Source organism: Nycticebus coucang, chromosome 6 (assembly GCF_027406575.1).
Source record: "Nycticebus coucang isolate mNycCou1 chromosome 6, mNycCou1.pri, whole genome shotgun sequence".
NCBI classification, from domain to species: Eukaryota; Metazoa; Chordata; class Mammalia; order Primates; family Lorisidae; genus Nycticebus; species Nycticebus coucang.
The window spans coordinates 58,749,619-58,893,797 of record NC_069785.1 but is presented as its reverse complement, the minus strand read 5'-3'; the positions used below and the strand labels follow the sequence as shown (position 1 = coordinate 58,893,797).

At 36.1% G+C, this 144,179-nt stretch overlaps 1 protein-coding gene and 1 pseudogene across 4 annotated transcripts; both read left to right on the top strand.

Annotated features, from left to right (window-relative positions):
• The first annotated feature begins 42,688 nt into the window (after window positions 1-42,688).
• Window positions 42,689-135,568, top strand: ZNF280D (zinc finger protein 280D). 4 transcript variants are annotated; one of them, XM_053594529.1, is made up of 22 exons: window positions 42,698-43,101; window positions 64,389-64,434; window positions 64,547-64,615; window positions 66,896-67,069; window positions 70,263-70,328; window positions 70,431-70,570; window positions 77,530-77,647; window positions 80,987-81,157; window positions 81,307-81,416; window positions 86,687-86,910; window positions 90,071-90,228; window positions 90,776-90,876; window positions 91,991-92,137; window positions 93,885-94,019; window positions 95,837-96,144; window positions 96,288-96,428; window positions 104,246-104,308; window positions 109,246-109,364; window positions 109,514-109,550; window positions 123,962-124,007; window positions 131,305-131,360; window positions 133,611-135,568. In XM_053594529.1, the coding sequence occupies exons 4-22, from the start codon at window positions 66,934-66,936 to the stop codon at window positions 134,239-134,241; spliced, it is 2,907 nt and encodes a 968-aa protein (XP_053450504.1). In that variant the 5' UTR covers window positions 42,698-43,101; window positions 64,389-64,434; window positions 64,547-64,615; window positions 66,896-66,933; the 3' UTR covers window positions 134,242-135,568. The 4 variants fall into 4 exon arrangements, with proteins under 4 accessions (XP_053450505.1, XP_053450504.1, XP_053450503.1 ...); XM_053594528.1 differs by having other exon boundaries at window positions 42,699-43,101; window positions 64,554-64,615; window positions 66,923-67,069; XM_053594527.1 differs by having other exon boundaries at window positions 42,699-43,101; window positions 66,923-67,069.
• Window positions 125,427-126,178, top strand: LOC128587679 (60S ribosomal protein L27a-like; annotated as a pseudogene).
• Window positions 135,569-144,179: the final 8,611 nt, after the last annotated feature.

The following is a 144,179-nucleotide window of genomic DNA, read 5'->3' as shown; positions in this document are numbered from 1 at the left end:
GTGCCTGGGGGATGTCTTATTCAGATTGAGATGTGCTGGGGTTCTGAAACTGTCTGCTATCTGAATTTCAGAATCTCTTGGCATGTCTGGAAAATTCTATTTTATAATTTTATGGAGAAGGACCTCTGTGCCTAGCAAAGCCACTTCATCGCTTTCAGGGATTCCAAAGAGGTGGATATTAGCCTTCTTCAAATTATCCCTGAGCTCTGAGAGAATGATTCATTTTTGCTCTCCATTTCTCTTCCTCTTTGAGAGTCTGGGTGTGTTCAAAAACTTTGTCTTCAATGTCAGAAATCCTTTCTTCTCCTTGCTCCACTGTGTTACTGAGGGATTCTACTGTATTTTTCAGATCTTTGAGGACTGCAAATTCTTGCTTCAGTGTGTCAAAAATCTTTGGTGGTTTTGTCTTTAAATTTGTTGAATTATTGAGTCAACTTTTGAATTTCTCCTTGAATTTCTAATTTGAACTCTTGAATTGCTGCTTGAATTTCTAATTCCATATTTTCCTCCATTCTATTAATCTTGTTTGCAATCCAAATTCTGAATTTGATTTCTGACATCTCGGCTATCTGTTTATGAATGGGATCTTCAGTTACATCTGCCATATCTTTCTTTGGGGTGTCGATCTACTCTGGTTATTCATGTTACCAGAGTTTTCCCGCTGTTTCTGCCCCATGATTATTTTACACCATTTGACTTTTCCCCTAGAGCTTTGCCAAGGACCTATACAGTGCTACGGCCTGAGAAACTGGTGACCTGTTTGGTGTGGTGGGGCTAAGTGGCTCTGTCTTGTTTTCAGTTGGTGTCTGTCTGACCCTAGTGAAAGAGTTACTCTGGGTTGAAGTCTCAGCAATTAAGTCATCCCACCCCACACAGGCAGCAATTAGAAAAGGAAAACCAAACCTTCATACAACCACACACCCAGGGCACTGTTTGGATTGTCCTCGGATGATTATCTCAGTTCAAATGGTCCAAATCAATTGTCTCAGTCAGCACCTGTCTCAGGTGAAAGAGTTGAAAAGGTCTCTGGCAACTAGATCGCAGGGGTCTTCTGACAACTCAAATATGACTTGCTCCGGTGCTCTGTGAGGTCAGGAGGACCCACCCAGCAAATAGATTAGTCTGGGAAGGTTGATGCCTCCTTCCCCACCTTGCACCTGTCACATCCAGTAACTGTTAACCCTGCAGGGCTGTGACCCAGTTCTTTCCAACAAGCAGATACTCCATGGGTTTGCACCGGCCTGAATCACAAGGAAATCTATGTCTGCTTAGCCAGGCCACTGTTCTCTGCCTCTATCCGCCAGAGGTAGGTGAGTCCTGACAACCTTGGGAGGCTGGGGCTGTTCACTCAGTTCCAGCCCTGCCCCTGATTGATGTTACTGACAGAACAGAACAACTTTGCAGGAATTATTTTCTGGCCCTGCTAAATTCCCTGGCAAAAGAGAATTCCCTGCACCTCAGGCCCTGTGTGTGCCTGTCCGGTCTTAGCTGTAGTTTGTATTCAGAGCACGGTTACCTGTCAGTTCCAGCCTCTGCCTGCCCTCCTTTGTCTAGGCTGATGATCCCCTGGTGCTGGGTGCGTCTCAGTAAAGTGGTCCTCTGGGCAGCCCCGCCCTGGGGGTCTGTGGCACTGCGCGTGCATTTTCTAGTCCCTGTGCTCCACCCAGGCCAGTACTGACTCAGGCATACCCTTTACTCACAGGGCCTGTGTTTCCATCCCAGATCTGTTCTGCCAGTGGTTGCCACCTGAGAAAATGCCCGGCCTCCTCTGGTTGCCCAGATGGACAGGGGGTGTGACTCCAGAATATCCAGGGGTGAGCCGTATTATTGCCAAAAATGGCTGCTGCTCAGCACCTCAGGGCACTGCCGCTCCGGCGTGATTCCCTCTCAGCCAACCATCCTCTTCTCACTCCTATACTGCAGAATCAGCACTGACCAGATGTAGTCTAGGCCCTGTTCACACCCTTCAAGAAATCACCCCTGAATTTGGACTCCTGGGAGACAGGCCTCCAGACCTCAGAGGGAGTGTGGAGGGGAATGCTGGGAGCTCAGAATTGCAGGTAGAGAATATATACAGTTTTACACAGTTTTATGCCTGGCAGGAGAGCACCATGGTACCCTAGTAAGGGAAGTATGTCCAGTTTTTAGAGGGTCTCTCCTGTGGAGTATAATGGGAGGACTTTTGAACTCTGCTCGTTTGTTTATGGGTTACTTGAGCCATTCTCATGGGGGAGGGGACTGCCGTCTGCTTGGTGATGGATTTTGTACCTATTATTTGTGTCCTTGGGGTCGTAGCTTGCCTCAGCAGGGTTGATGTGCATTCTTCAACCTTCTCTCTTGGCACGGCTCTAACCCGCCAGGTTACTTGCTAAATTTCTGTCCTTTAACTCTCCTTCCTGACAGGAGCCTCTGTGGAAAGCTGGCTTCAGTCAGACATCTTGTCTCCTCCTCCTGGGTTATAGCTATCATATGAAAGCCATAAATTAGTTTCATAGTATGGCTGAGTACATTGGATACTTTTTCTTCCATTCTTGAGATACTTTACTAAGAAGAATATGTTCCAGCTCCATCCATGTAAACATGAATGAGGAAAAATCTCTATCTTTCTTTAAGGCTGCATAATATTCCATGGTGTACATATACCACTATTGGAGGGTTCCTTTCTTCTCAATATTTTGGAATATATTCTGTAGTATAGGTACAAGTTCATCCTTTAAGGTTTGAAAGCCCTCAGGTCAGGGTTTTTTTTATTTGTTTTGGAAGTTTTTTAGTGTTTCTTTAATCTCAGTGTTTGATATTCTTCTGTTCAAGTGATCTATTTCTTCCTGGTTAAGTTTAGGGAGGGGATATGATTCTAGGTATCAGTCCATTTTCTCCATGTTGTCAAATTTCTGGGTGTAGAATTTGTTGTAGTAGTTGGAGGCAATCTCTTGTATCTCAGTGGTATCTGTTGCTGTTTCTCCTTTTTCATTTCTAATTAAGGTTGTTAGATATCTTACTTTTCTATTTCTAGTTAATCTGACCAAAGATTTTATCAATTTTATTTATCTTTCTGAAGAACTAAAATTTTGTTTCATTGATTTTCTGGACTTATTTTCTTTTCAATTTCACTTATTTCTGATGCAATTCTTGTTATTTCTTTTCCTCTGCTAGGTTTCAGATTGGATTGCACCTCCTTTTCCATTTCCTTAAGATTATTCATTTTATTGTTGATGTGTTCCCTTTCTGCTTTTTAGATGTAGGCATCTAATGTGATAAATTTCCTTTATAGGACTGCTTTTGCAGTATCATATTGGTTTTGGTAACTTGTAGCTTCATTGTTGTTATGTTTGAGGAATTTAACAATTTCCTCCTTTATTTCTTCATTAACTTAGTAAGGTTGTTTGATTTCCATACCTTTGTATAGAGATCAAAATTTTTGTTGGACTTGAGTTCCACCTTCATTGCCTTGTGGTCTGAGGAGATACAGGTATAATTTCAATTCTTTTAATTTTGTTGAGGTTTGATTTGTAACATAGGATATCATCTATTTTGGATTATGTTCCATGGGCTGATGAGAAGAATGAATATTCCTTAGCTTTGGGATGTTGTGTTCTCGATATGCCTGTTAAGCCCATTTGTTCTAGGGCTGCATTTAAATCCATTGTATCTATTTAGATGATCTGTCCAGTTTTGTTGGAATGGCATTAAAGTCCCCAGTATTGTGGTGTTATAGGTTATCATATTTCTCAGACCAATCAATGTCCTTTTTATAAATCTGGGAGCATTTAAGTTGGGTGCATACATATTTAGAATTGAAATGTTCTCTTGTTTTGTTGTTCCTTAACCAATATGAAGTGAGCATCTTTGTCTTTCTCAACTTTAGTTGCTTTAAATTCACTTGTATATGAAAAAAAGATTGCATCCTTTCCTTTCTTTTGGTTTCCGTTTGCCTGAAATATTATTTTTCAACCCTTTAACCTGAGTCTTGTTTTGCTTTCAAGGTTAGGTGTATTTCCTGCAGGAAGTATACGGATGGCTTGTGCTTTGTTCTCCAATTAGTCAGTCTGTGCCTCTTCAGTGGGGAATTCAAGACATTAACATTTATTGAGAAAATTGATAAGTGTAGTGGAGTTCTATTCATCTTATTTTGTGAAGGTCCATTGTTTAGTATTATCCTTTGCAACATTGTGGAAGCTAGGTTTTGTTCTGTAGCTTTGGGTGTTTTCTTTGCTAATGGTTCATTGTGATGGTCAGTGTGGAGAATAGGTCTAAATATTTCCTATAGAGCTGGTCTAGTTGTGGAAAATTGCCTCAATGTTTAGGTATCAGTAAGATTTGATTTCTCCATCAATTTTGAAGCTTAGTTTAGCATAATACTTAATTCTGGACTGAAAATTGTTTTGCTTAAGAAGGTTGAGGGTAGCTTGCCATTCTCTTCTGGCTTAGAAAGTTTTAACTGAGAAGTCTGCTGTCACTCTGATGGATCAGCCCTTGCAGGTCAATTGGCAGTTACTTGTGACTGCTTGCAGAATTTTTTCTCTCATATTGATTTTGGACAGGTTCATTACAATGTGTCTTGGAGATGCTTATTTGTGTTGAGGTGACCTGGAGTTCAATATTCCTCTAAAAGGAGTGTTTGGGAATCTTTAGTGATACTTGGGAAGTTTTCATTGATGATATCCTCCAGTAGGGCTTCTATTCCTTTGGAATGTTCTTTTTCCCCTTCAAGAATACTTACAATTCATATATTTGAATGCTTTGTGAAGTTCCATAATTCTCTGAGCAAATATTCTACTTTCTCACTCTTCTTTTCTGCCTCTTTAATTTCCTGGGTTAGCTCAAGACCTTTATCCTCTAGTTCTGCTATTCTTTCTTCTCCATGGTCTAACCTATTACTGGTACTTTCTACTGCTTCTTTAAGTTCCCTGATTGACTCCTTTAGTCTTTAAGCTCCATCATATCCTTTTTATATTTTTCATATCTTTCATTCATTTTTCAGTTCTGTTTTTCCACTTTCTCATAAATTTCCTTTATTTTTTTTAACATATTTTATTTTTATTTATTAAAAAAATTTTTTTTATTAAATCATAACTTTGTACATTGATGCATTTATGAGGTTCAGGGTACTTCTTCAATATACAATGTGAAATTCTTACATTGAAGTAAGTAACACATTCATCTCAATTATACTCATTTCTTAATAGTTTTGAAATGTACCATTACATCATGCACATTAGGTGAGGTCCCCCCAAATACCCTTCCTCCTCCTATATTTCCCCTCCCCGCCCCTCTCTCTTCTCTTTCTTTCTACTTTCTGGACTATAGTTATGTTTTGCCATTCATCTGAGTGTGTAGGTTGTTATATATTGATTTCATAGTAGTATTGAGTACATTAGATACTTTTTTTCCATTCTTGAGATACTTTACTAAGAAGAATATGTTTCAGCTCCATCCAGGTAAACATAAAAGATTTAACATATTTTAAATTCTCTTTCTGTCATTTCCAGTAATTCCTTATAGATGGAATCCTATGAAATACCCTGTTTCCCCGAAAATAAGACAGTGTCTTATATTAAGGTGTGCTCCCAAAGATGCACTAGGTCTTATTTTCAGGGGTCTTATCTTTCCTGTGAGTAGGTCTTATTTTCGGGGAAACAGGGTAGCTATCTTATGATCTGTTGGGGGGCTGTTGCTCTATTCTGGTTTTTCATGTTGCCAATATTTTTTTGTTGGTTCCTCCTCATGTGTGTTTTCTTCTTTATGTCCTTCCCCTACATTTTTCTTCTAACTACCTCCTTTGCTTTAAATTACCTTGTCTCAGAGATTATGTGTTGAAGTGGCCTTTGGCATAAGGCCAAATGGAAGATAAGGATAAGGAATGAGAAAGAAGAAAGAAAAGAAAAAGATAAAGAGGGAAAAAATAAAAGCAAGTGAAAGGAAAGAACTGAAGAAAGGAGAGAAAAATCACTGTAAGAGACAGTAAGAAAGAAAGAGAGTAACTGGAAAAATGGTTGTGTTTGGCAGGGTGCTTTAAACACACTCGCAGCTCTAGGACTTTGGAAGGCCAGACTGACTGGGTGGGTCGCTCAAAGTCAGGAGTTACTTATCAGCCTGGGCAAGAGCAAAACCCCTCCCTCTGCCAAATATAGAAAGAAATCAGCAGTATGTCACAATAGTGACCTACCAACACCTTCTTTCTAAAGGCCAAAGCTAGAGGGATACCCAAGACTATGAGCTTGTGGCCTCTCAGAGCCATACCAATTCTATGACCCACCAGCCCTCAGAGAAGAGAAAAATAAAAAATTAAAACATAATTGTATAAGAAAAAGAACAGAAAGAAAAGGATATCTTAACTGTTGTATGAGAAATTGAGAAAGAAGAGAAAAGTAGAAAAATCTCTACCAAAAGAGAGAGAAAGGAGGGAAATGTAAAAGAAAGAAAGAATTAAAGGTGCTGAAAAAGTATAACAAAAATGGAGGAGCTCCTGCTACTGAAAAAGTAAAAATGAAACATAAAGATACAACCAACTCCCCCCCCAAAACAAAACAAAAAACAACAAAAGAGAAAAAAGAAAATAAACCATGAAAATATTTTGAAAAAAGAAGCAAATAATGTAAATCAAAATATCATATATAGTCATATATATATATATTTGCCTGGGCCCCAGGTGGCACTTTGGTGTTGTTAGGAGATGAAGAACACACACTGGATTTACTGTATATGAGGGGGGTCAGAAGCCACTCTTTACTTGTAAAAGAGACCAAATTTTGTCTTCCTGACTTCTTTGCCTTCAATGCAGGCCTGTTTGTATTGTCAGCATTCAGTCCCTGAGGGATTGGGATCCCAAAACTCTTGCCAGACTTCCCAGGAGGCCCTTCATACAGTGTTTTCTGACAACAAAGCTGCTCTCCTGGAGGGTGCAAGGACTCTCAGCTCACCCCAAGGATGGCTAGTCAAGCTCAGCATGTATGCTAGAGCCGGCCATACATTAGGACCCCACAGACTGATCTTCCCACACAAGTGGTCTTCCCACAATGGCATTGCCCTTCCAGCAGTCAAGCCAATGGGAGAAACACCCCACCCTGTTTTCAACCCCAGCTTCTGGACACTGTTTTAGTCTACTTGTTGCTGCAGTGAGCAGCCCAGTCCAAAATCAAAATACTGCAGGATAACCCTTTCCTGTTGACACACCAGCCTCTGTCCATACCAAGCACCTGCCTTCCACATCAGTTTTTCTCAGCTCCAGACCTCCTGTTGGCTCTGGAAGTCTCCTACTGTTCCTTATACCCCCTGGAGTGATGTTTCTTTGCAGGTTCCCCAGATAGAGGTGGCTAAAGACCACTCTCCCCTGTCTCACCATGAGTAGCCAGCAAGGAGATGTTTCTTATTCTGCCTCCCCTGTTGTTTTTCTGTTAAGGCCAATCATCTCACTTATAGTTAATCAACCATAAAGTATGATTAATAGTTTAGATATGGCATTATTTGGAAGGAGAGAAGGGAAAAAGAAGTCAACTGAAATGTGTCTTACATTCACCACATTAAGTCACTATCTTCTCCCTGTACCCTTTTCATGTGGATGGAACTCCAAAGCGCAAGCCACTGTTTCCCTTAGGTGACAGCCCAGAAAGAGTGCCCTTTTTTTTTCTTTGACTTTTCGCAACAAACAATGTATTTGTCTCGAGACCTCTCTAGGTTTGGGGAATCCTTTTTCAACACCTCATTCTTTCTAACAACCCTACTGTTATGAGATGGCTTTACTCTCGCCAATATACTATAGGAGGCAAAAGAGCGGTATTAAAGGATTTCATTAATAGAAAAGAGCGGTATTAAAGGATTTCATTAATAGCCAGCCTCATTTCTTTGCAAACTAAAGGCATGTAACACAGTTTGGCCTCAATATCAGTTATCAGATAGGGAAGTCTGATAGGAGAGACTTTGAATGATCACATCATTTTACAGCTAGACCTCTTTTGTAGAAATGAGAAGTGGTCAGAGGTATACTATGAACAAGATACTATGTACTTAAGGGACAATCCTCAATATTGTCTTGTCTTAAAAAATGTCAACTGGGGAGGAAGGGACTACAGGAGAAACAGGCTGGGAAAAACACCAAATTTTCCCCATTGGGTGGTTTGCTGGTACCACCTGTGTACACTCCAGAAGAGGAAAACCCCATTAAGTAAAGAGAAAGAGGGACCAAAAATGGTAGTTTAGAAGAAACCACAGGCTCATGTTCTGCTCCTCCTGAGACCCTGGTTTCATATCTCTACCCTACCCTACCCTCTTCTTCCTCTACATGAAGTTTTCTTCTGTAACAGATAGCAGGTTATAAAGGTGCATGCTCCCTTTAGCATGGCAGACTTAAAAATTTATAAAGAGAAAGCAGGAAAATTTTCAGCAGAACCTGGGAAGTTCATAGAGAAATTTCAGCATTTCACTAACATTTTTGATTTGACATGCAAGGATCTAATGACTTTACCATTGCATTGTTGTACCATGGATCAAAAACAATGTAAAAATAACAGCTAGATGACACAAGGCAGATATACAACACACTCCTAATCAGAATTTGGCTGGCGGGACAAATGTTGTTCCTACCCAAGACTCAAGGTGAACTGTCCACCTGAAGAGGCTGGCAGATCAGCGAGTGATGACATGTGGACCTGCCTTATAGAAGGCATGCAAGAAATACAAATAAAGCCAATAAACTTTTCCAACTTAGCTGAGCTGACCCAGTGTAAGGATGAAAACCCAACCTCCTTTAGGGGAATACTGGTGGAAGCAGTCCAAAAGTATACTAACTTAGAGCCTGAATCAGCAAAAGGGAGAATAATGCATCATACTAATTTTATTAACCAGTCAGCTCCTGATATCCACAGGAAACTCCAATGCAAGGCTCTAGGACCTCAAAGTGACTCAAAGGAGCTATTGAACTTGGCCACCTTGGTGTTCAACAGCCATTACCTAGAGGAGGCAAGTAAAGAACGCCAAAAAGTTAAATTGCTAGGAGCTGATATTGCAGCCAATCCCTGTGGTCCAGCATGAGACAAGCAAGGGAGATGACTGTCCTCTGGTAGCATTATGAACTCTGACCAGACGTGGGATATATAAGGAGAGAATGCCACCAGAAAGGGCCTGACATGAATGACAGAGAAGGTAGGGTATTACCCTGCCCCCACCACATGATTCCACTGTGGTACTCGAGGACACCACATCCATGACTGTCCCCAGAAAGCAACCAAGAAGATGACAGTGAACCAATCATCTTCAGATTGATGGGGCTCAGGCTCTTCAAACAAGAGGGCTGTGGGTCACAGTAAATGTCTCCAATAAGCTTATCACATTATTGGACATGGGAACAGTATTTTTTGATTTGGAAAGCCTTTGGGGGTTACTTGTCCTCCTCCTCTCACTTAGTTGTTGGTATCAATGGGCAACACATTCACAGGTATTTAATTTCTCCTTTGCTTTGTAGTTAGAACACTGGGCATTTCACCCATTTGATGTGGACAAAACTCCCCCAGGGGTTCTAAGACAGTTCTGAAATTTTGGAGTATGTTGTAGGGAAACTTCTCAGAGAGTTAAACTTAGCTCCTTCACTGCCCTTATTCAATACATAGATGACTTACTAACATATAGATCTTCACATAAATCTTCTATTGAGGACACTAGACAGGTGTTAAGTCTCCTTAAGAAGGAAGGATTTAAGATGTCAAAGGAAAAGTTTCAATTGTGGAAACCTGAAGTTACTTACCTAGGCTTTGTTCTTTCCCTTGGTGAGAGGACACTCTCAAATAAGAGAGTCAAGAAATTTGTTCCCTCCCTATCCCCTCTACAAAAAACAACTCAGGGAGGTCCTGGGAATGAACAGGGTCCTGTCAGATAAGGATTGCCCAATATGGAGAGCTGGCTAAGCCTCTGAGGTTTTAAAAGGAACATAGAATAGGGAATAAGAAAAAGCCTTGAAACAGGTTCTTTTAAAGAAAGACACTTGCACTTGCCTTGAGAATACCTCATTTAAGAACCTTTCTTTTGACGGTGGCTGGGACTGAGAGTGGGTTCCATTCTTAGGTGGGCTGGTGATTTCTGACAAAGCCTAGTCAGGGTTCCTTCCTTCATTAGTTTGTATTGGTAAACCCTGAGTAAATGTGGCCTGGCAGAGGCTGCTGAAACTAAGAAGCCACAAGAGGAGGAAGAGCCGTCATAGGCTTGTGCAAACCACAGCTGCGAGGAAGGGAAAGTGCCAAGCAGCATAAGTTGTGTCCACAGGAAACACAGCACACCCTATTTTCATTCCAATGAGATGCCTTTGTCCTTCGTCACTGGTATGATGAAGAGGCTTCATGTAAGTGGGACAACACCTTTAGAATATTACAATGTACCACATGGCTGGACCAGCATCCCTTGATATTATGTCTGACAAATTCCATCATGACATAGCTTCAAAGAAAATGAAATACCTAGGAATATACCTAACAAAAGAAGTGACGGACCTCTATAAAGAAAACTACGAAACTCTAAGAAAAGAAATAGCAGAAGATGAACAATATACCATGCTCATAGCTGGGAAGAATCAACATTGTTAAAATGTCTATACTTCCTAAACCAAACTATAGACTCAGTGCAATCCCCATTAAAATACCAACATTGTACTTTCAAGACTTGGAAAAAATAATTCTTCATTTTGTATGGAACCAGCGAAAACACCATATAGCTAAGGCAGTTCTTAGTAATAAAAACAAGGCCCAGGGGCATTAGCCTACCAGACTTTAGGCTGTATTACAAGGCCATAGTGATCAAAACATCATGGTATTGGCACAAAAATAGAGACATAGACATCTGGAACCGAATAGAAAACCATAAGATGAAACTAAAATCTTAGTGAACTTTTTTTTTCCCCTTTGGAGACAGAGTCTCACCATATCACCCTTGGTAGAGTGCTGTGACGTCACAGCTCACAGCAACCTCAAACTCTTGGGCTTAAGCGATTCTCTTGCCTCAGCCTCCCAAGCAGCTGGGACCACAGGTGCCTGCCACAATACCTGGCTATTTTTTTTGTTTCAGTTGTCATTGTTGGCTAGCTGGCCCGTGCCGGGCTCGAACCCATCACCTTTGGTGTATGTGTCTGGCACCATAACCACTATGCTAAAGGTGCCGAGCTGATGAAACTAAAATCTTGCAGCCACCTGATCTTTGATAAACCAAACAAGAACATTCACTGGGGGTAAGAATCCCTATTCAATAAATGGTGCTGGGAGAACTGGATATCCACATGTAAAAGACTGAAACTGGACCCACACCTTTCTCCAGTTACATGATTCAAGATGGATAAAAGATTGGGCAGTGCCTGTGGCTCAAAGGAGTGGAGTGCCAGCCCCATGTACCGGAGGTGGCAGGTTTGAACTCAGCCCCGGCCAAAAACTGCAAAAAAAAAAAAATAAAAAGATGGATAAAATATCTAAATCTAAGGCATGAATCAATAAAAATCCTTGAAGAAAGTGTGGGGAAAACACTTGAAGCTATTGGCCTAGGGAAATCCCAGTGGCAATTGCAACAACAAAAATAAACAAATAGGACTTAATCAAACTGAATAGATTCTGTACAGCTAAGGGGACAACAACCAAAGCAAATAGAATACCATCAGAATGGGAAAAGATATTTGCATATTATGAATCAGACAAAAGATAGATAACTAGTATCTACAGAGAACTCAATTGAAGCAACAACAACAAAATACCCCCAAATCCCTTATATCAATGGATAAGTGAGATGAATAGAACTTTCTCTAAAGAAGACAGACAAATGGCTAACAAGAATATGAAAAAATTCTCATCATCCCTAATTATTAGAGAAATGTATAACAAAACCACACTGAGATATCACCTAACCCCAGTGAGAATGGCCCACATCACAAAGGCTCAATGCCACAGATGCTGGTATGGATGTGGAGAGAAGGGAACACTTTTACACTGCTAGGGGGTTTGCAAACCTTTTGGAAGGAGGTGTGGAGAACCCTCAAAGAACTCAAACTAGACCTTCCATTTGATCCTGCAATCCTCTTACTGGGCATCTACCCAGAAGAAAAAAAAAATCATTTTATCATAAGGACGTTTGCCTAGACTGTTGCAGTTCAATTTACAATTGCCAAATTGTGGAAACAACCTAAATGCCCACCAACACAGGAATGGATTAACAAGCTGTGTTATGTGTATACCATGGAATACTATACATCCCCTGAAAAGGATAGTGACTATACAATTTGGATGGAGTTGAAATACATTCTTCTTAGTAAAGCATCACAAGAATGGAGAAGCAAGAATCTAACATACTCAATTCTGATATGAAGACAATTGATGCAAGTAGATGGTGGGGGAGGGGGGAACGGAGGAGAGGAAAGAGGGAAGGAAGGAGGGAGGTGTGGGATCATGGTGTGTGACACACTTTTGGGGGCGGGACACTATTAATAGAGGGATGTCACCCAGCAAAGGCAAGCAGTATAACCTGGCTCATTGTACTCTCAATGATTCCCTAAAAACAACAACAACAACAACAACAACAACAATAAAGAACCTATCCTTTCATTGGGTCAACAATTATGATCATCCTTTTCTTAACGTTTGGACTCTGCTTGTTCAACCTCATTATTAAGTCTGTGTCTTCCAGACTCCAACAGTTCCACGTTAAAATGATGCAGAGAGTGATGCAGAGAGTCCAGCAAATACTGATGAAACGTTTTGACCAAGTGGCCAGAAACTTCCAACTCCTGAAACTTCTTTAGAGTAGGGAACCTGAGGAGGGTCCCTGATAGGTAGGGCAAGGCCCCATTTTTATAGCAGGAAGTAGTTAAGATCAGTTGCTGTGCATTTTCCCTTCAAGATCTCAGGATCATATTTCCTCAGGGAAGAATGTGAAGGGACACTAAGCAAGGGGCTTCAAGGGGAGTAAGAGGAAAACCTGGCCTGCTGAGCCAGGAAGTCTGGAAGGCCCACAAGAATGTGGATTTGAAGTAATCTAGATAACCAATGATGAATAGAAAGAGACAATCAATGACCAATAGGAAAGGGCAATACTGCCCGTAGGTGGGGGGAGGCCAATGAAAGAATTGCAGACAATTTCAAATGGAGTATTTAATACTCCTGCAGGCCTTTGCATCTTGTCCCTCTCACTTCTGCTCCTTTATTTCCACCTCTCTTTGGAAGTAGTCTAAACTTTCTCTTTGTTCTTCCTAAATAAAATCTCTGTTTTTTACCCTGAAAAAAAAAAAAAGTAGATAAACATAACAGCAAATTAGAAGATATATACATATATGTGAGAAAACTCATGCAGAATGCCACATAGATCCATAAAAATGATAGGAAAGGTAGAAGAAAAGTTTGGATTCATGGAGGAGACCAGGGGATCTAATACTTGTTTAATCAGAGTTATAAAAGGAGAGAAAGGAAGGTGGAGCCTGTGGCTCAAAGGAGTAGGGCGCCGGCCCCATATGCCAGAGGTGATGGGTTCAAACTCAGCCTTGGCCAAAAACTGGAAAAAAAAAAAAAAAAAAAAAGAAAGGAGAGGCAATATTTTAAGAAATAATGACTATGGATGTCCCAGAACTGATGAAGAGACTGGCTTCAGTCTGGGTGCAGTGGCTCGCTCCCGTAACCTAGCACTTTGGGAGGCCAAGGCAGATGGATTGCCTGAGTTCAGGAGTTTAAGACAAGCCTGAGCAAGAGTGAGACCCTGTCTCTGCTAAACACAGGAAAACTGGCCAGGCTTTGTGGTGGGTTCCTGTAGTCCCAGCTACTTGGGAGGCTGAGGCAAGAGATATGACCCTGTGAGATATGACCCCATGGTACTCTACCCAGGCTGACACAGAATAATTGTGAAAGAAAGAAAGAAAGGAAAGAAAGAGAGAGAGAGAGAGAGAAAGAGAGAGAGAGAGAAAGAAAGAAAAAGAAAATTGACTTCACATGCCATGTCCATCTCATGATAGCTCTCAAATACTTGCAAAATTAGCTATTCCATTTTAAAGACACTGTTCCCCTCATGCTCTGAAAATTAGCTCTTCACTTATGTGTTGCTTATTTGATATTTCATTTAAAATGCCACTTTCATAGTTGACAAATGGAAAATCTAGCCATCTTAGGCCCATATTATATTCAAAAAGCATGCAAATTTCAAGTGGGCCATTTTATAATAAGAAATTCACATCTTGATGCTCTATGGATATTTTAGTCTACAACTTTAACACAAAGGGGGCTTGGTGTTTAACATTTTAACATATTCCATCTAAAATTATTGCTGCCATGTTTTATGGTGTGGAACTCTAGAACATCAGTTACCCATTTGTCTATAGTTAGGGGGAACACAAATTACTTCCTGAGGACAATCTTATGCTTATTTCTAGTATTTTATTTCTTTGGCACAACTCCAAGTACCAGGTGGAGTGGCTTTCTATCCCTACAGTTTTTAGCATGTTTTAATATTCACCGGAAAATGTCAATTCTACCCCCCAGCTCTGCTGATTATTGAAACATAAGGCTCTGTACTTAATTAAAGACAATGAATAGCTGTATTCTGGGTATTTCTCAGGAGAGTTTATCTCAAATTCAGAGCTGTTCACTATATTTTAAAAGCTCAGTTGAATGAAACACTAAGGATGACTATCTAAAAAAATTGCAATTCACCCATTTCTCTAGATACAATCTACCCCTGGATTAAGACATACTATACATAGAGTCTTGTCTATGATGATTCATTTAAGAAATGTTTTCTAGTTTTGATTCGAGTATGTTTTTCTTTTGATTTATCAATTGATTTGCATTATAGAAAATATATCTGTTTACTTATGTTTCAGTACTCTACTACTGCTTAACAAGTTAAACTTAGGGAAACAGGAGATATGTATGGCTTTGAATTCTCTTTTGTTTTTTTTTTTACATGGTTTCTTTGGTGCGTTTGTTACGGATTTATCAAAATGGCCATGGTCATGACAAAATATAAATTCGCTTATGTTGTTTATACATTATCCTTTATACTCATTTCTTCCCTGAGTCTCATCAAATTCTTGATCTTCACCCCAACTGAGGATGTCAGTAATTGCATGAGACTCAAGAATGGGTTGAGGGGGGCGGCGCCTGTGGCTCAGTGAGTAGGGCGCCGGTCCCATATGCCAGAACTGGCGGGTTCAAACCCAGCCCCGGCCAAAAAAACCACAAAAAAAAAAAAAAAAAAAAAAGAATGGGTTGAGAACAACCATTTTGTACATTTTGTCAAAATAAGAGAAAGTATATGAGTTTCTGTCCTAGTCTATAATAAAATGTTCCCTAGCCAAAATGATTGCTTCAAAACGAGGCAAAACGAGGACTGTCTGTAGATAGGAACAACGCCTACTTCAGGGAAAACTGATTTTAATGTACAACTAACTAGTTAAGGGTTAAACTATTTTGGAAATTATATATCCAAGTGCTAAAATGGATTCCTCTTCTCCCCATTTATTCTTCAAATGAAAAAACTATTTTTAATACTGTAAAACATTTTATATACTCAAGACACTACTGATAAGATAAATCCCAAATTCATTTAACAGACTTTTATTATATCCTGGCTATTGGTTAGGTATTTGATCTATGGGAGTGACAGTGAGATTCTACCAGGTAACCCCACATTTGAAAGCAAAGAAATTAATATCTGAGAGTAAAACTAGAATCTGTACATAATGGAAGGAACCACCTACCTATAAACGTGGTGTGTAAAAAAAGATCTATGTGTAATCAGTAACTAAGGATTTTTGGAAAGAAATTTGAAAAGAAATTCATTGAGCTGGTCCTGTTTTTTTTTTGTCTCTTTTGGCCGGGGCTGGGTTTGAACCCGCCACCTCCGGCATATGGGACCGGCACCCTACTCCTTGAGCCACAGGTGCCGCCCAAGCTGGTCCTGTTTTTTCACCTCACTGGGGAAGAGGAGCACTCAACATTTCAAACAATGTAAAGACACAGTAGTGTCAAGAAAGGATGATTGGTCGAGCGTGGTGGCTCAGGCCTGTAATCCAAGCACTGGAGGAGGCAGAGACAGGTGAACTGGTTGAGCTCAGGAGTTTGAGGCCATCCTGAGCAAAAGTGAGGCCCCATCTCTACTAAAAATAGTAAACTAGCCAGGCATTGTGGTGGTCAGCTACTAGAGAGGCTGAGGTAAAAGGATTGCTCAAACCCTGGAGTGTGAGGTTGTTGTGAGCCATGATGCCACGGCACTCTATCCAGGGTGATCGAGTAAGACTCTGTCTCAAAAAAAAAAAAAAAAAAAGAAGAAGAAAAGGATGATTGTAGGGTGGCGCCTGTGGCTCAGTCGGTAAGGCGCCGGCCCCATATACCGAGGGTGGCAGGTTCAAACCCAGCCCCGGCTGAACTGCAACCAAAAAAAAAAAAAAAAATAGCCGGGCGTTGTGGTGGGCGCCTGTAGTCCCAGCTACTCGGGAGGCTGAATCAAGAGAATTGCTTAAGCCCAGGAGTTGGAGGTTGCTGTGAGCTGTGTGAGGCCACGGCACTCTACCGAGGGCCATAAAGTGAGACTCTGTCTCTTCAAAAAAAAAAAGGATGCTTGTATTGCCATGTTTTAGTTCAACCCAGCTCAATCTAGTTAATTTTACTGCACTTTGACAGAAGAAGAAATATTTTAATAAAGAAATATTATTCTGCAAGGCTTCTATAATGGTGCAATAGACCCTTGCCCCAAAAGCAGTTTTTTAGAATGCTTGCTATTCACTCATTTGTTTATACATTCATCAACCATTCACTGAGACTTGCTATAGGTTTTGTGACAAACACTGAAAATGTAAAGACCAATATGACTCAGTCTCGACCCTCAGCAAGATAACAGTCTAGTAGAGAGCAGCAGTTTCTTTATTTATTATTATTATTATTATTATTTTTTTTTTTTGCAGTTTTTGGCCGGGGCTGGGTTTGAACCCACCACCTCCAGTATATGGGGCCAGCGGCCTTCTCCTTTGAGCCACAGGTGCCGCCCGAGAGCAGTAATTTTAAAATAATAAACCCATAATTTAAAAATAGGCCGATGATGGCTATAATTATTATTAATAGTTACATACTAATTAGTATTAGTCAGGTATGGACACAATGCTAGGCAACAATGCAGTGACTTAAAATAGCACTTGTATTCTCTAGATCAGAGGTCTGTGAGCTGAATAGGTTAGACTCCAATGATCTAAGCTCTGGGTTCTGGGTTCTAGGATATGGGTTGGGTTCAGATCAGCCCCATTTGTCCCTTGGCTCAGTAGCTGCCTGGCGTATGTGGTCTGCTCCATGTGTCTCACGCAGAGACTGGGCTGAGCAGCAACCTGGAACATGCTCTTCTCAACATTGTAGCAGGAGGGCAAGCTCAAGCACACAAGTATATTCCAAAACTCTGAATTAAAAGGCCGGCATCCTATTGGCCAAAGCAAAATGTGATGAAACTTAATGTGCACAGGGCAGGACACAAAAACTGGAGCATACAGAAGTAAATAATTGCTGAGCAATAATCCAAACTCACTCATACAAAGTGCAATAGAAGAAGGTGGGGAAGGGATTACATAAGACAAAATTCCTGGTTATAAGAAATAGAAACAGACTCTGGGGCAGCATCTGTGGCTTAGTGGGTAGGGCGCCAGCCCCATATACCAAGGGTGGCGGGTTTGAACCCAGAACTGGCCCAATCACAACAAAAAAATAGCCAGGCATTGTGGTGGGTGCCTGTAGTTCCAGCTACTCAGGAGGCTGGGAGAGAATCATCTAAGCCCAAGAGCTGTGACGCCATGGCACTCTACCAAGGGTGACAAAGCGAGACTCTGTCTCTAACAAAAAAAAAGAAAAAGAAACAGACTCTGGCTTATTTAAGCAGTAAAGGAACTTATTAAAGAAATATTGGTTAATATATAAAGTCTCTTCAAGGGCTTAAAAATCAATCCTAGAGACTAAGCATCTAGAAACAACTTCCAAAATCACGCAGAACTAGGCTGGAGAAGACACTACTGTTACTGACAGTAGCACAGACATTCCACCTTCGACTGCCCACACCATTGACACAACACCATCGCTATGGAACTACGGCACTATTGGCTCTAGAAATTGACTTTAGGTGCTTTCTCTGCTGCTATAAATTGTCAGAGTTCTGCCAAGAAAACAAACAAAAAAAACAATCATTTTCATCCCCTTAGCTTTTAATTCAAAATCTGGGAGAAATGTGTTTGATTGGTAGATCCCAGGTCACATGCACATGCTCTAAACACAGGCAAGGAAGGAAATCAAGTAATTGGCATTTTCAGTTTCTACAGAGATGAATGCCTCTGCTCCATAATAATGACTAATGTCTCAAACATAGGTAGAAAAGTCGATGCTATGTGACAAAAAATAAGAATGAGAATTTTCCATTGTGAGCACACCGAGGAAGGCAGAGGTATGAGGGAATGCTTCCCAGACTAGATTCAAATCGAATCTTAAAGAATAAGTAGGTGGTAGAGAGTTAAAGAAGGGTAAAAATGGCTTTTCAAGCAAAAGGAATCATAAGAAAATATGGTGCATTTGTGGATCTAGAAGTAAGCAGAGCTTAAGTAAAGTACCATGTATGGAGAAAAATGTGTATAGAGTGATGGTGAGAAAGAGCTCATGAGCTTCATTGATTAAAGAAATATGGAGCAGATCTTGAAAGGCCTTCTATGTCATGTTAATTGCTCAGGGTGGGATGTAGAAAACAAAATGCTATAAGTATTTCAGGAAAATACATAATATAACATCAGTGGAAGGGCTGGGGGAATAGAAGGGAAGGGGCTGTTATGATTTCGGAGCTAAGATTAGGAAGCTCTGCTGTTGCCATTGATGCTAACTCAATTGCCTCTCATATCCATGAAGCTGGTGAATAGCTATTAGAAATCTAAGTTTAGCTGCTCTAATTGCCTCCTAATGTTAGTGTCTTTTATAACCCTGCTGCCAGTAGCAACAATAACAGAAAATGGCTTCAACTTCATTTTCATCTTCCAAAATCTGGTAGAAGTGAATCAAATTGGCAGAACCTACTACCTATATCTAGAACTTTAGCAGCACTTCTGTATGTGAAACATAGTTGAAAAGCTTTCCATAATCCTATATTAGAAGGAGAATGTAATGGGGGTTGAAGTAACAAATTCATAGTGTCTACCACTATGTAAAAGTATTTAAGGTTTTTCTCAAGGACCAAGTAAAAAGCTGACACATTTTTGTCTGCCTATTATCTATCTATCTACCTTCATTGCCCTAGGTAGAGTGCTTTTGTGTCATAGCTCACAGCTACCTCAAACTCTTGGGTTCAAGTGATGCTTTTGCCTCAATCTCCTGATGAGCTGGGACTATAGGCACCTGCCATAACACCTGGGTATTTTTTCTATTTTTAGTAGAGACAGGGTTTCACTCTTGCTTAGGGTGGTCTCAAACTTTTGAGTTCAGGTGATACAGCCCCCTCAGCCTCCAAGATTGCTAGGATTACAGGTATGAGCTACCGCACCCAGGCAAAAGTTGACGTATTTTAAAGCATGGACATTGCATTTACATAGATTTGCTTTTTGAAAAGATGTTTTTGTGACACTGGAAGAAATTAACTTTAGGAGCATAGAATAAATGAAATATTTTTGTAATATCATGCCTGTAATCCTAGCACTCTTGGAGGCTGAGGCAGGTGGATTGGCTGACTCTGGGAGTTGAAGAACAGCCTGAGAAAGAGTGAGATCCATCTCTAAAAAATAGCTGGGCACTGTGACAGGGGCCTGTAGTCCCAGCTACTTGGAAGGCTGAGGCAAGAGGATCATTTGAGACCAAGAGTTTGAGGTTCCTGTGAATTAGGACACCACAGCACTTTATAGAGGATGACAAAATGAGACTCTTGTCTCAAAAAAAAAAAAAAATTTTTTTTTTTTTTTAATAAATTGAGTAAGACAAGATAGAAGAACTGGAAACTGAGAGTAGGATAAGGGTGTAAAGGGATGTAAAAAAGGCAGAATCTTCAGAACTTGGTACAAGATTGATTGGTTATGGTGGGCACTAGAGATAAAGAAATTGAGGGTTACTTTTGGATTTTAGGGTTGGATGGTGAATAATTCACAAAACTGGAATAGAAAAGTAATAAGATAAAGGAACTTTATTAGTTTTAGAAATGTTAACTTTTTAGGTCATTCAAGACATTCAAGTGGAGTTGTCAAGTATGTAATAAGATATATGATTCTGTTGCATTAGAGAGGGATGTGTTTTGAAGATAGAAATTCAGAAATCGTCTTGGAGCCTGTAGCTCAAGCGGCAAAGGCGCCAGCCACATACACCGGAGCTGGCGGGTTCAAATTCAGCCCAGGCCTACCAAACAGCAATGACAGCTATAACCAAAAAATAGCTTGGCATTATGAAGGGCGCCTGTAGTCCCAGCTACTTGGGAGGCTGAGGCAAGAGAATTACTTAAGCCCAGGACTTGGAGGTAGCTATGAGCTGTGACACCATGGCACTCTACCCAGGCGACAACTTGAGACTCTGTCTCAAAAAAATAAAAAATAAATAAAAATAAATAAATTCAGGAACAGGGGGCATATAGATAAAAGTCAATGTCTTAAGAAAATTCAGAAACAATGTATTTGGTCAACTAACATTAGCTACTAAAACAAATAACTCAAAATCTTAGTGGCTTAACATATTAAGGTTTATTTTCTACTTACCCCATAGTCCAGTTTTATGAATTTGGAGGGAAAAATGTTTCTGTTCCATCAACCATTCCAAAGCCTCAGGTTACTTTTATGCAGTAGCTCCACTGTCTTCTTGAGTTCGAAATGGATCTATTGCATCTGCTAAAGAACAAAAAGAGCTTGGAAGAATTAAGAGGCATTATGTACTAGGCTAGAAAGAATGTTATAATAGAGATTCCCAAATTATGTCTGGAAAGGACCATTTTAAAAAAAATGTTTCCAAGGAGGCGGAGCAAGATGGCAGCCGAGTAACAGCTTCCTTGCATCTGGGCACCGTTGAGTCTGGGGATATAGGACTCCAGGCATCTCTGGCTGGTGGGATCTGCCTATCATCACCCCTGAGAGGATACAGGGAGTCAGCGAGAGACTTCTGCACCCCAAGAGGAGGACTAAACCGGCAAATGGTCGCGTGAGTTCAATCCGTCTAAACCCGCCCGCAACTGTAAGTTCAGTAGCAGCAAGACTGCAAACCAGAAAGGCCTTACCTGTGAACTGTTTTGGTGTCTTTGGACTTGGCACTCAGCTGAACTGCCTTGGGGAGAGCCTGAGCGGGAGTGCGGAGAACTTTGGCCTTTGTCTAGGGCCCCAGTCTGAGCCGCTGAACCAGACGGAGCTAATAGTGTTTGGCTCTGGGTCACAGGCAGCCATTGTGAGAGATCTGCCCTGGCAAGCTCCGCCCTCAGGGTCGCAGAGCTGGAATTGGGTGGGAGCTGGTAAACCAGCCACCAAGTAGCCTAAGGGCGGGGTCTGAGCCGTCTTGCAGCCCTAACCCTCGGGGGCAGAGGGAGACCAGTTTTGACACACAGGGTAAGTGGATAGCCACTTCAGCAGTGATTCCAGCGACAAGCACTTCCCTGAGAAAGCTTCTGCTCAGTAAGTGAACAAGTTCAAAGTGCCTTTTAAGTGGGCTGAAGAGAGATTTAGGGTGTCTACCTGCTGGGGTTTGAGAAACTAGCAGCCTCCAGTCGTATCAGAACTGTGATTACCATCTCATACCCCAGAAGACCACGTGTTGCCCAGACAATATTCAATAACATATACATACTGCTTTGTTTTTGGTTGTGGTTTTTTTTTTGGTTTGGTTTTTTTTTTTTTTTGTTTATTTTGATGTTGTTGATTGTTGTTTTATTTTTTAATTTCAACCTTTTCCATACAGATCCTTTTTCTTTCTCAATTTTTCTAGTTTAATTATAATTTCCCATTGCTGCCTATTTCAATAATTAGAACTTCATTTTTGTTAGTGTTTCTACCGCTATTATTTGGTTTTTCCAGCCAATTTTATCCCGTAAAGTTTTCTGTTTGCTTGTTTTGGTTTGATTTATAGCATTTTTGTCTTTCCTCTCTACTTGGTGGAGGTGGGGTACTGTGTCTGATCAGGTTAGCAAAGAGCTGCTGACCTCAAGGGAACCACCCAACTGGGCACCCCCAGAAGGTGGTTTTTTTTTAAGGTTGTGTCAAAGTAACCTATATTGCTCTGTCTCCCTATTTCTGTGCCTCTCTTCTTTTTGTCAATATTCCTTTTACCCACCCCCTCTCCTTTCTCTATTTTTCTTTTTTTTTTTTTTCTTATCACTCGGTCCTCCTTTCTTTCATCCCTTTTTTGCTCTTCAACCTTCTCACCCTCCTGGTCCTGTAACCCTTAGTCCACAGGCACAAGAACTTAAAGACCAAGAGGAAGTGAAAGGAAAATTAGGGCAAGGAAACAGATAAAAGAAACCACTCATGAGGAAGAATCAGCAGAAAACTCCAGGCAACATGAAGAACCAGTCCAGAACAACCCCGCCAAGGGACCATGAGGTAGCTACTGCAGAGGATTCCACCTATACAGAAATGTTAGGAATGACAGAAAGGGAATTTAGAATATACATGTTGAAAACAATGAAAGAAATGATAGAAACAATGAAGGAAACTGCTAATAAAGTGGAAAATAACCAAAAGGAAATCCAAAAACAGAATCAAATAAGAGATGAACGATATGAAGAATATAAAAAGGATATAGCAGAGCTGAAGGAAATGAAACAATCAGGGAACTTAAAGATGCAATGGAAAGTATCAGCAACAGGTTAGACCATGCAGAAGAAAGAATTTCAGAGGTAGAAGACAAAGTTTTTGAGATAACTCAGATAGTAAAAGAGGCAGAAAAGAAGAGAGAGAAAACAGAACGTTCACTGTCAGAATTATGGGACTTTATGAAGCGTTCCAACATATGAGTTATAGGAATTACAGAAGGGGAAGAAGAATGCCCCAGAGGAATGGAAGCCATACTAGAGAATATTATAAAAGAAAATTTCCCAAATATCACCAAAGATTCTGACCCACTGCTTTCAGAGGGCTATCGGACCCCAGGTCGCCTCAACTCTAACCGGGCTTCTCCAAGACACATTGTGATGAACCTGTCCAAAGTCAAGACAAAAGAAAAGATTCTGCAAGCTGCCAGGAGTAAGCGCCAGTTGACCTACAGGGGCAAATCCATCAGATTGACCGCAGACTTCTCTAATGAAACTTTCCAAGCAAGAAGGCAATGGTCATCTACCTTTAATCTACTTAAACAGAACAATTTTCAGCCCAGAATTCGGTACCCTGCTAAGCTAAGCTTCAAAATTGATGGAGAAATCAAATCATTTACGGATATAGAAACATTGAGGAAATTTGCCACAACAACACCAGCTCTACAGGAAATACTTCAACCTGTTCTGCACGCTGACCACCACAATGGATCAGCAGCAAAGTAAGAACTCAGAAATTAAAGGACAGAACCAAACCTCCACACTGATGCAAAAGATAAAACTAAGCAGTGAACTCTCACAAAATAAGACGAATAGAATACTACCACACTTATCAATTATCTCCATAAATGTTAATGGCTTGAATTCCCCACTGAAGAGACATAGATTGGCTGACTGGATTAAAAAACACAAGCCATCCATTTCTGTCTGCAAGAAACACACCTGGCTTCAAAAGACAAATTAAAGCTCCGAGTCAAGGGTTGGAAGACAATTTTTCAGGCAAATGGAATTCAGAAGAAAAGAGGAGTTGCAATCTTATTTTCAGATACATGTGGATTTAAAGCAACTAAAGTCAAAAAAGACAAAGATGGTCACTTTATATTGGTCAAGGGAAAAATACAACAAGAAGACATTTCAATTCTAAATATCTATGCACCAAATTTAAATGCTCCCAGATTCTTGAAACAGACCTTACTCAATCTGAGCAATATGATATCTGATAATACCATAATAATAGGGGACCTTAACACTCCTCTTACAGAGCTGGACAGATCCTCTAAACAGAAATTAAACAAGGATATAAGAGACTTAAATGAGACCCTAGAACAACTGTGCTTGATAGACGCATATAGAACACTCCATCCCAAAGATAAAGAATATACATTCTTCTCATCACCCCATGGAACATTCTCCAAAATTGATCATATCCTGGGACACAAAACAAATATCAACAGAATCAAAAGAATTGAAATTTTACCTTGTATCTTCTCAGACCATAAGGCACTAAAGGTGGAACTCAACTCTAACAAAAATGCTCGACCCCACCCAAAGGCATGGAAATTAAACAATGTTCTGTTGAATAACAGATGGGTGAAGGAAGAAATGAAACAGGAAATTATTAACTTCCTTGAGCATAACAACAATGAAGACACAAGCTACCAAAACCTGTGGGATACTGCAAAAGCAGTTTTGAGAGGAAAATTCATCGCTTTAGATGCCTACATTCGAAAAACAGAAAGAGAGCGCATCAACAATCTCACAAGAGATCTTATGGAATTGGAAAAAGAAGAACAATTTAAGCCTAAACTCAGTAGAAGAAAAGAAATATCCAAAATCAAATCAGAGATCAATGAAATTGAAAACAAAAGAATCATTCACAAAATTAATGAAACAAGGAGTTGGTTTTTTGAAAAAATAAATAAAATAGATAAACCATTGGCCAGACTAACGAGGAATAGAAAAGTAAAATCTCTAGTAACCTCAATCAGAAATGATAAAGGGGAAATAACAACTGATCCCACAGAGATACAAGAGATCATCGCTGAATACTACCAGAAACTCTATGCCCAGAAATTTGACAGTGTGAAAGAAATGGATCAATATTTGGAATCACACCCTCTCCCTAGACTCAGCCAGGAAGAAATAGAGCTCCTCAACAGACCAATTTCAAGCACTGAGATCAAAGAAACAATAAAAAATCTTCCAACCAAAAAATGCCCTGGTCCAGAGGGCTTCACTCCAGAAATCTATCAAACCTTCAAGGAAGAGCTTATTCCTGTACTGCAGAAATTATTCCAAAAAATTGAGGAAGAAGGAATCTTCCCCAACACATTCTATGAAGCAAACATCACCCTGATACCAAAACCAGGAAAAGACCCAAACAAAAAGGAGAATTTCAGACCAATCTCACTCATGAACATAGACATAAAAATTCTCAACAAAATCCTAGCCAATAGATTACAGCTTATCATCAAAAAAGTCATTCATCATGATCAAGTAGGCTTCATCCCAGGGATGCAAGGCTGGTTTAACATACGCAAGTCTATAAATGTTATCCACCATATTAACAGAGGCAAAAATAAAGATCACATGATCCTCTCAATAGATGCAGAAAAAGCATTTGATAAAATCCAGCATCCTTTTCTAATTAGAACACTGAAGAGTATAGGCATAGGTGGCACATTTCTAAAACTGATCGAAGCTATCTATGACAAACCCACAGCCAATATTTTACTGAATGGAGTAAAACTCAAAGCTTTTCCTCTTAGAACTGGAACCAGACAAGGTTGTCCTCTGTCACCTTTACTATTCAACGTAGTGCTGGAAGTTCTAGCCAATACAATTAGGCAAGACAAGGAAATAAAGGGAATCCAAATGGGAGCAGAGGAGGTCAAACTCTCCCTCTTTGCTGACGACATGATCTTATACTTAGAGAACCCCAAAGACTCAACCACAAGACTCCTAGAAATCATCAAAAAATACAGTAATGTTTCAGGATATAAAATCAATGTCCACAAGTCAGTAGCCTTTGTGTACACCAGTAACAGTCAAGATGAGAAGCTAATTAAGGACACAACTCCCTTCACCATAGTTTCAAAGAAAATGAAATACCTAGGAATATACCTAATGAAGGAGGTGAAGGACCTCTATAAAGAAAACTATGAAATCCTCAGAAAGGAAATAGCAGAGGATATTAACAAATGGAAGAACATACCATGCTCATGGACGGGAAGAATCAACATTGTTAAAATGTCTATACTTCCCAAAGCAATCTACCTATTCAATGCCATTCCTATCAAAATACCAACATCGTACTTTCAAGATTTGGAAAAAATGATTCTGCGATTTGTATGGAACCGGAAAAAACCCCATATAGCTAAGGCAGTTCTCTGTAACAAAAATAAAGCTGGGGGCATCAGCATACCAGATTTTAGTCTGTACTACAAAGCCATAGTGGTCAGGACAGCATGGTACTGGCACAAAAACAGAGACATAGACACTTGGAATCGAATTGAAAACCAAGAAATGAAACTAACATCTTACAACCACCTAATCTTCGATAAACAAAACAAGAACATACCTTGGGGGAAAGACTCCCTATTCAATAAATGGTGTTGGGAGAACTGGATGTCTACATGTAAAAGACTGAAACTGGACCCACACCTTTACCCACTCACAAAAATTGATTCAAGATGGATAAAGGACTTAAATTTAAGGCATGAAACAATAAAAATCCTCCAAGAAAGCATAGGAAAAACACTGGAAGATATTGGCCTGGGGAAAGACTTCATGAAGAAGACTGCCATGGCAATTGCAACGACAACAAAAATAAACAAATAGGACTTCATTAAACTGAAAAGCTTCTGTACAGCTAAGGAGACAATAACCAAAGCAAAGAGACAACCTACATAATGGGAAAGGATATTTGCATATTTTCAATCAGACAAAAGCTTGATAACTAGGATCTATAGAGAACTCAAATTAATCCACATGAAAAAAGCCAACAATCCATTGTGGCGGGCGCCTGTAGTCCCAGCTACTAGGGAGGCTGAGGCAAGAGAATCGCGGAAGCCCAGGAGTTTGAGGTTGCTGTGAGCCGTGTGACGCCAAGGCACTCTACCCGAGGGCGGTACAGTGAGACTCTGTCTCTACAAAAAAAAAAAAAAAAGCCAACAATCCCTTATATCAATGGGCAAGAGACATGAGTAGAACTTTCTCTAAAGATGACAGACGAATGGCTAACAAACACATGAAAAAATGTTCATCATCTCTATATATTAGAGAAATGCAAATCAAAACAAACCTGAGATATCATCTAACCCCAGGGAGAATGGCCCACATCACAAAATCTCAAAACTGCAGATGCTGGCGTGGATGTGGAGAGAAGGGGACTATTTTACACTGCTGGTGGGACTGCAAACTAGTACAACCTTTCTGGAAGGAAGTATGGAGAAACCTCAAAGCACTCAAGCTAGACCTCCCATTTGATCCTGCAATCCCATTACTGGGCATCTACCCAGAAGGAAAGAAATCCTTTTATCATAAGGACACTTGTACTAGACTGTTTATTGCAGCTCAATTTACAATTGCCAAAATGTGGAAACAGCCTAAATGCCCACCAACCCAGGAATGGAGTAACAAGCTGTGGTATATGTATACCATGGAATACTATTCAGCCATTAAAAAAATGGAGACTTTACATCCTTCGTATTAACCTGGATGGACGTGGAAGACATTATTCTTAGTAAAGCATCACAAGAATGGAGAAGCATGAATCCTATGTACTCGATTTTTATCTGAGGACAATTAATGACAATTATGGTTATGGGGGGGAAACAGAAAGAGGGAAGGAGGGAGGTGGGTGGTGCCTCGGTGTGTGTCACACTTTATGGGGGCAAGACATGATTACAAGAGGGACTTTACCTAACAATTGCAATCAGTGTAACCTGGCTTATTGTACCCTCAATGAATCCCCAACAGTAAAAAAATATATATATATATATATTTCCAATCTTTAAAACATTACATTTGTAAAAGATAATTAAAATGTTATAAAAATGTCAAGTTTCTATACACTTTCATTTTCTATACTTACTTTGTTGCAGATCAGAAACAGTGCATGTAATAATGCAGGTATCTAAATCATACTTTCAGCAGCGCTGGCATAAATCACTTCTGTTGAGAATGCTCTGAGTTAATTAAACATTGCTACCTGAATGTAAAAGGTCTGGAAATGTCCAAAACAGGAAATTGAATGATTTAGTTGACACATAACATTGTCTCTGTCCCAATCCACACTTCTTGCACCCAAAGTCCATTTTTTTTAAAGAGAAAAAATCATCTGGACAGAAGTACAATGGTACAATCATAGCTTACTGCAGCCTTGAACTCTTAGGCTCAAGTAATCCTCTTGCCTCAGCCTCCCAAGTAGCTAGGACTATAGGTGTGCATCACCACATCTGGCTAATTTCTTAATATTTTTGAGAGATAGGATCTCACTATGTTGTCCCAACTTCAAACTCCTAGTCTTAAATGGTCCTCCTGGTTAGGCCTCCCAAAGTGCTGGGATTAAAGGCATGAGCCACCATGCTGAACCCCAGATGTCCATTTTTTTAATTCCTCCCTTACAATAACCCCTCTGTGAAGGATATAATCCAGTGTCCCATCAAGACACAGCATCTAGCTTAAAATTCAAGTTCATGCACAGACTTTTTCATTAGGTCTGGATATGGCTTCTCTTGGTCTGATGAGTCTAAAACCACAAACAACCTACTCCTTTCCGCACAAAATATATGATGATAGAAGTGAAGGAGAATAACTGCAAAAATCCCTCTTAGAAAGCAGAAACATGGGAGACACAGCAGTTACTACTATTTCACAGCAATTCTGAAATCCTAATTATAAGACATTTTGAAGGCCTCCTATACCAAGCTGAAGAAGTTTCCTTGACTAGGTGAGCATAAGGGAGGACTGTGCTTACTATCCATTTCTTTAATTTATCAGCTCCTGATATCTACAGGAAATTCCAGCATAAGACACTGGGACCCCAGAGCAAATCAAATGAGCTACTAAGCCTCCCTTATGTTGATTCAGGGTCCAAACTGGTATATCTTTTGGCCTGCTTCTACTACTGTTTCCGTAAAGGAGGCTGTCTTTTCATCCTTACCTTGGGTCAGCTCAGCTTACGTGGAAACATTTATTACTTTATTTGTATTTTCTTCATGCCCTCTATAAGGCAGGTCTGTGTGCCATCTCTGGCTGTTCTGCCAGCATTCCTTGCTTGACTCGCTTGATGGTTTCACCCAGGGTCTTGGGTAAGAATGGCATTTGTCCCCTCAGCCACATTCTGATTAGTGGCACGTTGTCTATTCATCCTGTGTTGTGCAGCTGTTGTTATGCTCTGTTTTCTAAACAGTACAGAAGAACAGTACAGTAAAATCATTAGAACTTTCCAAGTCAAATTAAAAATGTTAGTCCGATGCTGAAATGTCCCTATAAATTTCCCGGGATTCACCAAAAAAACTTCTCACCTTCTCTTTACAAGTTTTCAGGTCTACTGTGTTAAAGGGAGCATAACATGTTTATAACCTACTGTTTAACATCAGCAAAAAAGATTTGGTTGTACAATAGTGTTATAGTTTAAACTCCCATTTATGAGCCAGACTTCCCCATCTGGTAACTGATATTGAGGCCACGCTGTTTTACAAAAGAAATGAGTTTAGACTCCTGGAGGCTGTCCAACCTAAGGGTCTTCCAGTTCCTGTAGAGGCATCTCAGGGGTGGGTCAGAGGGTATAGAGCAGTGGTTTTCAACCTTCCTAATGCTGCGGCTCTTTAATACAGTTCCTGTGGGCTGAGAACCGCTGGTATAGAGGCTTCTTGTCCCAAGGTCTGTTATGGGAGAGAAAAGACAGAACATCCTGCACCCCAGGTGTCCCTCATGTGCAAAGTAGCTTCACAACCCAAGACAAGTGTCCTTACTTGGTAAACAAAACTTCCCTCAAAGGCTGGAGGTGGGGCTTTAGGAGGGAGTACACGCAGCGATTATTTTTTCACAAGGATTATCTCACAGGACCCAACTCCATTTCCTTGTGCTGGCTGCCAGGGACAGTACCCTATGGTACTACCCTCCCCTCACCCACCCCCCCCACGCCCAGGAGCAGACCTGTCTATCTCTTTCCCACTCCCCTCACACCACTCCGCAGGGAGTAGGCTCTTCTCCTTGCCTCTTACAAGCCTCATATCCTAATTGCCTCCCAGTCAGCGTGGACCTATATGGGAAGTCCACAAAGATAGTGCCACTAATTTGCAAAGAGATGAGGGCTGACCTGGGGACACAGCTTGTCCCTTGAGGGCAAAATCCTTTAATACAACTCTCTTGCCACCTGTACTGAGCATGGGGGCAATAGAACCATTCTGCAAAAGTGGGGCTGTTAACAATCAAGGAGGTGGTGGAAAAAGGGTTCCTAAAGCCCAACAAGTGGAGAGGTCCTTAGACAATATGTTGCACATTGTGAAGAGTCAAAAAAAAAAAACCCAACCAACCAACCAAACAAAAAAACAGAAAAGGAAATCCCCTCTGGGCTGACACCAAAGGGAAATAGTGGCTCAGGATTCAGATTTCCACAAGTGTGAGAAAAGTACAGGGAGAAGTTAATTACTTAAAATGGCAAAAACAAGATAAATGTCTGTTGCCTTTTCATTCCTTTCCTCCTTCCAATTAATACTATGTCTGAACTATTAACCATACTTCTTGTGAGGATGGCTAATCTTTAGAGTGAAATGACAGAGGAATCACCAACCCACAATTTTCAGTAAGAACTAAAAATCAATCTTTCTAACTCTGACCTCCCTCCCCTAGCTGACAGGAAGGCTTTATGCTGGAAGTTCTACCCTCACTGCATCTAAAAGGAGCATGGAATACAAAAGGTAATATAAATTCCACTCTCTTAGAATCTGAAATAGATTCCATTTCTCCAGCTCACCATTCCACTGGAGCAAAAGTGGATGGACTGGTTCCACAGCATCCTGTGAACCACCTCTCTTCTCCTCCAGGAGGCCATGCAGCCTCCCTGCTCCCCTCCCAAGAAAACAAAACAAACCTATACTTTCATATCCTAATCTCAGTCCAAAGAAATTCTTTTCTCATCCTTTGAGCACCTGCTGAGCTTTTTGCCCTAATACTTGTTCTGAGCACACCAGAGAAAGAAGATGAAGGAAAAGCTGGTTTGTCAGTGCTGCACTCAGTGGACAGAGACGCTCCATCATCTTACCTGGGATCTAATGTGGGAGTTATTAGAGGGATCTTTTCTCCTCAGTTTCGACACCAAGAAGATGTTGAGGGTCTTCAAGTGACCCCCTTGCTGTCTTCAGTTTTTTTTTTTGTAGAGACAGAGTCTCACTTTATGGCCCTCGGTAGACACAGCTCACAGCAACCTCCAATTCCTGGGCTTAAGCGATTCTCTTGCCTCAGCCTCCCGAGTAGCTGGGACTACAGGCACCCGCCACAACACCCGGCTATTTTTTGGTTGCAGTTTGGCGGGGGCTGGTTTGAACCCGCCACCCTCGGTATATGGGGCTGGCCCCTTACTGACTGAACCACAGGCGCCGCCCCTGTCTTCAGTTTTTACGGACCTTGTTCAGATGCTTGTCAGAACTAGAAAGTTCAGCCAGGAAATAGCAAAGACAACACAGATGGAAAATGAAGGTGCAATCACAGAGACTACTCAGTGCAGCAGAAAGAAAGTTTCGTCGAAGCATAGAATTTTCCAGAGAGAGGAAAAGGTTCCCTTCACAAGTTAGAGGAGGAGTCATCCCAAAGACAGTACCTAGATTAAATATCTTATCTTAGTTCCCCCTGTAATTATTTATAAAGCCTCTATTGGTCCCTTTAGGTATTCCTGTGTAGTTTTCATTGGTCACAGATTACCTCAGTTGCCACATGTGTCCATTTTCCCTTTTTAAAAAACAATTAATTATTACCTGCTATTTTCCGATAAGTGTATGGTGGTGACTGTGAGTCTTGTGATGTTTGTGGCATTTGTGGTGTGCCTTCTTCTGTAATTGTGATCATTACTCTACTTTGTGTTACAAGCTAGAAACTGTGTTTTATGGACTTGTTTAACTGAGTCATGACCAAACCCTTTAAACTTTCTTATTTAAGAGGCCAGACTTTTCTCCTATTTCCCTATAACTCCTTTCTACCCCTAAACAGTAGCTCTGCTTAGTTGGTCCTAGAGTCTTTGACCTCATAGGAGAGGTACCAGAGAGCTGAGAGCCAGGCCTCTGAGGAGGGAAGTGATGATGGCCAGTGTTGATGTCTTTGGAGCACTACAATGAGGAAAGTTCTGCAAGCATTAAGAAAAAGGCAAACTAGGTTTCACCTCTGCTACAAAAATAGTCACTGCTGGAGTAATGCTACCTAGATCATGATGATAGGAACAGAAAAAAAAAGTATAGCAAAGGAGAAAACTCTTCTTCCTCTGGCTTTTCAGTCTCCTTTGAGAACCTCCTATTGGCAGAACCTAACAGGGAACAGCTGGCAAAGCATAATGGTGGTTTGTAGATTCCAGGCCCCCAGCATCACAAGGCCAAGAAAGGAAGGGTGGCTCCAGAGTTAAATACAGTAGAACCTCTGTAAGTAAGTTGACCACCCATAGGACTGTAACAAACTAGTCAACATATGGAGTGGTCAACATGAGGAACTAGGCCTACTGTACTGATATGTACATGTGGTGCATGTCCAGTCTATGAAAATTAGCCTAACTTAAAGAGGTGGTCAACAATGGAGGTTCTACTGTATTTAACTTGCACACAAGGAGGACACAACTTTAGGCAAAATCCTATGGAAGGTGGCTTCAATCTAATCTTATAGGGGAATTCTGGAGTGTAAATTATACTTCCTAGTTGCTCCCACTCACAACAGGGAAGCCAGAGCTTTCACACTCCTGAATTTATCAGTCATTGGTTAAGAGCTTCCCTGGGATTAAGTAAATTCCCAGGCATTTCCAGTCTTTGTGAAGACAGGCAAAATAGTTCAAATAGCCTAAGGGCAATCCTACAAAAAAAAGAGCTGCAGATCCTGGCTGTTGGAAGTGAGATGTTAGACAACAGGAGCACCCCAAAAAGGTACATAAACACAATTATGGTGCATTTTATAAGGGTACATGTTAAATTTACTAAGTGTAGAGTATAAATGTCTTAACACAATAACTAAGAAAATGCAGTGAAAGCTATGTTAACCAGTTTGATGAAAATATTTCAAATGGCATATAAAACCAGTACATTGTACCCCATAAGCATTAATGTACACAGCTATGATTTAATTAAAAAAAGGTACATAAATATCAAAGAGTTTGTTGTTGAAGCACAAACAGTATTTCCTTTGAAGAGATAGTTGGAAAAGCTGTCTCATTCATCTGCTTTCTTTACTAAATCTTTCTTTCTCTGAGTCTAATGGATGCTTTGAGGCAAATTGAAACAATAGATGCTATCTGAAACAGTATAATCTCATCTTTTCCTAGAGGTAAGTCACTTTGTTTAAATTCTACTGGGGCTTCCGTTCTCAAAGCCTTATAAAATTACACCTCTGTTTGGAATCTAGAAGTAGTAGTGATTTCCAACCCTGCAAAGCCTACAAATATTGGACTTTCTATTTCCTTTCATTTCTCTTTGTAATGTTGGGGCTCAAACACTGATACCCAAAGTATGGTGCTTTACATGCTAAGCACTTTTGAATCAAAGGAACTGGAAAGCCTCAGAATTGTTGGGGGTGGGGGTTCCCAGATCCTCGAACCCAGTAGACCTTGTTTGATTAGTTAGCTGAGCTTAGAAAGTTCAACCGAGGCACAGCAGTAGTCGAAAGCAAAAGCCAGTGGAAACTGAAAATAAACCTGGAGCAGAACAGGCAGTGTGGATAGAAAGCAAAAATAGCCTACACAAGTGTCAGGGTAACAAAAAGAGATTTCATTTAAGAAGAACAAAGAGAAAGTTTAGAGCACTTCCAAAAAGATTGGGAGTGAAGGAGCAGAGATGAGAGAGACAAGATCCAAAGGCCTGCAGGATTATAAATACTCCATTTGAAATTATCTGCAAGTCTTTCATTGGCCTCTCTGTGCCTCCAGGCAGTATTGCCCTCTCTTATTGGTCATTGATAGTCTCTTTCTATTGGTCATTGGTTACCTAGGTTACTTCACGTCGGTATTCCTCTGGGCCCTCCAGATTTTTGCTTCAGCAGTCCAGGTTTTCCTTCCACCCATCTTCCACTCCTTGAAGCCCCTTTCTTTGTGTCCGTTCTCAAGAACTGGGGACTTTCCTTCTTTTCCCTCCTCTCCCAAGCACAGGGAGGGGCTCTCTCTGAAAGTTCCCTTATCCAACTGAGGAAAACTTTTTTGAGAAGTACAATTGTCTTAAAATCCTCCCCAGGAATCATATCAAATAATCAGGAAAGATTAAATATCAGAGAAGAGAAAAGACTGAAAGTCTTCACCAGGCCTGAATTTTTCTTCTGTTCTTCAGAGGGAGACATTACCTAGGAGACTTTATCTGCATAACAAGATAACCTTTGCTCACAGGTCTGCCCTCTGACCTTCCTGGAATTTGTCATCACCTCCTCCAGAGTTCAGAAGAATTTTTTTTCAGACCATTGTATATTTAGGACATTCATTTCCCTCTGAAAATCATTTAGTACCCCTCAAAATTACCTACATCCTCCATTTCCCTTTCTTCTATGAGGCCTCAACCACTTGTCCCTTCTTTGAGTCTTATATTTTTGTATGGCTCCCTTACAAACTTGCATTTTAATAAATTTGTGTGCTTTTTCTCCTGTTAATCTGTCTGTTGTCAGTTATTTCAGCAGATTCAAACCTTCAGATGGGAAAAATTTGCTTTGTCCCCCAGAGTTTCCTTTGTTGAACATGTAAAAAAAAAGAAAGAAAGAAAATCACCAATATCCACTATTAATGCTATTTTCTGAACTCTTCCTTGGAGCTACAAGTTATCTAGACACTAATTTGCTTTCTGAAGTTTTGTAAGCAATAGTTTAGCCACTGCCTAATATGAACTTTCAATTGTCCAGCTGGCTGTGTTTCCTAAATTCCTACCTAATTGCTATGCTAAGTTAATGACACATATTTTAGTTTGTTTTTGTCACAATAGACTACCACTTTTATTATTAATCAGTGTTAATGATTATAGCTGTTGTAACTGAGAAAGGAGACCCGGGAAGGGTGAGGTCTAGGTGAACAGAGGTCTTCTCAAGAAAACTCCAAGGATACACCTGCAGGGTATTTTCCATGGTGACTCAGCTCTTAGGAATTTGTAGACTTAACTTCCTCGGACCCGGAAATTTCCACTTCTGTGAAATCCTGTAGTTCTGTGGGGACTAGAACAGCTTCTCCCACTTGATTTAAACTGACCAATGAGAAAAGTACCCATGGGTTGGAACTTTTTGACTGGAGATAAAAAGGGAAAGACCAAGCCAGTCAGGGAGTGTAGCCATTTTGAATTCATCTATGCTATTTGCTCCACCAGCTGAAATAAAGCTCTTCCTCTTATAAACATGGTGTTTGGGTGCTCTTTCTCTCCATTGAGCCTCATCTTCCTGCAGCATAACAACCCTCAAATCTCAGTGCCATGACCCAATAAAAATTTATTTTTTTGCTCTAATCAGTCCAACGAGGATCAGCATTGTGATGTGCTCTATGCAATTATTATTATTATCAGCTTTAAGATTACCATGTTTAAAGTTTATCAAGTTCATACAGGGTTGTCACACCCCCAATCAGGAATGGACAAGGCTCCCCATTTTCTAGACCTAGATGAGCTCAGAAATTGGCCTCATCACAGACTCCCATCTCTAAGTACAAATAAGCTTCCTTTTCCAGACCACATTCAAGCAAAGTCATGAAAGGAACAGCTTGAACAGTTCTTGACATTGCCTCCTGGAGTAGGAAGCATACACCCCAATGGCTCAAAAAACTGCAAGGACCACATTCTTGTGCTACTTTTAGGATTATTTTTCTGCCCATAGACCTCTGGCCAACTGTGGCATACTTCCCCATGACTCTCTGCTTGCAGGATAGGATTTAAGCCCCCTAGACGGAAGACACAGTGGTGGGAAGATTCCACTTGGATACCTCTCCTTTCACTGATGGGGGTTCTGTTCCCCCTCTTTTGATTATCTTTCTATCAATCTTTCCTTGTTCTGTCTTGTTGCTGATCCACATGGCCCGTGGTTTCATTATTCGAAACCAAGATCAAAAATGACTGGGCATAGGGAAAAATTCTGGCAGCAGAGTTACATTTCTACAACTAGTAGGACAACAGATGAGTTAGTAGGACTCAGACTCCATCCTTAGTAATGTTTATTGGGAGACTGCAGTTATACCACAAGCCAAATGACTTCCAGTGTTTCCCATCTTTGTATTTCCTTCATTTCCACCTAAGTTATCTGGTTTTTCATGGACTGTCATTCTGAGGCCAATGATGGAATGTTCTCCTGTGAGTAAGATCACAGAATCTTCAATAGACACAATGGCCTCATCCATCACCTTCACTAGCAGTCACATTGCCCAAGTCTCCAACATGCCACTCTTGATCCTTTGTTCCACAATGTTTTTTGGATTGAGGATTAAAGTAAGGACCTACTCTGGTACACCCTTCTGTATATATATATATATATATATTTTTTTTTGAGACAGACTCTCACTATGTTGCCCTCAGTAGAGTGCTCTGGCATCACAGCTCACAGCAACCTCAAACTCTTGGGCTTATGCAATTCTCTTGCCTCAGCCTCCCAAGTAGCTGGAACTATAGAGGCCCACCACAATGCCTAGCTATTCTTTTGTTTTTGTCATCATTGTTGTTTAGCAAGCCTGGCCCAGGTTCGGACCCACCAGCCCTGGTGCAGGCAGCCTGTGCCCAATCCACTGAGCTATGAGCACCAAGCCACACCCTTGTGTATTATCTCCAAACTGATGGACATGGAATCTGTGCTGGCCTTCAGTCAATGCTGTAATGCATCCCTTTACCAGAACTGGTTTATTTCAGGCCGTCAGAACCAGCATGTGACTGACACATGCTGGTTCAGGCTGTAAGAAACGCCAGGTAGGAAGGAGCTGTTGCAGTAGATGGCGGCACAAAAGATGCTCCATGCAATTATAAAGAGATCTAGCATCCTTCTACTTATTGTTGTTACCATCCCCTAGCTTCTCAGAGTTCTCTGTATCTGGGTGATGTGTAAAAAACAAACAAATTATAAATTGCTGAAGGTTTTAAAGGTCAGGCTTACATTGGATGATCACTGCTTCTGTTTAGTCCACTGGCCAGAAACAGTCACACAGATCAATATAGAAGTAAGGAAACTAGCAAACACGGGTGCAAAGAGGAAAAAGAAGACAGTCAATGTGTGTCATTGTCTCTGTCACAGTTAAGATACAGGCAGTCCCTTTCTTATGAACAAGAAAGGTTGTATAGGTTTGTTCTTAAGTTGAATTTGTATGTAAGTTGGAACAGGTACATTTGCCCATTATCTGTAATAGCCTCTGTATGAGTTGTATGTAAGTTGGATGTTTATAACTTGGGGACTGCCTTTACTTTCAGTTGTAGGTAACAGAAAACTCAATTTGGCTTTGCAAGGGAGGAAAAACTTTTTCTCTACCCTTTTATGTTCAATAATCAGAGGCCCATAAATTAAACTGACAAACAACAGATTGGCAAGAGAAAAGACAGATTTTACAAACATACTTAGGTAAGGGAGTTCACAAAGAAATGTAACTAAGGGATGATTAAAATTTGGGGATTATAGACTGATATAGCTCCCTGAATGGGTGGGGGTAAAAGTACTTATTGGGAAAACAAATGACTTTTAGGAAAGACAAATGGGCCCTTCGGAGAACATGGGAGATATAATAGTTTTGTGACAATGTCTGTTTAGGTGTGGCAACAATTCTCAGAGTCTCCTGTGATAACAGTCAATCTTCTTTGTTACTCTCTGGAGGGGATTTATAACAATTGGGTTCTTTTGAAAAGCTCTGCTTTTAGGCAGATAAGAGATTTCAGGAACTCAAATGTATTCAGTTCAAGATAATTTTATGCCGCAATAGCTTATCCTGCACCCTTTCAGTTTAAACAACAAAGGGAATTTATTGGCTCATACAACAGAGAAGTCTAGGGGTAGCATGGGGTTCAGGTTCAGTTTGATTTGGTGGTTTATGATTCTCTCAGGCTGCCTTTCTTTATGATTAATTTTCCCAGCTCTCCTTTTCTATGCATTAGCTTTATTTTCATTCAGCTCCACTCAGTAGCAAAGAAAAAAAAGATTGTAGCTCATCCAGTATTTTCATTCTAAACACCATACCATTCAAGAAGAAAACAAAAAGAACTCTTTTCCCTGCAATTAAAAAAAAAAAAAATATCTTGGGCTTACTCATACTCTGGCCTCTAAAACAAAATCAAGGATGAGGGTAATTCTGATAATTTTAGTGGGTGGGACCATTCTTGCATCTGTTGGGGGGAATTAATTCTGCCCAAATTGCATGGATGAACACAAGGGAGTTGTGGAATGGAAGCTGGAAAATCACCCATATCCATTACCATCAGGGAAGAGACTAGGGCCCGACCTTCCTTTGAAGAGAATAAGTGTTGTGAGGATACCTACAGCAAACACTTAGCATGTAAAAGGGGCTGAAAATATAATAAGTCACAGGAAAAGAAGCTCTTAAAAATGATGGGAAGATGTGAACGATAAGTCAAGTAAGCCAAGAGAATGGTGTTCTAGAAGCCAAGGAGGGAGTTTTAAGAATGACTTCATCAGAATCATCTAAATAACTTCCTGTGTGCTGATTCCATTCTTCCCAGGTATCCTTTGTAATTTGGCTTCTCAAGTAAATGTTCCTTCTGAATGAAAATATGTTGACCCATTTTATAATCTTGTTTCTCATGAAAAAAAAAAGTTGGAAGTTGGTTTATACATCAGTCTCTAGTAAGTTTAGTTGGCATGCATCATTCTCCTAGATTTAAATTAGTTCTAGAGGCTGGTAACATTAAGTTTTGTCTCTGCAAAGTGAAGACCAGACTCTTCAGTGCAGGGTGAAATCTTCACTTTCATACTGTTAATAATCAAAAGTTATAGGACACCATTACTTTGGATTAAACTACTGCACTAGTCCCTGAGAGACCAGACTAATAATCAAAATGGAGTCACCAATGCTCACCAAATTAAAAGTGAGTTGTTAAGCAGCCTAAAAAATTAGGAGACAGTGAAGGCACCCGTGGCTCAAAGGAGTAGGGTGCCGGCCCCATACACGGGAGGTGCTGGGTTCAAACCTGGCCTCCGCCAAAAACTGCAAAAAAAAAAAAAAATTAGGAGACAGAGACAACAGCCTAATTTCCCAAACAAGCCAGTTTCAGTCTTCAATTGACATGATAACAAAGTTTCCTCTGTTTTAATTCATACAACAAAGGATAATCTGAAGATTCAGTTGTTTCTATTGTTCTGTTTCACTGTCATCATTATACAAGGAAAGTAACCTTGAAATGATGAAACTGCTTTTTTTCCTTTGTTTCCACTTTCTTCAGCCCTTTTTCTGTCTATAAAGTTAAACTCTTTTCAACTCATCGGAACACTTAATCCATTTTATGGAATGAAGTGTTGCTCCAAATCTAGAATCAGTAAAGCCAAGTGAGATCTAATTTTCTTAAAAATTGTTTTTGTTTTCTGACACTGTAAGAAGTGTAAACTAAAACAAAATCCTAAGCCCTCCAGCCCAGAAATACCCTAAACCTGAGTTGCTGGCCAAGAGAAGGGAGGTCAGACAAATCTCATAATGTCCCCTTCCCTTCTTAGAGATCTCCTTTTTAACTCACTAACAGGCCTAAGGCTATGCAAGGGACAAAGCTTAAATGACACCTGTAGGCCTTCAATTTATTCAACAGATCCTGTGAGTCTAGGTTAGTGATGAGAGCACATGTGGTAAAAATAAGATGGAGTTAGTCAGGTGAGGGCAGACATGACACAACTGGTCCGGTCATTTTAAGTTCTACATGACCTTCACTTCCTGTCCCCCAGTCTTATTGTTTTGTAAATTAAGCTCCCACCCTAAAGATGCCCCGAACAGTTTAGGAAGATTGATTTCGGAAATTAACTTTTGAATTAGAAATGATGTAATAGGTCACTGCATTTTGTTGATTATTATTTAAAATAAGAGTCAATGCGGTCTTTGCTTTGAACCTTTATGTATAAAACTGATTTTTGGAAATGGAAGAACAGAACTGTCTTCAAGAAGCTACTCTCACTGTTCTCCAGAATCACTGAGTTCTGACAAAGTTTGGTGTACCTACCCCCATCTCTCTATATTGGCTGACTGTGACAGGCAGCTGGCCCCTCTTTGTCCAGTAACAGTGACTTGTCTCTAAGAGACTTCTTTATCTTAATGTAAAACATTCCAAGCCTTTTGACAAAGCTTCATATCTTTAGCCAGTTACAAATCAAAGACTCTTTATGCCATTTATATGACCTATATTCCTCTTTTTTGAGATGTCCCGCTTTTTTTTGCAAACCAATATATGCCTTCCAATGTACTGATTTATGACTTTATGTGTATGCAATTCTTGTTTCCCTGTAAGGTATAAAACTGATTTGTAACCCAGCCACAGCAAGTGGGCATGGCTCTGGCCCATGGTCACTCATATTCAGGATTTGGTAATCTTTAGGACCTGTATTTGAAAAACAACGTGTTAAGAATGCTTTAAGAGGCTGGGTGTGGTGGTTCATGCCTAATCCTAGCAATCTGGGATGCCGAGGCAGGTGGATTGTCCTGAGCTCAAAGGTTGGAGACCAGCCTGAGCCACAGTGAGACTCCCCATCTCAACAGCAACAACAACAACAACAAGCCAGGCATTGTGGCAAACGCCTGTAGTCCTAGCTACCTGGGAGGCTGAGGCAAGAGAATCGCTTAAGCCCAAGAATTGGGGGTTACTGTGATCTATGATGCCACGGCACTGTACTGAGGGCCACAAAGTGAGATTCTGTCTCAAAAAGCAAAACAAAACAAGACAAAAACAAAAAAACAACAACAAAAGAATGCTTTAAGATTTTGGCATTTTTGTGCCCCCCTGCGTGCATGCCTCCCTGCGGTTAAGATTTCAGGTTCACTGCCAATTGATCTTGTGAGGACAATTGGTTGAGGAAACCTTCATTACAGATCAGAACGCAATGTTTAACAAGTTTATGCAGGCAGTGTCTTAGCAAGTGTTTTTTTTTTTTTTTAACACTGTTTTGAAGACAAGTGTTTTTCTTGTAAATACACTGGTCATAACTTTCTTTGGTTAATATCAAAGAAATTAAGGTTAATATCCATATGGCAGAGTTAGGAATTAAAAGATTGTGAAAGAGGATTATACCAATTGGGTCATTCTTGTCATACTCAACTATGTCAGGGGAGAAAGCACTTGGGGCACATAACATTGCTCCAAGAATGTAATTCTCTTTAAGCCTGGCTGCTGAAACTCCCTGCTGTAACCTGAAGCCAGTTTCATGGCTTCTCAACCAAACTGCTGCAATTCTCAAGAGTCTTTTCGTTTGTTTTGTTTTTTTTTTTGAGACAGTCTGTAGTCGTGCGAAGAGTGTGGTGGCATCATAGCTCACAGCAACATCAAACTCTTGGGTTTGCCTCAGCCTCCCAAGTAGCTTTGACTACAGGCACCCACCACTACTACAGGCACCCACCACTACTCCAGGCTAGTTTTTCCATTTTTAGTAGCAATGGGGGGGGTGTCTCACTCTTGCTCAGTCTGGTCTCGAACTCATGAGCTTAATTGACCCACTCGCCTCAGCCACGACACACGCGCACGCGCACGCAAGCACAGACGCACACCACACCTTGGGTGCTGGGATTACAGGCGTGAGCCACTACACTCTGCGAACTCTTAAGTGCCAACAAACTGTATGGAAAAGTAGGTAACATTTCACCTTTTTATGAAACCTCGAAAGGTAAGACTGCCAGGCCTGTGTATATGGCTGGAATTGCAATTATTATTATTTTTTTTTTGGTGACAGGGTCTCACTACGTCGCCCTGGGTAGACCTCTGTGGCGTCACAGCTTACAGCAACCTCAAACTCTTGGGCTGAAGAGATCCTCTTGCCTCCGCCTCCCAAGTAGCTGGGACTACAGGCGCTCACCGCTACTCCAGGCTAGCTTTTCGATTTTTTAATAGCGACGGGGGTTTCACTGGTTTTCAGTCTGGTCTCGAACTCATGAGCTCCATTGACCCACCCACCTCAGCCATCACACACACACACACACACACACGCCACACCTCGGGTGCTGGGATTACAGGCGTGAGCCACCACACCCTGCTAACTCGTAAGTGCCAAAGAGCTGTACTGAAAAGTAGGTAGCATTTTTATTTTTTACAAAACTCTACGTAAGACTGCCAGGCCTGTGTGTATATATTGTGTGAATGGCAATTTTTTTTTTTTTTTGTGACAGGGTCTCACTATGTGGCCCTAGGTAGACTGCTGTGGCGTCACAGCTCACAGCAATCTCAAACTGCTGGGCTTAAGAGATCCTCTTGCCTCAGCCTCCCACGAGGCTGGGACTACCAAGCGCCTGTCACAACGTCTGGCTATTTGTTGTTGTCGTCACTGTTGTTTAGCGGGCCCGGGCGCAGTTCGAACCCCCAGGCCTGGTGTTTGTGGCCCGCGTCCTCACCACTGAGGTACGGGTGCCGAGCCGGGAATTTCAATTCTTGTATCCCAAATAAAACGTTCAATGTAGAGATTCGTCTCTAAGTATTTTGTTAGATTTCGATAGGCGATGCAAGAGAAAACCACACTGAAAACAAATTTGGTAAAATCAGCCAATTGTTAGAACCTGACTTTATTCCTTTTCCTCGTCCGCTGTCTTCGTCGTGCGGGGCCCAGTATTTCTTTTTAATGGTGGCTGTTTTCCGTGACCTTTATACTTTCCAAGCCAACGGAGAGGCGGGTATACTCAGGGAGGGCCCAGAACTCAGGCTCCGTGCCTTAAGACTGGGCGCTGCTCGGGTTCGGGGCGGCCGCCGGCTGGCGCTCACACCTCGGCCGCGCTCGGGCCCTCGCCGCGGGCTTCGAGGGCCGGCGACGCGGCGCACATGCCGACGCCCGCCCCTCGCGTCCGCGAGAAGACAGGGAGCCCGGACGCGGGAGGCTGACCCGGAGCCTACCCATGAGGCTGCGCGCTGGCGGCACGAGAGCCCCCCCCTTTCCACAGCTCGGCTGCCCGCTCCGCAATGGGAGCCTCCACTGTCGCCGCAGTGTAGTCTTTCGCGCTCCTCCTTTTCCTCCTCCTCTTTCTCCTCCTCCTCAGGGCTCCAGTCAGGCCGATCCGCTCCGCTCACGGTAAGCGCCCCCCGCCCCCGCCCGCCCCGCGCTGCAGCAGGCAGAGGCCCTCCCGCGCGGCCTGCGCCGCCTCACTCCGGGGGCGCTGGGCCGGGGGTCTCGAGGCCGGCGCGGGTCGTCGGAGCGCCCAGGGCGTGGGGGAGGAGGCCGGCTGCGCGGCGGCGGCCGGACCGCCATCTTGCGTCGGCCCCGGCGGGGGAGGGATCCCGGCGCGACGCGGCGCCCGGCTGAGCTGCTGCAGGCCACGGCCGCGCAGGCCGCCGCCTTGTGCTCCCCCGCCACCTCGCCTCCCAGGCCTGCGCGCCTGTGGGTCCCCGGCCTGGTTTGGGCCTTTCTCTCTGGAGGCGGCTCCCTTGGCTCTTTCATACATTTTGTGCCGATGTCTGGCCGAGACCTATGCTTAACACCACAGCCCACCCCCGAGAGCCTTCAGCCGTAGGAAAAGCGGCCTAAGGTGGTTAGGAACTTTCAGTCAGAGGGCCCTCGGTTGCCCAGGTGACCAGGCATTCCATGCTTACACCCTCCTTTTTGTCAGAGGGACTTGCGCGTTCTGCTGTGGAATTCCCGTTATTGTCTGCGGAAGAAGGGCCGTGAGGAGGAGCATGGAGCTCGATAAACAATTTCCTAAGCGAGCTTTGCAGGTTTCACTTAATGAGACGGAAAGAATGATCTCACTCCGAGGTTTTAGCCTGCTGTAGAGATGGAAGGAATTCCCACCCAACTAATCTCAAGTTTTAACGCTTTTAAGGAGAAATCTGCAGGAGAGGAAAAAACGTCAGCGTGAACCCGCTTCTGGAAGCTCGGGAGATCTGTGGCCAAGGGATTCTCTTTGTTTACGAAGATGTATTAAAAAAAAATTCTGTCAACTTAAAAAAGATGGCTTTATTGGTATGAGGTTTTGGACAGAATTTGATGTTTTTTAGTGCCATTAATCATAAAACTGAAAGCTAGAAGGAGACTTTTAAAGTACAAAAGCCTGCAGTTAACCTGTGTAAGGTGTCCTGCTTTGTGGGATTACTATGCCAGCTCAAGCCGTCTTGTCACAGAAACCTGCCTGTGAAGGCACTGGTATGTTTAGAAAATTTAGTTAGGACTATGTGCCCTTAGGTTTTAATGTCACTACAAAGACCATTATAATTGTCTCTTGTGTTTTTATCTATCAGTGATCTCACCTGTTTGGTACCTCTTTTCCCTATTTGTGGTAATCTCTGTTGATGGAACTGTTTTGAAGGTGAGGAAATGGCCTCAGGAAGAGGATTTCCATGAGGTCACCTGGCTAGGAAGAGCCCGGGCCAATTGTAGAACCTTGGGTCTTCTGACTCCACATCCAGTGCTCATCTCACTCTAGTATGTCCTGTTTTTGTGGGAATAAGGAGGGTGAGAATAGGCAAGGAGGCTCACCTAAAAAATTTGAGAAATACTGTTCAGTTGCCTTTTCTTTTACAATATTTTTGAGCTAATTTTTTAACTTTGCAACTTTTTATTAAAGTAATTAATGCTTTTTTCCCAAACATTGAAAATTTGAAGAATAGGCCATTTGAACATTTCTACCTACCACCTAGTTTCTACAGTTGTCATTACCATTTTGCCACATTTGCATTGTCACACTCTATTTTCTGTACCTTTTAAAGGCCCTTGTAGATATAACAGTTCACCCCTAAATACTGTATGTGTATTAGTGCATATTTCATCAGATTAAGGCCATTTTTCTTTATTACATCATACCATAATCACACTTAAGAAAGATAAGAATATTCCCCCAAATCTAATGTATAATGTAGTATATATTCACATTTCCCTCTTTATCCCCAAGATGCCCTTTGTAATTTTTTTTTTTTTTTTTTGGAATCGAGATGCAGTCATGGATTACATTTGTTTGTCTTAGTTCTTTTAATTTAGAGTAGTTCCCTTATTTGTTTTCTAACGACATTGACCTTTTAAAGAGAACAGGTTAGTAGTTTTGTAGAATAACCCATGTTCTATATTTTACTTATAGTTCATCCTCATGGTGTTTAAATTATTCTCTCTAGCCCGTATATTTTTTTGTGAAGCTGAAGTTAGCTGTAAGGACTTGAGTAGACTGAAGTTTACTATTGTTGAAAAGAATACTTTATAAACATGCTGTGTACTTTATTTCATTCAACATCAGAAAACACATGAAGTAAGGTTGTCTTATGAGTAATCCAAAATCTGAACTATCTTTACATTGTTAGCATTTCCTTTTGCAATTAGCAAGTAATTTGTGGGGTTATATTTTGGCTAGTACTTAGTGTAAATTTACCTGCACATAATCTGATAAACAGATAGCTTGGAGCAGTGCCCTAGGGATGGGTGTTTGAAGAAAAAGGGGGAGGGGCAATTTTGGAGGATAAGACTAACCTATCTAGTTTAGGAAATTCGGAATTACTGAGTTCTGAAGTAGTTTGATATGGAAGGATTGCAAATCTTAGTGCCCTACCTTCACCTGGAGCATCTTTCTAGTTAGACTACTTAGCCCCGTCTTTTTTCAGCCCATTGTTTTTACTACTCAGTATTGGCTTTTTTAGTAGGAGAGAGAAAGGCAAAGGAAAGGAATAAATAATTTTGTACCCTCCTTTCTCATACTTGTTTTCTTTATTACAGAGAAAATTAGGGACCGTGCCAAGAATTTTTTTGTTCTATACAAATTGGGCAGGGGATCTACCTAATTGGAATAGCAATATTTGTAAATGAAAAGTAAGCTATAGTTTTAGGTGACAGGAAATTGGAAATTTGTACTAAAAATATACTTCATTATTTCAAAAGCATGAAAAAGATTAATACTTTTGACATATTCACTATTTTTTTTTGGAGACAGAGTCTCATTTGGTCACCCTTCGTAGAGTGCCGTGGTGTCTTAACTCCCAGTAACCTCAAACTCTTGGGTTCAAGTGATCCTTTTCCCTCAGCCTCTTAAGTAACTGGGACTTACAGGTGTCCGCTACAATGCTTGGCTATTTTTAGAGATGGGTCTTGCTCTGGCTCAGGCTGGTCTGGAACCTGTGAGCTCAGGCAATCCACCTACCTCAGTGTCCCAAGACGTATTCACTAATTAAACATATAATCCTGAATAGTTTTCTCTTCTTGCTTTAGAGAAGGACTCAAAAATACTTGATTTTTCAGTTAAATTGTTTAAAATATGATTTAAACCATTTGATTTACTCAACTTGTATCAATTCTGGTTTATTTCTAATCCTTTTCTTTTAAGGATTAACCCTCAGTATACCAGAACAAATAGTTACTACTATTTACCATCTAGATTGAAATGGACTATTTTATTTTTTTACATTTTTAATTATTTTATGTATAATTGACAGAAGTAAGAATAAAGGTATAATGTAAAACAACTTACTGGAGTGTTGTTTTTTTTTTTTAGATAGAGTCTCACTATGTTGCCCTCAGTAGAGTGCTGTGGCCTCACAGCTCAAAGCAACCTCAAACTCTTGGGCTAAAGAGATTCTCTTGCCTCAGCCTCCCAAGGAGCTGGGACTACAGGTGCCTGCCACAATGCCTGGCTGTTCTTTGGTTGTAGTTATTATTGTTTGGCAGGCCCGGGCTGGGTTTGAACCTGCTAGCTCTGGTGTGGCTGGTGCCCTAGCCGCTGAGATACAGGCACCAAGCTGACTTATTGGAGCTTTTAATAAGAATTCTTATGTAATAAGAATAACATAGCAAACCCTTTTGTATATACTTTGAAAAATTAAAAAAAAACTATTTCATGCATTTTATTATGCAACATCCCTACAGTAAAAATAAATCACATTTGAATGCTTTTGACAAATACTCTGTTGTAGCACACTTTTTTTTTTTTGAGTTTTTGCTTTTTGTATCTACACAAAGAACATCTTCCTTTCCTCTTCCCTACTTTGAGGTCTGTGCAAAAGAACATAGTGTTTAGATGGTAAGGCCAAATTTTCTTAGCGCTTGCAAGTTCTTTTACTAGTTGCATGAGGAATTTCTTCTTGGTAACTTAGAATTTTGTAACTGAAGCTTTTCCTATGCAATGAAACTATACTCTGTATTAAGAAGGGTAATAAGCCATCTTTAAGTAATTCTTTTGCAAGTAGTTTCTGGTGTTCTTTTTGAGTGTAACAATCCCTCCTGTAGTCTTTATTATATAATAGGGATCACTTCAGGTTAATTTATGCAGGGCTTTTAAAATACATTGATTGTTGAGAATGCACTGAACTGAGAAAAGTAACTGTAGTTTTTCTTAGGACAGTAAGAATCATGGAATACATTTGAAATCCAGATTTTCCATTTGTGAATGAAACCCTCTTCCGAAGAGAGCCAACTAAGGAGAGTTTCTTGTTGGACAATTCTCAGCTAAGACTAGATCCATAAAAAATGTGTTACCAGTTATATGTCTGACAGAATTTTTAAATTTGTCTATTCTTGTAATGCTTGCTACTCTTGGTTCTGCTCTCACTCCTTTTCTGAATCTTTGTAGATCTGCATCTTCCATGCCTACATTTTACTGCCCCATGTTGCCCGGACTTTTATTCCATATTTTCCAGATTTTGAAGGTGTTTATAACTGCCGAAGTGAATAATGTCATCTGAATGCAATTAACTATAGATGCTTCTTCAGTGATGGTAGGATTACATCCTGATAAACCCATCATAACTTGAAAATATCATAAGTCACAAATGCATTTAACACATATAATAAACCCATTGCAAAATCTATTGTAAGTTGAAAGTTCATTTAATACATTTAACCTACCAAACATAGCTTGGCCTAGCCTACCTCAAAGGTGCTCAGAACACTTACATTAGCTTTCAGTTGGATAAAATCATTAAACACAAGGCTTATTTTATAATAGTAACATGTTGACTATCTCATGTAATTTATTGAATACTGAACTGAAAGTGAAAAGCACAATGGTTGTGTGGGTCAAAAAATCGGTAAGTTGAACCATGGTTAGTCAGGGACTATCTGTACTTACCAACTGTCATACATGACCCTGAAACTATTTGTCTCATAAATATTGATTCAAAAATTCAAATGCTTTTCTAATAGGTTCCAGCTTGTCATTTCTTCTGGGTCTTTTTCCATGTGTATCATCAAAATGCAATACTGGAAGCATTTTTTGAAACCTTTGATAATTCATAGCTTTGTTACAGAAAGGATGCCCATCTTTTTTGCTCCACAATTGAAAGATATTTTTGATTTCAGATTTACAAGCAACCAGTTAGAATAATCAATCCAGTGAATTCTAAAAATTATCTTCTCAAAAAACAGCATAGCATGGTCTATAATCTTAATAAAAATACTACATGATGAATCCATCTTGCTGAATGAGAATACCATATTTTCTTTTTGTTTTTAGAAATACATTCCTTCATTGATTATTTTTTAGAAAATTTATCTAGGGTAACTCATCTAAAGACTCAGTCTGAGATTTCCTTGGATAGTTAATTTTACTGTCATCTTTGGAGTCTAAAGTGCTCCTGTCTATCTTTGCATTCACCTTTGGGTTCATCTAATTGTGAATTGCTTTTTCTGTTAATTTTCTTCTTTTCCATTATGGGCAGAAAAAAATTCTGAGGTCTTAATTGTATTAAGTGAAAACTAAAAGCAGGTGAAAGGGATCAGGGTATGTTCCCTGAAAATATGCCACTTTAGTTTAAAGTTTATTTTGAGCTGAAGGCAGTTGAAAATCAACAGATGGGGTGGTACCTGTGGCTGAAAGGAGTAGGGCCCTAGCCCCATACGCCAGAGGTGGTGGGTTCAAACCCAGCCTTGGCCAAAAACTACAAAAAAAAAAAAAAAAGAAAAGAAAATCAACAGATGCAGGAATTCTCTGTCCTCTTCTCTGCTTAAGAGAGGGGCATAATTCCTCAACACAGAGATGAGTTTGCATAAGCATTTTACTAAAATAATATGTACTTTCCATTAGTTCTCCAAAATACTGTTTCCTAATCATTTCCCCATGGTCTGTTGTTCCTCAAATCCCAAATTCTCTTTTCTGTGTTAAAATGGTAGAAGCGGTCAGAATCTAACCACTTTGAATATTATTTTCTGTTGTCCTATGCATGTAAATGTTAATAAAAATTGTATGCCTTTTCTCCTGGTCGTCTGTCTTGTCTCAGTTTAATGCACAGGCCCCTAGGTATTGAACCTAAGAGGGTACAGGAAGAGTTTTTCCTTCCTAAAATAGACTACAAAGATGTCTTCAGTCTCTTGTACTTTCATTTATTTATTTTTTTATTGTTGGGGATTCATTGAGGGTACAAAGAACCAGGTTACACTGCTTGCATTTGTTAGTCTTCTGTACTTTTAAAAAAGTTAATGCAACATTTTGTTCAAAACAGGAAAACTGGAAAAAAAAATAAGGAAAGCAAAGGATAATTTGTCTAGATTTATTTCACTGCTGCATCATTCTTGTAGGCAACTGATTATTCTTTCATTTTCTTATTTTTTAGCAAAGTTGGGATTGTTGAGCAATGGTGAAAGATAATACCTAGGATGATGGAATTAGCAAAATATTTCATATTGTAGGAAAAATAAAATCATAAAATCTGCTAATGTATCCTAGATTTATAAAAGAATTGTTACAGACCCACACAGTAATTGTCAGATAGAATGTTTTACTTTATTTAAGTAAATTTTTCCTTCTTTGACGATTTCTAGGAAACAATGTAAGTCATAAAGTATCAGGCTTTCTAAATAAAACTTCAAGAAAGAGAATAAAAAACTAAATTATAATAATTTCCTTTGTACTGAAGGTTAATGGTTAATTTGGACATTTAGACGAGGAGCTCCCCCTCTCTTCCAACAGGTACATTAAATCTATCTTGCCTCTTCTACCAAGATTCATTTTCAGCCTGTCAAACTACATCTCTAATGAATGCAGGTAGTACTTGGAAAGTTGTTCCTTGAAGTCTCTGTTCTAAAATTTTTTTTTTTTTTTAGAGACAAAGTCTCGTTTTGCCACCCTTGGTAGAGTGCTATGGCATCACAGCAGCTCTTGGGCTTAGGCAATTCTCTTGCCTCAGCCTCCCAAGTAGGTGGGACTACAGGCCCTCGCCACAACGCCCTGCTATTTTTTTGTTGCAGTTTGGCTGGGCTGGGTTCAAACCTGCCACCCTCTCCAGCCCTAAAATATTTTTTGTTACCAGTTTCCCTTCCTTCCAAGCTTTACCTTCAGAGACCCTCCATGTAAGAAAATGACTAATTAAAACCCTGGAGGATCAAGTGTTGTATTTATGCTTTTTGGTTAACTGGCTTATGCCAAAAATAAATTTTACTTTAGTCATTTTTATTGTAAACATTCTTGTTTTTCTGGTTTAGGACAGCATGATGAACACAAAGTGATTTTAGGGATGATGTATGTTTTGCTTCTTTGTGTGTTTTTTTTGTTTGTTTGTTTGCAGTTTTAGGCCGGGGCCAGGTTTGAACCCACCACCTCTGGCATATGGGGCCAGCACCCCACTCCCTTGAGCCACAGGCGCCACCTACTTCTTTTTGTTTTTAAAACACAATACCGTATGTAAAATTAATGCTCAGTAAATACTTTTACTTAGTGTTGTGTTTATCACTTGAATATTCCCTAACAGTTTAAAATTATTGTTTTATTCCTTGTATTGGTATATAACTTAAAATTTTTTTACCATGTAGTGTAGTATTTTAATCCTCTTTTTTTTTTTTTTAAAACAAGGCTCTGAATTGTGTTTATCTAATGCAGTAGTTCTCTGAGTGTGGTCTCAGGTTTAAGACACTTTTAAGAGTTCTTCTAGGCCCTCCCTTTACACACACACCTTTTTTGTGAAGTTGGATTTTCTTTAACAGAACATGTAGTGCAACAATTGAATGTAGAAGCTGATAAGAGAACCAACTGTCTTTATTAAAATATATTAATGAGATTTGCAAAAATATAAATACCACTCGTTGAATTTTTTGTTTTAGGAAATAGTTATTTTTAATGAAAATATTTACATTAGTATGTAGTGCTTTTATTATTGTCATTTTAAAGTAAATTAATACATATTTTAAATAATTTCTCAGGTTTCGGATTTGTGGACTGTGGGTAAAGGTTCCATCCTTAGGGTGGCGCCTGTGGCTCAGTGAGTAGGGCGCCAGCCCCATATACCGAGGGTGGCGGGTTCAAACCCAGCCCTGGCTGAACTGCAACCAAAAAAATAGCTGGGCGTTGTGGCAGGCGCCTATAATCCCAGCTGCTGGGGAGGCTGAGGCAGGAGAATCGCGGAAGCCCAAGAGCTAGAGGGTGCTGTGAGTCCTGTGACATCATGGCACTCTACTGAAGGTGGTAAAGTGAGACTGTCTCTACAAAAAAAAAAAAAGATTCCATCCTTAAAGATTCTCTTGCCTCAGCTTCCCAAGTAGCTGGGACTATAGACACCTGCCACAATGCCTGTTTTTTTTTTTTCGTTGCAGTTGTCATTGTTGCCTCAGCTGGTGCAGGTCAGTTTTGAACCCACCAGCCTCAGTGTATGGCTGGCGCTGTAGCCACTGGGCTACCAGCGCTGAGGTTAATAAGCCACACACCTTTTTTTGCAGGTTAATAAGCCACACACCTTTGCTTTTGGTAGTAACCAAAGCCAAGATGATTAATTAGCCTTTGAACTCATATGCCCTTTGCTTCTAGGCCTCACTCCTGTTTCTTGTTTTATGGTTTACTGTTTGGCAAGTCTAAGAAACCAATCCTGGAGGGATTTGGGAGGAATCTGGAGGTTCTGGGGGTTCTGGGTATATCCTAGCCTCTACTGTGTCTCCTACTTTGTTTTCTCACTTACTTATTCACTGTGTTTTTCCCATTCAAAGTTTAACATTACCTGACTTTCAGCTACACAGGATTGCCGATTGCTCCCAGAAGGGCCCTTGAAAACAAAATGTAACATGGAAAAAGCTTTATTACCTTTCTTTTCTTTTTTCTCTTTTCTCTCTTTTCTTTTTCTTTCCCTCCCTCCCTCCCTTCTCTCCTTCCTTCCTTCCTTTTTTCTTGAGACAGAGTCTTACTATGCCGCCCTGGGTAGAGTGCCGTGGTGTCACAGCTCAAGTGATTCTTTTGCCTCAGCCTCCCAAGTAGCTGGAGCTACAGGCGCCCAACTCAACACCTGGCTATTTTTTGTTGCAGTTGTTATTGTTTAGCTGGCCTGGGCTGGGTTTGAACCCGCCAGCCTCGGTGTATGTTTCTGGTGCCGTAACCACTGTGCTACGAGTGCCGAGCCAGCTTTATTACATTTCATGGGAAAAATAAGTTATCTCACAATTTTATTAAATAGAAAAAGATCAGGAAACTGCCATTTCTTTTGTTACGCTGCATTGTTGGTATGTGTTCATTTGAGAAGTTACACATAGAAGGGTTTTTCTGTTCCTTCGTTTCTTTTATTGTAGTGTTTTTAGAGATTGTAAAGTGTATTCTCAGTTAAAATATTTCATCATCAAAACAACTACTTGTTTGAGATAGGTGGCATTATCAATCATATTTTACAGATGAGGGAATCAAGTCTCAGAAAAAGTTCATTTTATTAACTGGAATACTTATAACGGGGTGACAGATACTGAATTTTCATTTTATAAGATGTGATGCCTTGGTTTTTCCTAACTTCAACCTTAGCCTTTCAATCTCAAAATTACATGCTGTCTTCTACATAGGCTAGCTAGATAATGCAGACTAGCCTTGCAGCCTGGCAGCACCAGCCACTGTCTTACTTAGAACATTTGGCCTATTTCTGCACTTCGCTGCACTCTGGAAGCTTTTAGTGCTAGGATAACCTAACTCAGCTTTGCATGGGTTGTTGAAGAGTAACCCAAGAGTTTGTAATTGATAAATGATGCAATGGATGCATTATTTTTGGAAAATGTTATTTGGTGGCTCTATATTAAATAGATAAAAGCCAAGAGATCTGGATGTTGAGGGTCTGTGTAAAAGACAGTTCTCAAGATAAGATTCAGCTTAAGATTTTTTTTTTTGTTTGTTTTTTGAGTTAGAGTGCTGTGGTATCACAGCTCACAGCAACCTCAAACTCTTAGGCTTGAGCGATTCTCTTGCCTCAGCTTCCCAAGTAGCTGGGACTATAGACACCTGCCACAATGCCTGTTTTTTTTTTTTCGTTGCAGTTGTCATTGTTGCCTCAGCTGGTGCAGGTCGGTTTTGAACCCACCAGCCTCAGTGTATGGCTGGCGCTGTAGCCACTGGGCTACCAGCGCTGAGCCCAACTTAAGATTTTTTTTTTTTACTTTTCTGTGGTCAGAAAGCCATATGCATTCAGTAGAAACCATAACTTTGAATTTTGATTTTTTCTGGGCTTAATGATATGTGGGTAAAATGCTATCAAATAGCATTATATGCTACAGAGTAATTTTGTGATAGGAACAGTCAATTGATGCCACAAACGTCATTGCTGCCATATTTTATATTGCCATAGCCATCCTTCAGCAACCACCACTCTAATTAGTCGACAGACATCAACATTGAGGTAAGACCCTCCACCAACAAAAAGATTACTGAAGCCTGAGATGATTGTTAGCATTTTTACCAATGAAATGTTTGTAAAGGATGCATATTGTTTTTTAAGCATAAATAATATTGCACACTTAGTACAGTATAGTGTAAACATAAGTTTTATGTGTACTGGGAAACCAAAAATTTGGGGTGACTTGCTTTGTTGTGGTATTCATTTTATTGTGGTGCTCCGGAACAGAGCCCACAATATCTTCAACATATCCCTGTACTGAATTGGAGGTGAGTTTAATTGTTCAGACAGCAGTTTTCAGTAGTAAAAGAGGAGGCACTAGAGTGAGGTGAATATTGGATGAGGTTGGAATTTATTAGATGTGTCTATTAGGGAGCAGTTTGTGTATAGTTTAGATCTAAACTTTATGGAAAACCTGTTTTTACAATATTTAAAGAGATATGGAGAATCTGTAGACTTAAAAAGGAACAGGTGAGTACAATATACTATTGGTGTGTAGAAAATTACTGAATAGGGTATTTCAAGAAGTGGGGTTAAAATTGTTGCAAAATAAGTCAGGAAAATGAAAGTGAATAAAAGGTAATTGAGAGGGTTTTGGGGATCCTCAGGTAGATATTTTGGTATTAGCTGCCCTGCTGTGCTCTTCAGTTTTGAGTGACATAGTGAGTAGCAATACCTAGAGCAAATGGTTTGCAGTCTGGATCAGGTTTGCAGGGAGTTTCATTTAGATGAAGAGGAGGTAATGCAAAGAGATATTCCCTACACAGGATGAAGAGGAAAGATGCCTTTTGTATATAGAAGCTTTTAATGACTATGTGCTGATTTAGATTGATTTGTAGGTTTAAGCAGTCTGCTGAAGCATAGCCTTTCTACTTATTGTTACATTAAAAATTTTTGGAATTAACGCAAATGTTAAAATTTAAAAAATTTAACACGATGCTATGATAATGAATATTTGAGATGTTTGATCTGAATTAGTATGTGTAAAGTAGATTTTGATATCATTGGGAGTTTTTATATAAACCATTATTAAGCAGCTTTATTAAAATGAAATTTATATTGCTTATTTAAGACTACTGACTGTTACTATTTTCAGGAATTTACTTGTCTTTAATTAAGTCAGAAGAATTTTATCCTCAATGTTGAGCTTTAACCCAACTACTTCATTCATTATATTGTACTTGAAAATTTCTAGAAAATATTTGGATATAGTAGGCTTTTACAAAATATTTTATTCCTAATTCTAAAATTAAATTTTATTATTTTACATTTCAATTATGGCAGTCTTTTTACTGAAATAATAAAAAATATTTAAGTTTAGGTATAAATTTCATTTTTCTACTAGATGGAAATGTTTACAGTATTAAGGTTGAGGGGATCTTGAAAGTGACCGTTTCAGTCACATAATGCTTGAATTTTTCATTTTTTTTTTTTTTTTTGAGACAGAGTCCCACTATGTCGCCCTCAGTAGGGTGCAGTGGCGTCACAGCTCACAGCAACCTCCAATTCTTGGGCTTAAGTGATTCTCTTGTTTCAGCCTCCCAAGTAGCTGGAACTACAGGTACCTACCACAATGCTTGGCTATTTTTTGGTTGTAGTTGTCATTGTTGTTTGGCACGCCTGGGCTGGATTCGAACCCGCCAGCTCCAGTGTATGTGGCTGGCGCCCTAGTCATTTGAGCTACAAGTGCCAAGCCTTGAATTTTTCATATTTTTATTTGGTGGTCTTTCTCACTTATAGTTTCTTTTCTTTTATTTTAATAGGTGATTGTTCTCGTATTGAGATGAAATCTACCTTGTAATTTTAGTCTTTTGTTCTTAGTGGAAGCAAAATATGTTACATCTTAAATCTATGGCATTAGAAGTGCTTGGATTTGAATCCACAACTTTAGGTGTGTTACAGTGAAGAAGGTATTTTATAAATCAGTTTCTACAGCTCTAAAGAGGGGGTGATAATAGAATCTACCTTACAGGGTTTTTTGAAGTTTAGATGAAATAATGTATATGTTTAATTAATGTTAGCTAATGTTATTAATTGTAATTATATTATAATTTACAATGATAACTTATATAAATTAATGAATGAAGTAGTTATGTTGAAGCTCAGCACTAGGAATGAAATTCTCTAGGTTATTCAAAATAATTAAATATTGTTATTACCAGGTGAGCCATGAAGAACAAGTCCCCTCCATTCCTTCTTTTTATGACAGATAAAATATTTGTAAACAGCTTTTACTTCTACCACCTCTGCCCAACAGTCTGATGTTTCCTAGCTTAAATATCTTTATTTCTTATTTTATTTTATTTTATTTTTTGAGACAGAGTCTGAAGTTATCGCCCTCGGTAGAGTGCAGTGGCAGCACAGTTCACAGCAACCTCCTCCTCGTGGGTTTAAGTGATTCTCTTGCATCAGCCTCCCAAGTAGCTGGGACTACAGGCGCCCGCCACAACATCCGGCTATTTTTTGGTTGTAGTTGTCATTGTTTGGCAGGCCCGGGCTGGATTTGAACCCGCCAGCTTTGGTGTATGTGGCTGGCGCCGAACCCTTAAATATCTTTAGTCCTTTCAACTTGACCTAAGCTTTTGTTCTGAATTCCTTGTAGTCGACATCTGTTTTTGCCATCCAACATCTATTCGCCTTTACTTTGCTAATAAAAGTCTTGATTTTCCTTTGGAAACCCAACCCTTTTCTTCCAGTCTGTTTTGTTTTTTTGACTGAGACTCTTACCTCTGGTGGGGATGGGGGACGGTGATATAGGCCTAAACCTATCACAATCCCTTAGCACTCCCTTAGTTATCAGCTTAGAGAAGGGTATATGACTTTAGCCAAGCATATCAACTCTGAATCAGAGCTGATCTTCTTGTTATTGTACTGAACTTGAATCTTAAAAGTTGGTTGGAGCTATTATAGTCATTTTCAGTGAAGACCCTCTCTGAGGATGCAGTCAACATGGAGGAAATGAAGCCCAGGAAGAGAGAAAGACCAGATTCACATGATGTCGTTTGAATTATGCCTATAGTTATTTCTATGAATGAGTCAATTAATAATGCCTTTGCATAAGCCCGTTTGAGTGGTGTTTTCTGTTACTTACCTATTGTTGAAAGAGTTTATCTGGCTGGTCTGAGTGCAGTGGTGTTTACAACTAATTGATCATAACCAGTCACAGATTCCTTTGTTCCTTCTTCATTCCCACTGTTTCACTTGAGTAGTCTTTCAAAAGAAATTAAAAAATAAAAAAGACTCATGGCCAAACATAGTATTCCAATTTAGGATTGATTAGCATGAAATAGGGTAAAACTATCATTTCTTTAATTTTAGACTCAAATTCTATTATTTTGATTCTGTATCACAAACTGATTATTAGTTCTGCTTATTGGTCACCACCCTTTTGGCTAAGATCAAGTGTAGTATATGTTCTTACCAGTTTACAGTCCCTCAGTGGCTTTTCATTGCTCTTAGGATAAGGACAAATTTCCTTGTCATGATATACAGGGTGTTTTATCATTTGATTCCTGCATATCTCTGTTATCTTATCTCCTGCCATATAACTCCTTGCTGCTGCTTTTTTTAAGTCATGATAGTTTCTTTTTGGTTTCTTGTGTTTGTTCTAGTCTCTTGCACGTGCTGTTTCTTCTGCATGGAACACATCCTTCCTTCTGTTTGCCTAGCTAACTCCAGCTCTTTTTTCAGATAACAACTTAACCATCACTTTCTTACGGAAGCCAGTTTTAATTATGCTAACTGTAATTTTAGATTCATATCCTTCATAGTACTTGTCATTGTAATTTTACCTTTTTGTATGAATGTTTGCCCCTATCTCTCAACTGTAAGTTTGGTAAGTGCAACAACTGTGTATTAGCTTTTGTTCATTATTGTATTGCTACCTGGCACATACTTACAGTTTTCCCTGAGTATTTGCAGGGGGATTGGTTCTCTACTGCACTTAAGGATGCTCAAGTCTCTTACATAGAATGGCATAGCATTTGCATAAAATCTATGTACATGCTCCTTTAGACTTTTAAATCATCCTTAGAATACTTAATAACTAATATAATGTAAATACTATGTAAATAGTTTTGTTCTATATTTTAAAATTTACATTTATGTTATATTGTTACTTTTTTCCTGAATCTTTCTTTCCTTTTTTTTTTTTTTTTTTGAGACAGAGTCTCACTGTATCACACTTGGTAGAATGCTGTGGCATCACAGCTCATAGCAACCTCAAACTCTTGGGCTCAAGTGATTCTCTTGCCTAGGTCTCCCAAGTAGCTGGGACTACAGGTGCCCGCTACAATGCCCAGCTATTGTTTTGTTGCAGTTGCCATTGTTGTTTAGCTGGCCAGGGCTGGGTTTGCATTGTTGTTTAGCTGGCCAGGGCTGGGTTTGAACCTACCAGCCTTAGTGTATGTGGCCAATGCCGTAACTACTGTGCTATGGGCACTGAACACCTTTCTTATCTTTCTTTCCTTTCTTTTTTTCTTTCTTTCTTTTGACAGAGTCTCACTCTGTTACCCCGGAGTTGAGTGCCGTGGTGTCATCGAAACTCACAGCAGCCTCAAACTTTTGGGCTCAAGTTATCCTTCTGCGTCTGCTTCCTGAGTGGCTGGGAAATGGCCCAGCTTATTTTTTCTATTTTTAGTAAGACAGGTACTTGATCTTGCTCAGGGTGGTCTAGAACTCCCAAGCTCAAGTGATCCACCTGCCTTGGCCTCCCAGAGTGCTAGGATTATAGGTGTGAGCCAGTGCCCTGACCTTCCTGAATGTTTTTGATCCATTGTCATGGATGTAGAACCCACTGATACGGAGGGCTGACTGCATACATTTTAAATTAGTGACCAACCAACCTTTTTGACTCCTAGGTCTTCTGGTAACCAGTACTGGTAGGCAGGATATCTTAATTTATATTTTTGTGAATTTTGTTTTTTAGGCAAATATAAAACTATTATTTTATCATTCATTCTCTTGTTGAGATCTTTTAAAGCTCATTCTCTTAGGTAACACATATTGCACTGTGTACTAACCTGTAAATTTAATTTGCACACAGTATGGCAGGTTTTATTCAAATCATATTGCCTTTCATTAAATCATAAAAGGCATTGAAATGCCCTCTTACCCCTTACACCATAGTCCTAACTATATCTTCAATCATTGTTTTATCCATTGTAGTACGTCCAAACTCTGTAGGATTGAAGTGTGGGGCAGAAAAGGGAATAGGATTCTTACTTTTTATTCCACACACTTTTATGTGTTTGAATTATTTTCAGTAAATATGCTTTTTTTTTTTAAAGTGCTAATGGAAAGAAAACATTTTTCATTAAGGATAAAGGCAGGTTTCTTTCATGATAGGGTATTTTCTAACCTAACTAACTATATGTGATAGCTTTTTTCTAAACTCCTAACTTAGAGATTCTTAACCTTTTTGGCTCATAGACCCTTATGAAAGTTTGATGTACTATCTCCCCAGAAATTGAGTATGTACACAATTTGGCAAAGTTTTTTTATTTCTATGGTGCTCCCAACATCTTATCAAGAACTTCTGCTGTAGCACTTCTAATTTTTACTGTTGCAGCAACCATCTTCTCTTTTATAAGATACTGTATTTATGTAATTATCATAATCCCCCTAAAACATGTAGATAAATTTTTGAGTTAGGGCTTTTTTCATGTCGTGCAGTTTTGAGATTTGTGCTTGTATTAGACAGAAAATTGAGCATATCATTTAAAAAATTCTTAATTGGTTGTATTATATTTTATTGTCCTCAAAGTCTTGAGTTTACTAACTTGGAGAATTGTTTTGGCTTTAAGGAATCCATTTGGATTTCTCCTAATTTAAGGGCATTAAAGTAATAACTAATTGTTTGATAAGCTATATTCAAAGAATGGCATTTTTTTTTTATATACTTAGGAAATGGGCAAGGTAAGATGGCTTAGTTCCCCTGGTGATATTCTGGGAAATCGCTGGAACAACCTTATCTAGGATCTAGATTTCCTACTCAATTCCTCATCTCTTTTGAAGACCACTTCTTTCAAGTTTGAGTTCCAAACTTACCCCTTATCTGTTTGCTTGTTCACTGTCAAGATTCCCAAATGTATACCATATACCGAGGGTAGCGGGTTCAAACCCGGCCCCGGCCAAATTACAACAAAAAAATAGGTGGGTGTTGTGGCGGGTGCCTATAGTACCAGCTGCTTGAGAGGCTGAGGCAAGAGAATCACCTAAGCGCGGGAGTTGGAGGTTGCTGTGAATCATGTGACATCATGGCACTCTACCAAGGGCCGTAAAGTGAGACTCTGAAACAAAAAAAAAAAAGACTTTTTTGTTTTAAGTATAAAAACTATATGTATTCGTAGTCTCCCTTTTAAAAATCCTTTTGTCTTTTTAAAGAGTGCTCATTATCAGGAGGCAGTATTCTTCTTAAAATAAAAATTAGAATCTTTTCAGAAACTGAGTGAGATTTATCTTTAAAAGCAGCGGTTCTCAACCTGTGGGTTGCAACCCCTTTTTAACAATGAAAATACATTGTGGCATTAGGAGGGTTGAGAACCCCTGTTCTAAAGTCTTTAAAAATTTTTTGATTTTTCCAGTATTTTATCTGCAATGTTTTAGATGCTGATGATCAGATGATTTTAATAAGGAAATTTGTATTGTTGTAATGTGCCCTTTTCACATTGTGCCTATTTCAGTCTGATCTTAAATAATAACTGGAGTCATTCTGAAAAAAGATACTTAGTTTTCTAACACTAAAACACTTTTAAAAGCATTTAAGGCACAAAAGTAAGAGGAAATTTGGAATTTCATCTGCTTAATTTTTGTAAATAAAAAATTTAGTAGTTGATTTTTCTAAAATTTCATAGTTAAATATGTACATTTATTAAATCACATGTTAGTCATGGGTTTATCTTTCAGTTATATATGGTTTATTATGATTTAAGGTTTCTTTTTTTATTTTTTTATTATATTTTTTAATTTTTTTTGATTTTTTTTATTAAATCATAGCTGTGTACATTGATATGATCATGGGATTTAAGGTTTCTGATTGTGTGCTTTGATTTTAAGATAATGAGCATTAAATTAATTTTTTAATACCTCCTTGAGGTAGTTGGAAATTCTTGAGGGGGTTGCAAAATCAGGGTTGAAATTACTAGATTTTTATTCATAGTTAACAGTCCACTTTGAACCCTTTAAGTTCTATTCATTTGAGATTAAAACTCTTAAATTATATTCTTCCATTTCAGTATGCCATTAGTGACAAAAAGACTAAAGAATTGTTTATAAAATGAAATGGAAGATAAACCAAAACTTAAAGTCAGTGGAATGATTTAAGTGCCTGATTTCTTAAGAAATTTCTGAGAGAAAAAAAAGTGACAAATCGGGGTTAACGAGGAAGAGTGAGGAAAAAAGAAGTGATAAATCAGACTTTACTGAACCAATGATCCTGTGCATCCTGATAATTTTTCCACTGAAAAACTCTTAAGATTTAAGTGTATTTGCAAAATTTTTTTTATAGCTAGAATATTAATCTTAAGCTAAACTTATGAGTTAGTTGAACTTCATTTGTATATGCAATACTTATTTTGAGTGTAAATTTTCACTGTTTGAAATAGTTTATTAATTTCTTTTTTGTATTTATATTTTGTATTTGCTTCAGTTATACGGCAGTGGTATCATCATAGCTCACTGCAACCTCAAACTCCTGGGCTCAAGTGATCCTCCTGCCTCAGCTTCTGAAGTAGCTGGGAATACAGTTGTGCCACCATTCCCTACCAACTTTTAAATTTTTTTTATAGAGACAGGGTCTTGCTATTGTCCTGATTGGTCTCAAACTCCTAGCTTTAGCTGTCCTCCTGCCTCAGCCTCTCAAAGTGCTAGGAGGCTCATAGGAGTGAGCCTGTGTTTCCCTTTTATGTTAAGTTGATCATATCTGATTTTGGTGTTGCTTACTTTTAAGTTAAGAATGCAACCTCTAATTAATACATCTTTATGATAGGATTAAAAAGTAAAGATTAACTTAATAATTTGATTTCTTATATTATTTTATTATGTATATACCTTGAATTATGGGATCTGGGAAGGTCTAGAAATTAACTATTCACCATATTCCTTATATTTACTTTTGTATTTTACTTACCAGCTACTCTTTTTTTTTTTTTTTAAGACAACGTCTCACTCTTACCTGGACTAGAGTGCAGCAGTGTCATCATAGCTCACTGCAACCTCAAACTCTGGGGCTTATACAGTCATCCTTGCTGAGACTACAGGTGTGCACCACCATGCCTGCCTAATTTTTCTCTTTTTTTCTTGTAGAGATGGGTCTTGCTCAAGCTAGTCTTGAAGTCAAGGTCTCAGGCAATCCTCCTGACTTGGTCTCCCAAAGTGCTAGAATTAAAAGTGTGAACCACTGCACCAGGCCCTCATCTTTTTTTTTTTTTTAAAGGTCTTTTTTTAGAAATTACAGTACTGGAATGCATACAGAATGACATGTCTTTTCTCAATGGAAAAGTGTAAGGTAACCGTTTATACCATTAATGGCACAGATAGTCTCAGAATTATAAACATCCAACTTAAACACAACTCGTACTTATAAACGGAGGCTGTTATAGCAAGTCTCAGAGTTACAAAAACATCCTATCGACTCACGTTTACATATAGATGCTATTATAGGTAATAGGTAAATATACTTGTTCCAATTTAGGAACAAGCCTATAGGACCTCTCTAGTAACTCAGGGACTGCCTGTATGCAGTAATTTTTATATGTTGATACTTTTGAATTAGGTAGTACATGCCTGTTTTATTTAGCAGTGTTGATAATTTATAGTTTTGTGTGTTGTTTATAGGAGGGCTTAAAAATCTTTGTGCATTTAACTAGTTTAGAAATGTCCTTTTTTTAAATTTCAAATTAATATGAGGGTACAGATTTTTAGGTTACATTGTTTTTAATCTCAAGGTAAAAAAATTCAAGCTGTAGTTGAGCCCCTTACCCAGGGGGCATGCTGAACACACTCACATTGTGCACACTAGGTGAAATCCCACCAAAAGAAATGCTTTTGTAAAAAGATGAAAATATGCTGGGCACGGAGGCTCATTCCTGTAGTCCTAGAACTCTGGGAGGCTGAGGAGGGTGGATTACTTAAGCTCAGAAGTTCAAGACCAGCCTGACCAAGAGCAAGACTCCATCTCTACTAAAAATAGAAAAACCCAGGCAGGAGGATTGCGGATCGCTTGAGCCCAGGAGTTCAAGGTTGCTGTAAGTTATGATGACACCATGGCTCTCCTCCTAGGGTGAGTAATAAATAAAGTAACATAACATAACATAACATAACATAACATAACATAACATAACATAACATAACATAACATAACATTAGTGACAATACAGCATGATACTTTTGGCAGCCACATTTCAGGTATATTTATAAAGCTAAAATTTCATCATGAGAAATTTTACTGTAATGAAGGTCTCATATAGTCATATGCCACATAAGAACATTTTGGTCAACAACAGACTACATATATGATGGTGGTTCCATAAGATTATAATGGAGTTGAAGAATTGTTGTTGCCTGGTGATTTGTGTTAAAAATGGCTGATAGTATTCATTACAATAACATGTTGTACACATTTGTAGCCTAGGAGCAACCTTGCCATGTGGTAGGCTGTACCTCCTAGGTTTGTGTAAGTGCTGTACATACTCTTTATGATGTTCTTTCAATGATGAAATCCCGTAATGATGCATTCTTAGAACTTATCCTTGTCATTGATACTTGGAAAAATGATTTCTAAGTGCTTTGCTGATAGTATGTAAACTCCAGTATGATAATACAAATGAGATCAATTCTTAGAGTTCTTTAAAATGGGATATAGCCCAAATAATTTGGGAATGGAAAAGTAGGAAAGCTTGCTTTTTTTAGCCTGAGAATAAAGAGAAACACGAAAATTGAATTAGCTGTGTATTTCAGTATTTTAGATTTCCATTGTCTAATTTTTGATGTTTTTTGCTTTATAACAAAACTTTTTTTTTTTTTTTTTTGCGGTTTTTGGCCGGGGCTGGGTTTGAACCTCTGGTATATGGGGCCAGTGCCCTACTCCTTGAGCCACAGGTGTCTCCATATAACAAAACATTTTTTAAAAAGCTTGTTTATTTTGTAACATTTACACTGTTGTGTGTGTATAGGAATTCAAAAAACAAATTTAAAGTTTGACTAAAGCAAATCAGGAGTGTTTTTTTAGATAATGTTTTTATTCTTTCTAGCAGCATTTTAAAAGCACAATGAATTATAGACGTGTTAGACTGTAAACTTCTAAAGACTAGCACTATGACTTACTCGTATTTGTTTTCCCTTAGAACTTTATATACAGAAGGCCATGAGTAGTTATTTTTGATTGAATTAATCTGTGGTGAAATATTTGCAGCTTGTTTTCTGTGCCTTTTCAGTTGATAAAAAGCCAGAAAAATATAAACTAAAATTTATTTAAAATTGTGTTTTCTTTTAAAGAAATAATTACATTTATTTCTAAAATGTGAAAAAAAGGTAACAGTCACTTAGACTTTGAAAAGTCTGTTTTACTGCAATATTGCATTATGGGGTGATTAGTCATTTTTATGAAAGGCTACTTTAAAAAAATTTGTTATTTATTGATTCATTTACTACCAATATAATCACCATTGTATTTATTACATTTGGGTTTATTCAGGAATGGAACATTAATGTAAACTGAATTACATATGTATATCAAACTTAAAAATTGAGTTTTTTATAGGAAAAAAGATAAAGTATGTATACATTTAATTTAATGAATTCTACCCTAATGATATCTTTATTTTATAGGAAGGAAAACTGAGACATAGTTTGTTGCCTTGTCCCGAGTCACATGGTAAGTTTAGAGATCAAAATTAGATCCAAGAATTTGTGAATCCCAAGTTTCATGTTTCAAAATTTGATGTTACTTAAAGTGATTCATAAAATTGACTGATGTCCTGTGTCAGTACTTAGGTGACAATTTACAGAATATCAACTCTGCAACTTGATGGGCGACAACCCTTTTCAACCAAAAAGTAAGTGTTGCTGCCATGACTGATACTGGTATTTATGGCTTTTGTATAACTTTGTTTCAGGAGAAAGCAAGTGGGGACCATTTTCTTAAAAGTAAAAACACTTAAGGGCGGCGCCTGTGGCTCAAGGAGTAGGGCGCCAGTCCCATAGGCCGGAGGTGGCGGGTTCAAACCTAGCCCCGGCCAAAAAAAAAAAAAAACCACAAAAAAAAATAAAAACACTTAAAATTGTTAAAGGAACAAATGCTCATATAAAAACTAATAATGTAAATAAAAAAGTGAGTGAAGTAGACATGAAGTGTTTCCTCCCTATTACCAGAGGTAATTACTGTTACCAATTTGTTATATGTGATCACATGTTTCTTCTATGTATAGACAAAAAAACTCTTTCTAAAAAATTATGCAGCTATTATATGTCTTTTGATTTAACAGTGTATCTTGGCTATATTAATAGTGGCTATGTCCTGTTAAAAAGAACAAATGAATATTATTATTTTTATTACGTGTTAGTTTGCTTGAGGTTCCCTAACAAAGTACTACAGATGAGGTGGCATACACAATGGAAATTGTGTAATTTTTCTCTCAGTTCTTCAGGTCTAAATGTCCAAAATTAATATGTGTAGGGTTGGTTTCTTCTGAGGGCTGTGAGGAAAGGGTTTCAGGCCTCTCTCCTTGGCCATCTTCATGTATCTTCACATAGTCTCCCCTTCTGTAGGTGTCTTATGTCCTTATCTCCTCCTCCATTAAGGACACCAGTCATTTTGGATTAGGCCCCACTTTGGAAACTTCATTTTAACTTAATTACCTCTCAAGACCTTTTCTTTAAATATAGTCACATTCTGAGATAGTAAGAGTTAGGACTTCAACATATGAATTTTGGGGAGATACAGTTCAGCCCATAGCATATACCAACTGGATATAAATGATACTTTTTGTTATTAGTGAACAGGTCTCCTTAATTGTTTAAAGTTAGACATTACCTACCTAACTTCACCTAGTCCATAGATTATTAATCCGTGCTATGTGCCTTCTGTCCATCTAATATGTAGAAGGAAATATACTCCCAATGAGCTCAATTGGGCCTTGGTTATATGAAATTAAGACACATGAAAAATGGTGAGCATTTTGAGATTTAGGTTAAATCTTTAGACTGTCAGGGGAGTTTAGAATTTGAAGGAAAGTAAAACTTTATGGTTTAATAATTGAACCAAGAGTTAGAAGGAGCACGGAGATAATAGTTTGTTCAGTGTCTGCTTGAAGTTAAGTACTTTTTATGGCATTTTCTTCAATCTATATAATACTTTTATCAGGTAGATAACATACACTTATTATAGATGAGGAAAATAGATTCAATTAATTTCTCTAGAGTCAGATGATTAGAAATAGTACAGTAAAGATTTTAATTATTCAATTTGATATCAAGTCCATGCTCTCTTTGCTCTAGACTGGAATGATACAATACAGGTGAAAAGGAAGGATGTTCTAGGTAGGAGATGCATTATAGATAATAGCTCTTACAGTATATAATGAGGGTGGTGTTTCAAGTGTTTAAAATATGCAAATGCTAAGCTGCAAATTGCCACTGAAAATTAGTATTTTTAATTATTTGGCTTGAAGAACTTTATAATTAGTAAAACAGTATGGTTAATGAATGGAAGGATCAGTTCCTGATGTTAATGACATTTGGGAAAATGGGAAGGCCTTTTTCCTTTTTTTTTGGTAGATGGACTACTAAACATTTAAATAACATTAGGCCAGGAAATGATTTGAAATGATTCGAATGATTTGTCATTCAAATGTCTGATTTGTCCTGACGGAATAAGCCTTATCATTTTCCATATTTTATTCTATTATCTCTTCCTTGGCTTTCTGGCTCTCTTTGTCCTTGGCTTTCTTTAATCTGGTTCAGTTTTTCCAGTTTATCTAGCACTTGTTGCTTCCTATTCTTAGTTTATTACTTTTTTATTATTAATACATTTTTTAATAAATAATGGTTAGGCATAATCCTTTTTGTAGGCATAATCAATTATATTCCAGGTATATGACTGCAACTTACTTTGACTAGATTTGACTTCCCACATTTTCTGTCCACTGTAAATAACTACTATTACCCATTATCCATCTAAATTTTACTAGTTTATATTTTAGTAAGCTCTTAGTTTACCACTCTTGTTACTGGGTGTTGACTAGAAATATCTATCCAGAAATTGCTACTAGGATTATTAAAGTAGAGTATTATACAATGTGTTACAGAATGTTTCTCTTTTTCTTTTTGAAAATAAGGTTTACTTTTCTCCTCTTGAAAATTAGATAATTCAAAAATGGCAGAACTCTTTATGGAATGTGAAGAGGAAGAGCTGGAACCATGGCAGAAGAAAGTAAAAGAGGTTGAGGATGATGATGATGATGAGCCCATCTTTGTGGGAGAGATAGCAAGTTCAAAACCAGCAATTTCAAGTAAGCATTTACTTTTAGTGAAGCCAGATTTTATTTATAAGGTATTGTTTCTAATGGATAAACTTATAAACTGCTTTAGAGGTACTTGATGTCCTTGTTTCACTGTGAGGAGTTGGGGATGAGAGATTGGGTGGGCAGTAACAATCAGGATGAGGATATGACTGGGGACTTGAGGAAGGAAGAGATTAAATATAAGATGTGAGAAAAGAATATTAGCTGGTGATAGTGGAGGTCTTCTGAGAGTGGAAATCATAATTTTTGGTGGAGCTAAGTAATAGCTTATTTATGTTTCATTTTTTTCTATCTTAAATTCAGAAGCACAGAAAAGGAAGGATTTGGAATGCTTTTCTTAAAATTGCAATGTCATCTATACATGACTATAAAATGTACAGGCAGTGAATGATTGCACAGTTTCTGGCCAGTGTACCAACAGAAGCTGTAGCTTCTGACCACATTCATCTTCCAGTAACTCTTATATATATTCATAAAAGAAAAGGGCATTGTCCGTAGCCGCTGTACTTGGAACACGTAGTAATTGGTAAATTTAAATCCTTACGGCTTTTTAGCAGAACAACTTGGTACCTTTATGGATTATTAGCTTTTAGTTAGAGTAACTGGACTTGACCTTATTATAATGTTAAAGTAAAGATGCTGATGACACTTGTTAAAATGTCCACTCAAAATGTATGATAGAGTGCAGAGAAATAATGTACACATTTCAGGGAGAAAGAGAAAATAGATATATTACCATTTCATTTACATGTTCGTTTTAAGCCAGGAGAAGTTACCAAAGAAGGAATGTACCCAGCATAATACATATATTTTTTAATTTAACATGACTTTGCTTATAAGTGTTATTACAAGACTACTTTAAAATTTTCTGAAAGCCTAGTTCTTACTTTTATTGCCTCTAAACTTAGAATGGCACTTTTGTTTAGTTTTACCAGAGGAAAAATAATTTAACCAATTGAATATTAAATAACATTCCCTGTGGCACATTGTAATCTCTCATGGAGGGCTAAGTGGAGTGCCTCTTGGATTATAAAATGAATAGGCATGATGGCGTGCATGTTGGTGATAACAGAAAATAATATTCTTTTAGTTATTGTTTCCTAGTCAGTCACTGATTATTTTATATTGAATATTATCCTATTGCAAAATTATTAATTCAAAATCTTTTTGAGAACATGACAGTTAAAATTCAAGTTGATTTGTACTTACTATAGATGACAATTAACAGTATTCAACTAAACAATGTATATTAGTTTTAAAATAATTCGTTTTTTTTTTGTAGAGACAGGGTCTCACTTTATGGCCCTCGGTAGAGTGCCGTGGCCTCACACAGCTCACAGCAACCTCCAACTCCTGGGCTTAAGTGATTCTCTTGCCTCAGCCTCCTGAGTAGCTGGGACTACAGGCACCCGCCACAACGCCCTGCTGTTTTTTTTTTTTTTTTTGGTTGCAGTTTGGCCGGGGCTGGGTTTGAACCCGTCACCCTCAGTATATGGGGCCAGCGCCTTACGACTGAGTCACAGGCGCTGCCCGTATTAGTTTTAAAATAATTCTTTAAAGAAGGGCATTGACTCTATTAGAATTTCTTTTCTGAAACATTAGGATGAAGAATTTAAATAATTTTATTTTTGTTTGGCATGTAAGCCATAAAATATTTTAACATACAGAATATCAGTTAAATGTTTATAATGGACTGCCAGGAAGGAGGGTAAAAACTTGTTATTTTTGTAGATTACAGCCATAGTTATTTGATGGTTTGAGTAAATATTTAATCTTGAATTTCTGTGTGAAAACAGTGTCAAGTTGTTTGAACAGATTTTTCTCCATTAAGATGTACGTAGTACTTAATTGTAGAGCATTGTATTGACATTATCAGAAGACCATATTTTTGTGTGAGCTTTTTACTTTATAGAATTACTTAATGGAATCTTTTCTACTATGAGGGGAAAAAAGAAATTTTTACATTTGGTAGGGTTTTTTGGGGGGTACTTTTTAACCTTTTTCCCAACCAGAAATTATAGACAAATCCTCACTCTTTCAAATTTTAGTTTAATAAGCTAAATGTTACCTGATTTACATGTGTGTATGAGTAAGGAACTTTGATCCTCAAAGGCTCAGATAATGGTAGATTTGAAACTCTTTAACTAAGATACTCTGGTTAATTGTCAGTTCATTTTAGTCTGAAATCTCTTGGTTGTTTCCCTTTCAGATGTAAAAGTAATGGTAGACAGTCTAATGAGATGCTTTGTAAGGAAAAGGTGGAAGTGGGCAAGGCTTTGATTTTGAGTCATATATGACACTGTTATCATTAAAAGAAAGATCTATGCTTATAGGTTGTATAGAAATATAGGGTGCCCCAAAAGTTGGACCCGAAGTTGCCATATATAGGGAAAATGGGAAATTATAGCTAAGTGTACCTTTATTTGTAAAATATTTGTTGCACAATTTTACAAAATATTTTCTCTGTTGTTCACCTCTTTGTATAGTGACTTTAGAGGTGACTTTTGATACACCTCTAAATATATATGTATTTGTATATTTGGAAAATTTTTGTTTATTCTGTAGACTGTTTCTTTGCTATGCAGAATGTTTTGACTTATATGTAGTCAGATTCTGTTACCTTTGGCTTTTAGATTTTGAGGCTTTTGTTGTTGTTGTTTTGTTTTTTTGAGGCAAAGTCTCATTCTGTTGCTTTGGGTAGAGTGCCATGGCATCATAGCTCACAGCATCCTCAACTTCTTTGGGCTCAAGAGATGCTCTTGCCTCAGCCTCTAGAGTAGCTGGGACTACAGGCACCTGCCGCTATGCCTTGCTAGATTTTCTGTTTTTAGTAGAGACCGGGTCTGTCTCTTGCTCAAGCTGGTCTTAAACTCCTGAGCTCAATCAGTCCACCTGTCTTGGCCTCCCAGAGTGCTAGGATTACACATGTGAGCCACCTCACCCGCCCAGATTTTGAGTTATAATGAGAAAGATTATTCTTATTCTGTGAAATAATTAATGCTGATAATTTTGTGTCTTTTGTTTCTTTAGTAAAAATATGTGTTTAAAATTAACTGTATTCTTTAAATCAATGTTAAGTTATATACTCCTTCTAGGAATCTGTTTTCAATTCATGATTTTTATTATCTTAGTGCATATTTCATTTAAATAATACATTTTAAATTAAATATAATTTTTGCAGATATTTTGAACAGAGTTAATCCCAGCTCATATTCCAGGGGACTAAAGAATGGCATTCTCAGTCGAGGTACAGTTTTATTCTACTGTTTTAAGTTTAAAGTGCAATATTTTGACACAATTGATTATATAGAAATATATTCAATATATTGTGTTTTTTTTAAAAATACAGGCATTACTGCTGCATTCAAGCCTACAAGTCAACACTACACGAATCCAACATCAAATCCAGTGGCTGTCTCACCAGTAAACTTTCGTTCTGAATCTAGAGCTTCAGATAGTTCTGTTATTGTTCAGCCTTTTTCTAAACCTGTAAGTGTTTCTGAAACTACACTGTCAGCTCAGGTGTATATATCAATATCAACAATGCCTCATTCAAATTTTGGACTGTCATAAGTAGTCATCCAATAAAAGCATAATCAGTATCAGAAAATGTCACTATCTTTGTGATAGCTCAAGCAATACTCAAAGTAAAATGCAGGAGCTACCACCCAACCTGTTAATAAATCAGGTAACATGCTTAAATTGGTACAGTACTGAAAATGTTGCATCAAAACACAAATAAAAGTATAATCAGTAATAATGATTGCATAATGGCAAAATATTTAAGATTGCAAATTGGGCCAGGTAATCTTAATTGGGAAAATTACCAAGAGGCTATTGTAGCTTTTTATTCTGACAGTGTTCCTTCATCGTTTATGTATTTAAAAAAACTCATAACAAAAAGTAATAGATAATGATAGTAGTTAATATTTATTGAGCTACCAATATGTATAAGGCTTTGTGGTAAGTACTATATGTAAATTAATCCTGTTTAAGTCTTAAACATCGTTATGAAGTAGTTGCTGCTATTATCCCCATTTTATCGTTGAGGAAACTGAAGCTTATACAGGTTAAATGATTTACTCAAAATCGCATAGCTGGCAGATGATGGATCTGGGATTAACCTATAGTTAATCCAGGCTAACCTATAGTTCATGTGTATATACACATATACATACATATATGTTGTATATGAATGTATACTTTTTTAAAAATGAAAGAATTGCCTTGGTTTAACAGTTCTCAAAATGTCTGCAGTTCCCTGCTGTTCCCCAAGACTCTTTCCGGGGCTTAAGAGTCAACACTTGTCATTTTAATCAAGATTATTTGCCTTTTCAACTGTGTTGACATTTGCACTGATGATATCAAAGCAATAGTGGGAATCAAGGTAATACCACCAAACTATACTCGTAGTTTTTGTGTTAGTTACTCATTATGCACTCACAGTAAAGAAATATTCTACCCGTACTCAATTTTCTTTTCTTTCTTGTTTCTTTTTTTTTGAGACAGAGTTTCACTTTGTCACCCTGAGTAGAGTGCCATGGTGTCAAACTTACAGCAATCTCAAACTCAGGCTCAAGTGATTCTCTCACTTCAGTCTCCCAAGTAGCTGGGACTACAGGCGCCTGCCGACAGAGAGACAGAATCTCACTCTTCTTTTTTTTTTTTTTTTTTGAGACAGTCTCACTGTGTACCCTGAGAAGAGTGTGGTGGTATCACACCTCACAGCAACCTTAAACTCTTGGGCTTAAGCTATTCTCTTGCCTCAGCCTCCCAAGTAGCTGGGACTACAGGCACCCACCACAATGCCCAGCTATTTTTTTTGTTGCAGTTGTCGTTGTTTAGCAGGTCTGGGCTGGGTTCGAACCTGCCACCCTCGGTGTATGTGGCTGGTGCCGTAACCACTGAGCTACGGGCGCCAAGCCTGTACTCAGTTTTCTTGATGAAGTATTAAAATTCGTTAACTCCCTATCCTTGAATATCGTTATGTCTTTTAAGATATTCTGTGTGGTGAAATGGGGAGCATGCATAAAGTGCTTGTGTGTTTGAAGTATGATGATTATCTTGAGTAAACACACTTAGTGTGATTGAATTGTGAGCTAAACTACCTATTTTTTTTTTGCAGTTTTTGGCTGGGGCTGGGTTTGAACCCGTCACCTCCGGCATATGGGGCTGGTGCCCTACTCCTTTGAGCCACAGGTGCCGCCCTAAACTACCTGTTTTTTAAGAAAGAATTACACCATTTTTACTTCAACGAATGACTGACAAACAATGGTTTATTAGTTATTTATTTGTGTATATCAATATTGCTGTAAACTTACATGGCTTAAAACAACATATACTTATTTTTTTTTTTTTTTTTTTTTATTGTTGGGGATTCATTGAGGGTACAATAAGCCCTTATTATCTGTCAGTATCCCATTTTCTTGGCTTAGCTAGATCCTTTGTTGAGAGACTCAAAAGGCTCCATTCAAGATGTGGTCCTTGAAGTTGTAGTCTCATCTGAAATTGCTGGGGAAGTATCTACTTTCGAGTTCACCTGGTTGTTGGAAGCCTTAAGTTCCTCAAGGGTTGTTGGACTGAGAGTCTCATTTTGCTGGCTTTTGGCAGGCTGCTTGTTAGGTGCATCCTCCAACATGGCTGCTTGCTTCCTCAAATCAAGAGAGTCCTTTGCTTAGGTAACATAATCATGTGCACAAAAGTGAATATATCCTGTCATCTTTACCATATTCTGTTGGTTGGAGACAAGTCAGAGGTGCTATTCAACACTCAAAGCGAGAGAATCACAAAGGACATGGGAGCCAGGAGCTGGGGATCACGGTAGAGTCTGTTTGCCATACATTGTTACTCAATCTTGAATGTTTGTCAGATATGATACACACTCAAAACGGAAATAAGCGAACCTATAACTGAAAGGAAAAAAAAATAGTAATAATTCTTGCCAATGGTAAAATTTTAGATTCCAAGCAAAATTTTATCTGTCACTATGATCTTGTCAGCTTTCTAATATTTGAAGACTTTTCTGATAGGTAGTGGTATTAATGAATATATATTTTTTATTAAATCATAAACGTATAAATCATGTATACATTAATGCATGTATGGGGTACAATGTGCTGATTTCATATAGAATTAGGAGCATTTACATCACACTGGTTAATATAAACCTCATCTCGTTTACTTAATTATTGTGTTAAGACATTTATATTCTATACTTAATAAATCCGATAAGTACCCTTGCATTATGCACCATAGGTGTGATCCCACCATTCACCCTCCCTCAATCTGACCCCCCCTCCCCTGCTATACCCCTCCTTTCATCTTGAAAAATGTTTTTTTTTTTTTAATATTGTGAATTATGGGTTTGAACCCGTCACCATCCATATTTGGAAGATATGCACAATTTGATGAAACCATTATTTTCCAAATAACCCGTGTATATGTTAAAAAATTATTCATGGGTATTAAGAACCATTTAAAGTCTAAGATAGACCAGTGATTTTAATGGAACAGAATACAGAAAGTTCAGGGATGTGGATTTAGATTTTGCACTGCAACAAACGTTTAAGTAAGTACCAACTTTTGAGTTTTGGTATGGTATCAAATAGTATATTGAGAGTTACCTTAAAATGCTATTGAAATACTTCCTTTTTCATGTGCGTAAAAGAAGCCAGATTTTTCTTTATATTCTTCACCAAAGTAGTTGTCCTAGCAGATCGAAATCAGAAGCAGTAAGCATTTTTGATTAAGCTAGACATTCAAGAGATTTGCAAAGATGTAAAACAATGTAAAACACTAATTCTTTTTGTGTTCACAAATCGTTTTTCATAAATATTTATGTTAATTGTAATGGGTTTATTACTATTGAAAAATGAATACATTTAAAAAAACTTATGTGTTTTAATTTTGAGTATGGTAAATATTGATAAATATAACCAACATGGACAAAAATTCTTTTTGGGTTTAATGATGTTTAGCTGTATAAAGGGGTCCTGAAGCCAAAGATTATGGTACTATTGTTTTGGAGAAAAAATTTAAAATAGGTTATTGTTTAGAAAGAATAATATAATAAAGGCGACTGCTGAGTCTCTGTCTTGGGCCCATAGGCTGTTTCTAATGTTTTTAATTATGTAACAGGTGTTTCTGAAGATGGGCCGCTACCCAGAATGTAAAAATTCTTAATTATTAGTTGGAATTAAATTAATCCAGTGGTTTTCTCATGCTTAGTAGAAGCTGTTTGGCATTTGAGAGACACAGAAGCCTGGAAAACTTCATTATTTGATAGTTTGATGGATAAAAATCTTTCTAACATTGAACCTGGAGAGGAGAAAAAAATATATAAAGCAAGGGTTCGTATCTTTGGTGTTATAAAAGATGAAATAAAAATGAGAAATTTCTGACTCAGAATGTTTTGTTTCTGTGAGATAGTCTTGTTTGTTTCTGAGACAGAGTCTCACTCTGTTGCCGTGGGTAGAGTTCTGTGGCATCATCATAGCTCACGGCAACTTCAAACTCTTGGATTCAATCAGTCCCTTGACCTCAGCCTCCCAAGTTGCTGGGACTACGGGCATCTGCCACCACGCCCAGCTAGTTTTCTATTTTTAGTAGAGATGGGGTTTTAGTCTCGCTCTTGTTGGTCTCCAACTCCTGAGCTCAAGCAACCCACCTGCCTTGGCCTCCCAGATTGCTTGGATTACAGGTGTGAGCCACCAAACCCATGGTATAGTCTTTAAATCAAAGCACCTCAATTAGTGATTCCGAATCCGGGGGTTCTTTAAGGAAAAGAGATTTTGCCAATTAATCTAGGTGAGGCCCGGAAATAATACCTTTTAAAAAAACTCTCCAAGTGATTCTATCATGCAGGCAAGGTTAAGAATGATAGAGATATATTCTGGTATGAACTGAGAATCCTGTTGAAGGGACTTTTCTCTGAATTTGGGAAGCTATTAGTTTTAATCAGTTATAATTGATAGTTTTTTATTTTATGTTGTGTTTTTTGTGTGGTCTTACTTTTTCGAGGAGTATCTTTGTATCAACATTTCTTTCATGTAGACAGAGATGGGATATATTGCCATTACTGTTAATCACTTGTAAAGTCAGTGTGATAGAGCTTGAGGGCCTGGGCTTTGTAATCAGTCAAACCTCGGTTCTAATTCCACCTCCGAGAACCTTACTCAACCACATCTATCTTAGTTTACCCATTTATAAAATGGGGAATAATAATAGGTCTTCATTAATACTGCTGTGATAACTACTTGATATAATACATGAACTGTGATGAGCAAGTACATGGAAAACATATAGTTATGGCTGGTATTTCAGTATGAAAGGTAAATAACTTGAAGTTCAAGTGACTTGCCTAAGGCGACATTGTTAAATAAATGTTCAGGTCTTTTAAATCCCAGTCTACTGCCTATTCTACTGTTAATTATTGTATTTATTCTCTCTGAACTATTTTATAAGACATTAAAAATTCCCTGTTGGAGACTTATTTTACCGTTATTTATTGAATAACATGTTATCTGCTCCCTGAAAGTGTGGTAGTTCATTAATCAGAGTTGTTGTTTAGGAAAATATTTGACACTATTTTATTATACCTCTGCTAAAGAACTATTATGGAAAATGCAAGTGAATATTTTCCGTTTTTTCAAGTGCAGATATTTGGAGAAAATACTTAGTAGGGATTGTGTTTGGTTATATTATAGTTAAATCAGATGGTATTATTTATTTCTTTTTTCTTTTTATTTTTTAGTACTGCATATTAAGGCTCAAATGCCCTGTCTGCCTGTTAGGCCTCTAATTCTAGGACTGGTTTGAGTTACTTCAATAACTTATTCCCAGGGTTTCTTTTTTTTTTGTTGTTGCAGTTTTTGGCCAGGGCCGGGTTTGAACCCGCCACCTCTGGCATAAGGGGCCAGCACCCTAGTCCTTTGAGCTACAGGCACTGCCAATTCCCAGGATTTCTTAACAAATTCATGTTAGTAACAAAGCAAACTTCTTGAAACCTAATTATTTCTTAATTTATAAACCAATGTTTCTTTTATAAAATAATATGTATTTTGAGGGAGAATTTAGAAGAGAGAGAATACCTCTCTCAGTACCATATTGTGTATGCAAGATGCATATTGCTCTTTTTTCACTAAACATTCTATTTTAAATCCTACTTGGAACAGCTTATCATTGGATATTTCTATAAAAACATGATATTAATGATCTCCTGATAGTTTATCCATTTAACCATTTTCTGCTTTGTACAAAGTGACTTTTTCCCTTTTAATTTTTAAGCATTCTTAAACTTAGAACTTTTGCTTGTTTATTATGACATGTATTATAGAATGGCCCAAAAGTCACTCTGAGAGCTTACTTTCCACCGAATGTCTTTAGTAAATACATTTAGTACATTTTGTATGTATCAGTATACTTAATATGTAATAGTATTGGAGTATATATATCCCTATATAATATTGATCACACTTTTCATGATTATTATACTATATATATGCCTACATATAAATTTGTAGTTCTTAATACTTGACTACATTATGATTCATCTCATACTTTTCACTCTTCTCTAAGATCTTCCTGTTAGCTTGGACCACCCTTCCTCTGATGGAAGGGCTGAAACTTCCCTTGTGTCTCAAGGCTTTTAGAATTGTGACAGCTGGCCCAAATCACGCCTATAAACAGCCTCTGTTCTAAATCCTATCTGCTTGACATTCTTATTTCCTCATCCTACTAACCAGGTTACTTCATATTTGCCTATGCGACAGAAGATTTCCTTCAGCATGGCTTTTCTGTGGGATAATGGGAAGTGTGGGGGCGTGTTTCTTTTCATTCTGACCCATAGCTTTTACATTTCCAAAATTCATATCATGTGATATATTTATCCTTATTGCTGATGGACAATACCACAGACTGGTTCCCAGTTTGGATGTGGGTTTAGAGGTATAGAAGCTTTGAATATTTGTAGTCATGTCAATATGTTTTCTCTTTTCTTTTGTGTGAAGGATTTTCCAGATTCTATTACTTGCTCCTTGATGGCAGCACTGCCTGTTTAGAAGCCCTCTAAAATGTACCAATTCTCTTGATAATACTCTTGGTTTATCTTTCTTTTATCTTGAATAAGTTGGACTAGAATTTGCCCCCTATTTTAGTTTTTTAGTCAAGAATAAACCAGCTCTAAGTAATAGCTTGCTTTTAGGTTTAGTAGATAATTTTGACAAAGTAGTAATTACCTTGAATTTTTTAACTTAGTAATAATTGAATCACTAAAGGTTATTCTTAGAATATTGACGTACAATTAAATTTACTTTCATAACAGTTTATAAAGTAATTCTTGTATACTTAAATGAAATTACATGTTATATAATATATACATTATATAATAATTATATTAAAGTAATTACAACTATGTTGTATAATATTCTTCCTTTGAACTATTTTAACAGGGTTATATAATGAACTCATCACGAGTTGTATCTAATAAGTCTTCAGAGTTTCTGTTTGACTTGACTCAGGATGCAGGATTATCACATTACCAAGGGGGACCAACGCTTTCTATAGCAGGTTGGTTTTAGTACTTTTTCATAAAAATTATAAAAAGAAACTTGGTGAAATGTGCATATAGGATTGATTTTCTATTTTGAAGTCAATACCTTTGTGTGAAGTTTTTCATATATCATGAGGCAGAATGGCTGTAATAGTTCTTGAATGGTTTTCTTGGATGATTTTTACATAAAATCTTATTTAATAATAGAATATTTTATTTCTTCATATTAAATAGGTTGAGTAGCTTTGATATCATCACATAGAGCCATCATGGGCTGTAAAAACTTAAAATAATTACTATGAATTAGAGAAGTCTTTGGGTACTCCAAATACATTTAAAAATGTTAGTTTCTTTGACCAGTAGTGTGAAAAAGCATATGGTTATAGTTGATTTCCTAATTATGTTACTGTTTTCTAATGCAATAAATGAGTTTAATATAATAGTTAAATATGATTACAAAGTGGCTGCAATAAAGAAATAGTGATTTTTACATAGTAAGTACTCAGTAAAGGTCTGTTGAAGAAATAATAAATTTTCCCTGTGAAAGAAGATTTAAAGTTCTTTTAGTGTATGCTGTAACAAAGTTCTTCATTAACCTAAAATAGTCTATTATAAAAGAATTTTATCTAATTGACAATTTCCTATAATCAAGGCAATTACTCTTTGTATATTAGTGATTTGTATTTGAATACTTGACTAAATAGAGATGAATTTCTTGAAATTTTTATATATTTTTTACTAACAAAATCAGTGTGGAGATTTTATTTATTTATTTATTTTTGAGACAGACTCTCAACTTGTCACCTTTAGTAGAGTGCCATGGTGTCATAGCTCACAGCAACCTCAAACTGTGACTGGCTCCAGTGTGGAAAATTTACCAAATCCTCCCCCACTTATTCTTACAATAATATTAGTGCTTAATCTCTTTTCCCTTTTAATGATACTTTGTTTGATACTTAACTTTTCTGGGTGTTGCTTAATAAAAATCTAGTTCATAAAATAGATAAGAACCAAAAGAAACAGGGAGGAAAACATAGTGGTGGTTGGTCTGGTTTTACAAAGCCCATGGACTTCATTCATAGAAAAAGTCTGAATTCTTGAAACTTCTTGGGAGTAAGGACAGTGACTCCTATTCTCCTTCTAAGTTTTCTGTGTTAGCCTGAGCATTAAGTAGGAGGATTTGTAAGATGTGTGTTGGAACCTCTATTCTTAAGATTTTTGTAGTCTTTATTAAGTCACCTAACACTAACTCACATTGTTAAAATGGAGATTTTAATTTTTTTTTGTATAATGCATTCATTCTTTACATCTGGAACCCACCATGTGGAGATAAAAGTTTAATTCTTGATTCTTGCTTTACTTTACTCAGGACTTTTTTGATGCCTAATAAGATAAATAAAATGTGAAAATGCATTGTAAGCTTTACAAGACTTGACAACAAACAGTTGTTACGAATGATAATCATGAATGATATATGCTGTGTGTTCAGTAGCATAATTAACAGACTACTCTTTAGGGCAGTAGTTCTCAACCTGTGGGTCGCGACCCACAGGAACTGTATTAAAGGATTGCGCCATTAGGAAGGTTGAGAACCACTGCTTTAGGAAGATGGTGGAAGTTTGGAGAAGCTTGATCTTGAATGAGAATAGGATTTTTACTGGCAGAGGTAGAGTTGTTGAGGGTAGGTAATAGCACAAGCGAAACACAACAGAGATAAAAATAAAGGGTCTGAATTTAAAGCAAACACAGAGTGATTTTATTTAACCTTGAGATTAAAAATTCTCAATGTTAAAAATTCTTGTATTTGAGACAGTCCATTTTAGCTTGCTATATATTCAGTTGCATAATTCAAAATACCAGCACTTATTGGTTTTTAGGTAATTTATCTAAACATCTCACAAGAATGATTACCCAAACTCTTTCCCTCTTATCCACAGTGTATCTATTTATAGTAACCAAGTACTTTGAATTTGAGGGGATAAAAGCATATTTATGTTATCTCAAAGGATGAAACAGGAGCCAGCTAGTCTAATACTCTTATTTTCCTGGCATGTTTACTCTTCATAAAAAGCTGACAGGTGAATCTATTAAAATAATTGTTTTTTCCCCTGTAAAGTAAGATATAAAATATTTTGTTAGTAATGATAATACCCATTATTTATTACTGAGTGCTTTCTATGTACCACATATTTTGTTTGCTGCTTTAAATACATAGTCTTATTTATCTTCAAAGCAGCTCTGTAAAATGAAGTATTATATGTGCATAATTTATTTTACAAAAGAGGAAACCAAGGCTCTGAAATGAGTTAAATAAACTCAGAATATATATGTAGAGAGTGACAAGGTCTGGATTTGATTTATCTGACTTAAAAGCCCTGGAATATTTATAATAAATTTACTTTATCACTTTTAGTATACAGTTGGAAGCATTAAAATGTGCTATATAGATTTAGCACCTTTTTTCCAGGGTACAGCTGCATGTTATATTCTAAAAGGACTTTGCCTCGCCTGGTTATAGTCTGAAGATCTCCATTTCTCTTACAGTGCATTAAATAAGGCTAAAAATTATTTAGCTTTAAGTTAGTAGTTTTCAAATAGAAAAGGATTTTGAAGAATGAATGAATGATTACACTTTTATGCAAAAGTCTAATAAATAGAAAAGAGTTTCTCTGTCAGACATGCTCAATATATTCCCTAAAATGAACCCATTAAGTTTTGGGTAACTTGGCGCGTGAGAATCATTATATTAACTATTTCTCTTATATACCCTTTCATATGAACGAATAAAATATCCAAGATTAGTTATTTCCACTTTGTACATAGCAATAGATAGGGCAGTATCACCTAAAGCCATGAGAAAATAGGTTTATGTGGGAAAATAGGTGTTTTAAGTTGTTAAATAAAAAAGCATCCTAAGGGTTGCTCTAAATTTTTGAAACAAAAATTATTTTTGTTTTGTTTTGTTTTTATAAATCATCGTGCACTCAGTACATTTAAATATCAAAGGTAATTCATTTGCAGGAACTTAGTTTAGAATATACTCTTTCTTTTTTTTAGTGGGACTATTTTGATCTGGCATCTTTTATAATTATATATTTATTTGAAACTGTACTTAGAATTTTCTTGCACAGAAAGATTACTTTATAAATTATTTGAAAATATATATATATATTCCATATGTACAATTTCTTGACACCCTCGGGGTTTGGGTCACATCACATTTTATTATTATCATTTGTATGATAAAATAATTCAATTATATTACCTTTAATTTAACTCCAGAGTATTTTTATTTAGATGTAAACCCTACCCTAAAGAGTTTTAAAATATTTTCCTCACTATTTAAATCATTGCAGGTATGAATGAAAGTTCACTTTTGTCAAAACGTCCTTCTACTTCTGAAGTAAATAGTGTTAATCCAAAAAAGCCTAAGCCCAGCGAAAGTGTTTCTGGAGTAAATTCCCCAGCTGTATGCCCTTTACTTAAATCTCCTTCAGTGACATCTTCCCAGGCTGTGCCTTCAAAAGGTAAATATGAAATCTGGTATACCAAAAGAAATTATAGTAAGTACACATGAATTTTAGACATTGTTATAAATTTAAAAACTATCATCATTGGTTATTTACGGTTAAAAAGTGATGACTTTTGAATCATAAAAGTTCTGAATTTATTTTAGGTACAAATTCCTCATCAAGTCAATCTAAAAATGGAACACCTTTTCCAAGAGCTTGTCCAAAGTGCAATATTCATTTCAATCTTTTGGATCCTTTGAAAAATCACATGAAGGTAAAATTTTGAAAATTTAATTTTTAAAAAGGAATTTTTGCAAAACCCTTAAAATATTGATGATTTATTTACAGTAAATAATGGTTTATCCAGAATCTTTTCATATGGATATTTCTATGTAACTTAGGTAAAAATTTACATTCATTGTGATTATATAAGATTTTAAAATCCTTTTTAATCAAATTTAAAAAGTTAAGTTTGTATATATTATAATATGCTTATTCTAATTTTTAAAATAATGTATTAATCAGAATATTTTATTCACTAATTATGCTGTTGTTCAAACTTGTTATAAAAGAGGCATTTTATCATGTTTTATCTTCCATATAGCTTAAAAATTCTGTTATCTTATTTTTCTGTCCATGTTAATATGTACATGTCACATTGCACTATGAAAATCTGAGTTTTAGATTTTTAATTTTCAACAATCAGACCTAAATTCCAAAAGGTGGAACATTTCATGTGAAATAATTATTTTAACTCAGTCCATAATATAGTTCATATAATTATTATAACTTGACCATTTTATTGGTGTAGAAGGATCTTGAATTTAGGTTATTTGGTGCCTGTGACTCAGTGAGTAGGGTGCCGGCCCCATATGCCGAGGGTGGCGGGTTCAAACCCAGCCCTGGCCAAACTGCAATAAAAAAATAGCCGGGCGTTGTGGCGGGCGCCTGTAGTCCCAGCTGCTCGGGAGACTGAGGCAAGAGAATCACGTAAGCCCAAGAGTAGAGGTTGCTGTGAGCCGTGTGACGCCACGGCACTCTACCCGAGGGCGGTACAGTGAGACTCTGTCTCTAGAAAAAAAAAAAAAAAAGAAATTTTCAAAGTACTAAGGAAATATGAGTGTAGGTAACACTTTAAATACTTTTAGTAAATGTTATAGTATTCCACTGTGTCTGGGTAAAGGTAGTCTGTATTCTGTTTAGGTGCCCAGTATAAATGGCAGGAAAGGGGAAAAGACAAAGGCAATGTGGATTATGTGAAGAAAAGAAGGAAGGAGAAAAAGGGTGCAATGGTAAAGAAGTAACTTAGGAAAAGTTCTTGCTCACTATTTCAGAGATTGACGAATTTTTACTAAAATTCATCATTTTACAAAATGGTAGAAAATAAAGGAGCTTTAGAAAATTTCAAACGCAATTGTTTTGTTCATGTACAAAACTGTATTTGGTCACTAACTTCCTCCAGCTACCTAAGTGTAACCCTTGATAACTCCCCTTTGTGCTTTGGTCTTATAAGAAAATTATACTGTAAAGTGCTTTCAATTTATTTTTTATGTCTTGCATTATAGATGGAGAGAAAAAAGGCTGTTACCTATTTAATTTTTGGAATAGGTAATATAGTCATACGATTCAAAATTAAAAATCCTACAAAGGTATACAAGTGAAGAATCTTACTATCTCTTATTTTCCTGGTTCCCAGCATGACTCAAAGAAAAGTTTTTATTAGTTTGTTTTATATCCTTCCTGATTTCTTTCTGCATATTAGGATAGATATGAATGTTCTTATTCTCTTTCTACAGGGTGTCCAGAAGTTACCCTAAAGTCACTATACATAGGGAAAATGGGAAATTATAAGTAAATATACTATTTTTTCCAAAATATTCATTACAAAATTTTACAAAACATTTATAAAATACTCTCTGCATGTGGGCTACTTCTTTGTAAAATTTTGTAATGAATATTTTAGAAATAAAAATACATTTAGCTACAATTTTCCATTTTCCCTAGTTATGGCAACCTTAGAGGTGACTTTTGGGACACCCTATATTTTGTATGCAAATTGTAGCATATTGTTTATATAGTACTTCTGTATGTGGAAAGAATGGTAACCATTCTCCAAAATGTGACTTTTATGTGTTGTAGAAGTTTGAGATTACTTGTATTGGAAACAATGAAAACTTCATAACACATTTATATAATAGAACACTGTAAACATTTTAAAAGAAGGTTTCTCTGTTATAGATAATAACATGGGATGAGTTGTAAGACATACTACTGAATAAAGTTGGATAAAATATGAACAATGTTATGGGTTTATATCATAAAGAAACCTGAAAGAATCATTACCAAATCTAGGAAGGGAAAGTTTAAAACTCTTTTAATCTCTGAGATGTTTTACTTCCTATTTTATACATTTTATACATTTTTATGTATCAGCAAAAAATTTTAATATTTATAGTAACCATTTTTTTAAAAATGTGATTTTTTAGAATTTGAATGATATTTTGCTTTTATTTTAAGTAAATGGAAGGTAACTATAGCATAGAAATATTTTTTCCATTAGAAAAGTATTTAAAATGCAAGTCAGACATTCTACAATAATAAAAACTATCTTAAGACCATGAGTCAAAGTACTAAGCTTTAAATATATTATTTCATTTAATCCTTAGAAAATTCTTTGAGATAGATATGTTTCTCATTATATGGCCAAATAATTAGTGTCACTAGCATTCAAACTTCAGTTTCCTTAATGGGAAACTCCAAGCTTTCACAAATACTTTTCCCTCTTCCTTTTTGAGAATGAATGCGGTATTCCCTTTAATATTATGTGGAAACTCAGAAATAGGTATATTATTTCCCTTTTAGGATATGGAATCTGATATTTATCAACCAAAATACAGCTTATTAATTATATTATTTAGATTTTTGTATCTTTACTTACATTTAGTCTACTTGATCTGTTCTGAATTGAGAAACACTACATCTCAATCCACATCTTTCATTACCAGTGTGCTCTTTGATACACATATAGTACAATTTTGTTTCAAGGTTGTTGCTATTGTTTATGATATAGAAGAATCTAACTTTTATAACTAGATTGTGAATGCATTCTTTAGAATTTTGATGAATTATCCTTTTATTGGTCTTAATGCTTGTGCTTTTTTAAAAGTGCAAATTCTACTTTGATGTTAGGCTTACAACCATGTTTTTCTTTTATGGTTTCCATTTGCCTGGAAATCTTCTTTGTTTCTCTCTCTCTTTTTTAATTTTGTTAACTCTTCTGAATCACTTTATTTATTTATTTATTTATTTTATTGTTGGGGATTCATTGAGGGTACAATAAGCCAGGTTACACTGATTGCAATTGTTAGGCAAAGTCCCTCTTGCAATCATGTCTTGCCCCCATAAAGTGTGACACACACCAAGGCCCCAACCCCTCCCTCCGTCCCTCTTTCTGCTTTTCCTCCCCCCCCATAACCTTAATTGTCATTAATTGTCCTCATATCAAAATTGAGTACATAGGATTCATGCTTCTCCATTCTTGTGATGCTTTACTAAGAATAATGTCTTCCATTTCCATCCAGGTTAATACGAAGGATGTAAAGTCTCTATTTTTTTTTTTTTTTGCTTAAACAACAGAAATTTATTGCTCACAGTTCTGCAGGCTGACACAGTTGGGGATCAAGGCACCAGAAGATCTGGTATCTTGTGAGGGTCTACTTCCTTGCAGATGTCTGTCTTTTCTTTCTTTTTTTTTTTTATATTTCCAGGATAGATTGCTTTTTTTTTTTTTTTTTTATTGTTGGGGATTCATTGAGGGTACAATAAGCCTGGTTACACTGATTGCAATTGTTAGGCAAAGTCCCTCTTGTAATCATGTCTTGCCCCCATAAAGTGTGACACACACCAAGGCCCCAACCCCTCCCTCCGTCCCTCTTTCTGCTTTTCCTCTCCGCCCCCATAACCTTAATTGTCATTAATTGTCCTCATATCAAAATTGAGTACATAGGATTCATGCTTCTCCATTCTTGTGATGCTTTACTAAGAATAATGTCTTCCACTTCCATCTAGGTTAATACGAAGGATGTAAAGTCTCTTTTTTTAATAGCTGAATAGTATTCCATGGTATACATATACCACAGCTTGTTAATCCATTCCTGGGTTGGTGGGCATTTAGGCTGTTTCCACATTTTGGCGATTGTAAATTGAGCTGCAATAAACAGTCTAGTACAAGTGTCCTTATGATAAAAGGATTTCTTTCCTTCTGGGTTGATGCCCAGTAATGGGATTGCAGGATCAAATGGGAGGTCTAGCTTGAGTGCTTTGAGGTTTCTCCATACTTCCTTCCAGAAAGGTTGTAATAGTTTGCAGTCCCACCAGCAGTGTAAAAGTGTTCCCTTCTCTCCACATCCACGCCAGCATCTGCAGTTTTGAGATTTTGTGATGTGGGCCATTCTCACTGGGGTAGATGATATCTCAGGGTTGTTTTGATTTGCATTTCTCTAATATATAGAGATGATGAACATATGAAAAAATGGAATTATTTTAATTCCCTCACAGACCATCTAATATAGAATGTTTCATCAGTGATCTAACATTTCATATGTTGCAAGAGAGGAGTCGATGTTGTAATCTTAGAATTGGAATAGAGTTGTGTTTAGGTGTTCAAACTTTACGATGTTGCTCCTAATTTATAGGAAGCATTTAAGTTATAAAAGAAATACTTGGGTGGCTTGTTAAAAAAATATAGATTTCTGGGCCCTACCTCTGGACGTTGTGGTTTATAGGTTTAAACAACTACTTTTGATTTTTCTAATGCAGATCCTCCTCTCATTGCCCACTGAGAAAAACTGTCCTAGAAATATCCTACAACTGACAGTTACATACAATAAATAAAAGTTATATTGTATTTCTTTTAAAAAGCTCATAATGAAAGTATTTCTATGTAAGAACCAATTTATGTGACATCTTGATTTTACTTAGTAAATTTCCTCTTCCAGTATTTAGCATTCTAGATTTCAAAATGTATCTGTTGGAAGTTTGCAAGATGTAACTGATACTTCTTTTTTGTGTCCCATACGTTTTCTAGTACTTTATATCAGGGAATGGCAGGTTAGCTGTATTCAAAGTCCAATTCTAATCAGGCTTTATGAAATCTTGTATATCACTTCATAACTAAATATATATCAAGGCATATGGAACTACGTTTCCTTTCTATCTCGACACAGGTTTGAAATAGATTATTTTTTGGTAAATGAACAAATTTTTATTAGATATTCACATCTGAAAAGTTAAATTGCAAGGGAAAAGCTGTTTGATAGCTAACTCTAGGTTTTAGGGTTTTTCGTTTTTTTTGTTTTTTTTTTTTTAATTTTTTTCTGTTCATTAAAATATGGCTATGCACCACAAATTTTTGGTGACTATTTTTCCAGATATATTACCAAGCATAGTTTTACATTATCTCATCTCAACTGTAAACACAGATTTACTTTTTGGTGCATTTTTTTTAAAGACTAGTAAGACTTCCATTTTTTTTTTGTCTTTCAGTACTGTTGTCCAGACATGATCAATAACTTTTTGGGACTGGCTAACACAGAATTCTCAAGTATAGCAAATAAAAATACAACTGTTGATTCAGAAAAAGGAAAATTGATCATGTTAGTTAATGACTTTTATTATGGAAAACATGAAGGAGATGTCCTGGAAGAACAGAAGACTCACACTACCTTTAAATGCTTCAGTTGCTTGAAAATTCTAAAAAATAATATTAGGTATGTAAATACGTATTTTTATTTCTGTTTGAAAATTGGAATGCTACAGATATAGATGTTGTATTTTTCTCTTTCATTTTTCTGTGCTATTCTATGTAAATGATTTTAGCATGTCTACTAAGAACAAAGGCCTGTTTCTCTTACTGAAAAGCTTTCATCATTTCTTGTATTTTAGAGTTTGATTCCTGTATCTACTTGGTTGTGTTTCTTTCACATAGCTTAAGAAAGGATAATGTTTATTTTAACTTGACAGAATGAACTTTTCTCTATTTTAGCAGAGACATCAGAATTTTCATTAGATATTTTTAATTTTCTAGCTGTGTTTGAATTTTATTTATCTTCACATCACAAGAAGAACTTCTTTATGTCTTTCCAGTTTGATCCCCTACATACTAATCTGTTTAATGCTTAAATCTTGTCATTTATATTTATAATTTTTGGAACATTTATCTTGTGGGAAAAGTGATCTGTTTGAGAGTTTGAAAGACATATCTGCTTTGATTTTAAAATATAACACCTTTAAAAATTAGAGATTTAATTCCCAATGGAATTTTGAAGATTTTATGTACAAATGGTTTCATATTTAGGAGCTTATACTTTGTAATTCTTGAGTTACATTCATATTATAAAGCTGTCATTCTATGTATGTTTTGGTAATAACAAAGTAACAAGATATATTGAATGAATTTTTGATTGGCTAAATAGTCTCATATTTGTATGAAGTAAGGTTGTCTACTATTTTATTATGAAAAATTTCAAATATTTAGCAAAGTTTCAAAAATTTCACCTTGGACACTTGTACACTATCCATCTTGATTCTACCATTAACATTTTACTATACTTGCTTTATCATATGTCTCTTTATTCTGTCTTCAAGCTATCTGATTTTTTGGATCCATTTCAAAGTACAGTGTGTATGTGTGTGGGTAAACAAACATATACATATATGCCTTTTTTTTTTTGCTGTTTTTGGCCGGGGATGGGTTTGAACTCACCACCTCTGGCATATGGGGCTGGCACCCTACTCCTTGAGCCACAGGCGCTTTTTATGTCTGTTCTTGATAACTGTCATCTACAATTCACATTTTAATGCACCTACAGTTACTTCTGGGCCAAGCATTTATTTATTTATTTTCTTTTGAGTTCTTGGGTCCAAAAAGCAGCATACAGAAAAAACCTGAAATACACTGTGATACACCCCTATAATAATTCATCATGGTTTATTTATGGTACCCCTCTATAGTTTTCAAAGTTCTTTCATATATCTTATTCTAAATGAGTTTTCATATTTCTTTACCTTCTTTTATCAAGCTTTAAGTGCCATCAGTAGCTAAAAATCCTACTAGTTTGACAGAAAGAAAATTGCTTTGAGATATAACACTGAAACAGTATTACAAAAGAACTCTACCACTTCTTCCCATATTTTTATCATTTTAATCAGAAAATTATGGCAAAGTGCAAAGAAATGTGATTCATTGAATTAGTCTTTGTTATTCTTAAATATACATATATTACAAGTTATTTCAGCAATATTATGGCTTTTCCTTTAAGATTAGCCCCTTTAACATCAAACATGAAAATGAAACATTCCTTTTTGTTAGTTTCCAAAGACAGTTTTAAATGTATTGATTACCAGAATATTTAGACATTTTGAGCAAATTATATCTGATAACATGCAGGAATTGAGCATTTTAAAAAGTACTGATTGTTTAATAAATGTAACCTTAATAGTAAACATTGCATGACCAAAGAAGTTGAATGTATTACATAATATTTTGCCTTAACAGTAAAACTAGGAAGGCAACTGGATGTTTTTAGGGAATGGTAAACAATCGATAACTAAATGTTTCTTCTCTGCACCCTATCAACATATTGTGGTGTGGCATTTTTTTCCCTCTACATTGAGTATCACTAAAAATAGTTAGGTTTCTGTTCTGTGAACATCTTTGCAAGAAATTTGCTATTTTTGTTCCTTCATTTCTATCTATTGGTTTAAGAAGCGTGAGTTCCTGATGAGAGCTCATCTAATAATTGAGAGAAGCTAGCTTTTTAAGGGATTATTTTATATTGTCAGACCTTAAGGGCTGAACGGTGTGAGCTGAAAGTTTACGGCTCATGCCCTTTACTCTTTTTGTAAATATATAACCAATACTAGAATTTTCTATAGGTGTTTATAGAGCTGATGTTAAAGGAGGAAAAGATATTTCAAGGTGTACCATAACTCCATTTTAAAGACAATTAGTGTTATAAATGTATGAAAAAGAGATACATGTTATAACCTGATGATGATTGCTATCCAGATTGATGACATGATCACCTAGTTTCAAGATTAGTTCTGTTAGGGACTCAAAGCGAATAATTATTAATAGTTGACCTAGTCTGAAAATTGTTTTGATTGAATAACTTTCTTTCAAATTCAGCAAAGAGCTTCAGTAAGCTGTTTTAAATAGGGACTCCCATTTATGTTGCAGTCTCTGCTGTTGAAGGTCATAGTTCCTATTCAAAAGAACCCTTTTAAGGAAGCTGAAATAGCAGAATGTAAAACTGAAAAATGGACGTTGCCTGCAAAGGGCATAGTCTGCAAGTTAAAATGAACAGTCTGTGCTAACAGTAAACCAGTATCATTAAATAAAACAAAAGGTTCTTGTAATTGTAGGCATTAAAATTGCTGTTACATGAATTTAGAAACAAAGACACAAGTAAAAATACCAGTAATTTGTCTTTTAAGCAGCTGGAATCTATTGTATATCTTCAAGGCCTTAAAGATTTCTCATGATTCTGTAACTGCTTTTGGTGGTGGGGGTTTTTTCCTTTCAGTACTCTGTTTTAAAATGTAAATAGTATTTCAGGTATAAAAGAAGCTTGATCTTTTATCCAAAAAAAATTTTAATGATCCAAAATAATGATTAAGAGTTTTATCAAATTAAAAGTGATGCTTCAGATCAATTACATTAATGACATATTTTTAAAACAAAGATGAAAAGAAGCTTATTTAGCCATAAGTGATTATTTATAGTGTATACTTTTCTAGAGGACTTTAAGAATTCTGAGATTTTATTTTGAGTCATACCTATTTAAGATTTAAGTTTAAATATTTATTTGCAAGATTTCCTTTAGTTTTTAAATCTAAATTTTTGCACCTGTTGACAATCATTTATAGGTTTATGAACCACATGAAACACCATTTGGAACTTGAGAAGCAGAGCAGTGAGAGCTGGGAAAACCATACCACCTGCCAGCATTGCTACCGTCAGTTTCCCACACCATTTCAGCTACAGTGTCACATTGAAAGTACACATACCCCTCATGAATTTTCTAGTGAGTTATAATTTCATTTAAATATTGAATATTATTGATTTTGATGATAAAAATGTGAGAATATGTTAAGTCTGTTAGAAAAATAAGGATAGGGAATAGATTTGGAATTTGAGAGTAAAATTGAAAAGTTAACTTTTAACTTTGATATAAAATTAGCTACTAATATTAAAGTTCCTTGGATCATCATTTTGAAATATGAATTTAGTGTCCTTCATTTAAGCTTCAATTATAGTTAAAATCACAGATTTTGGAGTTGGATATCTTAGATTCAAATCCTAGATCCGCATCTTAATACAGCTACATGATTTCAACCACATTACTTAATATTTGAATAATGGAGATATAGAAATACCTTCCTTGTAGTGTTAGAGGAATTGAGTTAATGTAGGTAAAGTACTTAGCACTGTGATTGAAATACAGTGAACAAACTGTATAAGTATTCACCAGCACCAAACTACTACTATTTCTATCGATAATGGGTGTACAAAATACGATTTTCATGTTTGTATCATAAAATGCTATAATACCTTTTCCTTTTCATTTTTAGCCATTTGTAAAATCTGTGAATTATCATTTGAAACAGAACATGTCCTTCTACAGCATATGAAGGATAATCATAAACCTGGTGAAATGCCATATATCTGCCAGGTACACACACATTTTATTATTTTCTTAAGTGGTTTGGTTTGTTTGTGTGTTGTTTTGGTTATAAAATTTAACCCAATTAGATCAGAAGTCAGCAGATTTTTTTCTTTAAGGCCAGATAATAAATATTTCAGGCTTTGAGGGTTATGTGGTCTCTCTTGAAACTAATCAACTATGTTATTGTAGCAGAAAGGCAGCCATAGATGATAAGTGAATGAATGGGAGTGTTTCAATAAAACTTTATTTATGGATGTTGAATATGAATTTCATATACTTTTAATGTATGATATTAGTCTTTTTAAAACTGCTTAGATAAAATTGGTTATTAAAATTAAAGTTCTTCTTCTTTTTTTTTTTTTTTTTTTTTGTGGTTTTTGGCCAGGGCTGGGTTTGAACCCACCACCTCCGGCATATGGGACCGGCGCCCTACTCCTTGAGCCATAGGCACTGCCCTAAAGTTCTTCTTATAAATAATTTGTTAGTGGAAAGTCCTGTGGCATAACTCATGCATCATATGACGGATAGACAGTGAGCTGGATTTGGTCCACAGGCTTGTTATTTGCCCATCCCTGTACTGGACAAAGGAGAGCCCTCCTAGAGAAAGACAAGCATATGGAATTATTATATAGGGAAGAATGTAGGCATGCAAGGGAAATACAAGATGCAATTAGTTACAAAGAATTCTACCAAATACTTTGGGACTGTATTTTTTGAGAATGTGAAGTAATGGGAAAGCAAGCAAAAGATAAATTGCCACTGCCATAAACCTAGGAACCATTTATAGTCTAAAGGAGAATGCTGTTTTATGTAGCAGACAAAATCATTCATTTTGACCAAAAGATAACAGAGCTTGAAAATTCAAATCAAGATAGGAGGTGATAGATTAAAAAAAAAAGTGTAATCTGGTTATAAATTTGGAATGTAAGTAACTTTTATGTCTCAAAGGTGATCATTTGGTGCTTGCATTAGTGGGATTCTTGATTATATAGGTATCAGAACTAGAAGGGTAGTACATGTACATTATGTTTTTCTAAACAAATGATTCATTGTTGTTACTTTATAATTGCATGTCAATTATAAATTTTCAAGTTAAACTAAGCCTTCTTTCTGTTTCTAGGTTTGCAATTTTAGATCCTCATCATTTTCTGATGTGGAAGCTCATTTTAGAACCGCCCATGAAAACACTAAGAACTTGCTATGTCCATTTTGCCTCAAAGTTATTAAAATTGCAACACCCTATATGCACCATTATATGAAGCATCAGGTGAGATTTACAAGTTCTTATTTGTGCATATTGTCTTAGCTAAAAGATTGATTATGACTTAGAAATTTGGTCTGCAAGGGAAGCAGAGTTGTTACAAATACTGTGATTAACTTACACTTTATGTTGAATTACTTATGGGACTTGCACTTCTTTTCCTTACTTTTCTGGTGATAGTTTGGCTCATAAATAATGAAAACTCTGAAAGAGAGCTAGAAATAGGAAACCTAGGATTGAGAGAAAAAAGAGAAAGTGAATGGGATATCCCAAAGATTGCATATTTTGGGTTTTAAGAGTAGGTATGGGAATGATTTTGAAGAGAGTTATCAGAAGTAAGGAAAAAGATGAGTTTGAACTAACAAAGAAAAGAAAGATTGAGGACTTAGAATCTTATTTTCCGCTTTGTCTTCAAACTTTATTTCTACTTTTTAACCCCCTTATTATTATGAGAAGACATGCCATTATTGACCTTGGTCCATATATGAACACTGTCAGAGAACTCCTGATACATTTAGATCATAACTTGTTTCCGGGATGCCTTCTGCCTATTCTACTGTATAATTTTTGGGACCTGCTCTTAGTGCTTATACCTTTTCTTGGTTCTTTTTCCAAGCATTAAACCATCCTTTGGGCAAAAAATTTTGATGCAACACTTATTCTATTCTTGAGTGCTTGAAAGAATAACCTTGCCTTTGCCAAAATCAAAAGCTGATGGATTTACTGAATGTGATCATGTAATCAGGTTTTACCAGCTCACTAAAAAGCTGAATACATTTTTAATTATTAGTTATATTGACACACCAACTTATTCAGCGCTGGTTTTAGTCATTAGTTAATTGTGAAATCAATTTGTGATTTTTAACTAGGGAAAGATCATAAAAGAATTTTCAAATGAAGTTGGGATCACCTGTGTTACCATCTTTCTACATATCCTTGAGAAGTTTTGGCAAGATCTTCTAGGGTTTTCCCAACATTATTTTATCAGGAATTAATAGATGTTTTCCTCAAATTGTCACTGGTAAATAAATTTGGTAAATGCCTAGATTTACAAAATTAGAGTCTTATTTAGAAGAGGACTTCTCAAAGCTTTAATAGGCTAATGGACATAGTAATTCTCCAAGTAAAGGATAGAGTATTTATCATTCCTCAAATTTATTTACTTATTTGACCGTTGAACACTTTATTTGCCCAATACTTATTAACATTTCTTGATGAACAGAGTTTGGGAAACACTATTATTGATATTTGGTATTTCATCTTTGTACTTTAATTTAGAGAAATGAGGTATAAAGCGGTAAGTAGCTCTATTTCATTGTGGGGCTTTCAACATAATCTTTCTCAGATGCTTTATGAAACATTCTTATATGGACTAGTAAATCCCAATAAGGACATGCCTTCTCATAATAAGGGAGTTAAATAAGTGAGACAGAGATGTGGGAAGAATGATAACTGTGACAGAGATTTATGGGCCCACCATGTGAGTGATATGATTTATAATTGTCTTCTTACTTGTTAGAACTTTCATGATTTATTCCTACATAGTAACAAATACTTTTGAAACCCAAATCCTAATGTAAGGAATGTTTTACAAAATGAAATGATATTTTGATATTATTTATGATAGGAGATGGTAAACTGATAATTTTTACATTATTTAGTTATTAAAATTAAATTAGAATAGTTACAGGACATAGGATTTGTGGTTGTAGAAATTACTTTTCCTCCTTTTCTTTTTTTTTTTTCTGAACAGAAAAAAGGAATACATCGTTGTACAAAATGCAGACTACAGTTTTTGACATGCAAGGAGAAAATGGATCACAAGACTCAGCATCATCGAACATTTATAAAACCGAAACAACTAGAAGGATTGCCTCCTGGAACAAAAGTGAGTTCAGATATGTTACATTTAAACTTTTTGTATGATAATAGAAATTAACTCCTGCTTGGCTTTATCTGTTGAATATAATATTTTAAAAAATGACTTTGGATTTTTATTAAGACTTTAATTTTACTTTTTATTATTATGCCTAGGAAAAAAGTCTCCTAACCATTGTTTTGAGTTTAGAGATGGGTGTTATGTTGGCGTGGTGTTACTTTGTAAAAGGTCAAACTAGATTAATTGTTCATAGGTCAGTGGGTTGTTTCAATATTTTATAGGCTGTTTTTGAGGTATTACGGTTGATAGTGTCTTGTGTTGGTTTTAGCTGCAAAAATATAAGGTGCTTGAAATCAGGAATCATGTTTTATTTATCTCTGTGATCTTTAGCCTCTTATATAGTGTTTTGAATGCCATAGGTTCTCAGATGTTTGTTGAAACTGTTACTTCTGAGTCTGCTTTCAGAGAAGCAAGTTCTACTACTGAGTAGCATTGTGTTTTAAGTGAGCAGACACATGTCTGACTGCATACTGATGATTATAATTTACTTTTCCTTTTTTGCCTTATATACATCTTTTTCTCTGACTTCTTTATATACAGTCAGCTCTTGAATATTTGCTCCAGTGGAGGGAAACAGAGACATGGATAATCCAAAGTGAAATAACCCCCAAAACATTTATTTTTGGCTTTGGGTACTTACCTTTGAATGTGGGTATGTCTGTTATTTGAATTAACTAAAACAATATAAAGCCATGCTCTGAAGACCTAGAGCAAGAGAAGCTATCCAGCATCCTTCCCTGCAATCCATTCATTTCATGCTGGGACTAGACATGCAGAAAACTAATGTAAGCAGTGCAGTCCTCTCTCATTTCTCCCTTTATTAATAATATTAATGATAATGATACTAAATGTTTTTTTTTTAGCGCTTTAGAATTGGGCTTTCAGTGTATTTTTCATACATTCTCTTATTTATTTCATGCAACCATCTAGTGAGGTTAACAAGGCACATAAGCATCAGTCAAAAGCTTCATATTATAGTTGTGAAGAGGCTTAGAGAGGATAAATTGTTTATTTAAGGTCACATGGTTAGGAAGGTCTTTTGATTCCTGGTCCATTGCTTTTGTATGATGCCCTAGCACTTGTATTTTATAGGACTTCCTCATAGTCAAGCAGAGACTAGAGTCAAGTGATTAATGAGAATGACGGTAGGCCAACAGATGTAACATTTTCTCTTTCTGAATACTAAATGATAATCTTTATATTAGTTACCTTTAAGATAATTTTAAATATTATTAAATTCTCCATTTAGTGTAATAAATTGATGTAACCCCTCCCATAACATTTGTAAGCGTTTATATTTGGCAATGAGCTACTTGTAAGAAGGAGGTAACATTTACCATAGATATGTTTGTTTTATAGTTGTTAAAGGGAGTTATGGGCCTTTGTAAAGTTAATTTTGGGGCCTTGAGATTTGAGCACTCTATGTTTGTACATTTTTTTTTAGTTATATGACAGCATAAAAATAGCTATGGAATTTACTCTTCTGATATTCTTAATTTGCATTAACTCCTGATTATCCATAAATAACTATGTTAACATATAACTGATACCAATATAAAAATGTATTATATCACAAATGAGTAAATATCAAGTTTAATATTATTTAATTGGTTTGAACATTTAGAATAAATGGAAGACTGACATGATTATCATTTATATGTGCTGTTTTCAAAATACTTGATGTTTAATTTTTTTGTTGGGCAGTGATACTTTATTATCAATGTAGTGATTAATTTTTTAAGGCAGCTATTCTCTTCATTTTTTAGGTTACTATTCGTGCTTCAGTCGGACCTCTTCAATCAGGATCTTCACCTACACCTTCCGTTAGTGCAAGCTCTTCTACCCTTCAGCTCTCACCTCCAAGGACTAAAAACGTAGCTGCTAAAAATCCCACAAAACCTAATACAAGTAAACCTGATATAACCAAATCCAATGCAAGTAAATCTAATGCAAGTAAGCCCAATGGAAATAAATCTAAATACAAATCAAAAATCTCTAATGTGCAAAAGAAACAAAGCACATTGGCTAATAGCAATAAAAAAAGTAAAGTCAATACAGCATTGAGGAATTTAAGGTAATCTTTTATTCCTGATATACAACTAATTTAAACGTATATATAAAAACTTTATACTTTAGATATTAGAACATTAATAAGGCTCTCCTTTATAATTTTTGTCTTAAAGTATATTTTTATCATTTTTCTTATGTCTCCATAAGGTATCGTCGGGGCGTTCACAAGTGCATTGAATGTTGTTCCGAAATAAAAGATTTTCCAAACCACTTTCCTACATATGTCCACTGTAGTTTTTGCAGATACAACACTAGCTGTAGCAAAGCCTATGTAAATCATATGATGAGGTAAGATGAGTTAAACATGTAAATTGCCAATTAAAATTGTAGTTGAGAAAGTTTTTGTTTTAAAAACAAAGTTATTCTATTATAAGCCAGTGTTTCTTTTCAAGTTGCTAAAAGGGTCTAGCAATAAAGAACTTCTAAGATAGTCCCTGGTCCTGTTTCCTAGCATAGTAACTAAGATATTACTGGACTAAAATTGTAAGAACAGTTAAACTAATGAAATTAGGATAGGTTTTTGGGGGAAATAATTTTTCTTTGGGAGTTTTTTCCTTCTAAGTGTTTCAAAAATGTTTATTTTTTAAGTAAAATTCTAAATGTTTTAAATTAATTTATTAAAAAATACACGTAATCTCATGCGTGTCATCCTTTTTAAAGCAGTCACTTTGATAGGTTATGATTTTCATTGATATTTGGAACTTTTTGGGGTTTGTTTCCCTTTCTTTCTGCCTTTCTCTGTATTCCATCTCTATTTTTCCATCCATCCATCCCATCTATACTTATTTCCATTCAGTGAAAATGAGAGACTATTCTAGTCACTTTTGGAATGCTTTTTCATTAATTCCTTCAACTTAGATTATTTGAGTACTTACTATTTATACTATGCAAGGGAAAGCCTTTAGAGCCACATTACTATCATTTGGATCTCATTAGTAGGGGAATACTTTAATTCTATAGGATGGATTTTTATTTTTTAAAAATAGCCAAAAGTTCAGATATAAATCCAATAGGTTGCTTATTGCTTAAGTGAAGTTCCACTTAAAAAAAAATCAGAATATAAACTTTAAATGAGTTTCTTGCTTATGGTGACCTCTGTGTTACTTTCTGTCACTACCAGTTGCTGCTTTTAATGATTTTCTCATCTTAGTAGCTTCAGCACTTCCCTCACAGTTTATTCCCTCCTCTGGTTCTCAGCCTGATAGCATGGTACCTTGACCTCTTTAGTGCTAGCGTTTTACATCAACTTTAAAGTTCGTGTACCCTCTTCGTTACCACAGTACCATTTTAATTTAATCCTATATACTGTTCCTTCTTTTTGGTTTCCTATTACACAGTGATATTCAGGGGCTTTGACTTTTTTCCAGTCTAGCAACAGCACTCATATAACTTTTTAGTTAACCTCACCCTGAAAGTCTTCTTTCTCAGTTGCAACTTTATTTTCGTCCTATTAGTCATGCTTACCTGGGATAAAGGCCAGTGTAAGACTTGAATCTCTTCCCCTTTTGAACTTTATGCTTAGTTCTAGACTACCACACTGTGCTTTGATTCAGTCGATTCTGAATCCATAATCTTTAACTTTGATTGGGTCTTGTCTTTTTTCTTTTTAAAGAATTCTATTTTTACCTACAGTGTTTACCCTAAAGATTTTTAGTTTCTCTATTGTTAACATGCCCAACTACTCAATTGAAGATCATCTTTTTTGTCTTTCCTAGAATTACTTTTTCAACTCTTAAGTATTTTTCCTGTTGCCTTCATTCAGACATTAATGTCAGAAGTCAAACATGTCCCACTTCTCCAAAGGTAACGCAGTCTTTTCTCCAATTCACCATGCCCTTACTCAGTTTTCATCTCTTTCTCTCTGCTTCCTTCTACCTAAAAACATTTTCTAGTATATTTTTTCCCCTGAAAGAGATTTGTCCCTACTATTTTCCTTATTTTTTCCCTTTTTTTTACCATCAACATTTGTAAAAAGTGTGTTACCAGCTTTATTTGTGATTCTTTTCTTTACTCTTTGAGTATCATTCCCACTTACCAACTAACACTGCCCCTTTAGAGATTATCTGTTATGTACATTTTTTTACTTTTTTGAATTCTTACTCCTGTGCGACTTCTTCAGAGTATGTGACATTGTTGTCACTTTTTCTTACTAATTTATTTAATTTTTCTGGCAGCCATATGAAATGGACAATTTAAAAAATTATTTTAAAAAATTGTATGTATACAGAATAGTTGTATCTATTCTGTACAGTACCTATACCCTACTACTACCTATAGTAGTTATAGGGTGTAGGTGATATTTTGATATAGGCATATATTGTATAGTCATCAGCGCTGGATAATTGGATATGCATCACCTCTAACATTTATCATTATTTTGTGTTGGGAATGTTCCAAATCTACTTGTCTAGTTATTTTGAAATACATAATCAATTATTGTTAACTATAATCACCCTATTGTTCCACCAAACACTAGATCTTATTCCTCTGAAATGATTCTCCTCTGTCTCTTCTTATTCGGCTGCTGCTCTATCTCATTTCCTTTCTTCTTTCAACTCTTCTTGCCTCTTTTCATTCTCTTTCTTGGTAACTTAACCACTTTCAGTTTTAGCTTTCAACTTTTAATCTTCAAATTCTAATGCTTAGTTTTCCTGTGATCCAACTCTAGGTTTCTGCCTGTTTTGTAGACATTAATATTTTTACCTTAGACTCTCTGGCATAGGAAAAGAACACAAGCCAAGCATTACTGTCGATCCAGGATTCACATGATACCGTCCCAATACTCTTTAAGCTTCATCTCTTTCAGGGAATCATTTGGGTGAATATGGAGAACCATCTGGAAATAATTCACTGTCCCCAGTTTCTGTCCTTTTCTTTTTTTAAATTCAGAGTCTTACTCTGTCGCCCTATGTGGAGTGCTATGGTATCATAACTTACAGCAACCTCAACTCCTGGGCTCGAGTGATCCTCTTACCTCACCCTTCTGAGTAGCTGGGACTACTGACTAATTTTTCTATTTTTAGTAGAGATGGAGGTCTCACTGTTCCTCAGACTGGTCTCAAACTCCTGAGCTCAAGTGATCCATCCTCCTTAGTGGCCCAGAGTGCTAGGATTACAGGCATGAGCTATCATACCTGACCCTGTCCCAGGTTTCTGAAGCTCATGAAGTTCTTTTGATCTACTATACATCATGGCTTCCTCTAAGACTCCATCTGCCTCCTAGTGTTCTGTACTAATACCTCATTTTCTCTAACGCAGGACTCAGACATCCTCTCCCCCAGTAAACTTCTGGGTGTTATGCTGATCTCTTATTACTTGCCAAATATATAGCTGCCCAAAGGAGGCTTTAAATTCTTCCCTTAATTTATTGAAAATCAAATTGGAAGATATTTTGTATTTCTTAAACTAAAGACCATTCTCTGTCCCATTTATCATAGGGTTCCTACCTGTCTTGTAGAACTTCCAAGTCCATTATGTCTCAGAACATTCCCAAATGGCCCCAGATTCTCTATCCTTTCCCCTACTCCCATTGAACCCCAACCCTTCATTGTCTGTCATCAGCCCTTAGTCGTTGTTAGCCTCATATGAAACTGAAAGCTTCCCTTGCCATTATTCTTAGTGTTTAATAGATAGCTCCTTTATTTTCTTTTTCTCAACTTTAGTGGTACCCTTGCTTCCCTTACTGCCTTAGGTACCTCCCACTGAATGGTTCACTCTTACTTCTTCCATTTTGCTTGAGGTCTTTATATATATATGTAGAAGAGGTTCGTTTTCATCAAATGATGAAAGTAGCCTATCAATTGGTCTTTTCCCTTCTGGTCTTATATTCTTAATCCATTACTCTAAAGTCTCTATCCTCATTAGTTGGTGAATCTTACTCAAAGTATAGTTTCACTTATAATTCATTTCTACAGTGACTTCCTTATTCTTTGTTACTTCCCTGAATGCCCTTCCCTCTCAATTCTTCTTGAAGTGTCTGATCACCACCGTCATCCTTTCTTTGAATTGTGTACCATTCATCTATTTTGCCTTTTATTTATTGGTTTACTGCATTATCTCCTTGAGAAGAAAGGACTATTTGTATTCATCATACTACCTAGGACATTACAAACTGGAGGTGATAGTCATTATTTGTGTATAAAAGGTACTAAATATAATCTCAAAAGAAGATATTAAACAATCTTGAAAATGTTGGTGCAATGTTGAAGTAAGACTTTTTCTAAGAAAAGCATCATTCAATTCAATGTGTAATTTAAAAGTGATTCTTTTTTAAAAAAGTAGCATTATTTGGGTTCATTTGTATTTCTGTATAAGTTGCTTTTATTCCTCAAAATGATGCATAAGAAGGCTTTTTTAACTAAGAGATAATTTAGTTAAAATATATAACTAATACATCCATTTTGTAGCAGATTTTATTTCAGCCAGGTTCATTTCCACAAATATTCTTTTTGTACCTACTAGGAAGGCACAGTTTGCTCAGAATTATGGCAAGGTGGTGGTGAAGAATCAGAAAAATCTGGATTTAAATTCAAGCTTTACCATTTATTACCTGTGTGGACTGAGCAAATTGTTTAACTAACTCCCAATTTGCTTTCCTTGAAAAGAAAGTTATTGTGATTATTAGAGAAAGTGTACTTAAAAGTGCTTAGTAAGATTATTAGCACGTAGGGAATATTGAAGTATCAATAAATGGCTATTAATTTCTTTTTTTCACTTTATTTTTTTTATTAAATCATAGTTGTGTACATTAATGCAATCATGGGGTACAATGTGCTGGTTTTATATACCGTTTGAAATATTTTCATCAAATTGATTAACATAGCCTTCACCGCATGTTCTTAGTTATTGTGATAAGACATTTATACTCTACATTTAGTAAATTTAACATGTACCCTTATAAAATGCATCGTAGGTGTGTTCCCACCAATTACCCTCCCTCCACCAATCCTTCCCCCTCTGGCTTTTAATTTCTAACTTACATTTCTAGGATTGAGGGTAAAAGTGCTGGACTTTTTGGTAGGAGATATAGATTTACTTAGCTTAATGTGATAAATAATGATAACACAGGGAAGGTAAGAATGAATTCTTTAAATAAGAATAAAGGAAGACTTTCTATAAATGATATTTCATTTAGGCATTAAAGGATAATTTTTTAAATTTTCCAAGAAAAAGACAGTTGGTATAAAAATTTGTTATTATACAATAGACATAGTACTATTTTAAAAGATCTGGTTGAGTTCATTATATATAGGTTTGTTGGCACTAAATAATATTCATTAATAAGAACGGTTCAATTACTGTGATAGCATCCTACCTGGTCTTTTGTCTGCAGTTTCCCCCCCCCCTTTTTTTTTTTAATTCTTCCTTTCTTCTGCTGCTAGAATAGGCATACCTGGTCTGGTTGGTTTTTGGCTTAAAATCCTTTCATTACCTAACATTGATAGGATGATGTTTAAATTTTCTAGAGAATATAAGACCTTTCAATATCAAATTCCTAACTACTTTTTTAGTTCCTTCAACTTTATTTTCTTGAATCCTTGTTTATCTTTATGCTTACTGTTTCTTTGCCTGGAAGTGAAATAGTAAGAACTTTCTTAATTGAAATGAACTCCTAATTGATAGCTGGCTTCCTTCCCATCTCTCTGCAGTTTTCCTTCATACAACTGCAGAACTTTGTATATGTCATTATTTATTTTTATCTTGTATTAATTATTTAAGAATGCATTAATTCATTTAGCAAATATTTATTAAACATTTTTATTCTGGGCCAGTCTCTATCTCCCTCCCCTTCTCTACCTCCCTAGAACATGAACTCTAGGACAGGAAATTTGCTTTTATTGTAGTATTATTAAATTCTTGTCTAGTGTTTAAATAGTAGGCAACAATCAATATTGTTGAATGTTAAATTGTTTCTTAGAAAATAAAATTAATTACTCAGAATTAAGACTATTAAGAAAGTTAAAGGGAGTTTTGTCCTCTGTTTTCTTGAGATATAATTTGCACACAATAGAATTAACCTATTTATAGAGGAAAGCTTATGGAATTTTGATAATGGTATCCAGGTAGCATTTTTAAAACTTGACATAGGTGCTACTATATTTTAATAAAATCTTTCTCTCTTTTCTTAATTTATTTTTAAATATTTTTATATTGTTAACTTTATGGAGATGCAATAGGAAGAAGAAAGGTAGTTTTTTTTTTTTTTTTTGGCCAGAGCTGGGCTTGAACCTGCCACCTCCGGCATATGGGACCGGTGCCCTATGAGCCACAAAGAAAGGTAGTTTTTAATTTGTGAGATGTGGGTCCACTTTTGTATTCCTATAATACACAAAACTATAAATAAGGTGCTTGTGTATTAAATACAGATAAATCAAAGAGGTGATATAAGTTCTCTTTTTTATAGGTGAGGAACTCTCAAAGCTGGAGTCAAACAATTAAAAGTTTAAAATTACCATCTTTATAGTATGGTACAAGTCATAGATGCTGTAAAGCCATCAAAAAGACTATATGTGATTTTTTTCTCCTCTTCTAGATAATTCAAAACAGTTTTCTTATTTGAAGAGGAAAGAAGAAATAACACATCTTGTTTTAAAAAACAAACAAAGAAAAAACTTACTTTGGTTCACATTTTTTTAGAATGCAGACAAAATCTTGGAGTAATCTGAAGAAACACAGTTGTGTATATAAATTTTTACATGTAATTTTTAGACTTCCTGACCTGATGCTCTCTTCTAAGAAAACTTTATTTTTGTGATGCTATCTTAAATTTATAAATTCTAATAGTAGTAACTTGCAGATTGAAGAAGTGACTATTAGAAATCTTCTGGAGTTATTTTCTGAGGATTATAAGTGGCTAGAATATTTCTTTTCCTGTACATACCTGTTATGCTGGTGACAGTTACCTTGTATCTGGATCTGGGAGTAACCATTGACTTGGTGTGTTAGCTACTGCTTCTCAAACTTGCTTGCATGAGAATCACTACTTGTTGAAGCAAATTCCTATGTCGTGCTGCCTCCAATATGTGTTTTGGGGGCTTAAGACTTTGCACACTTAAATACAAAGGTTCCCTTCTAATCCCCTGGGTTCCAAGATACCCAATGGAAGCCTGCAACTATGGTAATATTGTGCTCTATGTACCCATATACTGTAGTTTTTCTTATACATACTTACCTGTGATAAAGTTTAATTTATAAATTAGTCACAGTAAGAGACTTATAATAATAGTAACAATACAATAAAACAATTATAACAAGGTACTGTAATGAAAGTTATGTGATTGTGGTCTTTTTCTCTATCAAAATGTCTTATTGTACTCTATTGGGAGTACCTTAAAGCATGGAAAGCAAAACCAAATGGGGGGTGGGGCGCTATAAGCTCTCAGGTGATGTTGATGCTGTTAGTTTCATCCTAGCTTGCTAGTATAGTAAAATTTTCCAAACTAGAATTAAAAGGATATAAGAAAGCTATTATCATTGGCTATACCATTTGTACAGTAGTTTTCTTTTCCAGACTTAGGGTAAACATTGTTTTTACTCATGAGTGTTGCCTTAATTTGTTTTATAAAACCCCTACTAGTAATTGCAGAGAATTCTCTTAAGTGTTTGAATTTTCAGATGGTAAAGAGAGGCATTTAGTTCAAGTACTGTTTTCTTCCTACATCATTTGGGTTCTATTCTCCTCCCACCACACAAGCATGATAAGATTGGAAAGTGATTTTAAAAAATGATTTTGATAACTATTCGTATTACAGCAAAAATGTTATTAGCTAAAGTTCAGATTGTTTTTAACTTTTAACAGATAAAAATTAAACTTGATGCTTTTACTTTCTTTTTTAACTCTGAATATTTCCTTTTTCATATAATGGTAAAGGTATATTCCTAAACTAAGAATATGCTTAGGGAAATACGTGTCATTAGAAAATAAATTGGTAAAATAGAATATAAGGTAAAATGTAGAATTAAACAGGGATGACAGACATTTTCTTATTTACATCACAGTCTTCTATTTAAAAAACTTGAAGTTTAAGTGTAGACTAGAAGCACAGTTATAAATTAATATGACTTACTGCATAATAAAATTATTACAATCTCTTTTGTCTCTCCAGCTTTCATAGTAACCGTCCAAGTAAAAGGTTTTGTATTTTTAAGAAGCATTCAGAAAATCTCAGGTAACTAGTTGAACTTTTTTATTTTCTCTGTTGAAAAATTATGACCATTTTTTCACATAACTTTATTGAAATAAGATTTATATACTATACAGTTCATAGATGTAATAGGTTTTGGCACAGTCACGGAGTTTGTGTAGCAATCACCACAGTTGATATTAGTCCATTTTTTATCCTGTACCCATTAGTGTCATCCCCACTTCTGTCCAACTCTTCCCAACTCTAAGCAACCACTAATCTACTCTCTATCTGCATAAGATTTGCTCATTGTGGACGTTTCATATAAGTGTAATGATAAACTGTGTGATCCTTGTGACTGGCATCTTCCATTTACTACATGTGTAAGGTTTTCAAAGTTCATCCATGCTGTAGAATGTGTCAATACTTCATTTTTAAAACTGCTGAATAATATTCCTTTGAGGAACTGCCAGATTGTTTTCCAGAGTAACTTCCTTGGTTACATTCCTACCTGCAGTACATGAGGATTCCAATTTCTTCTGCTTGTTGTCTCTTTTTGATATAGCCCTCCTACTGGGTCTGAAGTGTTAACCTCATTGTAGTTTGCTGTAACTTTTTTCACTTGATGTTGGGATTCCTAACTTGAAAATCTCTAAATGATTACTACTGGACATTACAGAGTTCTGTTCATTTTATCCTTAGACCAGAGGTGTGATTAGCTATTGTCTTGCTAAATTTATTTCAGTAGACAGGCAGTGTCAAGATGAAACCTCCATGTATTTGCATTTTTAAAATGAGAGCAAAAATAAGGCTCTCCAGAAATATTTGAATATTAAAAATTTAAGCTTTTTAGTAAAGGGATGCTTTTTCAGTTTTGAGGTAAATTTCTTAAGCTACCAGAATTCTTGAAATTAACGTATAGTCTTTATAATCTTTACTTTTTTCTTTTTAAAATAATGAGAAGTATATAACTTGATTACTATGCAGAAAGAACTATTGATGACTTTTTCTAAGGGCATTGATGATTAGCTTTGGTTATACAACCCACTCAGAATCCACTGAGGACCATTGTTTCATATTTTTCTCATTTCTTTGGATTCGATCTTTGTTTATTTTGTTTATATTGCCATTGTTCCTTGCAATGTCAATGTCTTTGCTCTGTCAAACTAATCTGTAGAGATAAGTTTAGTCAGTACTTGTTCTGATGCTTTGGGTTAGTGGAAAAGGTGGAAGAGGGGATGATACCGTGTCTCAGGACCTCTGTATTTATTATTCCTTATGTCTAGTTTGCTTTTCCTCAGGTATTGCATGGTTAGCTTTTTTATCTCCATCAGGCCTCTGCTCCGATGAGTGAACCTTTCCTTAACTACTAAATTTAAAATTATTTTGTTTCCCCTCTGTTTCATCCCAGCATACTCTGTCTAACATACTCTATCTCCTTTTTCTCTAGAGTAGATCATCTGACATACTATAAGTTTTACTTTTTTGTTTTTATTGTCTTTGTCCTCACTGCCTTGTGTATAGTTTTTTTTGTTTGTTTGTTTCTGGCACATTTTAGATGAATATTTGTTGAATATTAATGTATTGTTGAAAATGGTGTAAATATTTGTTGAATATTTGTTGAATATTAATGTATTGTTGAAAATGGTGTATGTGGACAATAGGATCCATCTAGGATGTTGGACCAGTAGCTCACTGGGTGAGAAACATTTGATTGAGTTTTAAAAATATAGTAGTACTACTGTTAAAACATTTGCTGAATCCAGGAAAGTAGATGAAGCTATTTTAAATATTGTTTTTACTGAAAACTTTTATAAGAATGAATAGGGTTTTATTGCATTATAAAAATGAAATTTTAACTTGATTTTTACCTCACTGTTGTCAAGCCACGTCGTGTCTTTAGTTTTTAAACGAACTATAGTAGAAACTCCATAGTTGACCACCTCCCTACATTGACCACCTCCTTAAGCTGACATAATTTTCATAGACTGGACATGTACCACATGTACATGTCAGTACAGTAGAAACAGTTCCTTATGTTGACCACCTCTGTGTATTGACCAGTTCTTTACAGTCCCTTGGATGGTCAACCTACAGAGTTTCTACTGTATGTGTTTTAAGATCTGGGGTGTTTTTCTCTCAACCTGGGTAATTCTCAAATGGAGAATTGTTTCTACCGACAGAAGAGGCACAGGGTGCCTTCCAGTTGGAAGAAATAGCACAAATAAAGGTGCAGAAATGAAAAGTAGAAGGCATACAGAGGGAATGGCTAGTAGTAAGTGGCTAGCACAAATTTCATACATGTAATAGTAATAAAATTGGAGTCTGTAACAGTAGTTTTAAGCCAGGTTTTACAGTATTGAAAATGAGGCTTATGAGTTTGGACTTAATTCAGAGGGCATTTGGAGGATCATTGTTTTCTGAAGAATCCAGTGCTACTAAAGGAAGGTTGAATTCAAGGGTATGCAAGATAAGTTGTAGATGCATTAATCATATAGATTAGGATGACTGTTACAGCTATTAGTGTTTAGTAAGGACCTGTACATTAAGGTGGTAAGTTAGTCTTATGTCATATTTGTGATATAATATGGACTCTGGAATCAAAGTAATCAATTTCAAACCTGGTCCTGATCTTTACTAGCTCTGTGTCTTTGAAAGATTCCTAAGCTATCTCTGTCTTTATAAAAAGGTGATAAATGTAACACCTACATCTTTGGGTTGTTGCAAGATTTAGATGAAGTGATAAGTCTAAAAATTAGCCTGACACTGAGTAAGTAATAAATTGCTAATATTATAAAATATTTGACATACTGAATGTTTTAAGGGAGGAGAGAATCAGAGATTACTGTATTTTGAACTCGTGTCAGGAGAAATAGCATTATAAGAAAGTTGAATCAGGTGGAGTTAATTTTGGGAGGAAGTTTTGTGATTTTTAGTTTTATAAAGGTCAGTATTGATGTACCAATGTGACATTTAGGTATAAATACATAGCATGTTCTTAGACTACAGCTTCAGGGAAAAGGTCAGTCTATGGTATTGCTATTTGTTTGTATTCATATATTGATAAAACACTTAAATTTATGCTATGATACGAACTTCAAAAATATATACTTTTTTAATAAACTGATACTAATAATGATCACATTGCATAATCAAAGTTTTTTTTCCACCCATGGAAAAATAATTCATTAGAGGGATCGCAGAGATGCTCATGGACCCACTAAGTGGAAGAAGTATAGCCAGAACAGATAAGAGAAACAAAAAGTCATCAGGATCTAACGTAATTTCTCTCTAGTTTGACCTGCCGAAGTAGCACGATATTGTCTTTCTTATTATTTTGAAATTTGGTTTCTTTCTGCTTTCTTAGTACAAACTTTCTTTATTAGTGACCTAACTATTCCCGGCCACCCATGTTGTCTCAGATCAAGAAATTTGATAATAAAACCCAGTTAGAAATCCCTTGACTTAGGTATTCCACTCCTAGTCCGGTTAACTATGTCCAGTAATGGAGGCATGTAGACTACCACTTGTCAGTGAAGCACTTTCTAGTGTCTGAGAAGGAAGTTTATGGAAAAGACTGTAGTTAGTTATTTAAGCTAAGTATTTTAAATTTTAACTTTTCATAAGCATTTAAGATTAACTTACAAATGCCCATTTAGAAATCTAGTACTTTTAATCACTTTTAAGGAGATCTTTAATTAATGTATGATAAAGTTCATTTAATTTGAACAGACCAAATGTTTTCAAGAGTTCCATTTACAATTCAAATTACTTTAAATAACTTAACATTATTTGTATGTTTAATGTTTGATTTTCTTTTAAACAATGCTTTAAACTCTTGACCCAACAAACCCTAAGTGTTTATTAAATCTTGTAAGCATGAGAATTTAAACAAATAGTGGCTTTCTAAATTCTCTGAAACATTTCAGTGTTTTTAAAGGCTTAATAATATTTTAAAATACCTTTCAATGAAAAATCACAAGTCTACATGCATTTTAAATTAGAATCTTAAGGCCAGTGTCTTATGTTTTGTGCCAGTTATGTTTAAATACATCAAGAGCAAATGCTAAATGATTTGTTCCAGTGAGTATAAAAACTATTCCTGTGCTCATCAAAAAGTATTGATGACTGTTGGAATTGTTTCCTAACCTCTTTGAAAATTTCTAATGATACGTATTTCATTTAAGAACTACAGCACTCAGTCAAGTTTTGTTAAAGGGAAAGAGTATTTTAGCTCCAGCAGGTAGGCTAGTTACAGTGCAAGGGAGATGAGAAACTTAAACTTGAGGACTTCTTTTTATTAACTTCTTTGGTTAGTTTAATGTTAAATGATAATAGCACCAATGTTGGATGGTTACAATGAGATTCAAATGTAATATATGGAAAAACCATTGATATGTAATATATTAATATAATTGATGGCAGCTATATATCATGAAGTATTCTTAAATCCTTCATATTCTCTTCTAATTTTATCCTCAACCAAATAAAACATTAGATTGTAAGCTCCTTAGAACACAGACTACTTTTTTTTGGTTCACCATTATATTCACAAGACCTACTACTACAGTACATATATAAAGACAGGTTCAGTAAATATGTATTGAGTGAATGAATCCTATATCTTAACTTTGCAGATGGGCAGAGAGACAAGCAAAATGTGATTTGTCTAAGTTACACAAGTTGTTTATGGAACTAAGGTTGGCTGTAGGTATTTTGATTCCTAATGTTTATCAATTGGTATGAGAGGTAAAAGTTCAAAAAATAAATGCTTTTTATAAATAAATGGTAGAATAATTTGTACATGGCTGTGTTATTTTCTAGAGAATCAGTTTAGTTGTATGAAATTTATAGAACAAATGGAAAGTTATAGCTTGACACAAAAAGAAAAATCATGGAAAAATAATCATTGAACTTGTGTATAGATTTTCATAAAAGATAAAAACATTTTCTTTTATACTATTTGCTTTTTTGTTTTATAGGGGCATTACTCTAGTGTGCCTTAATTGTGATTTCCTAACTGATGTTTCTGGCTTAGATAATATGGCTACACACTTAAGTCAACATGAAACTCATACTTGCCAAGTTGTAATAGAGAAAGGTATGTATATATAACTATGTTATTATGGATTTTGACATTTTTGCTAGAATTTTTGGTCAGCCACAATATGAGCTCTTTATTGAATCATTATTCTCACTCATCATATATCATATGCTGTTGTAAATATAAAACTTTTCTTCTAATTTCAGTTTCTGTTTGTATCCCAACTTCTGAACATCTTTCTGAGTAAGTTTAATTTTTATTCAGTGCATTTTACTTTGATGGATTAGCACTACTGCATTTTAAATGTATCATTAACAGGAATGGAAAATATTAAAGTTTTTTTTTTTTTTTTTTTTTTAAGCTGCTTGTTGAAATAGGTTCCTGCTCTATGGAGCTCGTGACCTGGTGCAAGACATGTTGGAATTTCCCAAGTTCAAAGTTCTGAGATGTTTTCTTACACAAAGGCAGTTGAGCAGCCAAGTTCATGACACTAGCTCTCATTAGTTAGCTCTTTTCAGCTTTCAGATGTGACTAGATTCTTATTCCATCTTATCTTTGTGTCAGGTTGACATATTTAACATACACTTTTTTCTCCAGTTGGCACTCTCTAAAAATAACTTTTGTTGCTACAGTCTTTTCTTACATTGCTTAAAGTAATTTGTGTTTTTCTCTGCTGTACTTGCCATCAGAATAATACATTCTATATGATATGGCTGTTTGTCTTTTTGTCTGTTTTGTCTGCTTTCTTACTTTTTTAGGCCAGATGATTGTCTTTTACCTCATTCGTTGTCTGTCATTGTGCTATTTTTCTTATTTTTCAGATGCAGAAGCAGCCCAGAGATTTCAAAAAATGTCCAGGGTACACCTGGACAGTGTCCCCCTTCGATGGACACAACTGATGCCTGTTCTCTCTTTCCAAGGAATGTGAATAATTTGACTGCTCTAGGTTGTGGCCTCAAGAAATCAGATCTTGGGGAGATTCCCCTCCAACATGGTTGGCCTCCCGTAAAGCTGATGTTGATTTGGCCAGAGATGGCCTCAAGGCCCACCAAATTGAGCACACTTCCCACTGGGGGCTTTGGCTCATGTCCTTAAGCTTTTATGAGCTTATGAGTCATTTATGAGCAGGAGGAGCCCCCAAAATCAATGCTTCAACATCCAAGTTGAAGTGTAGTCATTTGGCTGCTGCCCTTAAATCCTTTATCATGAATGCAGTCCAAGGAGTATAAAAACTCTGGTTGTTAGGAAACCATGGTTACTTTCATATCCTTGGAACAACAGGTTTCTACAATTACGTTCCAAAATTGCAGTTATTTTCTCTGACATTTAACATACATTAAATAGTATTAACTCTGTAATTTTTTTAGTTATACCAATTCTCAGATTTTTATTTCTAAACAATTTAATTTTAATAGCTTAATTTTATGTTCTCCAAATTTATTGATGTCTATTTTGACAAGCTTTTCTTTAAAATTTATTTAGTGTTAGCTTTTTTTTTTAAGAACTCCAAGAGATTCCTTAGAATTTTCTACAGATTTCATATAGCTGCCTATTTGTAGCTTTTTAATTGGGCTGTTGCTCAGATCACTAGACATTGTTATGTCCTTTGTCCTGTCAGGATCATTATCATAATTGTGAGTTCTGAGGTGTAAAGAATTGGCAAAACTTCCTTTTGCAGACGTTAAAAACAAGTTTCAAAGTTAACATATTTGCACATCTTATATATATTATCTATTTAGCTATTAATGTTGCCTTTGGGTAAAGGTAACATATTAAAAAATATGTATGTGGTAACCAATAATGCAAGTGTTTCTCTCCTTTGTATATTTTAGATTTGGCATTTGTTTATTTTGGTTACATTGAATACAGACCTGATACTATTACTATCTTACTTTCTTTTAATAAAGAATTGTAAAGTGCCTCAGGAATTATTTGCTAGTGAATAAAAGTTACATAAATTTTATCCCCTAAATGGAAGCATTGCTTTGTCCTATGGAAGCTTTGTTACTTGGTCTGCAGACTGAGAGCTGTGTCTACTTAGTACACATTGGAGTTTTTCTTCTAATGCTATTCAAAGGTTACTATTTGTATTATAATAATCTCTCTAATTTTAAAGATTAGCAAAATGCTTTTTGTGGTCTTAATCCATAAGGATAGACAGGCTCTGAAATAATGATTCAGATGAGATTTTTTACTCTAAAAGCAGAACTTTTTAGTTTGTATTTTGAAACAAATTTAAAGCCAGTTTTATACAACCACTTATTATGTAATGTGTTCCGTGCAATTAATAATCAAAAAGTTGAATCTTAGTTTTAGAATTAGTTTTGCATTTCCAAACTAATTTATATTGTAAATGGAAGATTTTTCAAAATCTCCAAAAGTGGCTTGCTTCTTAGTAGTGGACTTAGTGATATACTACTAGTCTTTTTTTCCCCCCTTATCTCTCTAGGAAGTTTTGTCATCTGCTCTCTTTCTACCCAATTTTTAAAAATTGTGCCCCAAAACAGCAACTTCTTACCATTTTTCACATTAGCAGTATAGGAGTACAGTTGGCACTGCACAGCATATCCTTCTATTTTGGATTCTCGGAATCAGCCAACCACAGATCAAAAATATTCAGAAGATAAAAACAAAAAATAATAATACAACAAAAAAAAAATACAAGTAAAAATACAGCCTAGTAACTATTTACATAGCATTTACATTGTTTAGGTATTATAAGAAATCTAGAGATGATTTAAAGTACATGGGAATATGTGTGCAGATAATATGCAAATGCACCATTTTATATAAGGGACTTAAGCATGTGAAGATTTTGGAATTCTCAGTGGGGGTGAGGTGTGGGTGGGATGGTCCTGGAACCAATCTCCTATGGATACCAAGAGACAATTGTACTGCTTTGTATTCTTATATAGGATTCCAGTTTTTATAATGTGTATCAAATTCTTTCTTTTTTTTTCTGAGACAGAGTCTCACTCATGTCACCCTGGGTAGAGTGCCATGGCATCAAAGTTCACAGCAACCTCAAACACCTCCCAAGTAGCAGAGACTACATGCATTCATCATAATGCCCTGTTAGGGTTTTTTTGTTTTGTTTTGTTTTTTTTGCAGTTTTTGGCTGGGGCTGGGCTTGAACCCGCCACCCTCGGTATATGGGGCCAGCGGCCTACTCCTTGAGCCACAGGCATCTCCCTGCCCTGTTAGTTTTTCTTGCTCTTGCTCAGGCTGGTCTCGGATTTCTGAACTCAGGCCATCCACCTGCCTCAACCTCCCAGAGTGCTAGGATTACAGGCATGAGCCATCACTCCTGGCCTCAGATTCTTCAAAAGTGTGAATGAACTCTTATAGCTGGCCACCCGTAACTTTATTTTTGAAAACTTGGGCTAAATAAAACACTCAATGATCAGTACAAAGCTTGCTTAAGGAATTGCAGTTTGGTGCTAAGCTTTGGCCTGACTCTAATCACTCCTATTATCAGGTTATTCTAGTTTATTCACCTTTTAGAAATTGCTATTTCATGCATGTATACTTTTTGGTTACCACCAAATAACAGGTGTGATTGGTTCAGTTTGAGTCTGTTACTATTCTTAGAAAAATAACTCTTAACACATTGACTGCCACACTAGAAAAAAAATTTTTCCCTGGGACCAGTGCAGGGTTTTGCTGGCTGCAGCATGACTGCATGAATTGCCTGCACACCACACAGCTCCCAAGGCAGAGATGTGTGAGTTATATATGCTTCATAAAGTCCCAGGCTCAAAACTAGCATGAGTTAAATACAACCCATATGGCAGTTAGTGTGTTAAATTGCAGAGACTTGGATTCTTGCCTTATTTCAGTCAGATTTTGGCAAAACATCTTACTTCTTTGGCCCTCACTCAGCAAATATTTCCTGAGCATCTACTTTGTGTCTGGTACTGTTCTAGGTGCTAGAAAAATGGAGTGCATTGTCTACCTTCATGGAGCTTACATGTTAGTAATGAAAAGCAGACAATACAAAGTACATAAAATATATTAGGTGATGATCGATACTATGGAGAACAATGAAGTAGGGAAAGGGGATAAGTAGGATTTGGGAGGCTGTGATTTTAAATTTGGTGATCAGGGAAGGCCTCACCCAGAGATGACATTTGAGTGAAGACAAGGAAGGAGGAAGTAAGCCTCTTGGATATATATTAAAGGAGCATTCCAGAAAGAAGAAATAGCCAGTGCACATACCTTGACGTGGGATCATTTTTGATTTTAGGAAGTGCAAGGACATTAATTGCGATTTAATGGAGTGAGCAAAAAGAATAGTAGTAGGTGGCGCCTCTGAGGTAATTTGGGCCCTGCGGTATAGGACCTTAAAGACCATTGTAAGGAATTTGGCTTTTTCCTCTGAGATGGGAAGTGGTTAGAGGATTTTGAATAGAGGACACCTCAATAAAAACTAAAATAAACAAAATCCCCAAATATAGAATAGAGTCTCTATCACTCTAGCTGCTGTCTTGAGAATCTCTGTAGAAGATGTAGGGCAGAATTACGGTTATGTTAGAAGACTGCTGTTATAATCCAGGTAGGAGATGGTGGGACCTCAGCTAGGATGCTAGCATTATATGTAAATAGGGAGTTTAGTTTGGGTATTTTTTTGTTTTATCTATAAAGGTTTCATTGTGCACAGAGGAGAGGAGCATTTGTTGAGTCTTTCTCGGCAGCTGCTTTCCTCATGGCGGCCATGATGTTGCTCAGCTCCTCTGGCTTCCTCTTAGCCCTGACATGTGTCCCCACTCTTTTCTTGATGAACTTGAAGGCCCGTTTGCCCTTGAGACCGTGAGCAACTCCATGGCACGCTGCTCATCTGGGGGCAAAGCCACAAACCTGTCCCACATGAACTTTATGTGCTTGGTGGCAGCTGTGCCTTGGTTTGCTCACATACTTGGCCACCTTATGGCCCTTGTTAAGAACCACAGCCACCAGGGTAGCGCACAGCCCTGGCTGTGGACAGCAGCTGGAATCTCCTATGGCAGCCTCAGCAGAAGATGATTTGGGGTATATTTTAAAATTTTTTGATAATTTGGATGAGAAACGTGTGAAAGTACTGAGGATGCCTCCATCCTTAATATTCTAAACAACTGGAAAGGTGGCATTGATATTAACTGAGGTGGAGAAGACTGTGGGAGGAGTAGATAATGGTAGGGAAGATGAGAACATTGATTTGGGACATGTTTGAGTTCGAGATACCTTTTGTGTGTCTAAGTGGAGATGTTATATTTGCCTGTATGAGGTTAGGGGAGTGTTCTAGGACGTAAGTATCATTTAAGATTTTAAAATGTCATGAGAATGAAGACAGGTAAAAGTGGAGAAATCTTAATAAGATTGATGTATCACTGTTGATATTCTGGTTATGACAGTGTACCATAGTCTTACAAAATGTTATCATTGGGATAACTGGGCAAAGAGTGCCTGGGATCTCTAAGTTACTGCTTACAACTACATGTGACTCTATAATTGTCTCAAAATAAAAAATTAAAAGTCTGGGATCACCAGAAATACATGTACATACAGTGGAAATAGAGAAAGGGCAAGATGTACAGTCTCAGCTCTGGTTCAGACAGTAAGAGGTTAGTGGGAGGAGAAGGTATGGACAAAGGAAACTAAAAGGGTGTGGCCAATGATGTGGGAGGAAAACCAGGGGAATGTTAGTGTCCTTGGAGCCTATTACCCTATTTACAAAATGTGGGTGCTAACAATTGTTCTACAGTTGTGGGATTTTGTTGTTCAGTAATTCGTATGAGAAGGCAAAATTAGAATGCTCCGTATCTCCAGTAGCAGAAATAGTGACTCGATGTTGAGAAAATTAAATGCTCACATTCCTCCAAGGCATATTTAATTCTCTGCATGTACTTTTGTGAAAGTAATTCTCTTGGATTTCTATAAAAGATAACTAGATCCGTGCTTCCCAAATTCTGTACTGGGGAACTAATGTCCATAATTTATAAATGGTCTGGGGAAAAAAATGTTTCCATGGTAAAATAAGTTAGGAGATGCAAGTTAAATTCTTCAGTAGGGGATTTTTTTCATGCTCTATGTGGCCTGTAAATAGATCTAAGAATATTTATTTGACCTTGGAATTTTTTTCTTTCAATGTTTATTAACTTATGGACATTAATCTCCATAGAATAATGTGTATAAAGCTAATCTAGATTTATCATTATTCAGATGTTCTATTAAAAGTAGTTATGTAGGCTCAGCGCCTGTAGCTCAGTAGCTAAGGGCACCAGCCACATACACCGGAGCTGGCGGGTTCGAATCCAGCCTGGGCCTGCCAAACAACAATGACGTTTGCAGCCAAAAAATAGCTGGGCATTGTGGTGGTTGCCTGTAGTCTTAGCTACTTGGGAGGCGGAGGCTAAGGCAAGAGAATGGCTTAAGCCCGAGGGTTGGAGGTTGCTGTGAACTGTGATGCCATGGCACTCTACTGAGGGCGAAATAGTGAGACTCTCAAAAAAAAAAAGTAGTTAATGTAGAGTATTGACTACTAAGAACTCCTGACATTTTATTCATGTTTATTAATCATTTATAAGGTGAAGTTTATAACTAAATTCTAGCAAGTACGTTTTCATATTTTTAGAAATTATATCAGAAAAAAGTTATATTCTCATTTTGTTTGTAGACTAAGGAATATATAACAGAGACCAGTTGTTGGCTTGTTCTGCCTTGGTTGTAGCAACAAGGGATATTTTTGTTGGAGAGTATGGTCACCTAACATGATTTCACACTAAGAAGCTTAAGAATCTCTCATTATTTCTAGCTTCTCTCTGTAACTCCTCATGCTTAGCTTATTAGTCTACCCACTTACTCTCTTCTTGAGACTGTTAACTATTCCAGCCTTTTATCATTTATTAAGGAATTTCTTATTTTATAGTTTTACTTCCTTAAATAGCTTCAGAGGGATCTTTCTTAATACTAAGATTAGGAGTTTTGATACCCAGCTGCACATTGTGTACCCTCAGCCCTTAAGGAGACTTTGTGGTAGCGGGTAAAGAGCACAGGCTCTGCAGCCTGATTGCCTGGTTTGGAGTTGGGCGCTGCTTCTTACTAGGTGTGTGTGACTTTGGGTAGGCTATCTGACCTCTGTGTCCCAATTCTTTCATTTGTAAAACACAGATAACAAAAGTACCGGCTAATAAGATGTTGAGGGAATTAAAGAAGTTAATATATGCAGATAGTATTTGGAAAGAAATTGATACATAGGAAGCACAGTTATGATTGTTACTATTGTTATTATAGTACTGCCTTTGTGATTTTCTTTCAGATGGAATTACTCTAATCTTCAGGATGGTTTTTATTCAGATGGAATTACTCTGGTCTTCAGCCTGGTTTTTATTCTAACCTTCCCATACAAATCATTTCTGTTAACTTTTTTTTTTTTTTTTTTGTAGAGACAGTCTCATTTTATTGTCCTTGGTAGAGTGCTGTGGTGTCACACAGCTCACAGCAACCTCCAACTCCTGGGCTTAAGCAATTCTCTTGCCTCAGCCTCCCGAGTACTTGGGACTAGAGCTGCCCACCACAACGCCGGGCTACTTTTTTGTTGCAGTTTGGCTGGGGCTGGGTTTGAGCCTGCCACCCTTGGTATATGGGGCCGGTGCCCTATCCACTGAGCCACAGGCGCTGCCCTGTTAACTTTCTTTTTTAGCCCTTTCTTTTTTTTATTAAATCATAAATAATACATTAATGCATTTATGGGGCTTTCTTTAGAGTTATTGTTACATCACGCATTACTTATACTTTTGGAGATGTTTGGTGATAAAGCTCAGTAAACTTATATTCTTAGGAAATGTCTGTGACTACTTCTAGGTTTATTTTAGTCCTAACTTTCTTTTATAAATACTGTCAGTATTTCCCCGTAAATTATAATACCATGTGCTTGATCACATTATAGTTCATCTCATACTTTCATCCCACTTCTCTGATTTTGAGATCCTTCTGCAGCCTCACTCTTGTCACTTCTCTCTTTGACCACCTGAAAAAGCTTGCTGTCATCTGAAAACTCAGAGAGGCTATATCATTTATTAAAATATAGGATCCCTCTGCTTTTAATCCTCCACACTGAAAAATGTCTTTATTCATACCACTGTGAAAAATGGTGTTATAAAAGGAATGCAGCTTTGAAATAAGGTAGGCCAAGGTTTAAATACCAGTTTTTATCCAACCAGCTTTGTGGCCTTAAGTAAATTACTGAATCTTAAGCTTAACTTCCTCATCACTGAAAGATATATAATTCCTTGCAGTGTAGCTGTAAGAAATAATGCATGAAAACTAGTTAAATCATTAATTTAAATATGTTTATTTAATTTAGCTAAATATTTAAATCACTTGGCACTAGCCTTACACAAAACAGGCATGAGATAAATGTGCCTAGAGGTCATTACTGCTGTTTCAGCTGCTGCTGCTACCACCACCACTGCTGTTCTTACTGCTGCTCCACTGTTACTGCTATGTCTGCTGGCACTTCTGTTATTACAGCTACTTCCTGATGACTGGGACCTTGGGAACTACTTATCAGTGAAATCCTCTCATTCTTGACAGTTTTAGTAGAAGTATTTCTGCACTGTGCTTATTTTGTCTTAGGGTTCACAGGTCTTGCAGTACAGTCCTCCAAACTGCTTGGTGGATGGCATCTTATTGCAGTGCTTTAATTGAATCTAATGTCAGAATTGAGTGTAATTCTACCTGTTCCTATCTAAAGGCTGTGAAGACCTTGTTGAAAATTAATAGAAAATCCTTTTTTTTTTTTTTAAACAGAGTCTCACTCTGTCACGCTGGATAGAGTGCTGTGGTGTCACAGCTCACAACAACCTCAAACTCTTGGGTTTGAGCAAACCTTTTGCCTCAGTCTCCAGAATAGCTGGGACTACAGGCCAAAACCCTCACCTTGCCACAGACATTAATATCTCAAAGCAGATCTTTAGAAATTATAAAATAGGTGTTCCTTTTCAAAGTAGATGTAATGTATTTTCCCTTCTTATATAATTGCAAGCCAATAGGACCTGTGCGTCAAGATATGGTGCCTCCTGGTACTTTGGACTCCTACTTTTGATATCTACAAAGACACATAGCTTTTAAGTGGAGAGCCTCAACTTAAATTCTGGTTGTCTCCAGAGGCTAAACTACTCAATACTATGTTGCCTTTCTGCTTGGTATTTGTGGTATCAAATGTACTTTGCTTTGCTTATTATTGACTGAGGAGCTGGATAGGACTAAGCTTCATTGTGAAGACCTTTCCAAAAAGGCTAAGCAGCTACTGACATAGCCGAGCATTAGAACAGTAATCTAGGGCGGCGCTTGTGGCTCAGTCGGTAGGGCGCCGGCCCCATATACCGAAGGTGGCGGGTTCAAACCCGGCCCCGGCCAAACTGCAACAAAAAAATAGCCGGGCGTTGTGGCAGGCACCTGTAGTCCCAGCTGCTTGGGAGGCTGAGGCAAGAGTACCGCTTAAGCCCAGGAGTTGGAGGTTGCTGTGAGCTGTGTGAGGCCACGGCACTCTACCAAGGGCCATAAAGTGAGACTCTGTCTCTACAAAAAAAAAAAAAAAAAAAGAACAGTAATCTAGCTTCCCATCTTGGGACAGTATTTCTATGATGTATGGACAATAGAACGTTTGAGCAAAGGATGGTGTAAATTGGTCTTTTAGTAAGATTTTGGCAGTGATACTCAGCATGTTTTAGAATAGAAAACTTTTAGAGGCAGAAAGATCAGTTAAACTTTTTTACTTTTTCTGGTATGATCATAGGGAGCCTAATTCAAGGGAGAGGGATCCACTGTGAGGCAGTGCAGTGGAAATTTGGCATAAATCCACACACATTTAATCCTAGTTCTGTTGTTTAATGGCTTCATTACTTTAGCATTTTAGGCCTCAGATTTTCTTAGCCATAAAATGGGGGCAGTTGAATAATATAATCTCTTAGGACTCCAGTCTCATATGCTGCATTTCTGAATTGAATTGTCAACTGATTGAAAAATAATAAATACGTGTAGTAATAAAAATGAAGGGGTCATGCTCTGAGTGTTCATTTTGGAGTTATGGGAATAGAAGTGATGGTTGTAATTGTTCATAAAGATAACATACTCAAGAGTGAGAAGGTCTGTTGTAAAAATTTCCATATGAATTGTTCTACAAGTATCACAAATTCAGTATGTCAAAAATGGAATTATTTTCTGCCACAAAATATACTTCGTATCCCCTCTGAATTCCCTATTTTGATTAATCTCTGTGCCACTCAAAGCAGATATTTGGAGGGTCGTATTTGTTCTCCTTTTATGCCTTTATCCAGTGGTTACTTCTGTTCTCTTGGTTTTACCTTGTTTATCATGTCTTTAAACTTTTTCTGTATTGACACTGCTATTGTTTTAGTTGAGAAAGCAATTAACTGTTTTGCTCTCTTTTAGAAAGAAACACATTCCAAATCCTGACCATTAGTTGTCTCTTAAATGCACTCCTTGCCTGGAGCTTTTCCTTTACCAATACTGCCCTTTGTTTTCCTGATGCACAAATTTGATCATACTTTCCTACTAGCCTTATTATTCTTAGCATGGACATTTTAGTATGTCAGTCAAGACCTGCCCTGAAGAGGCCTTTGCTATCTCTTAGATTTCATCTTTGACTACTTTCTTTGTGCCCTGCATTTCAGGGTATACGACCACTGAGGTTCTCGTATTGTTACCATGCTGTTTCATACTTTGCTTTTGCTCTGTCTTGGATCTCCTTCCTTTGCTTTGCGAACTCCTTCTCTTCTGGTAAAACCAAGGTCACTGCTTCCTTGCCTCTTTCTCTTCACCGTGGCTCAGTTCTTTGCACAACCTTTGCATTATATAGATGTCTTTTTTCTAAAACTTTTCACAGTTTTTTTAAGTATTTGCTTCAATGTCTTTTTTTAATAATGAACTCCTTGAGAGGAGAAACTGGCTTTTTTTTTTTTAACTTTGAATAAGAACACTTGACACAGTACCTGATACATATGTGACCTGGTAAGTGTTTAGCTCTAATACCCTTTCCACACAGAAATTTATTAATGCTTCTCAAACCAAATAATCAGAAATGGTACATGTACAATAAATGTTCTGCCATTACTTCTTAGTATGATGATTACTATCTTAAATTTACTCCTAAGTGACTAAGTGGAAGATCATGAGAACTGGTTGCCTTTATTACAGCCTTCTTTTACAGCCTCTTTTCAGTTTTTTAATTATATTTAAGAAGATTCTTAAATTGAATATTACATAAAAATCAGCATTGACATGTTATTTTATTTTACTTTATTTTTATTTATTTATTTACTTATTTTGAGATAGAGTCTCACTCTGCTGCACTGGGTAGAGTGCTGTGGTGTCATAGTGCACAGCAACCTCAAACTTTTTGGGTTCAAGCAGTGTTCTTGCTTTAGCTTCCTAAGTAGGTAGGACTACAGGTACCTGCCACAATACCTAGCTAGTTTTTCTGTTTTTAGTAGAGATGGGGTCTTGCTCTTGCTCAGGCTTGTCTTGAACTCCTAAGCTCAAGGGAGCTTAGCCTCCCAAGAGGGCAAGGATTACAGGCGTGAGCCACTGTGCCCAGCCAGCATTGAAATTTTAAACTTTTAAATTTGGGGGGAATAAAGAATGTGGCCTAGCTCAAATGGATCTGAGTATTTTTCCCCTTACACTTCTCTTTACCCCATGGTATGTTTATATTGTGAATGAAACCTCAAAGGAACATACTACTGTTAAGTGAATCAGAATATTCATTTTATGCATAGCCTTGGATTGGTTATATGACCTGCAAAAAATTGTAAATAGGACCATTTATTTAACTGTGGACTTTAGAGGGAAAGGTTTGCCCTCCAGAAATATATCAGAAAGAGCTATTTCAGCAGGTTTCCTTAGAAGAGAAAAATTACTTAATTCCAGTCTTGATCAATAGTGATATTGAAATCAATCACCAGTCAGTCCTTCAATCCTCTTTGCATTGAAATCTTAAATAGGGTTTGTTCTAAATATTACACTACATTTTTCTATGCAAAATTATTGCAACATTCACAAGTGAAAATTATAATTACCAAATAGCAGATCATTAGCTCAGAACTTTGAGCTTAGCAAATTTCACTGTCTTCTACCAAAGCAATTGGATATCTCAAATGATGACTGTTTCAACAGGTATTTTTAATAAGTAAAAATTAAAGGTAAGAAAAGTTTTCTAAAATGCTAATCCTGTATTATTAATTGTATTAAAATTTAAAGTATGCTTTCATAGTTAGAAAATATTAATGCATATTCTAGAGATGAATTTATAACTTAAATGTACTTTTTTAAAAACTGTTTTTAGATTTGTTATGCTTAATGTTTTCATTAGTTATAATCAATCCCTTAACAAAAAAAGGTAAAAGGCATAACACAAGATCGAGATCACAGGCCTCTTAATGCTAGTTATTTCAATAATTTACTGGTTTTTCACCTACCAGTTTCTTAGCAAGTAAAATGAAGAGTAATAAAAACCTCTATAACAACCCTCATTGCAGAGATATTAAGAGGACTTAGTAGCCCCAAATGAAATGCCAGTAATAATAGTTAAAACATGCTTAATGGCTCTCATTTTAATTGCTGCATAAAATTAATTTATTACAGTAAACATATGTGAAAGTGATTAGCATGGTATTATTTATTTTTAGGAATATAAGGTCTTACTTTATAGTAAGCTGAAAGGAAAAATCTTTTATAAAATATTTTTAAACTCCTTTGACCAATTTATTTTACAGTTTTTCAAACTGAATTTAAAATGTCTAAATACTTAGAAGTAAAAATGAGTTGTAATGTAAAAATTTATTTCAAAACTTCATAATTTGTTATCTACCTTTTGCCTCTTTGCACTAATATTTCATGTTTTCTTATTTATACATGTTATTCTTAAAACTATTATTTTCCCATATGCTTCATTAAAGTAATGAAGTTTTACTGTATACTTAAAGTAATCTCATCTTTATAAATACTATTATCCACAATTAAATACTTGAGACAGTTACAAAATCTTTAACCCAAAATATGAATGCCATTTGTATATTTTGTTCATTTTTTGTGCAAGTTTCATTCGTGTTACTTTGTTTGACAAATTACATGTAAATAATTGTAACGGACCATCAGCATAATGGTTCCACCAAAAAAAGGAAATGACTTAATTTGTTTGCAATTTGTATAATAAATAAAATATAGCTAGATAATTACACAGTTTATTATTAATATCTACTAAAGCTTGAGCATTCGTAGCCCTAATTTTAAAATGTACCCTTGGAGAATGAAAAAAGAAGGAAGGTATTTGCCCAGTCCATATTTCATTGACTAGCTATCAAGGTTGACATTTCTATCAAATTAGATAGCTTTATTTTTGTCAGTGAAATTTAAATCAATGTACTGGTTGCTTATGTTAAATATATTATCCTTTAGGCATAGCTGTTAAGCCTTCATAAAGTTTTGAATCACTTTTAATTGCACATTTTTATCAAAGAATGTTAAACTCTATATATACTTAGATCAGGTAGGCATTTATGCAGATTAAAACTGAGTTTAGTATATAACATCAAAATTAGTATTTAGTATCAGCAGTTTCTAAAACAAAGACACTTTAGATAAGCACTAAGAGCCTTTAGATAATTTATATTAAATTATTTTTCAACATTTCCTAGATGGTATATTCCTTTGTTAATGTTACAATAAATTATAATTAATATATTTTTAAAATTAAGAAGCTTAAAGAATTTATAGCTATATATGAATAATACTTGTGAAGATTTTTACAGAATATATCCTCAAAATTCTAATTATTTCTATGATTTTACTGCCTTCAGAATAAGTTAATTGTAATAGATGTTGAAGTGACATTATCATAATGAATTCCACAAATGATAAAATCTTGGATCGGCGCCTGTGGCTCAAGTGGCAAAGGCGCCAGCCACATACACCTGACCTGGCAGGTTCGAATCCAGCCTGGGTGCACCAAACAACAATGACGGCTGCAACCAAAACATAGCCAGGCGTTGTGGTGGGCGCCTCTAGTCCCAGCAACTTGGGAGGTGGAGGCAGGAGAATCGCTTAAACCCAGGAGTTGGAGGTTGCTGTGAGCTGTAATGCCACAGCACTCTACCCAGGGCGACAGCTCGAGGCTCTGTCTCAAAAAAAAAAAAAAAAAAAAACTTTTATCTTTTTTCACTTTCTAAATCTTATAATAGCAAATACTAAAGGTATATTATACATATAAAGATATCTGCTTTTATTTTTTGAAGAGTAATTCTTTTTCTGAAACCATTTACTAATACATATATCTTTTATTTTAAATTATACTTAGCAAAGAAGCAAAGATAACATTTTTTAAGTGCTCTTATTTTTAGAGAAGGTAATACATGTTTTCATTTATTTAGCACATTTATTGAATCTATTGTTTATTCTCATTCATTTTATTTTTACCTTAAGTATTTTTTAAAATTTATTTTACTTTTAAAGAAGTCATTTACCATTTAGTATTAATATAAAATGTACGTTAGTTTAGATTTATATTTTAATTATTTGGTCATACCAAAAAATAAATTTTTCATAGTTTACCATCATAAGGATAAAATAGAATATTCAATACTTATTTTGTTTTCAAGATTAAAAAATGAAGCTTCCACCAAGGAACAAGAACCTATCTCTAAGGTAAAGTAACTTTTATTTTATACTGTAAAGGTTTATACATTTGAAAGTATTGTTGGTATTTTTTTTTTTAAATTACAATTTTGGTATGCATGCATCAATAATAATTGGAATGTTATCAGGAAGAAAATAGTTGAGACTTTAAAATTTTCATTAGATATAAAAATACCTAACTTTAAGTGAAATTCTAAGATTTTTTTTGAGAAAGACATTATAAATTTCACTTGTTTATTATTTAGACCAACTAGTGAGTAATGGAGGTAAATTTATGAATTAAAAATTCTGAAATCTGTAAAAGTTGATTTATCTGGAGCATTAGAAAATTAATCTTTCCAGGTGATTTAACTTTGGAACAAAGGTTTTAACTAATTTTAAAATAGAAATATTTTGAATATGGTTTCAGCTATTTTAAACAGGTACTCTGAATATAAATCTCAGAATTGTATAAATATTATTTACTGGAAAGTCTAATATTAGTGTAGAAACCATTTTCTCAAGTGCTTTCTTGATATCTATTTTAATATTGCTTAATATTATTTGCCTCTTTTTGAGTATAATACAGTGAAGCAGTTTTGTCATTTATCTTTTGACTAGGATTTTTGTGTTGGATATTGTATAAGTGAAGCCTAGGCAGAAGTGGCAGCCCTCTAACCTTTCAAGCAGCTTTCTTTTTTACTACAGAAAATTTTCACTAGTTTAAAAAGTTCTTAACTACAAAGACATTGCTTTATAGATACAAGTTTTTTTGTTTTTTTTTTTTAATGTTATCTTTCTTCTTGAGTGAGTTTTGGTAGCTTATGGTTTTCAAGGATTGGCACATTTTTATGAAAGAATGTTAAACTCTATACACTTATATATATATATGGAGTTGCTTGAAGTGTTCCCTTATAATCTTTTTACTATCTGTGGGATCTGCAGTGATAATCCTCTCTTTTGTTCCTGATACTAATAATTTGTGTGTTCTTTTTTCTCTTATTGTCATATAGTTTATTTTTATAAATATTATAAGGATATAGTGTTTCAATTTTGCTTTAGGCATTTATATCTTTGAACAATTTAAAACTTAATTTTATATTCACCTTCAGTTTTACAGTTTCCTGTACTCGTTATTTATGTAGTTCTCCCTGTCAATCTGTGTGTGTGTGTGTGTGTGTGTGTGTGTATTAGCATACTTACATTAAAGATTCTCCTAGCTAGGGATTTAATAATGGAGCAAAGATGCTATAAGTTGTACAGGCCAATATTTTCCCTCTAAAATAATCATGACAGATTTGTGCAATAATGTGAAACTTTTTTGTGAGAGATACGCATTGTCTTTTCAACTTTGAAAATAAAAGAAAACTCAAGAAATTGGAAGCACATGAATCACTAGGTGAAGGGTCTTGGTAAATATGAGGAAAGTGGCTCTTTCATCTTAGCTGACATGCCATCAGACTGAGGAAGATACGGAAGCATCAGGGCCATGTGAGCCATGGCCATGACCTTGTTGGCAAGCACTGGAAACACCCAGGAGGCCGGGGTCATGCTCTTGGCAATCATCACCACAGGATCAACTTCAGCAAATGTCAGGCAGGTTACTTTGGGAAAGTTGGAATGAGGTATTACCACTTAAAGAGAAACCAGAGCTTTTGCCCAGCAGTCAACCTTGATAAAGTGTGGACATTGTTCAGTGAGCAGATATGGGTAAATGCTGCGAAAAACAACATTGGAGCTGCTCGCGTCACTGATGTGGTGTGATCAGGCCATTGCAAAGTTCTGGGAAAGGGAAAGCTCCCAAAGCAACCGGTCAGCAAAAAGGCCAAATTCTTCTGCAGAAGAGCTGAGGAGATTAAGCATGTTGGGGGGCTTGTGTCCTGATGGCTTGAAGTCACATGGTGGAAGGTTCATTAAATGCTAACATATGCAAAAAAGAAAAGAAATGAGGAAAGTGCTTATTATATAGAAACTCAGATTATAAATGCCCTTTGAAGTATGTTCAGATTTTGAATTTATAAAGCAGAGAAAAGTTGTTTTCTATTAATACGTCTGATTTACAGAAAGCAGCCCCTAAATTGACACTTAAATATTCTGATGCTTTAAGTTCTATAGGAATTTCATGTGAAGTACAGTAAAACTCCTATAGTTGACCACCTTCATAGACCAAACATGCCCCACATGTGCATTACAGTTCCTTATGTTGACTACCTGCATATATTGACCAGTTTGTTTCAGTCCCTTGGGTGGTCAGCTTACAGAGATTCTACTGTAGTTTAAAGCAAAATATGATAGCAATAATTTGTAACATAAAAATCAAGATTTTGTTTGGGTTTTCTAAAACTTACTAACATTTTGCTTAGTGCAGTCTTACACAGATTTGGAAGTGGTATTCAGGAATTTTAAATAATTCCAGCCACAGTAGCATTCAGCAAAAGAAGCTTTAGTCAAGCTAATTTAAAATTTTTTAAGATTGTTACTTAGTTCAAATTTGAAAATAAGATAAAAAAGAAATATAGATTTAAAAATATATTATTGGTCTGTTTCCTTCCGTTAAGGCCAGATAAGTAAAATGACAAGTTATGGTTTTGGTAGAATTAAAATGTTTCAACTTAAGCCAGCATTGTGAGTTTCAATTTACCCACTTAGCAGTTTTTCAATAATTTTGACTACTTTAATGTTCTGGGGAGAAAATGTGGCTTGGCCCAGGACTGATTCCAGCAAAGTTATATCACAGTTTTTGAGACTGTAACTTATGCTGAGGCAGGAATAAGATTTCTTTTCCTTTCCTATACTGTATTTTTCTGGAGTTAAAAATATATTTTTATATCTTTTTTATTCATTAGTTTGTTTAGTTTAGCACAGAATGCTGTTTTTAAATGTTGCAATTTACCTGTGTAATGTTTGGAATGTCTGACAGATCTCTCCAACCCCCTACCTCAATTTAAGCTAGTTGGTGTGTAGTCCGTAAAAATTTCCTTTGCTTCTCTCCTGTGTTCGATGTCCTGTTTGCTGAACCATGAGTTCCTCTTTTCTTAGTTTATTCGTAAGTTTGATGAATTGTACCTTCTACCAGCTTCCACAGAAGGGGTGTATCTTTTTTCAGACCTTGCATATCTAAAAATATATTTACTTGAATGATAATTTGGCTGACATATAGAAAACAATTCCTGTGCAGATTGTTATGCTGTCTTCTTATGTGTAGTATTTTTGTTAAGTCTGATACAATTCTAGCTGGTATTTTGGTATTTTGTTACTTTGTTCCTGTGGAAACTTTGATGATTATGCCTGTTCCTGATGTTTTGAAATTCCAAGTGTTCATCCATCATCTTTTTTTTAGCCACATTTGACAAAGCCTTTCCAGTTTGGAGATTGCTGTTTGGGAGAAGTTGTCTTATATTATTTCTTTGTTAACAATTTTCACTTTTATTTGAGCTGTTCTCTCTCTCTTTTTTTGGGGAAACTCCTATTGATATGGCATTGGACCTTCTGAGTCATCAATTCGTTTAATTGTCTGGTATTTTCTTTTTTTTTTTTTTTTTTATTGTTGGGGATTCATTGAGGGTACAATAAGCCAGGTTACACTGATTGCAATTGTTAGGTAAAGTCCCTCTTGCAATCATGTCTTGCCCCCATAAAGTGTGACACACACCAAGGCCCCACCCCCCTCTCTCCGTCCCTCTTTCTGCTCCCCCCCCATAACCTTAATTGTCATTAATTGTCCTCATATCAAAATTGAGTACATAGGATTCATGCTTCTCCATTCTTGTGATGCTTTACTAAGAATAATGTCTTCCACTTCCATCCAGGTTAATACGAAGGATGTAAAGTCTCCATTTTTTTTAATGGCTGAATAGTATTCCATGGTATACATATACCACAGCTTGTTAATCCATTCCTGGGTTGGTGGGCATTTAGGCTGTTTCCACATTTTGGTGATTGTAAATTGAGCTGCAATAAACAGTCTAGTACAAGTGTCCTTATGATAAAAGGATTTCTTTCCTTCTGGGTAGATGCCCAGTAATGGGATTGCAGGATCAAATGGGAGGTCAATTGTCTGGTATTTTCTTTCATGCTGTCCATCTTTCTGCCTTTCTGGTTCAGTCTTTTTGAAAAGATTTTCAAAACTTTTAGCTTAGTTGCCATATTTATAATTTTAAAGGGCTCTTTAATTTTTTATTTTTTCCATAATTGTTCTGTTTTTATAGTGTTTTTTGCTATTTTTTAATGGATAAAATAACATACCTCTTTGGGGATATTAAGTATATGTCTATTTTTCTTTTGGTCTCAGTATTGTCTCTGAGGTCTGTAAGCCCCTTTCCTTATCCTTTTTGTTTATTTTGGTCTTTACCATATTAAAGGGTATCTTTAGTTTGTGGTAATCCTTGGCTGCCCATACATAATTAAAGTATGAGGCTAAAAATTCACTGAAACTCTGTGTGTTTGTATGGGAACAGCATTACCTTATAGCCATACAGGTTGTGTACTGCAGAACTCCAGAGGAAGCTATACAGGTATACCTCTTAGTACCCTTAGAAATTATCAATGTTTACCATATTAGAAATTAAAATTGTGAAATTTTAAAAAATACTTATTGTCAAAAACAACAGTCATAAATCTACTGTATGTTAATATAAATAACATATATTTTCAAAGAATAACTTATCCAAAATGGAAGAAATTTAGTAGGAAGAATGGTATCATTTTAAATTTTTGCTCTTTTTACATTTTTGCATTTTACATTTAAGTTCTTTAATCTTGAACTTAGTAGAAGAAAATTGGATTCATATGTTGTAAATTCAATCTGTTGTGATACGTTATTTTGATTAAAATATCTGAAAAATATCTAACCTTTGGTATTTTGTTTTCATATTTGTTGAAACATAGAATTTGACTGTCCTTGAACTTTTTGCACTTTTTTTACATCAAAGTCTATTTGTCTACTCTACTTTATACTTTGTTTAGTTCTTTTATCCATATACGATACATTGTAACATTGTGCAGTAGTTATTCAGAAAACATGGGTTCACTGAGTGACATAGATCTTCCAAATATTGGTGTATTTCATTACATTAATCCAATCAATGGTTGATCTGAGTTTTCCCATAATTTTTCTTGATTTTATTACTAGCAACACATATTTTGTTTTCCTTGATGTGATAGGCTCAGTTTGCTAATGTTCAAGAAAATGCCTACTAAATGCTCAAGTTTAAATGCCCATATTTTGATAGTTATTCTTTAAAATAAAATGGTGTTCCATGAAAAACAACTTGCAACTCAATCACAGACCCACATGTTCCGAACATTCAACAACAGTGCTTTGTACATACTTTCATTTTGTCACACAGAACATTAAAAAGATTTGAACTCAAAAGATTGAGAATTAATAAAATTAATTCTACTGCTTGTATGTGGTAGTGAAGAATGTGGTGACTACCAGTACAATCTGAATTTGGTGCCACTGCCTTGATTTGTGTTAAACGTTTTTACTTACCACTGTTTTTGTACCAAGAGTTATGATCTCACTTGCCTCCTCAAAGTGGCTTAGATACCTCACATGTTCTTGTATCCTACTTTGAGGACCACTGATATAAATTACAATGCAAAAATTACCTTCTAGATTTGTGCACCATTTATATGTTTATATAAAATACTGTAGATACATTTGATATTCAGGTTCAAGTTGTATTTACAAGTTTTCTATTCTAGTAATTATCATTATGACCCACATTTGAAATAGAGGTTAAAGAACACAGATATTGATATAACTGAGTAACAGCTTCTTGACCCCGATTCAGACCTCAATGTAGGATAATCAGGTGCCTAACTGACTGATTACTTTGGTAAGGAAGATGCTTTCAAAGTTATTATGCCAAAAAAAAAAAAAAAAAGTTATTATGCCAAATCTACTCTTTGGAGCTAATAATTTTCTCCAAAGAGAAATCTAGATTCTAGCAGGGAATTGTAGGATGGAGAAGTGAGTCCTCTGGCTGCTGGCATTCAGGGATGCCTGTGTTCAGTATGTCTACTAAATCTTTCTGTTTTCTTTCAGTACCTCATGCTTGCCCTTTGCTGTTCCTGATATTCACAAGTCTAGACTGTCTTCAGTCCAGAAAGTTAACCTTTAGTCTCTTTGGTAGGGGAAGGTATAGGTTTCTATTGTGTGGGTTGAGGGAAGAAGCATTTAGATTTCCCAGCAGTCTCTGTGCATCATTTTTATGTTTTATGTACAAGATATTGCTTCCTCCAAATACCAGATGTCTTATGTTCTCTGGGCAAACTGACTCTCCTACCTGCATTCCCCCACTGCAGACGTTTTGTTGTAACTTCCTCCAAATGCTGAGTTAGTTACTACTCTTCCAATTACTTTCCATCTTCTGAAGATTTGATGAATCTCTTCAGCAATTAGTATTTTATTTTCTTGGTCTTTATGAATTAAAATCTTTTATTTATTTAGCCTAATTTTAGCAGGGTTTTGGGAGAGTAATCAGATAAATGTGTGTGATTAATATGCCATTATCAGTTTCACAGATTTCTGTCAATCTACTTCAGTGGTTGAGAGCTAGCCTAGATTTCAATCTTTACCACTTATTGTGGTGTTATCTTGGGTTCTCAGCTTAACCTACTCGATCTTATTTCTCATTTTAAAAATGTGTTTATAGTATTCAATATGAGGATTAAATGAGATAGTGAATATAAAATTCTTAATATAATGCCTCAAGTATCATATGTACTTAATTAACTGGTGAGTGTTTTAAACTGTTAGGGTGACCTCTGGCTTACTGAAGTTTTACTATGTTTTTTTCCTCCTCATAAAACATTTAAAATAAGCAGAGTATTTCTTTAATATGTCGATTGCATCATATTCTTGGTTTGATAGTGGAAGACTTGCCATGACTTTATATATGAAATCACAAATTCATAAATGTTTTATCTAAATGTCTGTACTTAACATAAAATACAATGGATACATTTGTTATTGAGAGTCAAGTTGTATTTTAATAGTTTTCTATTCAAGTAATTGTAATTATGACCCACATTTGAAATAGAGTTAAGGAAAACAGGTATTGATAGTATTGGGTAACTGCTTCTTGACCTTGATTCAACCTTTTGGTACAATTGACATTCGTATAGGTTTTTTAAAAAAAATTTAATCCTGCTTTTAATTATGAGAATTATTTTTGTACTTTATATTTTAAAAATTATTTTTCTATTTCTTAATTATAATAAGTTTCATAGTTAGGGTCCTTTTATTTAGAAAGTTTAGTATAATCATAGTTTTCATTAAGCTTACCTATGAACATAAAAGTATTATTAATCATTTCAGGAAATTGCAGGGCCTAATATGGCTGAAGAAGAAAAAGAAACATCAATTTCTGAAAGGTAAATATAAAGAAAAACTAAATCTCTTGAAATTCAAGTAATATTTAAAAATACCTGAGCTACATCATTTCATAATTAATTGGCAAAGAGCTTTTAACATTTTCGTGTATAGTGTTGCTTTCAGTAATGGCTTTTTATGAAAATAAAATTTTAATACAAAATATATGCTCTAGAATAGATCCTTGGCTTTTAAATCTTTTCAAATATGGAGTACATTTTATAAGTTGTTAAATTAAAAGAAAAGGCTTACTAACAATTAAACTGTTAAGAAATTTTGTTTGCCCCTAGTAAATGAAAATGGTTACATGATGCTACATGTTATAGTATGGGACAATTACTGCAAATAGGTAATCTTAAAATCTTTTTTGAAAACTAATTTCAAAAAAGTGTAAATCTACTTCTGTGGTAGGATCTCAACATAGGAGTTTCAAAACCTGAAGATTGGTTTATAAAATTTTAATGCTTAGGTAGAACACTAGGGAACATAAGACATTCCACAATCTTTTTTTAGCAAAAGAAAACCCCAGCATTCTAATTAGAACTTTATTCTAAATAAAGATGATTTTATTTTACCTTTTAAATTAACTGATCTCTCTTATGTCCATCATTATGCCATTATTTAAAGGTAGGTTGCTTGCTAATCTTTTGAGATTAATTAACCTGTTGCCCCTAAAAAGCAAATTATGGAATAAATCTTTATGAAGATGTTTCTTAGACTTCACTAGTAAAGTTATCAAGCTCTTTCTTCACCTAGCATTTTTCCTGGGGGGAAAGTGTATAACAGTTCAGCTAAAATGTTAGAATATTCAGACTATAGTAATAACTATCTCTATATTATTTAAGATTTTTGTAAATTGTAGTTAGTCCAGTATGATCCAAACAAAAATAAAAATTATATAAATTTGAAATGAGGAAAAAAATGAAAATTTTTTGCATGTGATGTGATGACCAATAAGGTCCAAAAATAACCTACAAATTATTGAAATCAATGAAAGTGTTAATTGAAGTCACTTGGTATAAAAATCAGGATCTTTATAAAATACTAATAATGTTATTCACATTAGTAATAAAAATGCAGAATTTAGGAGAAGAAAAGTGAAAATGTATTGTGATTGAAAATAGTGCATTAATTTGCATGACAGACCATTTTACAAATTAATTCATGGATTTAATAAACATTTAGTTGAAAAATCCCAATGGGATTTTTTAAGAAACTGGCAACCTTAAAATAAGATTTGTATTTTTCCATTTATTAATACCATGAGTATTTAATCATTTCTCTGTTATTGAATATTAGATTATTTCTGTATTCACCATTTCATCATTATTTTAATGAGCATCCTTGACAAATATCTTTTACATTTTCCAACTATGAAATTTATGGGGAAGAGTTGTAGAATATGGATGATAATGAAGTACATTATTAAATCAATAATTGTTAAAACTGTGAATTGTTTGCCCAGGAATAGACTAAAGACAGTTCAGTAGAATAAAATAAATAGCAAAGAAATAGCCTTATGTAAATAATAACATAGTTATTATGATCATGTGAAAGTGTTCCTTGGATATTTGTGCAATTTATTAGAAAAAAGTCCCAGTTTTTTTAGGTGGGTTAAATGTGAAAAATAAGGTATATATGATCATTAAATTTATTTTTGGTAGAATAGGCATCCTGAGATCTGGAAAAGAAACTGGAGATCTGCTTAGAAATCTGTTTCTAATATTTTATGATTCACTGAATAGTTTGTATTAACACAGCAGGGTTAAACACATAATAAATATGTATATAAACATATGTATGTTGTATGTTTATATGTTTACTTTGATGTATGTTTATGTATATATTTTAAACAAGCTATTAAAACTTAGGGAAATGTTTGTGAATGCTTATCTCATTGTGCATAGGGAAAGACCTTATTTTTGGTACTCTTACAAAGTAACAGGAACACTTAAATTTTAGTTAAAAGGTATGAAGAGATGCAAATAATGACAATCAGGACTAAAACCAGTTGATGGACTTCTCAGGTCTCCATTTACTATATGACTCTAGAGTTTCTCATTATTTCTTTGCCCAAGAAATTGGCTTCTTCCTAAATTCTAACAGCATGGCAAGGTCTGGAGACTTGGATTAGTTGTCCTTTCTGATGGGAAAATGTACCTTGACTCTTTTTTTTAGAATGTATCTTTGTTTAATAGTTCAAAAACATTGTTTTATGATGGAATAGATAATAAATGCCTGTATTTTTTCAGTAAACAAGATAAAGCTGCTTCTTCAGAAGAAAAAAATGAATGTGATGCAAATTCATTTGAAGGCTCATCGGCAACAAAAACTGAAGAAAACACAGTGACAGTTTCAGATAAGGAAAATGTTATCTGTCTTGCAGACCAGGAAACTGGTTCCAAGAAAATCTTCAATGATAGCTCAAATATTGGTGCAGATAAAGTGGAAAAAGAAGAACAAACACAGCATGCTTGTCAGGAAATGGAGTTGAAGATGTGCCACCAAAGTTCAGAAAACATAACTTTATGTGATCAGACCGAAGATTATAACTCCAGCGAAGCTAAGTTTTCTTCAAAGAATGTTAAGGATTTGCGGTTAACATCAGGTGATGTTAGCATTGACCAATTTTTACGAAAAAGAGATGAACCTGAATCTGTTGGTTCTGATGTTAGCGAGCAAGGGAGTGTTCATTTGGAACCTCTGACTCCATCAGAGGTACTTGAGTATGAAGCCACAGAGATCCTTCAGAAAGGTAGTGGTGATCCTTCAGCCAAGACTGATGAAGTAGTGTCTGAGCAAACAGATCAGATTCCTGCAGAAAATAACCCTAGCCCAACAGAGACAACAGTAGACCTGGCAGAGGAAAAAGAAAGAAGTTGAAATTAGTCATTCTAAGTTTTAGTGCACCAACAGTAAGAGCTTTTGGAATAGTGCTTTCAGGTGAGCTCAATGGTAATGTTGCAGAGTTCAGAAATAGAAAAATGTGAAGAAGGTCATTCATACACTTTGCCTGTATGTCCAAAATCGATTATCAAACAAGTCCATTCACCAATAATAGCACTATTAGCGTGGATTTCCAAGAAGTTTTTAAAAACATGGAAAGGATTTTAATGAAGGTTAAGTTTATAACAGAAAGGTCTTGTTTAACAGTTTTTGAGGAAATGCGACTTAATTGCTAATATGAATTGATTACGAGAATATTAGTTATGGTAATAAAACTTTTTAAACTTCCATCAGTCCTAAGCTAAAAATCCTTATTTACCTATATATCCTTTTCAGTTAACTTAAAGGAAGATATTTGGAAACTTTGTACCTTTGGGGAATAATTATTTAAAATAATGGCTTACTGGCATTGTTAATAAAGGCTTTATTTTGCATATGATACTGGTAAATGGAGCATGCTTTGAGTGCTGAATTGGTCTAATGAGAATTTGGATCAATATAAACTTAATTTTGGATCTAATATAACATTCCAGTCTGTCAAAAGCATGTAAACAGAATATTTGAATCTGTGTACCTCCATACAAGTGTTAGCCTGCCAGGCTGTAAGCTTACCTTAATTAAACTTTCAGTGAAAGTGAAATTATTAAAATATAAATTTATATTTGTGCTTTTTTGTCAGTGCGTAAGCTGTGTAGAAATTCATTGATGTACTAATTATATAAAGTAGAAACTCATTGTAGAAACTCCTGTAGCTATTATGTTTTTAATGTTGTTTTAATGATCTTTAGACATAGACCCATAAAAAATGGTCTGGAAGCCAAACCAAAGTATGGTATAATGTAGATATTGTAAAGCTGTAAACTGAAAACATGTCCTGAAATGTATTCAGCCATGTTTAAATGACTTTTCTTTAATTGTAAATAGAAACTTCAAATGGGACCTAAAGCAGTGATGTAAAAAATTTGTTTTGGGAATTTAGCCTAATTTATCCATAAGATGGCTGCTAAATTGATTTTTCAGTTTTTGTTTTTTTTATCATCTAGAAACTAATAGATATAGAAATTAATAATACAAAGAGCAGTAGTTTGCTTTGAAGTACTAATAAACTTTTATTTAAAATGCTACATTTTTACTTCTTCAAATGTGCTTTGAATTCCCTAGCTTTGTTTCACTGAATGTTATATGTTTTAAATGACTATTAAAATTCTGCTGTCTATAGTAGTTTTTGAGTAAATATTTACAATAAAAGTCTGTCCCTGAATAATTTTATTTTTCAGGTCACTGCTTGATTCAGATTACCTTTGGTGCCTTTAGAAATTGTATACTTGTTCAAAGAATTCATGTTAAAATTAGTGGTAAGATTTCATTCTGTGTTCTTTAATTGATATATGATTTATTTTAAATTAGGACTTAAAGTACAGGAGATAATATTACTAATACTATGTACAGAGAATAGATTTGCTTTATGAATTGTTTTACTTCAAGGTAAATATGTGTACAACTTAATATTATATATTTCTATCTGCTCAGCAAGTTAAAGAGGCTAAATGGGCAAAATTTATTATTGAATTATTTTCTTGAATATTTTGGAATAATATAAAACGTTAGAAGAATAGGTAGTAGAAAAAATTGGTTTATAGAAGGACCATTTTCTAAATATTATTCAATTCATTACCAAGCCTATGTCACCTTATGCTACAAAACTTTAGTGCAGTATGCTAAAATAAGTTTCTAAGGCAGCGGTTCTCAACCTGTGGGTCGTGACCCACAGGAACTGTATTAAAGGGCTGCGGCATTAGGAAGGTTGAGAACCACTGCTCTAAGGGATACCATAATCTTTTTTGAGCTTTACCTTTACAGTAATGGTATTCAATGAACTGTTTATACCTATCTGCTATGGGAAAGGGAACCTCTACTAGAGTATAAGTCCTTCATTGAAAAAATCTGGCAATGAAAAAAAAAGTAGTTGAAAAAAGACTTGACTTGGTAATATAATTGTTTTTTTATGTTCTCACACAATGTCCTTATCTCCAGTTGGTAAAAGCAATTCAGATATGCAAACCAAACCTTTTGGTAGTCGTGCTTTAGAGCAGTGGCTGGGAAACTTTTTCTTTCTAGGACCAGATGGTTGGAAATTGTGGGCCATGTGGTTGCAATTACTCAACTCTGCCTTGTGTCATGAAAGCAACTGTAGATAATATGTAAATGAGGAACCTGTTTGTGTTCCAATAAAACTTTATTTACAAAAATAGGATGTTGGCTGGATTTGGCCCATGGACTATAGTTTGAATACTCCTGCTTTGGGGTTCTTAGACCTCTTTGATAAGAATATGAAAGGTAGTGATGCACTCTAGTGATTGTTTGCTAAAATATCAAGATGCCTTAGTTTATACTTCTCTGTTACCTAACAATAGAATTATGATTGCTTTTGAGTGAAGTTTAATGACATCAAGAGGCATTATATTCACTTTGTGAGATGCACTTTTAATTTATATTGAAAATTTGTGTATTTGTATTATTTCTTCCCTCTCGCACCTCTCCAATGTTTTACAAAAGACATTATAATTTTTTTTTACCCTATGAATTTTTTTAAGAACTTTTCTAAACATTTGGCAAAATGAACTAATAAGATATGAGTCACTTTGTTTTGGCTATAAGTAAAAAGACGTGGACCAAATATTTGGGCAATTATTTGCCTGAAGTTACAAAGCTAAGATTTCAACCTGATATGAGCTGATTGAAGTTAATGTTTTTCTATCACACCTGTGGTTTCTAGAATTTATGTTCAATACCCCCCCTTTTAAGATAATAATTATTATTTTTTTGCAAATAACTCTCTCATTGATAGTAGTAATAATAGTTTTATTTATTTTTCCTACAGTGACTATATATGCATATGGAACCAAAGTCTTCTTAAAGAGGACCCATGATCTCTTTTATTAATAGATATTGAGGATTTTTTTCCTCATAGGAGGGTTAGTGAAGCATTTTATTAATAGGTAAGATAGGATATAATTTAAAGATACACTTTAAATAATAAAGTGTATTTTTACACTTAAAATAATTACTTAAGTTTTTGCCCTCACATGCCTAAGTACTACAGTGCACTGCAATGTGGGGACTTGATTATTACATCAGGCTACCAGCTCATGCAAGGTCCATTGCTTTTTCTCCTGGACGCAAGCTGTAGTGGCAGGTGCCATCCTGGGTGCATACCTATTATGGGACTTTGTACTATTGCCCAGGGACCTTCAACTATTGTGTCTTCACACTACTGGATCCTCCAGCCCCCATAGATATTTCCCCACACCTGCTTGGATTCTGGCAGCTCCACAGGGCAGCTAGACCAAGAAGAGCAGCAGGATTTTTAGTGGTCTACACTTCAAGGTTGGGAAGTGTACCACATCTAGGGAGCTTCATGTGGGACAAAGGAAACAAGTGTGGGCTTTTCTGTGTCCCAGAAATTTCTGCCCAAGGGCAGTGAGTGCTTGTGCTTCTTTCAGTAGAGACCAGGCTTTCTTTATAGGAAGGGCTGTGGTTCTCCTCTAGCAGTTGAGCACAACTGGTGCTTGTGACGAACACAGAGAATGGAACCTTCCTCCAACACCACCACCCCCACCCCCGCCCAGTATTAGGGACATAGCCAGGGCTTCTTCTCCTGCAAGAGTTCAGTGTAGATGCACTGTGACCAGCCTGTCAATAGCATTTCAGAGCAGTTACCTACTCTATGTGTGACATCTGGGCTCAGGCTCGCACAAGGGAAGGAGCCCCCTCTACAAGGTATGGCAGCATTCTGCAGATGGACCCCTCTACATGGTATGGCAGCATTCTGCAGATGGACAGTACCATCCGTTTGAACTTTATATCCTGAGAACCAAGACAGTGGTATTATGGGGTAGCAGATTGCTTTCTTGTTAGCCTGATAACAAAGTTGAGATGACTCCTTCCTTTCCTGCTGTAGAAGTCTCAATGCATTTCACCAGAAGCTCTTTCCACTACCTTCCTCAGGGCTGGGGCTTTTGCCTGCCATTTACCCACCTACATTTACCCACCTACTTTGGCCACAGCCAGTTTTTACACATTAGTGCCACCTACTGGCATGAAGGCTGAACTGCTTGACCCAGTATTAAAAGTGCTAGAACAGAAAAGCTCAGAAAACTAGGGGATGATAATAAGCTTTATAACACCTGTGCCATCCTGGCTCCACAGGAGGCAGTGAACCTGCTCACACACCCAGTTCACTGCTACTACCAGGAGCATCTGTGAAAGCTGTCACACAAAGATTATCTATAACCAAAGAACTCATACAGAGAGTCTTTGCCACTGAAAGGATCCAGACTAGGAGCCAGATAGTCATAAATAATACACACTATAGTGACATCCTTAATAGGGAAGAGAAAAACCCCATGCCAATCAAAAAGAAATCCAGAAATAATACGAAATAGTCTATCCAGAAGAGAAGGAAGCAGAAAAGCAATTCTGGTTACTCTCCCAACAATGGATCCAAACCACAATGAAATCTTTGCAATACCAGATAAAGAATTCGAAATACTGATTATAAAGACCTATAAGAAAGTTGAAAACCAATGCAAGGAAATGTAAAAAATCAGGATATGAATGAAAAATGTTACAAAGAGATTTCAAAATTTCAAAAATTACCCCCCCCCCCCAAAAAAAACTAACAACTTCTGGAAGTGAAAGACTCATTAGGGACTTATAAAACACAGTGGAAAGTTTTAACAATAGATTAGACCAAGAAGAAGAAAAAAGTAAAGAACTTGAAGCTAAGGCTTTTGAATTAACCCAGTCACATAAAAAATAAATAAAAAATTAAATGAAATGAACAAAAACTCAAGGAAATAAGTGATTAGATAAAATGTTTAAACCCCAGAATCAGGGATTCGGGGGGGAGAAAAAAAAAGGAAAAAGTTTGAAAAATTTATTAGAGGGAATAATTGAGGAAAAACTTACCTGGTCTTACTGGAGATTTAGACGACTAGATACAAGAAATTCAATGAACTTCTAAAAGATTCATTATAAAAAGGACCACCAAAGACATATAGTGATCATACAATAAAGTCAGTGTGAGAGAAGAATCCTAAGACCAGGAAGACAGAAACATCAAATTACTGTCAAAAGAAATCTCATCAGACTAACAGACTTTTCAGCAGAAACCTTACTAGTCAGAAGGAATTGGAGATCCTATTTTTAGTCTTAAACAGAATAATTGTCATTCAAGAAGTTTGTATCCTATAAAACTAAGTTTCATAATTGAAGTAGAAGTAGTCTTTCCCAGACGACCAAATGCTAAGGGAATTTGCCACCAGTAGACTGGCCCTACAAGAAATACTTAAAGGAGTTCTAAACATCAAAATGAAAAGGTCAATACTTGGCAAAGTATAAAATTCATAGAGCTTAGACATTAAGTACACAATTGAGAATACTAAGCAACTAGGTAAGAATCAACATAATGACCTGAAGAGTATCTCACATATCAGTATTGACTTGAATGTAAATGGACTATGTGCCCCACTAAGAAGATATAGATACAGTCTGAAAGGCAGAGACTGGTAAAGATAAACTGGTAAAGATTTTCATAAACTCAAGGTAAAGGAGTGGGGAAAAATATTTCACCAATGGAAAACAAAAGTGAGCAGTCATAGGTATACTTCCATCAAATAAAACAACAGTAAAAAAAAAAAAAAGGCAAGGTAATTATGTAGTGATAAAGGCAGCAATTCAACAAGAAGAAACAAAAGTCTTAAATGTATATGTATCTGACACCAGAGCTCCCAGATTTATAAATCAAATAGTATACTTAAGAGATTGACAATAATCCTATAATAGTAGGGATTTAGACACTCCACTGACAACACTACTCAGACCACTGATGCAGGAAATACAAAGAACCACTGTACTTCAATGAGGCACTACAACAAATGAATCTAACAGACCTTTACAGAGCATTCTACACAACAACTGCAGAATATGAATTATTCTCATCACGATGGAACATTTTCCAAGATACGTTGTATGTTAAGCCATAAAACAAGTCTTTTATTTTTTTCATAAAACAAGTCTTAGTACATTTTGAAAAATCAAAGTGATACTAAGTATCTACTTAGACCACAGTAGAATGAAATTGGAAATCAATTCCAGAGGAACTCTCAAAACTATGCAAATACATCAAAACTAAACAGCCTGCATTTGAATGATCCTTGGGTAAACAATGAAATCAGGATGAAAATTTAAAAACCTGTCAAAATGATAATGGCCCAACTTATCTAGACCTCTCGGATACAGCAAACAGTGCTAAGAGGAAAGTTTACAGTACTAAATTCCTATATCAGGGAGACAGAAAAAACATATTAACAGCTTAATGTCACATTTTAAAGAACTAGAACATTAAAAACAAACCAGATCTAAATCTTGATGACGAAAAGATATAACAAAGATCAGAGCAGAACTAAACACAATTTTAAAAAATTAGAAAGGATCAATGACATAGAAAGTTGATTCTTTAAAAAGATAAGCAAATTGATAAGGCACCAGACAGATTAGCCACAAAATGGGTAGAGAGGATTTAATAAGCTCAAAGAGAAATGAAAAAGACATCACAACCCATACCACAGAAATACAAGAGATCATAAGAGACTACTGTGCCAACAAACTAGAAAATGTAGAGGGAATGGATAAATTCCTGGAAACATAGAATCTCCTATGCTTGAGTCAAGAAGTAGAAATCCTGAACAGACCAATAACAAGTAGTGAGATTAAATCAGTAATAAAAAATCTCCTAACAAAAATAAAAGCGCATTCCTAGATGGATTCACAGCCAAATTCTACCAGACATGCAAAGAAGAATTGGTACCAATCCTTCTGAAGATTTCCAAAAGATAGAAAAGGAGAGAATCTTCTCTAACTCATTCTATTAATCCGGTATCACCCTGATACCAACGCTGGAAAGGACACAACAAAAAAAACTATAGACCAGTATCCTTGATGAAAAGATGCAAAAGTGACCAATAAAACACTAGCAACCCAAAAGCAACAGCACATCAAAAAGATAATTTACCATGTTCAAGTGGGTTTCATGCTAAGAATGAAATGATGGTTCAACATACAGAAGTCAATAAATGTGATTCACCACATTAAACAGAATTTAAAATAAAAACTATATGATATCTCAATAGAAGCAAAACTTCAATAAAATCCAGCATTGCTTCATAATAAAAATTCTCAACAAAGTAGACATTGAAGGAAAAAAACCTCAACATAATAAAAGTCACATGTGACAAAACCACAGTTAACATCATACTGAATGGGGAAAAGTTGAAAGCATTCCCCCTAAAGAATGGAACAAGACACTTCTGTTCAACATAGTACTGGAAGTTCTAGCCAGAGCAATTAGGCATGAGAAAGAAATAAAAGGCTTCGAGAACAGCCTGAGCCAGAGCCAGACCCCAACTCTAAAAATAGCTGGGCGTTGTGGTGGTTGCCCGTAGTCCCAGCTACTCAGGAGACTGAAGCAAGAGAATCACTTAAGCCCAAAAGTTTGAGGTTGCTGTGAGCTATGACAACACAACCCTACTCTACTGAGGGCAACAAAATGAGACTCTCAAAAAAAAGGATTCTAAACTGAAAAAAGGGAGGGAAGTCACATCTGTGAAAGATATGATCTACCTATAAAACCTTAAAGACTTCTAGATTTGATAAATGAATTTAGTGAAGTGTCAGATTACAAAATCAACCTACACAAATCAGTACAACTTATATGTACCAATAATAATCTGAGACCCAAATCAAGAACTCAGTCCCATTTACAATAGCTGCAAAAATTAAAATACCTAGGGCTGTATTTAACCAAGGAGGTGAAATACCTCTATAGGAGAAACTACAAAACACTGATGAAAGAAATCATAAAAGACACACGTGAAAAAACATCTCATGGTCAGTATTAGAAAAACCAATATTGTTAAAATGACCATACTGTATGAAGCAATTCACAGATTCAGTGTAATTCCTATCAAAATACCAACATTAGTTTTCACAGAAAAAAGGCCAAAAATTCATATGGAACAACAACAATAACAAGTCTCAATAGTCAAAGTAATCCTAAGGAAAAAGAACAAAATTGGAGGCATCACATGACCTAATTTCAAATTATACTACAAGCCTATGGTAACCAAACAGCATAGTACTAAGTGGATAAGTAGAACAGAATAGAGAACCCAAAAGTAAAGCCATACCTAAAACCAACAGATATTCAGCAAAATGGACAAAAACAAACACTAGGTTAAGAGCACCCCATTTAATAAATGGTGTTGGGAAAATTTGATAGTCATGTTCAGATGAATTGAACTGGATCCCTATCTCTGACCATATACAAAAATCAAGTCAATATGGATTAAAGACTGACGTGTAAGACCTGAAACCATAAGAGATTCTAGAAAAAAACTTGAGGAAAATTCTTCTGAATATTGGTCTAGGCAAAGAATTTTTTCTAAAACCCTAAAAGCAAATGCAACAAAAATAAACAAATGGTACTTAAACTAAAAATCTTCTGCACAGCAAAAGAAATAATGATCAGATTAAATAGACAACATACAGAATGGGAGCAAATAGCTGCAACCTAAGCATCTAGAAATGGACTAATATCCAGAATCTATAAGGAACTTAAGCAATTCAGCAAGAGAAAAAAAAAAAAACATTAAAAAGTGGACAAAATACAAAATGACATTTCTAAAGGAGATATACAAATGGGCAACATACAAATGAAAAATTTCTCAACGTTACTAATCATTAGAGAAAGGTAAATAAAAACCACAGTGAGATACCATCTTACTCCAATAAGAATGGCTATTTTTAAAAGTCAAATGACAAAAGAAAAATTATATCAGAACGATACCTGCACTTATGTTTATTGCAGCACAATGCACAATTGCAAGGATAAGTTGTCAATTAAGTGCTCATCAACTGAAGACTGGATAAATAAAATGTGTACACACACACACACACATATACATACCATGGAACATCACTAAGCTATAATAAAGAATTAAATGATGTCTTTTGCAGCGAGTTCAGTGGTACGGGAGGCCATAATCCTAAGTGAAGTAACTCAGGAACAAAAAACTAAATACTACATGCTCTCACTTCTAAGTGGGAGCTATACTATGAGTATGCATACAGAGTGGCATAATGGACATAGGAGACTCCAAAGGGAGAGAGGCTGGTGGTGGGGTGAGGAGTAAAAAGATCTGTTGGGTATAGGCAGTCCCCAAGTTATGAGATAGGTTCTGTAGATTCTTAAGTTGCATTTGTATGTAAGTTGGAACAAGTACCTGTGATATTTGGCTACATTTGTGAGTGTGAATTGTGCATCAGTCACGTGTTTGTAACTTGTAGACTTACTATAATAGCTTATGTTTGTAAGTGCAAGTTGTATGTACATTGGATGTTTGTAACTGGGGGATTGCCTGTACAATGTAAACTATTTGGGTGATGGGTACACCTGAAGCCCAGACTTTGCCAGTATACAGCATACTCATGTTACAAAACTCCATTTGTACCCAGTAAATCTATTTTTTTTTTGCCAGTTAAAAACTATTCTATTTTTTTTCTTTTATTAAATCATAGCTGTGTACATTAATGAAATTATAGGGTACAATGTGCTGGTTTCAGATATAATTTGAAATACTTTCATGAAACCAGTTAACATAGCCTTCACCGCATTTTCTTAGTTATTGTGTTAAAACATATTCCATATTTAGTAGATTTAACATATACCCTTGTAAAATGAACCATAGGTGAGGTCCCACCAATTACCCTCCCTCCACCCATCCTTCCCCCTTCCTTACCCTCCCCCTCCTCTT

What these genes read in the sequence shown, in the direction of transcription:
- ZNF280D (XM_053594528.1), top strand. Translation starts at nt 64,588, where the DNA reads ATGGGCGACAACCCTTTTCAACCAAAAA. An exon ending in CAACCCTTTTCAACCAAAAA is followed by an intron (nt 64,616 to 66,922) that starts GTAAGTGTTGCT and finishes CTTGAAAATTAG; the next exon opens with ATAATTCAAAAATGGCAGAA. An exon ending in TTCAGCCTTTTTCTAAACCT is followed by an intron (nt 70,571 to 77,529) that starts GTAAGTGTTTCT and finishes CTATTTTAACAG; the next exon opens with GGTTATATAATGAACTCATC.